Source organism: Dendropsophus ebraccatus, chromosome 15 (assembly GCF_027789765.1).
Source record: "Dendropsophus ebraccatus isolate aDenEbr1 chromosome 15, aDenEbr1.pat, whole genome shotgun sequence".
NCBI lineage: Eukaryota > Metazoa > Chordata > Amphibia > Anura > Hylidae > Dendropsophus > Dendropsophus ebraccatus.
The window spans coordinates 62,813,619-62,957,797 of record NC_091468.1 but is presented as its reverse complement, the minus strand read 5'-3'; the positions used below and the strand labels follow the sequence as shown (position 1 = coordinate 62,957,797).

General features: G+C 44.1%; 1 protein-coding gene and 1 long non-coding RNA gene across 3 annotated transcripts; one reads left to right on the top strand and one right to left on the bottom strand.

The window, feature by feature from the left end:
• Positions 1–30,506: 30,506 nt before the first annotated feature.
• Positions 30,507–70,106, bottom strand: LOC138774544 (uncharacterized). Its single transcript, XR_011360333.1, has 3 exons — positions 70,070–70,106; positions 46,352–46,485; positions 30,507–30,699 (listed from the first exon to the last, which is right to left on the bottom strand). It is a non-coding gene; the product is annotated as an uncharacterized lncRNA (long non-coding RNA).
• A 7,283-nt stretch (positions 70,107–77,389) lies between these two features.
• Positions 77,390–143,943, top strand: CNKSR3 (CNKSR family member 3). Of its 2 annotated transcripts, XM_069955379.1 has the most exons (13): positions 77,390–77,645; positions 107,593–107,756; positions 120,020–120,222; positions 121,719–121,806; positions 124,942–124,983; positions 128,013–128,132; positions 130,786–130,845; positions 134,943–135,011; positions 135,918–136,064; positions 136,760–136,884; positions 137,461–137,660; positions 140,693–140,782; positions 141,834–143,942. In XM_069955379.1, the coding sequence occupies exons 1-13, from the start codon at positions 77,594–77,596 to the stop codon at positions 142,130–142,132; spliced, it is 1,659 nt and encodes a 552-aa protein (XP_069811480.1). In that variant the 5' UTR covers positions 77,390–77,593; the 3' UTR covers positions 142,133–143,942. The 2 variants fall into 2 exon arrangements, with proteins under 2 accessions (XP_069811480.1, XP_069811481.1); XM_069955380.1 differs by lacking the exons at positions 77,390–77,645; positions 107,593–107,756 and adding an exon at positions 111,176–111,280 and having other exon boundaries at positions 141,834–143,943.
• The last annotated feature ends 236 nt before the right edge of the window (positions 143,944–144,179 follow it).

Here is a 144,179-nt window from a genome sequence, read left to right as displayed (position 1 = left end):
ATGGGTAAGGAGAGGACTCTCCCAAGAGTATACATTAAAGTGAAACTGTCATTTATATTTTTTAAATTTTTTTTGCAGAAATTAAACGTACAAGCGATTTTAAGAAACTCAGGTTTTATTAAGCTAAAGAGTTTCCTTCTGTACTCAAAAAGTTGTTTTGCAGCCACCCCCCCCCCCTCACATTTCTGCTTATTATTAGGCAAAGTCGTCTTCATTAGGCAAAGTGAAGACAAGTTCTGTTGAGTCCATTATAACCTATGGAGAGGGGAGGGGCCGACGGGGATGTCTGAGCAGGAAGAGGACAGAGCCAGCCCGTGCAGTTTGGAGACTGTGTGTCGGGGCATATAAAACGCTGGATTCACAGGTCAGACTGGAAACTTGGTGAGATAAGATTGCAGGATGATGTGTTGTGCTGTCTGCTATGCAAGAGCTGTTTGTCTCCTCTCTGTGCTCCCTCACCCCTCTTGACCCCTCCCCTCTCCATAGACTATAATGGACACAGATAATAGAGGAGGGGAGGCTGCAAAACAGCTTTTTGAGTACAGAAGGAAACTCTTTTTCTTAATAAAACCTATACAGAGTTTGTTAAAATTGCTTGTACTATGAATTTCTGGGCAAAAAATTTATTGACAATTACACTTTAAACATTGGGGTTTAACAGTAAATCAAATCCTGTTTTCCTCCTGTACAAATGCTAAGGTGGATAAGGCTCAGACCAGGCTTGTTGGTAAGTATTCTTCCTTTCATGTTTGCACTTACAGTCTCCAAATTGAGTTACATTGTTGGAGATGGAGAATAAGAAGAGCATGACACTCACTCGCTTTGCCAAACCTCTCATGTTCTATTCTCATAGTGAAGACCAACTTTCCTTTCTCACAAGAATACAAATACATCTAAAAATAGCAAACTTTGGAACTATTGTACTTTATATGGTTCTAATTCCGAGTAAGTGAAAAGTGACAAAGAAAGAGAACAATGTACACCACTTCCTTACAGTGTCTGACAAGAAGAATTGTGTCAACAAGGGGGAACTATTCAACAGTTTCTATTAACAGCACTTATTATGGCACGTTACTATTACTTTTACATTTTTGGTAGATGATGATCATTATTACTATTATTATAAATAGGAACATTAAGAAAAGGGAACTATTTTTCTTTCAAGTCAACTGGTGTCAGAAAGTTATATAGATTTGTAATTTACTTCTATTTAAAAATCTCCAGTCTTCCAGTACTTATCAGCTGCCGTATGTCCTGCAGGAAGTGGTGTATTCTCTCCAGTGTGACACAGTGCTCTCTGCTGCCACCTCTGTCCATGTCAGGAACTCTCCAGAGCAGGAGATGTTTTCTATGGGGATTTGCTGCTGCTCTGGACAGTTCCTGACATGGACAAAGATGGCAGCAGAGAGCACTGTGTCAGACTGGAAAGAATACACCACTTCCTGCAGGACATACAGCAGCTGATAAGTACTGGAAGACTGGAGAATTCGAAATAGAAGTAAATTACAAATCTGTTTAACTTTCCGAAACCAATTTATTTAAAAGTAAAAGATTTTCGTGTAGAAGCTGATCAAAAGCCTTTTCTGCATCGAGTGAAAGCATCATAGATGGGATGCTTGCAGAGTCTTGAGAGTATTGTCTCTAGCTTCTCTCGATGATACCAATACCACTTCTGAGGCTTTCGTTTTAGCCTCAAGATCATTGCTGGCACACTCGTAACTGGAAAGTTATGTGTTTCTTGGATGCTTTATATCTATGTTCCCATCTTGTGCATTAAATATAAGATTTGTGATCTCTTTTATGGTTTATTGAATCCCTGAACATTCAGGGATGTGATTTTAAGTGACGCTATGGTCAGGGCCGACTTCAGGTTTTTGTGGGCCCTTGGTGGAGAGAGCCTCAGCGGGCTCCTTAGTAGAATTACTATGTCGCCGGGTGCTGGCCCTGGCCCTGGCTATGGCTAAGCATATAGCACACTATAGGAACGCAGATGTGTAGCCTAGGAAAGGTGGGGAGGGAACAGATATGAATAAATGCAAACAGAAACAGCAACACCATTGCAGAGGTGGCATGATCACTAGTATGGCAACACATGGTCAGTGTTGGACTGGGGTATTTGGGGCCCACCAGAGGAAATGATCCTAGGGGCCCACCAATAAAGAACCAGCACGAAATGACATGTCAGTCAATGTTGGTGCAGGTTCTAAGGCTGGGGGCCCACTGGAGGATTCTCCGGTCCTCTGGTGACCCAGTCCGACACTGCACATGGTTGTACTTGGCAATGTTTGTCAAACTGACTCCTATTGAGCGTCTGGTGCGCTGTGGTTTTAGAGAAAGGAGAAAGCCGGGGCGACGCTGCTGAGGCCTCAGTTGAAGTGATGTCGTGAATCGAGTTTGGATCATGCAGGATGGTTTCCCAATCTAGGAGCGACACATCCGGTAGCTTGAGGGAGCTGAGAAATGTGGGCAGGTCAGCTGGCATATGAAGGGTTATAGTCTTTCCATTCTGGAGGATTTGTAATGCAAAAAGAAAGCCCCACCGATATAAGATACTACTGGTTTGAAGTATGCTTAGTGGTGGCCTCAACAATGCCCAAAGGCTTAATGTTTTAATGGAAAAATCCGGGAATAGCTTCAGCTTACTCCATCAATGTCTGTGATAAGCAGGACTATTGCTCTTTTAGGGTGGGTTCATACTGAGGAATTCTCGCGGATAATGTTCGCGGAATTCCGCAGTACAGCCGCGCGCCTTTCTGCCGGCTCCATAGACACTATTCTATGGGCCAGTGTATTCTTTCGGCGGATAGCAGAATACGCCGGCCCATAGAATGGTGTCTATGGAGCCAGTGGAAAGGCGCACGGCCGTACTGCGGAATTCCGCGAACATTATCCGGGAGAATACCTTAGTATGAACCCATAGTAGTGAATCCAATAGATCACATCTTTGGGCTGGGTTGGGTCACTGCTTTGTGGATGAAGAGTTCTGTGGACCCGGTTATTCTCAATATGGGTTTGTGGTGGTCTGCCCAGTAATTGTACATTCCCATCATGGTAGGGATGAGATCAGGAGTATGAGTAGCTTCTGGGCTTTCTGCTGTTCCTATTTCCTAGGTCATCCAGGTGGAAGAAAAGTGTTTGTTGTTTGTAACGTTTTGGCATTAAGAGTCTCCCGTATACTGGTCACAGTGGGCCAAATTGCATATCCGAAACCTGTGCAGATGGCAGGAACCAGATGGTGGTGCCACCAGGATGTAAGCCCTAGCGCCAATCAGGTGGTATAAAAACATGTTTTCACTAAGCGAAGTGGTACATTCACTTTTAGATCAGATCAGATTGTACCACTCCCAGATGCCTACTCCAGGCACTTTTAAAGGGGTTATCCAGGGCTACAAAAACATGGCCACTTTGCTCCAGAGACAGCACCACTGCATGGTTAGCCACATCCCCCCCTCCCCCCCCCAAAACAAACAAACAAACAAAAAAAAAAACTCTGATGTTTTATAACAGTGTGTCAATAAACGTTTAAAAATTGTCCTTTCCTTATAAAATCCTATGTATAACAAGATCCTTACAGCGCACAGATTTCTATGATCCCCTGCTGATCTGATAACCATAGAACTCCTTAAATGATTTGTCTAGTTGCTGACCTCAATTCAAGGGGAACACCCTAAAATTAAAGGATTAGCTAGCCCACCCAGTTTGGAACCTGCAGGGTATGTACAGTAATTACTGATGTAGCAACTATACTACTATACTACTACTTTACAAGAACCTTGCTTCCATTTCCTGCTAAACTCCTTTCTCTCCCATCCTATATGATGCTGTGTCCTGCCTCCTGCATGCTGATGGCCTCCTTCTCCCCAGCTATCAAGAATCTTTGGATCGTATTCTATATATTAGCTGCTTTTTGTGAACACTGGTTCAGATTCACTAAGACTGCTCCACCAAAATGTTCTCTGTTGTCCCACAATATGGTACATTTTTAAAGGGGTTCTCTGGTGAAAATCTTTTTCTTTCAAATCAGCTGATTCCACAAAGTTATATAGATTTGTAATATACCTCTATTTAAAAAATCTTATGTCTGACGGTACTTATCAGCTGCTGTATGTCCTGCGGGAAGTGATGTATTCTGTCGAGTCTGACACAGTGCTCTCTGCTGCCACCTCTGTCCTTGTCAGGAACTATCCAAAGCAGAACAGGTTTTCTATGGGGATTTGCTACTGTTCTGGACAATTCCTGACATGGACAGAGGTGGCAGCAGGGAGCACTGTGTCAGCCTTCAGGAGACTAGACCTGAATACAGTAAGTATAGCTGTTATATAGCTGCCTTCAGGAGACTGGACCTGGATACAGTAAGTATAGCTGTTATATAGCTGCCTTCAGGAGACTGGACCTGGATACAGTAAGTATAGCTGTTATATAGCAGCCTTCAGGAGACTGGACCTGGATACAGTAAGTATAGCTGTTATATAGCTGCCTTCAGGAGACTGGACCTGGATACAGTAAGTATAGCTATTATATAGCTGCCTTCAGGAGACTGGACCTGGATACAGTAAGTATAGCTGTTATATAGCAGCCTTCAGGAGACTGGACCTGGATACAGTAAGTATAGCTGTTATATAGCAGCCTTCAGGAGACTGGACCTGGATACAGTAAGTATAGCTGTTATATAGCTGCCTTCAGGAGACTGGACCTGGATACAGTAAGTATAGCTGTTATACGGCAGCCTTCAGGAGACTGGACCTGGATACAGTAAGTATAGCTGTTATATAGGGTTCAGGGAAGAAACAGAGTGCTGCACCTCACACCTATGGCTGATACTAGTGCCCCTAGGCTAAATAAAAAACACATCAGAATTTTGTGTATGAATTGATCAAGCCATACTGCCCCATGTACCTCGTGCCGGTATCTGATACACATGGGTCCCTACACTAAGTCCACACCGTGCCAGTCAGTGGCCACCAACCCCGCAGGCGTGCACAGTCAGGGAACGGGGGCCATGGGACGGCCCTGCGACCCCCATGCCACAGGACCAGACCCAAAAACACCACACCAGAACCCGGCCAGCACCGCCGGCGGAGAAGGTCGCCCCCAAGCAGCACAAGTCTGGATAAGGAATTACACTCACCATAGCTGCAGCAAACAGAATGGGAAAAAACAGGAGGGATTAAAACCATGTGCACTCAGGTGTCTCCTGCTAATTGCGGTCATGTGGGTCTCACCAGGAGGAGTGCAAAACACGGAGAAAAGAGAGAAACAAAATGCGGTTCAGGGACCTGGATACAGTAAGTATAGCTATTATATAGCTGCCTTCAGGAGACTGGACCTGGATACAGTAAGTATAGCTGTTATATAGCAGCCTTCAGGAGACTGGACCTGGATACAGTAAGTATAGCTGTTATATAGCTGCCTTCAGGAGACTGGACCTGGATACAGTAAGTATAGCTGTTATATAGCTGCCTTCAGGAGACTGGACCTGGATACAGTAAAAATAGCTGTTATATAGCAGCCTTCAGGAGACTGGACCTGGATTTCTGGTAAGTACAGCTTTGTTTTACAGCATGATAACAACAAAAAAAATAATGAATGTATATTGCAAACTTGCTTTATTTCACATCTACTGTTAATTTAGATTTTGAAAGTTGTACTGACACTTTACAGGAAGAAATTTCTATTATAGGGATATGGGAAATGTTATCCACGCTCAGAAAGAATATACTGTAATGTTTCACTTTGTTTCCTTTTGGGGCATTTATTTTATTGTTGATACCTTTATATGACCTTTGCTATAAAGAATTCCAAGAAAAATGAAATCCTCCAGTAGTGCGACGCCTGTAACTCGCACATACACGCGCACATCCACTCACATGGATTCCGTACCTGTCGCCCATTGTGTCTGTTGTCATTACAATCTCTTTAGCCACAGATGCAGCTTTACAACACAATAGTTAGAACTCAAGCCCTAAAAGCTTCTGACAAGCATTCATAATGTGTCGTAAGTGATGTGGTCTTTTCCATCCCATGTTCTAAACTTTACATGCCAGTGGCCAGTTAGGCTGTATTCCCTTCATTCTTCCGGGGTTTGACAGACTGAGTGGAAAATCTGTGACATTTAATGGAAACAAACATAATCGGAAAGAAAACAATAGAGGATCCCCTTAATGTAAAAAGAGACAGGTTAATGAAACTGGAAGCGATGGCAGCTGTGGAATCCAGGGAGGCTTTCCTGTTACTGCTGATCCATTCATTCCTTTGTTATCTGAGCGAGCTTTGTGTCAGCAAGTCAATAGCACGTTCAGAAGAGGAATGAATTTTTTTTTTTTAATTTACACGGTGGGGGGGGGGGGGGGGGAATATCATGAATTAAGTAACATGCCAGATTTAATATGCTTCTTTTTTTAAACCATCTCGAAAAGTCACAATTTATCTCAGATATATACTATACAGAATAAGGCTAGGTTCACACAAAGTAAGTTCCGTACTAATCACAGCCGTTGTTGCAACGGCCGTGATTGGTACGGGACTTACGTTGTGTTGCAGCCCGAGGGAATCTCGGCCGGAGTGTACACACATGGTATACACTCCGACTGGGATCCCTAGCGGCGCCGCAGAATATCCTGTCAGTGCACACTATGGAGTGAGCGGCTCTGGCTGCACGCTCCATAGTGAGCAGTGGGGAGTTCTGATGCCGCGCACGGATGCACCTGCATCTGAACTCTGCGGTGCTAAAGATCATCCAGGATGATCTTTTCTGAGACCGGCCGTTCCATGACCCGGCCGGGTCACGGAACGGCCGGTCTCATATTAAGTGTGCACATAGCGTAAGGCTGGATCCACCCTACGTCTTTTTCCATCCGAAGTAGTGTGAACCCAGCCTAAGAAGTCTAGGCTTGAGGCTATGTTCACACATCATAAGAGACCTCCCGTTCCGTGACCCGGCCGGTCTCTGAAAAGATCATCCCAACCAGTACTGCAGTACCGGCCGGATGATCTTTGCAGCCGCAGAGTTCTGATGCGGGCACATTAGAATTTCTTTCAAAAACAGCATCACTCCCGTCCTCAGGTTGTGTGTGGTACTTCACTGGAGCTGAGATGCTAAACCCCCCACCCAAACTGAGGACAAGAGTGATGCTGTTTCTGGAAGAAAGTCAGCATGTTATTCTAATCTAGGATAACCCCTTTAATAGTAATTATTGTAAGTACTTTATAATTGTAAATGAATATCCCAGATTGTTACCGTAATTCCAAACACTGTATTTCATTGCAGTGATGGAATAAGACTTATTCTACATAAGTGTTTATAACTACGCTGATAGACCTAGTGGAAGTCCGCTTTAGTGTAGAAATTTGATGCAGTAATATGTTTACCTGATCGGGCAGCATTTTTACATTCGCTCACCGTAAGCGTGCCAAGTTTTTGTCTGCCAAACTATTCCACTTGGAATAGCTAAATACAGTAGTACTAAAAATACAATTCTTCTAAAAAAAAAAATAATAATAATACTATGACTACATTGCTCATATGTTAGGTCATCTGGCGCACATGATACCTGCGGTCAGGACTTCCATATGTAATTTGTAATAGAATAGATGCTAGAAAAGAAAAAAAACAGCCAAAGCTCCACATAAGACAATGGGGATTTATCAGGAATGACGTATCCGTACACTGCTCTTAGCTAAATCTTCGCCTCCATGTCTCGTATGACATTTATTGGGATGCTCAAGCCTCTCAGTAAGGGCCTATTACACGGGACGATTATCGTGCGGAAAATCGTTATATCGTAATTGCAGGCAACTATCGAAAAATTGGATGTTTTTGATCATTGATCTAGGGTCCATTTACACAGAAAGATTATCTGGCAAAGATTTGAAGCCAAAGCCAGAAACAGACTATAAACAGAGATCAGGTCATAAAGTAAAGCCTGAGATTTCTCCTCTTTTCAAATCCATTCCTGGTTTTGGCTTCAGATCTTCGGCAGATAATCTGCCAGATAATCTTTCTGTGTAAATGGACCCTTAGATCTGACCCTAAAATCATCGCTAATCGTTTGCTGTAATTCCACATTCATTCAGTGTAATTCCACATTGTTCATTAATTTGCTGGGATCAGATTGTAACTAACGATTATCGCTCTGTGTAATATGGTGAACGATTTCAGTTTAACAATAAACAATCTCGTTTGTGATCAATTATCGTTAATTGTAAAAAAAAAAAAACGCTTAATCTAAGTGAGATTATCGTTTAAATATTCGATATAACGATCGAAAATGAGCGATTATCTGTCCGTGTAATAACACCCAACGATCAAACGACGAATGAAAAATCGTTCATTTTTGTTTTTCACCATGTTGAAAAATTATCGTTGGTAGTTCGCTGATCGTTCACATATCTGTTTGTGTAATAAGTCGTTCACCGATAAAACATGTTGTGTGGGTAGCCCTGATGAACTATTAGCGTCCGTTAAATGACGTAAAAACAATCGTTCATAACAGTAATCGGTGAATGTTATAACCTCTGAATCGTTCGCTACAAAATTGCTAGCGAACGATTGTTATATTGAATCTTTAAACGATAATCGCTATGTGTAATACAGGCTTTAGTCTATACCTTGGGGCAGTCTAAAGCCCATATTACACATAGCCATTATAGTTTAAAGATTCGTTATAACGATTGTTAGTGAAAACAAACGGTTCTGAGGTTATTCCACTCACCGATTACTGTTATGAACGATCGTCGTTCATAATATTTTATATGGTCGCCAATCGTTTCTTAGGACAACCCACACAACATGTTTTATCAGCGAACGACTTATTACATGAACAGATATGCAAACGATTGGCGAACTACCAATGACCAACTACCATAGCTACACAGCAGATAAAGGCGTAAGGCTACGGCATGGGTCGTCTAGGGGTTGAAAACATAAAAAAGCAAATGAATAAATACCGTAGGCAGAGTAAGGTGGAACTTATAACAATGGGCAGGTAAAAGGTAAGTTATAAGGTAAGAAATAGGTGTAATGTATAGTGATAAATACCTGTTGTATAACGCAGTAAGGCCTAATTCACATTTCATCCAGTTCATTGATAACCCTGATCATTTGCCTAATTCCTGTACTATGGCCATAATTCTAGGGGTGGCTATATTTGTTTCTCTGTGAAATAGCAGCAGGTCATCCGCCTATAATAAAATCCTGTCCCCAGCCCCAAATCCCTCTATCTGGGGGTCTGCCCTAACCATAATTGCTAGGGGTTCTATCCCAAGGCCAAAGAGTAGAGAAGATAGGGCACAACCCTGCCATGTTCCCGACTTTAGTTGAAAAAATCAGATAACTTCCCATTAACAGACCAAAGCTTTGGCCTTATCATACAGTAACTGTGCCATGATTATGAATCTTTCTCCAATCCCAGAGTGTCTTAACACCTCCCAGAGGTAATCTAACTCCAACCTGTCAAAGGTGTTAACTGCATCTAAGTACAGGATGAAGTGGGATTCAGCAGTGTCGGACTGGGGTATCTGGAGTCAGAGGAAATGATCCTGGGGGCCCATCAATGGAACCAGTGAGAAACAACATGTCAGTCAGTGTTTGTGCAGGTTTTAAAGCTTGGGGCCCACCGGAAAATCTCCGGTCCTCCTGTGGGCCAGTCCGACACTGGGATTCAGTCTCCCCCACTGTCTGTATATTCTCGTATAACCTTCTTATATTATTCCTAGACATATGTCCCAGTATAACTCCATTCTGATCCTTATGTATCAATCTTGCTATAATCTTCCCAATTTGCGTAGCTAAAATTTTGGCACACAGCTTGGTGTCAATATTAAAGGGAATGTCTAATCAGAAAATGACTTATTATTTAAATAATGTTTTTATGTTAAACATATTTTTTAAGAATTTTGTGACTTTTTTTAATAAGAGGAGGCTGCTGTAAAGGGATCTGTACAGCATTGCAGCTCCATGTGACACCAGTAGATAGAAGAGACAATAGCAGCTCCCTGTGAAATGACCTTTTCACAGGTCACAGAGCGCTCAGTAAAGTTTTACATTCGTCACAAGGTGCAGAGTCTGTCTATTGTCTTCTATGTCCATGAGTCTTGCTGTAAAGCATGTCACTAAATGCTGTTAAGAACAGCACAGGCAATATGGCCACCCCCATAACAATGTACAAAAAGTTACAGTCAGAAAATAGAAACAGATTAGAATAAAATAACAACTTTTAGTATCTAACTAAAAGGTGGCACATGCCCTTTAAGTAATGAAATAGGCCTAAAGGATTCTACTTCTAAAAGACCTTTCCCTAGTCATTTCACCTTCACCTGCATACACACAGAAAGACTATCGCTTAAATTCAAACAATATAACGATTTTTGCACGATAATCTTTCTGTGTAATAGGGCGCGCGTTTATCAAATTTTGTGAAATAGAAACTGCTGTAAACTGCCCATAGCAACCAATCACAGCTCAGCTTTCACTTTACCATAGTTGAAAGCTGAGCTTTGATTGGTTGCCATGTGCAGTGTACACCAGTTTCTATTTGACACCCTTTGATAAATCTGGGCCTATCTTTATTTTTAACTTTATAAATATGTTAGACATACATTAAGTGCAATGGCTTTGTTATGTAAGTTTTATTAGTACACAGGTGCAGCACATATGTAATCTGAAAAGCACAGCTATAACTAACATCCATAGTATTGTGGATGCACTTCAAGTATATTAGGGACGTCTAATGGAAACCAGAGAGCAACAAAGCAGCAAATGTTATACAGATTCATTGTAAATTGAATGTGTTATGTTATCCCCATAGAAAACCTCTCCTGCTCCGGACAGTTCCTGACATGGACAGAGGTGGCAGCAGAGAGCACTGTGTCAGACTGGAAAGAATACACCACTTCCTGCAGGGTATACAGCAGCTGATAAGTACTGGAAGACTGGAGAATTTTAAATAAAAGTAAATTACAAATCTATATACCTTTCAGAAACCAGTTGATTTGAAAGAAAAAGATTTTTGCCTAAGTACCCCTTTAATGGACAAGTACAGACTAGATCATAAAAACACACATGTCAAGTCGTTCTTTCTGGAGCGTGAAAGTTATCTGAGCCTAAAAGCTGCTTTTTATATCCTTTGGCAAAAGTCCATCTACAGATGTGTATTTCTGCTCAGTTCATTATGCAATTTGGTGTGATGTAATCCTTGGAGAATGTTAGGTTTCTATGGTATTATATACAGTAGTGGAAGAGTTCATATGTAAACTATATCATTCCATAGCTATGCATACCCAAAGTGAGGGAAGATTTCGCCTAAATTCCTATTGTGAACTCACTATATAAAATTTTACATTTAATGCATTCTTTCACAATTTTCGCGTTAGCAGAACATAAGTCAGTCAGCATTTATGATACCATCAGACTTTCCAGCACGTTGTCATAGGGAAAAAACTGTTTATATATACACAATATTTTAACCTCTTAAGGACGGAGCCAATTTTCGGTTTTTCCTCCTTGTGTTTAAAAGGCCATAGCACTTGCATTTTTCCACCTAGAAACCCACATGAGCCCTTATTTTTTGCGTCACTAATTGTACTTTGCAATGACAGGCTGAATTTTTGCATAAAGTACACTACGAAACCAGAAAAAAATTCAATGTGTGGTGAAATTGAACAAAAAAACGCATTTCTTTTATTTTGGGGGTATTTATTTTTACACCATTCGCCCTGGGGTAAAACTGACTTGTTATGCATGTTTCTCAAGTCGTTACGATTACAACGATATATAACATGTATAACTTTTCTTGTATCTGATGGCCTGTAAAAAATTCAAACCAAACAAATATAAGTTCCTTAAAATCGCTCCATTCCCAGGCTTATAGCGCTTTTATCCTTTGGTCTATGGGGCTGTGTGAGGTGTCATTTTTTGCGCCATGATGTGTTCTTTCTATCAGTACCTTGATTGCGCATATACGACTTTTTGGTCACTTTTTATTACATTTATTCTGGATTTGATGCGACCAAAAATTTGCAATTTTGCACTTTGGGATTTTTTTGCGCTGACGCCGTTCACCGTGCGAGATCAGTAATGTGATTAATTAATAATAGTTATTTATTTATTTACTTTACTTTTATTTAAAACATGGGAAAAGGGGGGTGATTCAAACTTTTATTAGGGGAGGGGGCTTTTTACTAATAAGAACACTTTTTTTTTACACTTATACTAGAAGCCCCCCTGGGGTTAGGGTTACTCCCCCCTGGGGTTAGGGTTTCTCCCCCCCTGGGGTTAGGGTTATTCCCCCCTGGGGTTAGGGTTATTCCCCCTGGGGGACTTCTAGTAGTGCACTGATCTCTCATTGAGATCTTTGCTGTATAGTTATACAGCAAAGATCAAGGAGATTGGCACTTGTTTGCTTTCGGCAGCCGAAAACAAACGAGTGCCGAGCCGGGATCAGTGCCATCTCCGCCACTAGACACCAGGGAAGTACTGCAGAAGGTAATCGGATGCAGCTGTCAACTTTGACAGCTGCATCTGATTACCTGATTAGCAGGCACGGCGATCAGACACGCAGCCCCCGGGATCGTGGCGGTTCAGAGCGGGGTGGCCGCGCGGCCCCGCTCTGAACACCTCTTGCGGACGCATGACGCACGGGTATGTCATGCGTCCTAAAGAGGTTAAGCATTCTCATTGTGTGGAATTTTCTTTATTTTATTACACATTTTAAATTTTTTTGGGGGTAACCTTTTTTTGTGCCTTTTAAAGGGGAACTATCAGTAGGTTAGAGAAATGTAACCTGGTAAGAGCTCCCTATTGTGCAGAGGACACTAAACATAAGGGTATGTCTGTTACCTTCATCCTTGTCACATTTCCTGTGCTGTTTTTTTCTGAAATCCTCTGCCCGGTAGGCCAATAGGAGCACTGAGGGCGGGGCTACTGCCCAGAGGACCGATCCAGCCTGCGTTTGCCCCCTGCGCCTGCCCCCACCAGGGACAGACTGGCTGTGATCTGCCCACAGCCAACACTGGATCAGTGCTCAGGTAGTTTCCCCGCCCCCAGTGCTCCTAACAGCTTAAACGGCAGAGTAAAAACAGTATAAATAGCACAGAAGATGAAGGTAACAGACATACCTTCATCCTCAGCGCCCCATGCCCACTAGGGAGCTGTCAGCAGGTTAGATTTATCTAACCTGCTGATAGCTCCTCTTTAACTCCTTCACCCGTAAGAGATTTTTGGTACACTTATAACTCCTCCAGCTAAAAAATTGATAGTTTCCCATATAATGAGCCATAGGAGAACTTATTTTTTGCTGAACAAATAGACCTTTTTAATGACATCCTTCATTTTATCATAAAACATACTGATAAACAGAAAAGTTTTAAAAAAACAAACTGCAGTTCTGCAATCATTAAGGAATTATGCTCCTACATTTTTTAATCTACAGAGACGTATGAAGGCTTATATTTTGAGATATCTGTAGTTTATATCGCTACCAGACTTGGGTGGATTCTTTGCTGCTGGGGTGCCGATCGGAGCCATGACAGGTCCGTCAACTGTCAGGTTACACTGTGCATGCTGTGATCAATATTGATTGCATAGTATGTAGTATATAGGCCCTCCTCTGTGCCCCTATGTAGTATATAGGCCCTCCTATGTGCCTCCATGTAGTATATAGGCCCTACTCTGTGTCCCCATGTAGTAGACAGGCCCTCCTCTGTGTCCCCATGTAGTATATAGGCCCTCCTCTGTGTCCCCATGTAGTAGACAGGCCCTCCTCTGTGCCCCCATGTAGTATATAGGCCCTTCTCTATGTCCCCATGTAGTAGATAGGCTCTCCTCTGTGTCCTCAAGTAGTATATACGCCCTCCTTTGTGTCCCCATGTAGAATATATGCCCTCTTCTGTGCCCCCATGTAGTATATAGGCCCTCCTCTGTGTCCCCATGTAGTATATAGGCCATCCTCTGTGTCCCCATGTAGTATATAGGCCATCCTCTGTGTCCCCATGTAGTATATAGACCCTCCTCTGTGTCCCCATGTAGTATATAGGCCCTCCTTTGTGTCCCCATGTAGTATATAGGCCCTCCTCTGTGCCTCCATGTAGTATTTAGACCCTCCTCTGTGCCTCCATGTAGTATATAGGCCCTCCTTTGTGTCCCCATGTAGTATATAGGCCCTCCTTTGTGTCCCCATGTAGTATATAGGCCCTCCTCTGTGCCTCCATGTAGTATTTAGACCCTCCTCTGTGCCTCCATGTAGTATATAGGCCCTCCTTTGTGTCCCCATGTAGTATATAGGCCCTCCTCTGTGCCTCCATGTAGTATATAGGACCTCTTTTGTGTCCCCATGTAGTATATAGGCCCTCCTCTGTGCCTCCATGTAGTATATAGGCCCTCCTTTGTGTCCCCATGTAGTATATAGACCCTCCTCTGTGCCTCTATGTAGTATATAGGCCCTCCTTTGTGTCCCTATGTAGTATATAGGCCCTCCTCTGTGCCTCCATGTAGTATATAGGCCTTCCTCTGTGTCCCCATGTAGTATATAGCCCCTCCTCTGTGTCCTTATGTAGTATATAGGCCCTCCTCTGTGCCTCCATGTAGTATATAGGCCCTCCTTTCCTCTGTGTCCCCATGTAGTATATAATCCTTTCTTGAATATTGTACTATTACAAGTTATGGCTACAGTATGACTTTTCCCCGACAAAAACAAGATTGAAAATGTTTAATTTCCACAGCTATTTTTTTTACCCTGTGGGTATTTTAGACAGGGGTCATTCGAAAGCTCAAAGCTACAGAAGTCATTGGACTTCATGGGACAGATGCACTGACTAAAATGAACAAACATTGTAGCGTGCAGCTGTCCAACAAGAAAGCAGGTGCAGAAGCCAAAAATCAGCAACCAAAAATATTGCATTGTATATAATGAAACCACCTTTGTGAAGTAAAATTAGTATCGAGCATACTAAGGTCTGTCTGAACTTGAACGCTCGGCATTTGATTAACAATGGATGCAGAAGTTGGATGCAGCCCTAAAGCTGCCTGGAATACACTGATACGGCCATAGGCTATGTTCACACTACGTAAGTTTCATAATAATCATGGCTGTTGTTGCCGATTTGCAATAACAGTTGTGATTACTACGGAACTTACATAGTGCTGCCCTCTATGGAATCCCGGCCAGAGTGTATACACATAGGGGGAGATTTATCAAACATGGTGTACAGGCCCAGTTGCCCCTAGCAACCAATCAGATTCCACCTTTCATTTTCCAAAGAGTCTGTGAGGAATGAAAGGTGGAATCTGATTGGTTGCTAGGGGCAACTGGGCCAGTCTCACTTTACACCATGTTTGATAAATCTCCCACATAGCATACACTCCGGCCGGATTGCTAGCGGCGCCGCAAAAAACGGACATGTTTTCTGCAGCCGCTATTCACTGAATTGTGGCAGCAGAAAACCTGTCAGTGCACACAATGGAGCGTGCGGCTCCGGCAAGGGGTATTAACAATTGTGCAAATATTCTGAAGCTCCTATAATATCCAAAACATGAGGGATCTGTGACAGTACTGGCTATTTAAATAGGGAGTTGGGAATTTTAATAAGCATGAAAGCTAAAGAATCCACATAAAGCCATAGAAGACTGCATCAGAGTTTACTGCTAAAGTAACGGCTGGCATCTTAAGGCACTGTTACACGAGACGATTATCGGCCGTATTCGTCCGATATCGGCTGTTAGGGCCGATAATTGTCCTGTGTAATAGAAGTCAACGATCAGCCGACATGAACGATGTTGGCTGATCGTTGCTGTCGTTTGTCTTTTAACATGTTGAAAGACAAACGTCTTATATAGCAGTGATCTGCTGTTGTCTCCCCGTGGAATAGGAGCGGCGGCAGCAAACTGCTGCTACCTGCTATGGGCTGCCCGGACGATTTAGCAATTACCTGGGCAGCCCCCCTGCAGCTCCCTCAGTCTTTTGGTAATGCATCAGCCTAGGGGCGCCCACTGTATAGTAGTTTAGGTATAAAAGAAATTACTGCTACTTTAAACATATTGTCAGAAATAAAGAAAACTCTAGACAGTGATTTTATACAGTGTCCCTCAATGTACAATATTAGATGGTACAGTATGTTAAGGGACCACTGTATGTTGGGTCCAACTCTTTGGAGAACTTGTAAATGGTTCGGGTGTTCTTAATATGTCATCCTAATGCTGCGTTTACACGGAACGATTATCGTGCGAATTTGCACGATAAAGATCGAATTCGAATCATAATCGTACGTGTAAACGCAGCGAACGATCAAGCGACGAGCGAATAATCGTTCATTTTGATCTTTGAACATGTTCTCGAATCATCGTTGGTCGTTCGCAAAAAATTTGCAGATCGTTCCGTGTAAACATTCGTTCACCGATTTAACCTATGTGCGAGATAGGCTTAAGCGATCGCAAAACGATTTTCCGTGCGATATATTGTTCCGTCTAAACGCTGATCGTTATAAAAAAAACAAAACGTTACTTCGAAATCGTCAATCGCATGATCGGGCGAATTATCGATCTGTGTAAAAACGTTAAAGGTTAAGGAAAATAAGCACAAAGTGTTCATGCGACCCACCTGATTATCGGCCAGGAGCATGCTAGAAACAAGCACCAGTGTATACTTACATCTGAGCTGCTTGTGATCCGGGATCCAGGTTTCCCATCCTCTGGCCACTAGCTGTAACTTCAGGCCCCGCCTTCTCCAGAATGATTGACAGCGTGAGGAGGTGGGGCCTGAAGATAGCGGGCAGCCAGAAGACGGGAGACCTGGTTGCCAGACCACAAGCAACAAGGACGTAAGTATAAACTGTTATATACATATCTGTGCTGTCAGTTTCCTGGGCTGCACGAACAATACAAGGATTGTTTGTACAGCCCGGGCCCCTCGATTTGTCATGCTGTGTAAAGACACTGCAAACTGATCTCACTCAGTACTCGTTTGCAGCCCCCGCGGTCGACAAACCTGTTAATCTAAAAGGACCCTTATTGATCGGCTTTGTTAAGATACTGCAACTGAGCGCCAATCTCGCTGACTGGCGTTCGCTTGTGTCCTTGCACAGCCCCTATCGGCCTGTGTAAAAGGACCTTAAGTTTATACTGTCTAAGAATTAGCTTTATAAAATCTGTGTTTTTTTGCGCGAGCTGTAAAGAATGCAGAAGAACGAGGCTGTGACAAATTCTTTGTGTAAACTATTGTTAATGGTGTGGAACAGTTTTTCCTACCCAGACTACTGTATAGCAGCAGGCCTATAGACAAGACTTCACAGGATAAAAATCAGTGGGGTTAATCTCCTTACACGCTCTGAGACTGCAAACATGATATGAGATTTTAGCATTGAATCCTGCAGAATTATGAATGCAGCTCTGGCCTGTATTAGGCCTGTTCACACAATGTTTATTTTCGTAAAACCACGGCTGTTGTACAACGGGCGTGATTTATACAAAAATATACGTGCCATTGTTGCCTATGGAATCCCGGCCGGAGCATATACACATAGTATACGCTCCAACTGGGATCCCTAGCGGCGCCGCAAACAACTGACATTGTTAGCGGCCGCATTGTTAGCGGTCATTAAATAGCAGCCGCAGAAAACCCTTTCAGTGCACACTATGGAGCGAGCGGCTCTGGCAGCTCGCTCCATAGTGTGCTGTGGAGAGTTCTGATGCGGGTGCGCACGGATGCGCCCACATCAGAACCCTGCGGCCCTAAAGATCATCCGGCCAGTACTGCAGTACCAGCCAGGATGATATTTTCAGAGACTAACGGCCGGTCTCTTACAAAGCGTGCACATAGCCTTAGACTGTAATTAGAATCAATGGACACAGAGGGGTGGGGGTTTCTTCCCACTGGGGGTGGGCCGGACCGCCTCCAGTGCCAAGAATAGAACAGCACTATACGCGGGAAACGGCCATCGGTTCAAAAAAAGCACCGCAACATCGGCTTCCCTGCGCCAATGCTATTCTATCCATGTGCAAATCTTAAGACAAATCTGCTATCGAAGCCATCGCCATCATGTTAAGGAGCAGGAAGATTTGAGCACATTGATATATAAATATTTGTAGGAAAAGATTCAGTATAACTTGTAACTGATGATTTAAATCCCTGACCATTCTCTGTTAAGGAGTCCAGTGGGCGGGGTCACTCAGTGGGATGGACTCCTTAGCCTGGAAACATCAGATATTTCAATCAATAAATTACAAGTTATACTGAATCTTTTCCCATAAAGATATATATCAATCTGTTCATCTCCGTTTGCTCTATAACATGATGCTGATAGCTTAGGTAGACTTTTCATGGTGACGGGTTTCCTTTAAGCACTACTAGGTGCTTATTGAAGATGAGCCCATAGACTTTGTATGGAGCATGTTTTCAGCGGCTGACTGCCTCTCTATACTTATTATAGCAATCCCCATGACATGTTGAAAGACAGTTACACATTCACAGTAAATTCACACGGGTGGATCCGCTGCGAGTTTCCCCAAAAAAATCGCTGCCCAAATCGCACAGACATCCTATGGTCAATAAAAAATGTTAAAACACGCTGCGAGTTTTAATCTGCAGATTTATCGCAACGTTAAAACTCGCAGCGGATCCGCCCGTGTGAATTTTCCCTAAGACTGATATTACTTTCCTTACTTTCTTACCAGGGTCAATTTGCACACAATTTTGTAACTCCCCAAAGCTATCACTATACCCAAAATCACCAACGTGTACCAGTAAACAGGCCGAAAGAAAAGCATTAAACACTACAACGTCTGGAAACATAATCACTGAGAACAGATGACATCATCGTCCAAAACATCTGCACCCGGGGCCATATTCTCTCCTGGTTTTCACTATGCGCAGCAGGAAACATGATGTGTTCTAGACATCTACGATGCAAGACTACAGGTCTCATTCATGCTGCTTTGCCTTTTATTATAGTAGAAAATATTTTTCTCTGTTTATCCAACTTTGTGTCTCAAGACACAGCATAAGTTCAAATAATTAGTTATCTATATGTAGTGTTCCTGAGAAGAGGGATCGCAACTCTAAAAGGGGTACTCTGACAAAAAAATAAATCTTTCAAATAAACTGCTGTCAGAAAGTTATATAGATTTGTAATTCATTTCTATTTAAAAATCTCAAGTCTTCCAGCACTTATGTCAGGATCGTGCAGTAACCTGGTGTGAACTGGGCCTGGTTTTTGCATTTATGTGACACACCCAACTGCTTCTCTGCATCCGGCAATGCAGGAGTTTGTATACTGTATAATACTGGTATACTGTATGTAATATAGTTTTTTTTTTCTGTCACGCTGTGAGATTACTAGCCCTGAAAAGGACTTATGGTTGTTTGTTAGCTAGCCGCCTGACTATTAAAATCAAGTCCTACCCTACCTTTGTCCCTGCTCCAGCAGCTCTCCCTGTCAGCTAACAGAACTCAAGTGAATCGAGCATCAGGTGACCTGGGTCTATATACACCCAGGTCACCTGATGCGGCATGGCATAGAAGGATGTGCCAGCCCCTTCCCCGAATGTTTATTGGATAATTTAAAGGGAATCTGTCACTAAGTTTATTCCGCATTAAATGAGGGCAGCATAGAATAGTGACAGAAATGCTAAACAGATCGGTGTAATTTTATCCAGCCATTCTCCTAATATGCAGGAGAATAGGATTCTTGCCACACCCCTCCCCCCGCCCTCCAGCTGCTGATTGACAGCTGACTGCCTATACACAGCATAGATAGATAACTGCCAGTCAGCAGCTGGTGGGTGGAGTTTTCTGCTTCTCATGAATATCCAGGACTACTGAGCTCATGCACATAATGGATAGGACTACTTATTGTCCATGTTATTCAGGAGGATATCTCTGGATCAGCTGCACAGAACAGTGTAAGTGATACATCATCCTGTTCAGCTTCTCTGTCACTAGTTTATGCTCCCCTGAGATAGGACAGGAGAAACCTACTGACACACTCTCAACAAACATGACAAAAATGCGGTACTTGTTAGAGTACCTAGTATTTTTGAATTCTGAATAGTATACACGCTTCATATGCCATTTTCAATCTCCTATACAGTAGCAGTCACTATGTAAGGACAAGAAGTGTGTCTAGTTTGCTGGGCCAGGTTATACCAAGTATATTCTGCACCAGCTTGATAAATCTGATTCAACCACTGCCAGATTCAATATCACTCTCTGCTTCTGGAAAGTGCCATTCTTTCTTTGGGTGTGTTGATATCTTATATAACAGTATATTTATAGCATACACTGGAAAACCAGATAAACAGAATGCTGACATATCATACAGCGTACCCACGCTCAATCCATTCATTAAAAAAAAAAAAAAAAAAAGACAAACTTTTTTAAGGCTTGGCTCACACTACGTTTTTTCAATACTTTTTTCATCAGTTTTTCTAAAAATAAGGTCAGCTACGTTTTTCTGTACGTTAAAAATGGAATTCAATTAAAAAAAAACGGATCAAAATGGATGCACACTTAGGCTATGTTCACACAACGTTTTTCAGCTCCGTTTAAAATAACGGACGTTATTTTGAGTCTAAAATAACGGACATTATTTAGCAGCCTGGCCTGCCCTTAGTGCAATGATTGGTGTTTGCACATCATTTTAGTTTGAATTACTAATTGCCCTTTGAATGCGGCTTAATTGAAAAGTCCATTGAATTTAATAGTCAAAACGGAGAAAGAACGGTGGAAAAAGAAAAACTGTGTGTGAACAACTAAAAAGCGTCCGCTGTTTGCAAAAGACGTCCGTAAATAATGATCATGTTCATTATTTTGACGTTCACGGTAAGAACGTCCGTTATTCAATGCATTGTGCACATTGGACGCCCGTCTTCTCATTGACTTCAATGCATTACCATTGCAGTCAGTTAAATAGCGAAATCGGGAACCTTTTCTCAATATTTGACGTTGTGTGAACATAGCCAAATTCACCTGTATTTTCATTTTTTTTTTTTGCAAAAAAAGAAAACGGGGGAAAAAAAAACAGGTTGCAAAAACGTAGCAAGAATGCAGCATTAGCTGTGGTTGTGCAAAAGAGCAGCCACCTCTGAAATGTTCTAGAAAGTATCATGTACACTAAGGTGTGAGAATGCCCAAGTGCCAAAGTGTTTAGTGTGTACAAAAGGGTCAGGGAACAAATCCTGGAATGTAGAATCGGATTAAACATATGGAACACCGTCCTGGTCTTCTGTGGTACAACAACAAAGCAGCAGACACAACAGATGGTAGTGATGAAGGTATGCGGAACATTTACATCTGCTTATGTAGAGAAGTAAAGGTAATATTTTGGTGGTGTAAGGAAAAGGAGGCCCCTATAATACTACAATATGCCATTAGTCCTTATACCTTTTTGGTTTAGTTCCAATTTTTTTTTTTTTTTTAATTTTACAATTCTTGTTCGCAGAGTTGTAAAAACATCCATTGTTTAATCTACATCAATATTTATACATTTGCTTATGACAATTACATAATATTATAAGTACACAATTTAATCCTATTGACCCACAAACGTAACCCACCCCACCATGGGTCGAAGGGAAAAAAACAAAAAATACTACATTTAAATTCCAATAATTAAGTTCCAATAATTGAGAGAGAAACATATAGACCAGGGGTCCCCAAACTTTTCACACAGGGGGCCAGTTCACTGTCCCTAAGACCGCCGGAGGGGCGAACTATAAAAAAAAAAACTATAATCAAATCCCAGTGCAAAATGCCACCCCCCCCCCCAAAGCCCCCACTCAACCCCTTACTCCCCCCTCAACCAGCCTCCCCTCACTCCCCCCTCACACCCTCAACCTGCCCCCTCACCCCACTTTCAACTCCCCCCACTTCACCTTCACCCCCTCAAGTAGCACTCAAGCAGCACCTCACTCAGTTCAGCCCTGTGGAAGGGGGCTTTTATCAGGATTTGGGTTACTAGGTCTCCATCCCTGACCGGCCAGAAGCAGCTGCTGCAACTTCACTGATTGTGCAAATGTCTGCAGTAAAATTAGGGCTGTGTTCACACACGTTGGAGTTTCATTTCAGTACTGCAGTGTATTCACAAAAATGATGCAGTAACACAAGTAAATTATGCTAAACGGCAGACAGGATCAGGGCCGGCACTGCCAATCCCACCCGGAGAAAAAATTAGGCATAAACAGTATATCCCATGTAGGATAATATTGGATAAAGTCCTTATTGTGGGGCACAACTTCAAAGATAAAAGATGCTTGTTCATAATATGTGCGTGGAAATGAAAAGAAAAAAAAATTCAAAAGTTTTTTTACTTTATTCCAATATCAGAGTTACGGGTGCTGTGTGGTGTTACAGGTAGAGAATACAGTGTGCTGTGTGGTGTTACACGTAGAGAATACAGCGTGCTGTGTGGTGTTACAGGTAGAGAATACAGCGTGCTGTGTGGTGTTACAGGTAGAGAATACAGCCTGCTGTGTGGTGTTACAGGTAGAGAATACAGCCTGCTGTGTGGTGTTACAGGTAGAGAATACAGTGTGCTGTGTGGTGTTACAGGTAGAGAATACAGCGTGCTGTGTGGTGTTACAGGTAGAGAATACAGCGTGCTGTCTGGTGTTATAGGTAGAGAATACAGTGCTGTGTGGTGTTACAGGTAGAGAATACAGCGTGCTGTGTGGTGTTACAGGTAGAGAATACAGTGTGCTGTGTGGTGTTATAGGTAGAGAATACAGTGTGCTGTGTGGTGTTACAGGTAGAGAATACAGTGTGCTGTGTGGTGCTACAGGTAGAGGATACAGTGCGCTGTGTGGTGTTACAGGTAGAGAATACAGTGTGCTGTGTGGTGTTACAGGTAGAGAATACAGTGCTGTGTGGTGTTACAGGTAGAGAATACAGCGTGCTGTGTGGTGTTACAGGTAGAGAATACAGTGCTGTGTGGTGTTACAGGTAGAGAATACAGCGTGCTGTGTGGTGTTACAGGTGTACAATACAGCGTGCTGTGTGGTGTTACAGGTAGAGAATACAGCGTGCTGTGTGGTGTTACAGGTAGAGGATACAGCGTGCTGTGTGGTGTTACAGGTAGAGAATACAGCGCTGTGTGGTGTTATAGGTAGAGAATACAGCGTGCTGTGTGGTGTTATAGGTAGAGAATACAGCGTGCTGTGTGGTGTTACAGGTAGAGAATACAGTGTGCTGTGTGGTGTTACAGGTAGAGAATACAGCGTGCTGTGTGGTGTTACAGGTAGAGAATACAGTGCTGTGTGGTGTTACAGGTAGAGAATACAGCGTGCTGTGTGGTGTTACAGGTGTACAATACAGCGTGCTGTGTGGTGTTACAGGTAGAGAATACAGCGTGCTGTGTGGTGTTACAGGTAGAGAATACATTGTGCTGTGTGGATGGGACCACAATGAAATGATAAAGTACTGCAAATAATTCAGTAACACAATGAAACTGCAATGTGTGAACACAGCCTAGATGTTCTGCAACAGATTTGGGCGGGGAATGGGCAGGGTGGGGGACTGTGATGAACAGCTGAGGGAAAGCATTGCATTCTGTAACAGTACTATATTCTAGAAACTGCTCAACCAGGAAGTACAGAAACACAATACAGAACAAAACCCCCCAAAACAAATGGATTTTTGGTAGTTTCAAAACTGGCATAGATAGGCAAGTAATGATATGCTTCTGCAGAAGTTTAATTTTATTTTTTTTTTACGTCTACCTGGAGTTCCCCTTTAACCTCAGATATAATAAATAATACAAGAGGAGATCAGCGAGGAGAACAGAACAGCCCAGATAGATGACATTACAGCTTTCTACCTTCTGGCCATGCCATTTGGTTCCAATGAACTTTGACCCCTAATTGCAAGCTTCCTCAAGAACTGACTAGTAGTTTGCTTTTCGGGATATGAGAACATCCAACATTACTGCTGGTAAAGAATTTCCTACCTGATCAGGCTAGACAACGAAATATAGAGGTAGATTTATGTATTAGACCTTGTGCAAAGGAAGAGAAATAGGTGCCCATAGCAGAAACTCGTGATTCCAAGTTTTCTATTTAAGAATTTAGAATGCAATGAAAAAAAGCCAAAATGCCCTGAAAGAGAAACCATAGTAAAGAACGCCCAATGGGTATTAGGTTTCATTGTTCCCCAATCACTCTCAGCTAATATCTGACCATAGCGTTTTTCAGGAAAAAAATAGTCACTTGCACAAAAATGAGAAAAACAGTCCAGGAGACCCTTTTTTTCATTTAACAAAAAGGATAATGAGGGGTCTTGGGCTTAAAGTGACTGTACCAGCAGGCCCAGGCTGAAGCACTGGAGGCGGCCGACCCACCCTTAGTGGGAGGAAACCCCAGCCCCTCTATGATAGGGTTCCATTGATTCTAATGGAGTCACGTCATGGAGGGGCTGGGGTTTCTTCCCACTAAGGGTGGGTTGGCCGCCTCCAGTGCTTCAGCCTGGGCCTGCTGGTACAGTCACTTTAAGGCCTTATTACACAAAATGATTACGAAGCTATTATGGTTCAAAATCCCGCTTAAACGATTGATCGTTAGCGATCATCGTTACGTGTATTAGGTGTAAACAAGCAAATGACAAACACAAAATCGTTAGGAGTGGAGGCGGTCCGATAGACGGTGTCCTTTACCGAGCTGGGACTTATAGTCCTTTTACACAGAGTGATAAATCGCTTAATCGATCATGAAGCAACAATTAGTTTTTTATGCTGACTAACGTTTAGACGAATAGATAAATCATTTGAAATAATCATTTTTTACCATTGCTTTAGGATCACTTAAGGCTAATTCACATACTGCGGTGAATCTGCGAGCAACCAGCGACGATTTGAGAACATGCTGAAAAAACACAATAAACGATTTCTTGCTCGTCGCTTAATCGTTAGCTGTGTCCCATCTCAGTCAGTACTTGGCGTGTTGTAGGCAGCTGAAGACACTGAGGAGGACAACGGGGGAGCACGGACAGGTAAGTATTGCACCGAAACAGCTAAACTGTTCTTTAGCTGTTTTAGTGCATTATGTTAAGGTTCAGTTTGCAAGTTTGCAAATTTTACACCAAAATTTTGTAAACCTAGTGAACCGGCAATGTCCCATCCCAGTCAGTAATTGGTTGAGTGTGCTGGAGGCAGCTGAAGTCACCAGAGACAAAGAGCACAACACCGGGGGAGCACAGACAGGTAAGTATTGCACGAAAACAACGTAACCATTGTTTAGCTGTTTTATTGTGGTATGTTAAGGTTTGGTTTGCAAATTCCCAAATTTTATGCCAAAATTTGACAAGCCATTGGGTTATCTCTATTACAGAGTGCCCTGGGGAGGTCATCAAGACAGCGGGGAGTGTGTGTTATGCAGGGAAGTAATGGGAAGTAGTGGGAGGACTGAAGTGGCATTGCTGGATTTAGCATTTTGGTATTTTATACTTTTGACAACCCATTTAACATTTTTTGTGCCACTATATAAAAAAAATGAAACACAGTAACTAAGGCTAGGTTCACACTGCGTTTTCAGCATCCGTTTAACGGATCCGTTTTTTTTTAACGTCCAGAAAAATAGGGTCAGCAACGTTTTTTGGTCCGTTTTGGTCCGCCAAAAAAAACGGATCCGTTTTTTTTTTATAATGGAAGTCAATGGAAAAACGGATGCACACAAATGAATCCGTTTTTTGGATGCTGAAAACGCAGTGTGAACCTAGCCTAATCAAGATGTGTTAGAACAGCTGTCACTTCCCCATGCTGTTGCCAACATCATGTTTTGCTTGGGTCACATATCTGATGAAAAGCACATTGTCTTGCATGCAGAATTTTATATACATTTCATTAGAGAGCTGTAAACTATCTCATGTAGATTAGGAAACATCTGTTTGGATTATGTCTACCAAGAAATCCTAAGTACTCATGTGTAAGATTTAGTGATACACTATCATAGGAGCGGAAACAGAAATTATAAGAGGAGGGAAACAATCAACAAGGTGTGAGCCTGGTCTGAGGGCGAGGATGGTGATCAATATTTACATTTGGATCTGTGTGTTCTTTATATCATTATAATTTGCTCTAATATGGTGGTTTCCTTTTTGGATGGAAATTATAAATTTCTTTTGTAATTGACAAACTATGTAAAGTGCTACTGAATCAGTTGGTGCTATACAAATAAAAGCATTATTATTCTTCTAGCTATGGTTTCTTAAAGGGAATATGTCCAAGGTTTATGCTCCCATAAATGAGGAAATGCTGAACAGTTTGGTGTATTACTTATATCCTTTTTTTCAGCCGTTCTCCTAATATGTAGGAGAATAGGATTCTTGCCACACCCCTCCCCCAAGGTGCTTATTTACAGTTGACTGCCTATACACAGCATGGATAGATAACTGCCAATCAGCAGCTGGTGGGTGGAGATTTGTGCTTCTCATGAATATCCAGGACTACTGAGCTCACGCACATAATGGAGAGGACTACTTATTGTCCATGTTATTCAGGAGGATACTTCTTAATCAGCTGCACAGACCAATGTAAGTTACATAGTTACATAGTTAATACGGTTAAAAAAAGACACATGTCCATCAAGTTCAACCAAGGAGGGGATGGATACAGGGAAGGGGGAGGGGTGATAGGTTCTATACATATGCATTTATATTATTTTGGTCTAAGAACTTGTCTAGGCCGGATACATCTGTCTGTTTGGCTTCTCTGTTACTAGCTTTTGCTAGCCTGAGATAGGACAGCATAAACCTACTGACAGATTCTCTATAATGGACTGCAGTGAGCACCCATACTTCCATAGGATTTGTTCACGCATAGTATATTGAACAGTATTTTTTGCCAAAACCAGGAAGGCAACTGACAGAGAACACCTCTTAATATGACTGATGTTCTGCTCCTCACTGGGGACTTAGCATTTACCTCTCTCTGCTCCTGTCTGTGTCCTGGCATTTTTAGCTGCACTGCATGCTCTAATGACCATCACATGACCACTGGAGGCTGCAGTGCAGGGGAAGATGCATCGCCATACAGACAGGAGCAAGGAGGGGTGATTGTTAGGAATATCAGAACATAGTATTTCAGCCTTTTCAGCCTTACTAGTTTGGGATCTTCTTAAGTTTTGCTACAGTGAGTTAGAATTGCAGGATCCTATTTTTAGGCTGGGTTCACACTACGTATATTTCAGTCAGTATTGTGGTCCTCATATTGCAACCAAAACCAGGAGTGGATTAAAAACACAGAAAGGATCTGTTCACACAATGGTGAAATTGAGTGGATGGCCGCCATATAACAGTAAATAACGGCCATTATTTCAATACAACAGCCATTGTTTTAAAATGACAGCAAATATTTGCCATTAAATGGCGGCCATCCGCTCAATTTCACCATTGTGTGAACAGAGCCCTTCTGTGTTTTTAATCCACTCCTGGTTTTGGTTGCAATATGAGGACCACAATACTGACTGAAATATACGTAGTGTGAACCCAGCCAGAGTCTAAGTGTATAGAGTATAGGAGGCAGAACAGAGGCTAGCCTGCATTCATACTGCAGCTAAGCTCAGGGTAAGAGGAAACAGAGATGAAGTTTTTAAGGGTGGTAACGAAGGGGGGAAATGCTATACTCTAGTGACCAGAACTAGTACTGGCCATGTACACACACAGGACAGAGCATCCTGATAAGTCACCTTGCAGAGATGTCATCGTCATCACATCCATATAGCATCTGAGTATTCCTTCAGAAAGGACTGAGCCAAAACTACTCTTCATAAAGAATCTATGGCAGAAAAATTCTTTAACTTATGGGAATCATTTATACAGAGCGTGTCTAACAGGATACAGCAGAGACTCCGGGACTGTGTCCAACATAACACTTGGTACTTAGAGGAATCTACAAAACAAATTGTGGTGTTTGCCTTTAGGGGCAGCTAGCGTGTCCAAGCTCTTCTTCAGTTTTTGTTTTCCCTTTAATCCTGATTTTGGTCCCCAGCGCTTTCTTGTATACATATTGGGGATGGATTAAACTTTCAGGTATTGAGATAATGAATCCCTCAATGAACTTTACATTTGGATGAATTCTTAACACAAACTTTGCACAACCTAACTTTAAAGGGGTACTCCAGCGAAAATCTTTTTCTTTTAAATCAACTGGCTTCAGAATGTTATATAGATTTGTAATTTACTTCTATTTAAAAATCTCCAGTCTTCCAGTACTTATCAGCTGCTGTATGTCCCGCAGGAAGTGGTGTTTTCTTTCCAGTCTGACACAGTGCTCTCTGCTGCCACCTCTTTCCATGTCAGGAACTGTCCAGAGCAGCAGCAAATCCCCATAGAAAACCTCTCCTGCTCTCCTTTCGTTCCTGCTGACCAGTTGATCTGCACTAGTTCTTCTACAAATTGCTGTCTATCCTTTGAGGTAAGGACATTAATGTAGGATTTATTCTTAGTGGATGGCACATGGCTTACCTTTAAGGCCTTATTTACACGTTCTGTGCATGGTCCCTATATATCATGTATCACTATGATGCCAATGTGCAAAAAGAAGCCTCAGTCTCAAAACACGGGACTAGCCAGATATGCCTCCAGGGAAGGACCTAGAAAAAGTGATTGCTGGTACGAACACCACCAAAAATACCAATACCATGGCCCCTTCAGTCAATATCCAACTCAATTATGAGTCTGACAATATTACCAGGGAAATACAAAGGCCAGGTATCCATCCACAGACAGCTGTTTCGGGGTGTTGCCCCTCATCAGCGAGGAGCAGGATTCTGTCTAGGTGGCAGCAATGCCTAGTAGAGCCATAAGAGAAACAGAACACTGATCTCAGGGAGACCAGCCAAATGATAACACTGTCAGCTGCTGGTTAAAGCGCTCAATGCAGTTAAATCCTAGTTTTGTTGTACCCTGGGAGACTTCAATATGCAAACAGTTCAGTTGATCCTCAGTTACAAGTCTCAAAATTCTGGACTAGTAGCCAGATATCCCTGCAGGGAAGGACCTAGAAAGGAGTGTCAACAGTGTCCTCTGTGTCTGCTGTAAGACATGCCAGTGACCTGGTAGAGAGCTTCAGAGGCTTTAGGATCCATTGCGGGTCAGTGTGGACTATGGAGATATTAGCCTACAGTTAGACTGACCAGCTGTAAGTGAAGAATTGCCCTGAGGCTTAGTGTTAACCTATTGACCATCGACAGTCAGATATATGATGGGAAAGCCCATAACATATACGTCCACCATTCACCTATGACAGATGACTCAATGCATAAGGTCTTGTGTTAAAAGAAATGTATATTGCATAGTATATATTTTTTAAGGAATCTAGCTCAATGGAATAATGCGGAGGTCTTTGCTTTTCCCATCCAGTACACCCTGACACATACAGTGGGGAAAATAAGTATTTAAAGGGACAGTGTCATCAGAAAATTACTATTAGTTTAAATAATGCTTTTATGTTAAACATATTTTTTTATAATTTTGATTACTTTTTTCTAATTTCCCATTTTTCTATCAATATTATAAAATAATCCTGAGATTTTGCAATTTTCATTCTCACCACCGGGGCTAAAACTAAGCTGAGACTTCCTGTTCTGTCTGTGGTGATAAGAGGAGGCTGCTGTAAAGTGATCTGTACAGCATTGCAGCGTCATGTGACACCAGTAGATAGAGGAGACAATAGCAGCTCCCTGTGGAATGACCTCTTCACAGGTCACAGAGAGCACTCAATAATGTTTCACATCCATCTCAAGGAGATAGAGCCTGTCTATTCTCCTCTATGTCCATTAGTCTTGCTGTAAAGCAGGTCACTAAATGCTGTTAAAAATAGCTCTGGCAATATGGCATCCCTCATTACAATGTACAAATAGTGAAAAATAAATAAAAATTTAAGTCAGAAAATAGAAACAGATTAGAATAAAAGAACAAGTTTTAGTATCTGACTCTAATCAGTAAAATTAAGGCCTCATTCACACGTTCAGTAATTTTTCTGGACCGCAAAACCTCCCGCTTTTTTTTACTCTGTGGTCCGTATAAATTCATCCGTATTTGCATCTGTATTGCATCCGTTTCCGTATCCGTTTTTCCAATAAACCGTGAATAGTACCAGTGTGCATATATTTGATCCGTGTTTTTTACGGACATCACGGATGTGACATCCGTGACGTCCGTGAAAAACACGGATCCCATAGACTTCTATTGGTAATCTGTACTGCAATCACAATCCGCACTAGAGCATTTTTTTACGGAACGGATTACGGATCAAAATTAACACAGACTGTGTGAATAGCCCTAAAGAAGTCAATGTGATTACGGATCTGGAAAAACGGACAACTTTACTGAATGTGTGAAAAAGGCCTAAATTAAGGTGACACATTCACTTTAATACACCACCAATTTTGTCAGTTTTCCCACCTACACAGAATGGAGAGGTATGTGATGTTTATGGTAGGTACACTTCACCGGTGAGAGACAGAATCTATAAAAAAAAAAAAATCCAGAAAATCACATTGTTGGATTTATAAAAAAATTTTCTCCGTTTTATTACATGGAATAAGGATTTTATACAATAGAAGAACAGAAGTAAATATTTGGTGCAGGAACCTTTGTTTGCAGTTACAGAGGTCGGACGTTTCCTGGAGGTCCTGACCAGGTTTTCAGACACTGCAGCAGCAGGGATTGTGTCCCCCTCCTCCATACACATCTTCTCCACATCTTCCAGGTATCGGGGTTGTCACTGGGGGAAACATTGAGTTTCCATTTAGAATTGCAGATTGGATGGAAACATTTTATTTCCATTTCAAGATAATTGGAATTTTAAAACAAAATTTACTTGAAATCGGAGAATACATAAGAGCCGCATTGGTAATGGAAGCTTTCAAGGAAAAGTCCCGTGGACATTGCAGTGGAAACACACCAGGCCCTCAGACAAATGTTTTTTTTTTTTTAACAATGGTCATTCATCAGTTACCAATGATTCTCAATCCATCTGTTTCCTATATAAAATTTCACTAATGTGTTAAGCTTTTGGTGGAGTAGACTTTTGTTCAGTTTTTAAAACCTATAGATTTTTCTATATCTGACAGGTGTTGCAAGTACAGTAATGTTTCCAATGTAATAATGAGCATTGCATGTGTGTTTACATTGGGGTATTATGAAATCCAATATTACCTCCATTCCAATTTCCCTGTATAAACATTATAAATTAAATATATATGTTACACAGAGTTGGCCATTGTTATTCAAAGCTGCTCTATGGATTTGCAATATTGTTTCATGGACGGTATTCTGTACACTCTGAACTTTGGCTAGTCTGTAAGGCTACATTCACACTTTCAGCAGTTTTTCAGGACTGTCTGCAATCATCCGCAATCACCATCCACAATCTGCAAAAATATTCACCCGTAGGGTGCGTTCACACCTACAGGATCTGCAGCAGATTTGATGCTGTGTTCAGTTATTTAAATGAAATCTGCTGCAGAAAATCAGCTGCAGATCCTGTAGGTGTGAACGCACCAGTAATGCACTCATTGTCCGAATTTTTTGCAAAAAAGTTGAAGGTAATAGATAAATAAGTGGGAATGGTTTAAAACCATTACTCATCCGTATCTTTTATGGATTTGCAGAGATTATGGACATTTTAGCCATGTTCACACAACGTATATTTTCGTAAAAGTACGTCCGTTGTTGCCGATTGCAACAACGGCCGTGATTAATATGAATATATATGTTATCTTGCCGTTTATGGAATCCCATCCGGAGCAGGATCTCTAGCGGCGCTGCAAAAAACTGTCATGTCAGTTTTCTGCGGCTGCTATTCATTGAATAGTGGTCGCAGAAAACCCTGTCACTTCATACAATGGAGTGTGCGGCTCCTGCCGCACGCTCCATAGTGTGCAGTGGGGAGTTCTAAAGCGGGCACACACAGATGCGCCCGTATCAGAACTCAGCGGCTCTATAGATCATCCGTCTGGTACTGCAGTACTGGCCGGGATGATCTTTTCTGAGACCAGCCGTTCCATGACCCAGCTGGTTCACAGAACGGCAAGTCTCATACAGCCTGTGAACATAAGGGGAGATTTTATTAAACATGGTGTAAAGTAAAACTGTCTCAGTTGCCCCTAGCAACCAATCACATTCCACCTTTCATTTTTCAAAGAGTCTGTGAGGAATGAAAGGTGGAATCTGATTGGTTGCTAGGGGCAACTAGGACAATTTTGCTTTACATCAGTTTGACTCTCTGTACTGGCCGGAATTCCTGTCTGTTAGTCTGTTTTTCTTTTAACCATTCAGAAAATCTGGCTTTAGGAGACTGGACCTGAATTTCTGGTAAGTACAGTTTTGTTTTACAGCATGATAACAACATAAAAATAATGAATGTATATTGCAAACTTGCTTTATTTCACATCTAATGTTGATTTAGATTTTGAAAGTTATAACGACAGCGACACTTTAAATTTGTCCATAATTTCGAATCTGACATTACGGACAAAACTACAGAGCATGTGAATGTAGTCAAACACTGTAGCCAAGTGAAGAATTCTAATTTCTGAGTGAAAAATTGCGGAAAAAAAGAAAACCTGCAAAATCTGGACCATAATTCGATTTGCATTTTGCAGTAATTGGCTACAATTAGCAAAGCTTATTATCCTAATCAATAGTTTAGAGAAAAACAATATTGTTAGGCACAGACACAGTAAAAATATCAAAATCCGGCTGTAATTTTTGACAGTGTTAATCAATTACGGCCGTTATTCTGTATGATGTGTGGACTGCCACAGTGTCTTTTTTTGGCTGCTTGAATCCAAATAAGGGTCGCTGTTTCACAATAATGGCCGTCATTGTACAATTGATGAAATGAGGGTTGTTATTTGGACATTGTGGGAACATAACCTATAGGTGGACTTAAAGGGGTGCTCCAGCGTGGGGGCACTTTTTTGGGGGGACCGGGGAGGAGGTGGCTGAAATAAAAGACGTCCACTTACCTCCCCGGTTCCAGTGGCGGGTCCCGCATCACGGCGCTCCGGTCCCTGGTTCCGGGTGCCTGACGCCGCCCGAGACGCTACGTCTCAGGGATGCTCAACCACTCAGTGAAGGAGGCGGGATCCGAGCGGACTTCAAACGGATCCAGCCTCCTTCACTGAGTGGCTGAGCAGACCTGAGACGTCACGTCTCGGGCCCGCGACAGACACCCGGAAGCGGCCGGGAACCGGGCACCGGAGCCTAGTGATGCGGGACCCGCCGCTGGAACCGGGAAGGTAAGTGGACATCTTTTATTTTCTTTTAAGTCAATTCTTTGAACAAAGAGCGGAGGCGCGTGAGCCCTCCCATAGAGGAATTCCGCGGCGGAGAGTTCTGTCACAGAATTACGCCCCATTTGCTCAGTGTGAACATATCCTAACAGCTTGACAACTTTTCTAAGACTGCTGAACTCCAGTCATTTACTTGAGCTTCTGTGCCCAATACAGGCTTCAAGTATGATGGGGGTGGATCAACTAGATCTGGTTCCTCATCCCAGACGGACTCAATAGCCTCTCAGTATCTGGGCGGGGGTGACAAGTGCACTGGTGACAAGGATGCCACTTGCCATAACTCCTTATCCTTAGGCCACCCCCTAAGCAGTGGTGGACGCCAGGGCTCCTCATTTTCCCCAGTCCACCCTATGAGCACTCGTGGATGGTCAGACTCTGGGTAAGCAGATCACACAGGAGCACCAACACCACGCTGCCAACCTGTCACCATGCTTTTTTGGAGGGTGGAAACACAGGGGCAGAGACACAGCCGCCTATGGGCGGAAACATAGGGATGGAGAAGCAGCTTACTATTGGTCAGCAGGCTTCTCTTACGCTGGTTTTGATGTGTTTTTCTTGGGGGGGGGGGCTGATGTTACGCTGCAAAAGTGCAAGGAGAAATGCTTGAAACAGCCGCTTCACCCATGAACAGCAATTTCTACATTATTAGGCTATGTTCACACTATGTAAAACTACGGCCGTAGTTTTGAGGGGTGGAACATAACCTTATTTTCAATGGGATCCTGGCCAGAGCGTTCACACATCGTGTGCGCTCCGGCCGGGATCCTATGCGGCGCCAGAAAAAACTGACATGTCAGTTTTCTGCGGCCGGAATTCAGTGAATTCCGGCCGCAGAAAGACCTGTTAGTTCACACAGTGAAGCGAGCGGCTCCGGCTGTGGGCTATGGGAAGCTCTGATGCAGGCGCGCGCTGATGCGCCCGCATCAGAGCTCCGCGGCCGGAAAGATCACCCGGCCAGTACTTAAGTACCGGCCGGGATGATCCGGGCTGAGACCAGTACTCACGTAACGGCCGGGTGTTAAGGTAGTGTGAACATAGCCTAAAGCACTTTTTGCCCTAAAAAATCTTGCATTATGTACGTGGTTTTTGCTGCAAAAAAAGCCCCAGAAGTCCCCCTCTTGCAGCTGCAATGGTTAGCTGTGTTCATGCGGTTTACTTCTTTGTTTTTTTACGCCAAAGTTCGGTGAATCTGCTGAACCAAACATCTGAAAAGTTCCCTCATCTCTAGTAATTCGCTGTATGTATCTATCCTAGGTGCTAACTATCACCATATACTACAATTACTATTTCACAATAGTTGCCGCTCCCTTCTTATGAATCAGCAGCGCCGGTGATTAAACAATTCACACATTGATTAGATCACCTGGGATTATTTCTTGTGGAGATTACTTACATCCTCTTAGACCCTTATGGGTTGCACTCCATTGCATACAAAAACGGTAAAGATATCTATTCAAAAGTTTTTTGACACAATAATCCCAGGCTAAAACCACTCCAGCATATAGGTACAAAGAGGCATTGAAACCCCATACCTAGAACATACACTGTTATACCTAGAACATACACTGTTATACCTAGAACATACACTGTTATACCTGGAAATACACTGTTATACCTGGAACATACACTGTTATACCTGGAAATACACTGTTATACCTGGAACATACACTGTTATACCTGGAACATACACTGTTATACCTGGAACATACACTGTTATACCTAGAGCATACAGTGTTATACCTAGAGCATACATTACTATACCTAGAACATACACAGTTATACCTAGAACACACACTGTTATACCTAGTGCATACACTGTTATTCCTAGAGCATACACTGTTATTCCTAGAGCATACACTGTTATTCCTAGAGCATACACTGTTATTCCTAGAGCATACACTGTTATACATAGAGCATACATTGTTATACCTAGAACATTCACTGTTATACCTAGAACATACACTGTTATACCTAGAACATACACTGTTATACCTAGAACATACATTGTTATACCTACAACATACACTGTTATACCTAGATCATACACTGCTATACCTAGAGCATACACTGTTATACCTAGAGCATACATTGTTATACCTAGAACATGTAGTTATACCTAGAGCACACCCTGTTATACCTACAGCATACACTGCTAAACCTAGAACATACACTGTTATACCTAGAGCATAAACTGTTATACCTAGAACATACACTGCTATACCTAGAGCATACACTGCTATACCTAGAACAAACACTGTTATACCTAGAACATACACTTTTATACCTAGAACATACACTGTTATATCTAGAGCATACACTTTTATACCTAGAACATACACTTTTATACCTAGAACATACACTGTCATACCTAGAACATACACTGGTATACCTACAACATACACTGCAAGGTTATGTTCTCAAAATGGGAAAGAGATGCCAATCTTCTCCCAGTTTCCCAGGACTGGATCCAGCTTTTTCAGGCACCCAGAGAGGAGTGGCACGGAGTTCAAGGACAGCTGACAGCCGACTAGTAAAGCTAGTACTGTAAATTTCACTCATCCCTAATCATGACCATAATCAATAGATAGACGCCTTTTGCCGCTAGATGACGTCCCGTTCCGGTAGTGGGAGCATAGCTTTTGGCAAGGATCACACAATAGTATTTTTGTCTGTATTTTGGTCAGTATCAGAAGTGGGAGCAAAAACAAAGAAAAAGGTGCAAATGTTTCCATTATTGTTTTCCTCTTTGTCCATTCCAGTTCTTCTCTTGGCTACAAGTTACTGATCGGTATAACACGTGGACGGAGCCTTTTGGTTTTATCATATTCTATCAGCATTCCTCTTGGCAGGAGATGTGTCAGGTTGGGATCTGCTGAATAATCATTATTTCACAAACACTTTGCTGTTGCACCTCACTGTGTTGTCAGCTAAAATAGGAGCCAAAATAAACCTCTCCAGCCGTGCCCAAGTCACCTAGTCCTGAAAGACTGCCTTATGTTCACACATAGATCCCTACTCCTAACATATCCTGATTTTGAAAATTCTAGGATAAAGCCAAGACCATACAAGTCTATTTTTTCTACACAGATGTGATTTTGCAACCAAATAAAGAACGTTATTTCAAAACAATGCTTGTTGTGCTACAAATAATGGCCGTTGAGAGTTAAGAGAGTTATCTGGGTGCAAAATGATGTCCGTCCAAAAACATCTGTCAAAGGGTCAAAATTTTTTGTGTGGTTGTCGCCTAACTGAGAGAAAATGGCTCAAAGGTGCTTAAAAGAAGCAGGTTTTTTTATTTTTAATTTTTTTTATTTTGTACAACTATCCTGAGGGTGTTTGCACTCAAGCAGCAACCACCCATTATTTGTAACAAAAACCACATCAATGGAAGATGGAGACCTATGCAGAAAAAAATAATATATCTGCACAGTCCTGCTTTTAAAGAGGTACTCTGGTGAAAACCCTTTTTCTTTCAAATTAACTGGTTTCAGAAAGTTATACAGATTTGTAACTTACTTCTATTAAAAAAAGGCAGTGACTAGTCATTAGGTGACCAGGCTGTCACTAGTCATATGAGAGGTGCCCAGGTTGTGACTAGTCATCTGAGAGGTGTCCAGGCCGTGACTAGTCATCTGAGAGGTGTCCAAGCTGTAACTAGTCATCTAAAAGGTGTCCAGGCCATGAATAGTCATTTGACAGTTGTCCAGGCTGTCACTAGTCATCAGAGAGGTGTCTAAGCCATAACTAGTCATCTGAGAGGTGTCCAGGCTGTAACTAGTCATCTAAAAGGTGTTCAGGCCGTGACTAGTCATTTGAGTGTTGTCCAGGCTGTGACTAGTCATCTGAGAGGTGTCCAGGCTGTAACTAGTCATCTAAAAGGTGTTCAGGCCGTGACTAGTCATTTGAGTGTTGTCCAGGCTGTGACTAGTCATCTGAGAGGTGTCGAGGTCGTGACTAGTCATCTGAGAGGTGTCCAGGCTGTGACTAGTTATCTAAGAGTTGTTCAGGCTGCGACCAGTCATCTGAGAGATGTCCAGGCCATGACTAGTCATTTAAGAGGTGTCCTGCCTGTGACTAGTCATGGCTCTCTGCCTGTCAGAGCGTTGAACCGGTGGGTGGGGATTGAAAGGCAGAGGCACCTATAACAGCAGTATGGGAAGACTGGAGATTATTTAATTAGAAGTAAATTACAAATCCATATAACTTACAGACACCTGTTGATTTGAGAGTTCCCCTTTAAGTATAAACAAAAAGTGACTATTAAAAACAATAAAGTTGAGTAATAATACTTGACCTAGAATCCCCACTAATACAGTAAGGCAGCAGCCGGCTTGTGGGAACATATTTCAGTGGGAGTGTGATTACTTGTACCATCTGCCCAGTTCAGCAACATTTAACTTGTTTTTCCATTGGAACAGCAGGCAGAAGGATACGGCGAGAAGGCACAACTTGCAATTATAAAGAATCTAATTGACAATTTATAGCCATCTGGATTCCTCGCCTTCAGCAAAACTGTCCAGAGAAAATAAAAACTACTTAACAACAACCAATTGTGGAGCCTTCTTCTTATTCTAACAACCCTGGGGGTCTAGGAAAACAATGGGGGCAGTGAAAGGAACTACTATTGGGAGGCTGAGCTCCTAACTCATTGTTCAATTTACTTTCCTTTTTTTGTCAGAATGTATAATTTATAGCGATCCCGCCCCTTCTGTGTCCTTTTTTATAATTTATGCACCGACATTTTAGGTTTGTGGGTGGTTATACAATATCATGTACCATGTATAATACAGAGGTCTTCTTATGTGGCGTAAGAGAATTTGATAAACATTAGGCACCAGCTCTCATGTATAACCATTACCACTGTAACTACTAGGGCTTTGCCCTTATACACACACACACACGCATACATGGTCCATTAATGTATTTCCTTATGGTGACACTGAACGGGAGATTTATCAAACTGGTGTAAAGTGAGACTGGCTCAGTTGCCCCTAGCAACCAATCAGATTCCACCTTTCATTTTCCAAAGAGTCTGTGAGGAATGAAAGGTGGAATCTGATTGGTTGCTAGGGGCAACTGAGCCAGTCTCACTTTACACCATGGTTTAATGGTCTAATAGTTTAATTGGCTTTCTATGTAATTGCCCCTAATGGTGAGTATCTAAACCTGGGAAATGAGACTGTGCGTCCCCACTACAGATAGGGACTGACGTAGCTGGAAGCAATATATGTGTAATGCTGAGGATTATTCAGATACTATATGGGAATAGATACGTTCAGCCTATTCTATAAAACACTAAACAACCCCTATGTGGCAGTAGACAATTGGACCCTTCTTAACACAATAATAACCCTCACTAGTTCAGAGACTGTAAAGCCTTCAGGGTGTTGGGAAACCTGTTACTTTTCTGTAGAATTGCTACAGAACAACTCTGCAAGAAATTTGCAAATGTGTAAAAGGATAGACATATAGACGGACAGAGGGATAGACGGAGAGATACTGTTGTTGTTTACAATATAATTAGTATATAGGATCACAGATGTATGTAGATGTAGTCCGATGTGCCAGAAAATAAAAGAAACAGTAAATGTGACATTACCTTGAAGTGATCATCGACACCAGGTCATAGCTGGATGTTTCTATTCGTGGAGCCTGAACAGCCACTGGCTCAAAGGCCGGGATGCTTCCAGGAGGCCGGAATACTTCCAAGAGGTCGGAATATTTCCAGGAGGCCAGGATACTTCCAGGAAGCTGGGATACTTCTAAGAGGCCGGAATACTTCCAGGAGGTTGGGATACTTCCAGGAGGCCAGGATACTTCCAGGAAGCTGGGATACTTCTAAGAGGCCGGAATACTTCCAGGAGGTTGGGATACTTCCAGGAGGCCGGGATACTTCCAAGAGGCCGGAATACTTCCAGGAGGCCGGGATACTTCCAGGAAGCTGGGATACTTTCAAGAGGCCGGAATACTTCCAGGAGGCCGGAATACTTTCAGGAGGCCGGGATACTTCCAGGAGGCCAGGATACTTCCAGGAAGCTGAGATACTTCCAGGAGGCCGGGATACTTCCAGGAAGCTGGGATACTTCCAGGAAGCTGAGATACTTCCAGGAGGCCGGGATACTTCCAGGAAGCTGGGATACTTCCAGGAGGGCGGGATACTTCCAGGAAGCTGACATACTTCCAGGAGGCCGGGATACTTCCAGGAAGCTGGGATACTTCCAGGAGGCCGGGATACTTCCAGGAGGCTGGGATACTTCCAGGAGGCCAGGATACTTCCAGGAAGCTGAGATACTTCCAGGAGGCCGGGATACTTCCAGGAGGCCGGGATACTTCCAGGAAGCTGAGATACTTCCAGGAGGCCGGGATACTTCTTGGAAGCCGGGATACTTACTTCCAGGAGGCCGGGATACTTTTAGGATGCCGGGATACTTTCAGGAGGCCGTAATACTTTCGGGAGGACAGGATACTTCCTTAAAACTGGCATATAAAATGCTGTGTAGCCTAAAGGCTGTATTAGGCCATGTTCACATGGTCACAGAACGGCCGGTGTCAGAGAAGAACATCCCAGCCGGTACTGCAGTACCAGCCGGATGATCTTCATTTCGGATAAATTGGGATGCAGGGGCATCCGCTGGCGCCCGCATCCCAATTCACCGCTGCATACAATGGAGCGTGCGGCTGGAGCCGTACTCTCCATTGTGTGAACTGACAGGTTCTCTGCAGCTGCTATTCAATGAATAGCGGCCGCAGAAAACTGACATGTCACTTTTTCGCGTGGACGGATGGAATCACGGCCGGAGCGTATACTATGTGTATACGCTCCGGCCAGGACATTCATTCAAATGCAATGTATATTTTGCATAAATCACGGCTGCTGTTGCAAATTGCAAGAACGTCCGTGATTTATGTAAAATATAAGTTGTATGAACATGGCCTTACATGGCACGATTTTGAGAAGGAAGCGAGCGATGACCTGTCAAGTCGGCCCTTGTTTCTCTTCTTACCTCGTGCAATGTCTGTGCTATTACACACACAGACAGCGAACGGGAGGAGCTGAAGGGGCTGCGAGGAGCTGCGGGAGGGGTGATCCTTAGATTGTCTTAGATCGGTGTCGCTATGATTTTTCAACATGTTGAAAGACCACGATCAGCTGGCATCTTGCGTGTCAGCTGATCATGGTCTTTTAACATCAAGTATAACACCAAAAAACCTCAGATAATTGTTTGGTGTAATAGGGCCCTAAGGCCACCTTCACAAGTCCACTAAATTTATCCAGATTTCTTATCAGGATATCTGGATACATTTCTGCGTCCATAGGGCTCTATTGGGCATGGATACCTTTTAGGATTTTTGCTGAAGGATGTCCATGCCAAAAAGAATAAGTCTAGAAAATATAAAACATGCTATATATATTATATATATATTAGTTTTGGCATGCAGACCCCACAGGACCCTATTGTAACATGCAGAATTCCGGACAACTCCAGATGTACATCTAGAATCTGTCCGGAACTCCTGATGTACTGCATGGCAGCCCGGACCAGCACCAGCACCTGTCAGCACTTGCCCCTTTAACTGTACTTGGTCCTAACCAGGAGTGCATAGTTAAATGCAGCGTTGTGATTGACCACGGGAGCCAAATCACTCTTGTGATTGCTTTATACCTCCGACCACAAGAGGCTGCTACCTCCACCCCAACATTGAGATGAATGAGTGATGCTCTTGCACACAGAGCCATAAGAGTGAACAAGAAGCCTGAGAAGGTCACCGCTGCAGCTTGCAGTAGGTAAGTATGCTGCTGCCTCCGGCGGGAGGTATAAATCTCCGTGGATACTTGGATTCAAAGAGCGATGATGCTTCAGTGTAAAGACCAGTGAACGCCTTGTGATTATTAATGGCAAAATTGAACAGCATCATTTTATCAACATGCAGATGCCACAACATGTGGGCACACCATTAGGGTGCGTTCACACGTAATGGATCCGCAGTGAATTTCTTGTTGCGAATTTGCAGCGAGATCTGCTGCGGGTACCCTGCCCTGTACACTATGGACAGACAAACTGGCAGCAGGATGGGCATCGCGCTGTGAGTATGTCAGCAGCCTGCCACGTTAACCCCCCCCCCCTGCCGCCGGAGCGTTTACATCACCTTTCCGCGCTCCGGCTTGCTTCGGGGGTTCCCGGCACGTCCTGCTCCTGGCGGGGCAGCGCACTGATTGGCCGAGCGGAACGTGAAGATACCGGGAGCCCCAAAGCAAGCCAGAGCGTGGAAAGGGGATGTATACGCTCCGGAGGTGGCGGGGGGGGGGGGGGGTTAACGTAGCAGGCTGCTGCGTGTTTGTCTTCCCATGAGGACAGGGCAGGAATCCGCCGCGGATGCGAGAAATCCGCTGCGGATCCGTTACGTGTGAAGGCACCCTTAAGATTTATTGTCGGAATTTACTAAGACTGACATTTCACATGTTGTTGTTGCTGCATGCCCCTTCTGACACTTGAAGGTGATTTTATTTTCTTTCAATTAAACTGATGTCAGAAAGTGCCAGAGATTTGTAAATTACTTCTATTTACAAATCTCCAGTCTTCCAGTACTTATCAGCTGCTGTATGTCTTACAGAAAGCTGTGTATTCTCTCCAGTCTGACACAGTGCTCTCTGCTGCCACCTCTGTCCATGTCAGGAACTGTCCAGAGCAGTAGGAAATCCCCATACCTTTTTTCTCTGGAGTTCCCCTTTAAGCTGCTCCCCTGGAGTTCCCCTGTAAACTAGCATAGATTTCCACTAAAATTCACTCCAGTTAAATATAGGAATTCTACTCGGCCACAGAGCCCTCTTGCCCTGTTATGCAAAGCCTGACTTTTTCCAAAGTGACATGTGGGCAGCATAAACCTGCAAAAGTCCCAAAGTTTTGTGCAAATGACATTTGTGCAAAACTTTTTGACTTTTTATATTACAACAAAGGTAACTCCACCAATGAGTCTGGCTGTGAAGAACCATTCATTCTGAGGCTAACAATGACGTAAGCACAATGACTAATGCTTCCTCATAGTGACTGTTATCAGTAGGGGAGTCATAAAGTGTGGGGGCATGCAGATGATCTCAGTCTGATGTAGCACACGTTGTATATGTATATGTATATCTTGTATATGGGGAGTCCCCATAGTAAACTACATTCCATACAGCTTTATTCTTTTGCACAGACATAAAAGCCTGAAACTATGAGTCACCAGCCTGCAATCTTCTCGTCATAATCCGTACATTCAAGAATCCCAAACATCACCATTACTTTACCTAACTGAATGCGTGATGTAGTTATTCAGTTTATGAACCACAAGGAAACTAACGTTATAGTAAAAGCAGTCGGTTTGCGACAACGCCTCTTTTTGGCGATTTAACAGCCGTTTTTTGGAGGATGGCCGTCATTTTGTGGCCTAATAATGTTATGATCTTTTCTGACACCGGCGTTCCGTGATCCGGCCGGGTCACGGAACGGCCCGTGTCATACAACGTGTGAACATAGCCTTAGGCTATGTTCACACAACGTGAGAGACCGGCCGTTCCGTGACCCATCTGGGTCACGGAACGGCCAGTCTCTGAAAAGATCATCCCGGCCGCTACTGCAGTACCGGCCGGATGATCCTTCGGGATGCAGTGTTCTGATGCAGGCGCATCCGTGCGCGCCCGCATCAGAATTTTACACTGCACGCTATGGAGCGAGTGGCCGGATCCGCTCACTCCACAGTGTGCACTGACAGGGTTTCTGCGGCCGCTATTCACTGAATAGCGGCCGCAGAAAACTGACATGTCAGTTGTTTGCAGCGCCGCTAGGGATCCCGGCCGGCGCGTATATGTGTATATGCTCTTGCCAAGATCCCATAGCGAGCAATGCAAAGTATATTCTTGTAATAATCACAGCCGTTGTACAACGGCCTTGATTTTACGAAAATATACTGTACGTTGTGTAAACATAGCCGGGGGCTACGTTCAGACTACGTAAGTTTCCGGCCGTAGCGCGTTCCGTGAATAAGCGACCGGAAACTTACGTAGTTTGCGTACAATGGAAAGTATACGATCTACGGGCGCACAGTTCACACTACGTACGAACTTACGCCCGGATCGTATGCGGCGCCATAAAAAATTAACCAAACCATTATTTCCGGACGGAAATGCCGTAACTTACGCCCGTAGCGTAACATGCGGTCCCGTACGTAGTGGTGATTTCTTCATTTTGCCAGCTTTTTGTTCCAATCCAAAAGGTTCTGTGGGGTGTCCGGGGCTAGGCGAAGATTTCCAAGTAAAAGACCGCTGTTAGATCGCTACGAAGAGCGCTCGGGAAGCGTAAGTACGCTACGGGCGTAAGTTCGCGGTCCGTACGTATCCGGCCGCAACTTGCGTAAAGTCCCGGACGGAGTTTCATACGTATATGTCCGGCCGGACATATACGTAGTGTGAACCTAGCCTTAATCTGCAATCCACAAAAAATGGATCCATAATGTATCAGTATTCTGTTTTTTATGTAGACCAGCAAAAAATGGGAAGGTGAAGTGAGAATGGTTTAGAGTCTGGCCTCGCTTAACTCCTTACAGGCGGCAGGGGAGAGAGAACCAATAATAGAGAAAGTACCAATAATAGAGAGAGTACCAATAATAGAGAGAGTACCAATAATAGAGAGAGTACCAATAATAGAGTACCAGTACCAGCATTGCTTATCTTTGCCCGTGTCCACCTTCTGACCGGCTCCAGGACCCCCACCGGAAGGAATTTTCTTTCTGAGTTGTGATGATGATGGGGAAAATGCCCATCCCAGCTAATGGACTGGCTGCTCAGCCAATCAGTGACTGGAGCGGCGTCCCTCCCCAGTCACTGACTGGCTGAGCAGCCATTCCAACAGCCAAATCGAGACGAAGAGGCACACAGAGAGGTGAGTTAGTATGCTTTGTTAATTTCCGCTGTGTCCAAGGAAAGGGACTTCTCCATTAAATTGATTTCTCATCTGTGTTTTTTATAGATTTGCGTAAGTTGCAGACATTTCATCCATAAGAATTACGGAAGCTCCCATAGACTTCTATGGGACAATCGGTGCGGCAATTACCCTCCGTACTAGAGCTTGTCAGTAATTTTTCGGACTCCAAATCTGTAACTATAAGGAGAGTGTAAACAGCTCAATGGGCCATTAACTTGTGGATCCGCAAATAACAGACAAAACTACGGAACATGTTAATGTAGCCTAACAAAAGGCCCTATTATGTGGAGCGTTTCTGGCACAAACCTTCCCATATAATAGAGACAGCGATCAGCCAACTAGTCAACAAACACTCACTCGACCACCAGACCGTGCATCACTCGTCCGACATCTGATTACAGCAAGAGCTAACAATATCTGTCCACTATTATTGAGCAATATAATAGGCTCGATAAGTGAGCCCTGATCTAGCATGTTGTCTCCTTGTGCGGCGGGCGTCTACTATGGCTGTAAAGTGAAAAAAAAGAAACATTTACTTTGTCGGGCCTAGGGTTAATATTGTGAAGAGTTTGACTGCCAGCGTCAGCTCTTTTCTCAGCTCCTGTTGTAACTCATCCCTGCTGGTAGATCAATGTACACATACAACATCCCTATCATCATCTACATGTTCGCAGACACTTTGACTTTTCTCATCAAAGTCCTTGAACTTCTTGGTAGTGATGGTTTTGTGCACTTCTGCTGCTCTGTAAAATACAGAAACTTGCATGTGGCCCTTTAGCTGTTGGAGCCTGCCGGGGGATTGCCCGGTCCCTCAGCCGGCCAGTCCATCCCTGTACAGCCATCTTTATCATTTTGGTGACATTACCACTTTATTGAGGCATATTTTTCCATTTTACTTTAAGTCACAGTCGTCTAAATCAGCCCGGTCATTCTAACCAAACAAAACTGAGTATTTCGTATGCCTTTTGGAGCCTTTTTGGTATAGAGCAAACACACATACACATTACACACACACAACTCTACAGAACAAATATATAAAAACTAATATAGACAGAACGTGGAACAATCGCCTACAGCAACCAGTCATATTCCAGCTGTAATTTTATAGTCCTAGTTAGAACATTTGACACAAAAGACACCTGCACATCGAGGGTGTAATTTCCACATGAACATATTAAAATGTGTGCTCAATATGTGCATCAGTGCCAAATAATAAAAAAATGTGTAGGAGAATAATAAAACCGAGGAAATAATAATATAACTCACCTTACATTTTTACAAAAATGCATATACAGTGAAACCTAGGATTACTGTAGCGAAAGATGATAGTTATTGTTCAAACTGTCAACTAAAAGTCTTAAAGAGGTATTCCAGTGACAAAATTTTATTTATTTATTTATTTATTTTCAAATCAACTGGTGGCAGAAAGTGGCAGAGATTTGTAATATACTTCTATTAAAAAATGTCAAGGCTTCCAGTATTTATCAGCTGCTGTATGCCCTGCAGGAAGTGGTGTATTCTTTTACATCTGACACAGTGCTCTCTGCTGCCACCTCTGTCAATGTCAGGAACTGTCCAGAGGAGTAGCAAATTCTCATAGAAAACCTCTCCTGCTCTGGACTCCCTAGGGCTGCATCCAACTTCGTCAGACAGCTGTAATGAAATGCAGCACACTCAGGTTCCGATGGGCCCCGATGGACAGAGATGGCAGCAGAGAGTGCTGTGTGAGACTGGAAAGAATACACCACTTCAGGACATACAGCAGCTGATAAGGACAAAATTTTTAAAAAGAAATTATTAAATAGTAACCTGTATACCAGAAATGGGGAACCTTCTGCCCTCTAGCTGTTGCAAAACTACCATTCCCATCATGCCTGGACAGCCAAAGCGCTGAAGGTTCCCCATGCCTGCTATATACCTTTTGACACCATTTCTTTCTCTGGAGTACCCCTTTAATACTGCACCCTTGCTTTTGGATATTTGTCTGTAGAAACATTGTTGGTAAAACTGGTTGCAAAGAACATGGACTCAAGATAGAAAAATGCCTCCATGTTTCCTTTATCCATCCATCACACATGAATACAAGTTTACCCTCCACATGTGCTGCTGGACATCTTACCCAATAGCTATTACTATACAGCCGATCCCGTTTGCTGCTGCCGTCTCTTCTATGACAGATTTCCTTAGGATTCTGTAACCTCGCTGAGCAGCTGATGCTGAATAACCATGTGAGAAGAGACCATGGTGCCCAACCTGAAAGAAAAAAAAACAGAAGAACAATTAGTTTCAATTCTGGCAAATCAAAGTGGATATCCTTGGTCAGGCCTCAGTATAGTTATCTAATGTCTTAAAGGGGACCTGTAGCCAACCCCCCAAAAAGTGAGATTAACCCCTCGACAACCACGGGTGTACATTTATGCCCCCGTAGCCTGGACCTTGGCACAAACTGGCATAAGGGTACAGGATCTGCAGCAGATTTGATGGTGCAGATTTGAAGCTTATCAATTCTGGGCCATCAAATCTGCTGCGGATTCAAATCTGCACCATCAAATCTGCTGCAGATCCTGTACGTGTGAATGCACCCTAAGTATGCCTTCACACACACCGGATCTGCAGCAGATTTGATGCTGTGTTCAGTTATTTAGATCAAATCAGCTGCGGATCTGCAGCAGAAAATCCACTGCAATATGGTGTGTGTGAAGCTACCCTAAATGTACACCCCGCTGGGGTACCGGGCTATGAGGCAAGCTCATGAGCTGAAGACCGCACTATAGGACAGCACTATACAGAGCAGGGTCCATTCCTGACAGGTCTTTGTGTCGTCAGCAGAAAGCAGCAGCTCAGAACTGGGGAAGGCGACTGAATAGATAATAACAAGTATGGAAGGAATTGTTAGTCTTACCATGGGCGGCAACATATCAAAAGTTATGTCTGAGTGGAATACCCCTTATAATAATGATGCTGTGATGAAATGCTGTAGGATATAGGTAATCGTCACAGGATGGAAGCGATCAGCAATGTTACCCTCTCACCCCAATTTCACTGTGTTGAGCGCTTTAGCCAGCAGCCGACAGTGTTGTTTGTGGCTGGTCTCCCTGACATCAGTGATCTATTTCCCATTTACTGTATATAGCTTATAGCAAAATATATAAAAAACAATAGCGTTACAGTATTCTCACAAGTTTACTATGGTACCATTTTGGGCTACAAATATTTTATTAATTAACTTTTGTTTAAAAATCTCTAGTCTTACAGTACTTATCAGCTGCTGTATGTCCTGCAGGAAGTGGTGTCTTCTCTCCAGTCTGACACAGTGCTCTCTGCTGCCACCTCTGTCCATGTCAGGAACTGTCCAGAGCAGGAGAGGTTTTCCATGGGAATCTGCTGCTGCTCTGGGCAGTTCCTGATATGGACAGAGGTGGCAGCAGAGAGCTCTGTGTCTGAACCACTTTCTGCAGGACAAACAGCAGGTCATAAGTACTGTTAAACATGAGGGTTTTTTTTTAAGGTAGAAGTAATTTACAAATCTATATAACTTTCTGACACCAGTTGATTTAATAAATATTTTTTCTCCAGAGCACCCCTGACCCTGCAGCACATAATCATCAATGTGACTGCTGAGGCCCATAGTATCTATCTATCTATCTATCTATCTATCTATCTATCTATCTATCTATCTCCTATCTATCTATCTCCTATCTATCTATCTCCTATCTATCTATCTATCTATCTATCTATCTATCTATCTATCTATCTATCTATCTATCTATCTCCTATTATCTATCATCTATCTATCTCCTATCTATCTATCTATCTATCTATCTATCTATCTATCTATCTATCTATCTATCTCCTATCTATCTATCTATCTATCTATCTATCTATCTATCTATCTCCTATCTATCTATCTATCTATCTATCTATCTATCTATCTATCTCCTATCTATCTATCTATCTATCTATCTATCTATCTATCTATCTATCTATCTCCTATCTATCTATCTCCTATCTATCTATCTCTCTATCTCCTATCTATCTTTCCATATGCAAATTACACCTAGCAATGATCTGGTATCTGATTGGCTGTCTGCTTTCTTTATGACATCACAGAGTGACATCAGCCACACATGATGACATACATGAATGATAAGGCGCCGCTGATCTTGGAACTCTTCAGAGTAGGAGTTAGGGCGGGTTCACACTACGGAATTCTCGCGGACAATGTCCACGGAATTTCGTCAGCTGTCCGCCCGCACGGGCACGCGCTTTTCCGCCGGGCCCATAGACACCATTCTATGGGCCGGCGTATTCCGCGATCCGCTAAAATAAGTGACATGACACTTCTTTCAGCGTATAGCGGAATACGCCGGCCCATAGAATGGTGTCTATGGGGCTGGCGGAAAGACGCCCAGATGTGCGGGCGGACAGCTGACGGAATTCCGCGGACATTGTCCGCGAGAATTCCGTAGTGTGAACCCGCCCGGGGGGCGCACGCCGGGCGGGGTGGCGGCGATCTGGGCAGCTGATGGGGCGGGCGGCCAGTGCCCCCTAGCTGTCGGCGCCCTGTGCGGTCGCCCGGCCCACCCGCCACTAGAAACGGCCCTGTTTATATATATATATATATATATATAATTTATGGATGTCCAGTGTGGCCTCAGTGTATTCTCTATACAATACAATGTAACAGATGAAACCTTTCAATGATTTCAATGACACTTCTCTCTATTTTATTATTACAGAAATGGCCTACAGTGTGCGACTTGCACTGTATCACCATCATCCTCCACCTCCCTCTGCCATCCCCGCCATCCCCCCACCCGCCTACCATCCTCCACCTCCCTCTGACGTCACCCCACCCACCTAATCTCCACTTTCCTCTGCCATCCCCCCACCCGCCTACCTTAACTCCACACACACACATACCACGTATGGTAACATCACAATGCCCTGCTTCATGAATCCAGGGCCTCTATCATTGTGATAGGTGTCCAGGCTCCACTACAGTAAACAGCCATGCACTGTGCCTCACTGGTTACTCTGTGGCCATGGAGGTAATTGATGATACTGTGCATGGTCGCTTAATTCCATATACCCCATGGCCACTTATCTCCTTATACCCTACGGCCACTTATATACTCACACCCCATGGTCACTTATAACCTTATACCCCATGCCTAGTAATCTCTTTATGCCCCATAGCCACTTATCTCCTCATACCCCATGGCCACTTTCTAAAACAAATATGTGTCCTTTTGTGTATTACTAGTTGTGGAAGACTTGTTAATATATGTTTCTTATTCTGGATTCTCCGGCAGATGGCTGTTGATACTACCTCCGTACCCTCAGGTTGTCAGGTATGGTGGAGTCTTCCTTGTACAAGGAAAAACATTCCAAACATCTGAATATTTTCTATAGCTAACCCTATATAGCTGCTATAAGAGATAACCAATCCTCATTCTCTTTTTTTCTTTATAACAGGATTAATGAGTCCAAGTTTGATGAGGACGATGGTCCTGACGAGGTGTGAGTATCACCCCCCCCTTTCACCCCCTTCTCCCCCATGGACACTTATCTCCTTATACCCCATGGCCACCTATGTCCTTATACCCCATGCCCACTTATCTATATAAACCCTATGGACACATATCTCCCTATACCCTATGGCCACTTATCTCCATATACGCCATGGCCGCATATCTCCTTATACCCTATGGCCACTTATCTCCTTATACCCCATGGCCGCATATCTCCTTCTACCCCATGGCCACTTATCTCCTTATACCCCATGGCCACTTATCTTCTGGGTAGTGTGGGTAGTTCTATGTATCACTAGTTGTGCAAGATTTGTCAATATGTTTCTTCTTCTGGCTCCCCCTGGTGCGTTCGGCCCCTCATGCTCTCAGGTATGGTGGAGTCTTCCTTGTAGAAGAAAAAAAAAACATCTGAATATTTTCTGTAGATTCCATTTATGTTATGTTATCCAAACCAGTTCTGTTCTCTACCAGTGGGGACGTTAAGAAAAACACCTGGCGGCCCACACTGGAGACCATCAGGTATAACCCTGTACTGGGATAATGTCTCCCAGGTTTTATATAGTTATATATAACTTGATATATGTTTTATATACAATAGAGAGGAGACCGAAAAGGACTTCGAAAAGGAGCTAAAGAGGGAGCGGCGAGCTCTGAAGAGGGAGAGGAGGCTGGCTATGTAAGTGGAGAGATGCAATACACTAACATACACAGGGCCGTTTCTGGGGTCTCTGCCGCCTGAGGCAAACCTCAGGCGGCCGCCCCTCACTAGCAGAACCCCCCCCCCCCCCCCCCCCCCCCCCGGAGCAAGCCTAATAGAAATACCCCACTCCCACCCCCCGGAGCAGCAAGCCCAATAGAAATCTCCCATTTCCTACTAGCCCCACCCCCTTTCTCACCACCCAGCGCTCCGATCCGACCACGGGGGGACAGCGGTGAACAGACGGCAGCCAGTGGTGAGCGTTGGTGGCGGGACAGGACGGCTGCGGCAGGACAGGTGAGCGGCTGCAGGGCTGCTGTCTGCCGCCCCCTGCAGGAGCGCAAAATCTGCCGCCTGAGGCGGAAAACTCATTGCGCCTCATGGCAGAAGGGGCCCTGAACATACAGACACATTATAGATCACACCACCATATAGACGTCTTACCCCAATAGAAGACACTGTCTGCACACACTATATATCTGCCCACATAGGCACCATCTAGTGGTGCCAATCATGGGGCATATCCTGCTGCACAAAGATGCCACCGGATGTGAAAAACCTGTTGGAGAGTGAGTCAGGGCGCTCCTCCCCCGGGGGTCTCTAAAGATTCTTCATGTCAGCTTGTGAAACATCCGGCATCACCATCTTGCAGTCTTACCATTTACCATCTTTACCATCTACTTAACAACTGGCATTACCATCTACCATCTGGCATTACCACCTATAACATCTGGCATTACCATCTGCCTATAACATCTGGCATTACCATCTTACCATACCTGGCAACCTCCTCTCCGCATCTGGCATTACCATCTGCCTCCTCTCCGCATCTGGCATTACCATCGGCCTCCTCTCTGCATCTGGCAGGCACTGCTAATACTGTGCTGAATATACATTGACTGGCAAGCACACAGCGCTGGCCCACAACTGGTGGGCAACAGTCATGGTACATACACATGTACCTAATCCGCTCTGGAATTCATGCTTCAGTTAAACCTTACTTAACCGGAGTTCCCCTATAACACTTGGTTATCAATAAATCTTTATCTTCAGCTGAATCTTGTGTTACTTGCATCGTCGCTGCTCATATTAAACTTAGTCGGTTCATTTAAAACAGGGAAGGGGCAGAGCTGTCTTTTCCATTGGGCGGGGTAGACGGCTGCTCGGGGGCCTATCACTCTTGGGGCCTTATTACACGGCCCAATATTTAGTAGCAAGTGAGCAATGTCAGGAACTGTCCAGAGCAGCAGTGGTTTTCTATGGGGATTTTCTGCTGCTCTGGACAGTTCCTGACATGGACAGAGAGCACTGCGTCTGACTGGAAAGAACAAACCACTTCCTGCAGGACATACAGCAGCTGATAAGTACTGAAGACTAGAGAAAATAGAAATAATTTTGAGACATCAGTTGATTTATAAACATTTTCTCTGGAGTTCCCATTTAAAGTGTACCTATCATTATAAAAAAAACTTGTGACATGTCATAGAGAGATGTGAAAAGTTTTGATCGATCCGGGTCTGAGTGCTCAGATCCGTACTGATCGGGAGATAGAGCTGGGAGAAGACGCGCTGCATCATGTTCACTCTCTCACTAATGGACGGAAATAATTAACATATTAACATGCTCATTATTTTAATGGCCGTTACAATGATCTTTTCTTTTTACACAATGTGTGCTCATTTACTAAGCAGCTTGTGTCGCTGAGGACAGGGGTGGCGTCTTTTTTGGAAATAAGCAGCTATGTTTTGTTTTGTTTTTTAATCCTGGACTTCCCCTTTAAGGGTGCCTTCACACCTACCGGATCCACAGCGGATCTCACTTCTGCGGATTTGAAGCGAGAACCGCTGTGGATCCGGTACCATTCACCCCTGTGATAGCACATATTCGCAGCGGGATTAACATCCCGCTGTGAATATGTGCTTTAACCCCTTGCTGTCCGCAGCCCCGCCGCCGCATTAGCCCATCCTCGGCCGCATCCCCCATCTCCGGCCGCATCCAGCAGCCCGCATCCCCGGCCGCATCCTGCAGCCCACCGCCGAGAGCATAAAGCACCTGCTCGGCGGCGCGGCTGCAGTGAGTCTCCCGGCTCCGGTCCCGCTAATGAGCGGGACTGGAGCCGGGAGCCTCACTGCAGCCGCACCGCCGAGCAGGTACTTTATGCTTTTGGTCGGTGGGCTGCAGGATGCGGCCGGGGATGCGGGCTGCTGGATGCGGCGGGGGGATGGGGGGATGCGGCCGGAGATTGGGGATGCGGCCGAGGATGGGCTAATGCGGCGGGGCTGCGGACAGCGAGGGGTTAAAGCACATATTCACAGCGGGATGTTAATCCCGCTGCGAATATGTGCTATCATAGGGGTAAATGGTACCGGATCCGCAGCGGTTCTCGCTTCGAATCCGCAGAAGTGAGATCCGCTGTGGATCCGGTAGGTGTGAAGGCACCCTAAATACAGATTTATATAAATAATGTACAAATGTCCTCCATTAAAGGGGTACTCCAGTGAAAAATCAAAAATGTATATTTACCCATCCCTGTGCCCCTGTGCATTCCCAAGCCTGTGTCGTGACGTTGCAATAGCTAGAGCAGACCAGTGGGGGGTCCGAGAGTTGTGATCCTCCGCTGCAGGGGCACAGGGACAGGTAAGTATACATTCTTTATTATGTCCCCACCCCCAGCCTGGATTTTTAGTTCTGGCGCAGAGTTCCCCCCTTCCCCTCTGGGCCCCTAGACGCACTGTAGGCCCCAGAACATACATTTTTATACAGACATAAAGGGTGTTTGTTAAAGGGGTTTTTCACAAAAAAAATTCTGGTGGCAGAGATTTGTAATATACTTTCTATATAAAAAAAATGTCCAGTTTTCTATTACCTATTAGCTTAAGGTAGATGCACTTGTACGTTTCATAGTAAAATGGCCTAAGTGCCCCTGCTCCCACCTGCTTCTCAGTCACGCGGGACACAGATGGCCCACTCAGCCAATCAGAGGCTGCAGAGGGACAGTGCAATGACTGGCTGAACAGACTTTCCATGAGCTGCCAGACTGAGAAGCGGATGGGATCAGGGGCTGCAGCCAAACACATTCTTTTCAGCCACATATGCCCCTTTTGGCTAGATATGCCTCTTGCATATGTATGCCATGTATGCCCCCTGAAGCTGGATATGCTACTTGCAGTCAGTTATGCTATCTGTAGCTAGGTATGCCCCCTGCAGTCAGATATGTTTCTTGATGAAAGGTATGTCCCCTGTAGCCGGATATGTCTCTTCCAGACGGATTTGTCCCCGGATAATACCTCTTACTGCCAGATATGTCCCATGGAGCTGGATATGTCCCCCTGCAGCCAGATACCTCCCACATGTAGTCAGATATTTTACCCCCCCCCCTGTAGTCAGATACCTCCTCCCCATGTAGTCAGATACCTTCTCCCATGTAGTCAGATACCTCCCCCATGTAGTCAGATACCTCCCCCCATGTAGTCAGATGTCTCCCCCCCATGTAGTCAGATACCTCCCCCCATGTAGTCAGATGTCTCCCCCCCATGTAGTCAGATGTCTCCCCCCCATGTAGTCAGATACCTCCCTCATGTAGTCAGATACCTCCCCCCATGTAGTCAGATACCTCCCCCCCATGAAGTCAGATACCTCCCTCATGTAGTCAGATACCTCCCTCATGTAGTCAGATACCTCCCCCATGTAGTCAGATACCTCCCCCCATGTAGTCAGATGTCTCCCCCCCCATGTAGTCAGATACCTCCCCCCATGTAGTCAGATGTCTCCCCCCCATGTAGTCAGATACCTCCCCCATGTAGTCAGATACCTCCCCCCATGTAGTCAGATGTCTCCCCCCCATGTAGTCAGATACCTCCCTCATGTAGTCAGATACCTCCCCCCATGTAGTCAGATACCTCCCCCCATGAAGTCAGATACCTCCTCCATGTAGTCAGATACCTCCCCCCATGTAGTCAGATACCATCCCCATGTATTCAGATACCTACTCATGTAGTCAGATACCTCCCCCCATGAAGTCAGATACCTCCTCCATGTAGCCAGATACCTCCCCCCATGTAGTCAGATACCATCCCCATGTATTCAGATACCTACTCATGTAGTCAGATACCTCCCCATGTAGTCAGATACCTCCCATGTAGTCAGATACCTCCATCATGTAGTCAGATACCTCCCCCATGTAGTCAGATACCTCCTCCATGTAGTCAGATACCTCCCCCATGTAGTCAGATACCTCCCATGTAGTCAGATACCTCCATCATGTAGTCAGATACCTCCCCCATGTAGTCAGATACCTCCTCCATGTAGTCAGATACCTCCCCCATGTAGTCAGATACCTCCCCCATGTAGTCAGATACCTCCCCCCATGTAGTCAGATACCTCCCCCATGTAGTCAGATACCTCCTCCATGTAGTCAGATACGTCCCCATGTAGTCAGATACCTCCTCCATGTAGTCAGATACCTCCCCCCATGTAGTCAGATACCTCCCCCCATGTAGTCAGATACCTGCCCCATGTATTCAGATACCTCCTCCATGTAGTCAGATACCTCCCCCCATGTAGTCAGATACCTCCCCACATGTAGTCAGATACCTGCCCCATGTATTTAGATACCTCCTCCATGTAGTCAGATACCTCCCCCATGTAGTCAGATACCTCCCCCATGTAGTCAGATACCTCCCCCCATGTACTCAGATACCTCCCCCCATGTAGTCAGATACCTCCCCCCATGTAGCCAGATACCTCCCCCCATGTAGTCAGATACCTGCCCCATGTATTCAGATACCTCCTCCATGTAGTCAGATACCTCCCCCCATGTAGTCAGATACCTCCCCCCATGTAGTCAGATACCTGCCCCATGTATTCAGATACCTCCTCCATGTAGTCAGATACCTCCCCCCATGTAGTCAGATACCTCCCCCATGTATTCAGATACCTCCCCCATGTAGCCAGGGGGAGGGGGGGCTGCCGCTTTCCCGTGTAGAGTCGGGTCCAGAGGGAGTTGGGTCATTGCTATTGGCGCTAACTGTCAGCATTCTGCGCGGTTCCCTGGAGATGGCCCTGACTCTCTCCTTCCTTGCCTCCAGCAGCATCTCCCAGTCCGGGGCGGCCCCCTCACAGACCGCTCGCTGCTGCTGGGGGAAGGAAGGTGAGAGCAGCAGCAATGATAGGTGCCGGGACATTGCTGAGTGATAGCAGCGTCCCGGAACTAAAAGAAAAAGTTTGTTTTTCCTCCCAGCTCCCAAGTACCCCCTCAACCTGTGGCGCTTACCCCCTGGGGTGCGCTTATGCGTACCACAGGTTGAGAAACCCTGATCTAGAGGATAGAGCTAGACATTTGTTCTTTTTTCGGGTTATATAAGGTTTACAGTATTACAGCTGGTGAAGGGAAGCGAGCCATGAGCTAATTCCTTTCTTGGATACTAAACATCTATAGCTTAAAATGCCTAAAAATGTTTATAATCTCAAGAGACAAAGCAAGCGTATACATACGGAGCTAAGAGCTGCACATCTGGAGGATCACTGTGTGCTTAGGAGAGTATGCCGCTTTTATTGCTTCTTTCTGATAATGCTGAATGAGCTGGTTTTTGGCTGCTCTACATTCCAGCATGTACAGATTCTAAACCTTATTGGCTTTCCTCATCACCGGGGTCTGCCAATCCAAAAACAAGAAGGCCAACTTAAAAAAAATATTTTCCTCTTTGTCTTCTAAAAGCTATGGCGCTTTCACTGGTCCATGTAAGGGCTTGTTTTTTTTGGACCTTGTAATGGCGGCTTTGATCTACCATAAAATGTATGACGGAACCGAAAAATATTATTTATGGGGTGAAATTGAGAAAAAAAAATTTGCTAATTTTGTGAGGTTCCCATGTCTATACAATGCACTTTATGGTAAAACTGACAATGAAAAGTATGGCAGGGGCGTACGACAGGAAGAAGGCACAGATTTGTAATTTCGGCCAGGGAAAAAGGGGGCAGGACCTACGTTAAGACCAGCGTACAATTACACTGGTCTTCTTAAATCCCCCTGAGTATCTTTATCAAATTTTTTACTATTTTTTTTCCAGAAAAACTTTTTTATTAACAAATAATTATGATCAATAATAATTATGATCATTTCGGCTTTATTGTTCTGCCTGCAGGGCTAGTTGGGATATCATTTTTTGCTCCATGATTTCTAGTTTTTATTGATACAATATAAGGCTATGTTCCCACTCTGTAAGACGCCGGCCGTTGCGTGACCCGGCTTGATCACGGAACGAGCGATGTCAGAGTTATGCTCAGCCAATCGCGGCTGAGCAGCTAATGACGCGGCATCGAAGATGACATCATTGTCCCAAGATGGCGGACGGGGGTCGACGTGAATCAGGTGAGAATAGTGCATCACACTCAGGGGTGATTCTAGCCTCTCTGCTGCCCGAGGCGAACTATAGAATGACGCCCCCCCCCCCCCCCGTCAATCCGCCCACATTATAATCCACTACTGCCCCCCCCCACTGCTGTCCCCAATAAACATAATGTTTGGTCCCTTGCTGCACAGAGGATGTCAGGAGAGGAGGAGGCTGACTTTATAGGAGAGGTCCCAGCAGCACAGAGGATGTCACGAGAGGAGGGGGCTAATCCTATAGGAGAGGTCCCAGCAGCACAGAGGATGTCAGGAGATGAGGGTGCTAATCCTATAGGAGAGGTCCCAGCAGCACAGAGGATGTCAGGAGAGGAGGGTGCTAATCCTATAGGAGAAGTCCCAGCAGCACAGAGGATGTCAGGAGAGGAGGGTGCTGATCTTTTAGGAGATGGTCCCCCTCTTCCCCCCTTATAGATGGTCCCCCTCTTCCCCCCCTTATAGATGGTCCCCCTCTCCCCCCCTTATAGATGGTCCCCCTCTCCCTCCTCCCTTATAGATGGTCCCCCTCTCCCCCCTCCCTTATAGATGGTCCCCCTCTTTCCCTTCCCTTATAGATGGTCCCCCTCTTCCCCCCTTATAGATGGTCCCCCTCTTCCCCCCCCTTATAGTTGGTCCCCCTCTTCCCTCTCTCCCCCCCTTATAGATGGTCCCCCTCTCCCCCCCCTTATAGATGGTCCCCCTCTTTCCCCCCCCTTATAGATGGTCCCCCTCTTCCCTCTCTCCCCCTCCCTTATAGATGGTCCCCTTTCCCTTATAGATGGTCCCCCTCCCCCCCTTATACATAGTCCCCCTCTCCCCCCTCCCTTATAGATGCCCCTTTATAGATGGTCCCCCTCTTTCCCCCTCCCTTATAGATGGTCCCCCTCTCCCCCTTATACATGGTCCCCCTCTTCCCCCCCCTTATAGATGGTCCCCCTCCCGCCCCTCCCTTATAGATGGTCCCCCCCTTATAGATGGTCCCCCTCTTTCCCCCCTCCCTTATAGATGGCCCCCCCCTTATAGATGGTCCCCCTCTTTCCCCCCTCCCTTATAGATGCCCCCCCCCTATAGATGGTCCCCCTCTTCCCTCTCCCCCTCCCTTATAGATGGTCCCCCCCCCTTATAGATCGTCCCCCTCTTTCCCCCCTCCCTTATAGATCGTCCCCCTCTTTCCCCCCTCCCTTATAGATGGCCCCCTTCCCCCCCCCTACCTTATAGATGGTCCCCCTCTCCCCCCCCCCCCTGCACAGCAGATAAAACAAAAACAAAAAACAGCACACAACTCACCTGCCCTCCGTTCCCCCGTCGAGCCTCTCTGGTCTGGTCCCGGCTGATGTGCGGCTGCCCGGGGTGTCCCGTCCTGTCCCCGGCAGCGCGCGCATCACAGAGCTCCCCGTGCGCCTGTGCCTGTGACTTCCGGCGCACGGGGAGCTCTCTGATGCGCGCGCTGCCGGGGACAGGACGGGACACCCCGGGCAGCCGCACATCAGCCGGGGGACTAAGGCTGCATTCCCACGTTCCGTGATCCTGACGGATCACGGACGTGGAATGCATGTACTGGAGCCCACCCGCCCCCGGGAAGTATCTGTAATGAGATGCTGTGAGCGGGGGAGACTGTATTCATAAGCGCCGCGCTGTAGTATCAGCACCGCGCGGCTGATTTAGTACAGCGCGGCGCTTATGAATACAGTCTCCCCCGCTCACAGCATCTCATTACAGATACTGCCCGGGGGTGGGGGGGCTCCAGTACATGGTACAGTCAGGGCCGTTTTAATACATTGGTGGGCCCAGTGCACAGCCCTCAAGAGTGGGCCCCCCCCTTACCTTTCTGCACATTGTATAATGTACTGAATTTGCCCCCACACTGTATCAAGAGCCCCAATACATACAGTAGTTACCTTATAACACTATTTCCACCATTCAGTGATTACATATTACATAAAAACTGCACTAAACAAAACAGAAAGATATCACCATTGATACCATTACATAATACCGCCATACCATGACCCCTATCAGTACAAGCCTATAACAGAGTGAAGTTACATCCAGTGACTCACCGGAGGCGTCTTCTCCGATCAGAGTCTGTCACCTTTTCTTTTTCTCTCCATCCAGCGTGGGCCACCTTGAAGTCTTCTCCTGGCTGTGAATCTTCTCTCCAGAATCTGCCAGACAAATATTTTAGGCTCCAACACATACAGTAGTTAGGTCCCTTGTACCCCTATACAGTAGTTACACCCCTCTGTACCCCTACATAGTTACACCCCTCTGTGCCTCCATAGTTTTAAGGTGTCCCTGTAGTATATAGACCCTCATGTGCTCCTCCAGTTATATACAGCCCTCCTGTGCGCTCCCCCATTAGTATATAGCCCCCCTGTGCACTCTCCCCAGTAGTATATAGCCCCCTGTGCTCACCCACAATAGTATATAGCCCCCCTGTGCTCTCCCCCAATAGTATATAGCCCCCCTATGCTCTCCCACAATAGTATATAGCCCCCCTGTGCTCTCCCACAATAGTATATAGCCCCCCTGTGCTCTCCCACAATAGTATATAGCCCCCTGTGCTCTCCCCCAATAGTATATAGCCCCCCTGTGCTCTCCCACAATAGTATATAGCCCCCCTGTGCTCTCCCACAATAGTATATAGCCCCCCTGTGCTCCCCCTCAATAGTATATAGCCCCCCTGTGCTCTCCATAATATATAGCCCCCTGTGCTCTCCCCCATAGTATATAGACCCCTGTGCTCCCCAATAGTATATAGCTCCCCTGTGCTCCCCAATAGTATATAGCCCCTGTGCTCCCCAATAGTATATAGCTAACCTGTGCTCCCCAATAGTATATAACCCCCTGTGCTCCCCCATAGTATATAGCCCCCTGTGCTCCCCCATAGTATATAGCCCCCTGTGCTCCCCAGTAGTATATAGCCCCCTGTGCTCCCCATAGTATATAGCTCCCCTGTGCTCCCCCATAGTATATAGCTCCCCTGTGCTCCCCCATAGTATATAGCCCCCTGTGCTCCCCCAAAGTATATAGCTCCCCTGTGCTCCCCCATAGTATATAGCCCCCTGTGCTCCCCCAAAGTATATAGCCCCCTGTGCTCCCCCATAGTATATAGCCCCCTGTGCTCCCCAATAGTATATAGCCCCCGTTCTCCCCCATAGTATATAGCCCCCTGTGCTCCCCAATAGTATATAGCCCCCGTTCTCCCCCATAGTATATAGCCCCCCTGTGCTCCCCAATAGTATATAGCCCCCGTTCTCCCCCATAGTATATAGCCCCCCTGTGCTCCCCAATAGTATATAGCCCCCGTTCTCCCCCATAGTATATAGCCCCCTGTTCTCCCCCATAGTATATAGCCCCCTGTGCTCCCCAATAGTATATAGCTCCCCCTCCCATATAACATTGAAAAAAACAAACACTGTTACTCACCTGGGTCCACGCGTTCCTCTTCTCTTCCCTCCTGTGGCCGCACTTCCTGCGGTCACAAGAGGCTGCACTCCCCTTACCCTCGCGCCGACGCTCTAGTGACGTCGGGCGCTAGAGGGAGAGTGCGGCCTCTTGTGACCGCAGGAAGTGCGGCCACAAGAGTGAGTGACTGACAGGGAGGGAGCCAATGGCTCTCTCTCTGTCAGTGTCGCTGCTGCTGCAGCGCTGAAGCGCCGCAGCAGCAGCGGACGGGGGCAGCGGCGGACGGGGGGCCCTGCAGGGGGCGCCATGGAGGGGTAAGTAGATTACCCATCCATGGCGCTCCCCCATGACAGGCTGGTGGCCGGAGCCCTGTGTGACCGCACTGGTCGCACATAGCAACGGCCGGCCTGCTCGGGGGGGCCCCTTTAACCAGTGGGCCCGGTGCACGTGCACCATGTGCCCTCTGGTTAAAGCGGCCCTGTGTACAGTCAGTGGCGGATTATAATGTGGGCGGCCGCCCGAACCGCTCATATTATAATCTGCCACTGAATGCCGCCCCCATGAAGATAGCTGGTGGCGCCGCCTGAGGCAGACGATTCAGGTCGCCTCATCATTGCGGCGCCCCTGATCACACTTCCGGGTCTAACATGGGTGGGGGGAACACGCGGAAGGGGGCCATCACCTAACATAACATACATTACAAAGTTGTATAACTTTGTAATGTGTGTTATTTAGTGAATAAGTGTGAAACGCTTCACTACCCCTTTAAAAATCATCGGCCACCGACTATGCGTTGCTACAATCACTGGCTGAAACAGGACAGCGCCACGGCCAGTGATTGGCTGAGCAGCGTGTTGTTTTAGAGGACAGCTCTGCAGAAGCCAGGAAGATACCGGGGAGCAGGCAGAATCGCTGGGAATCATTGACAGGTTAGTATAAACTTTATTATTTTACCCTAAAGGCAAAGGCTGCATGGACATCACTAGCGATATATATACAGCCCCTGCTGCACGATATTCAAGCCGTGTAATCTAACAGATTGGCACTCATTTACATTGGTGATCAGGCCCTGTAATACGGCCTTCAGATTGTGTTTCCACCTTTGCATTGAAAGTGCATTCTGAATGTGGTCGACGCCACATCCCACATGTTGCGCCAATAATAATTGCACTGATTTTTGGAAAAAAAATAGGGACATGGTTTTGGTTGCATTCAAAATGCAAATGTGGGAACGTAGCTTTAGACTTACATTTCATTAACGTCCCGGCTTGTTATGTATCATTATTGTCAGGTGTGTCAAAACAGGGAGAAATTGTTTTCCTTGGATGATTAGCAAACCAGTTAATTGGGTGGAATTGACCTAGTAAACTAGAATTTTTTTAGGTTAACAAAAACACTCGAAGTGTGCCTACAGGTTGGGTACAGGATGGATTTGTGCAAGCGCTGCAGAATACATTGGTGCTATATAAATAAAGGAATTATTATTATCCCTTGATGTTTCTAAACGGAGGTAATGTACCAACCAGACAAGCAGGCAAGAGGGCCCGATCCACCATATCGATAGCTTGTCTACGATAGGCATTGCTCCACTAGGCATTGCACCCACCAGGCCAGAATCCTGCTCCACACTGATGAGGGGCAACACTCCGAAACAGCTGTATGTGGATACCTGGCTTTGGTTTTCCCCTTGTCATTACATTGACTTATAAGGCCACTTAATATGGTGGTTTTGGTAGTTTCCCTACAGGAGCCCCCCCCCAATCCCCCCAATTCCCAATCTCCCTACAGGAGCCCCCCCCCCCCCCCCAACTGTGTCCTTCCCAGAGGGATATCTGGCTAGTCCTGTGTTTGAACACTCTTCAATGAGGCTCCACTGGATCTTCTTTTGCATATTCATATTTCCCAGGGGGCAATGCACCTAGGATTTCACTGCATTGAGCGCTTACACTAGCAGCCGGCAGTGTTATCGTTTGGCTGGTCTCCCTGAGATCAGTGATCTGTTTCTCTTGTGTCTACAATAGATGAAGGCTACAACATTGCTATGGGGCCTGGTCAAGGACCACATGGCCTTGTGCTGGTGAGCAGTGGTTTGGGTGGGGGTGCAGGTCTAATTACACTTCTGGTACCAACTAAACAACATTGGTCCATATAACCTACTAGGACATATGGATATCATGGTGGGCAGAGTTACACTCTGGACCCCCACACTACAATAGCCAGATAATTCTATGACAATAAAATTATTGTATGATTAAATACGCACAGTGACTGCAGAAAATTCAAAGTTAGAAAAATGCTCATTTAAAAAAAATTTAATCTGGGCATTTTTCACAGAAAATTGTACGGATATTGGCCAAAATTTACCACCAACCTAAAGTACAATGTAATAAAAAAAAACATGTCGGAATCACATGGATAAGTTATAGCATCAGGGAGCTACAACCGCATGAATGAGACAGGTCAGATATGAAAAATGGGCTCTGGTGCTTAAAGGGGTTGTTCACCAAAAACGTTTTTCTTTTAAATCAATTTGTGCCAGAAAGTGCCAGAGATTTGTAATTAACCTCTTTTAAAAAATCTCAAGTCTTCCAGTACTTATCAGCTGCAGTATGTCCTGCAGGAAGTGGTATTCTTTCCAGTCTGGAGAGTAGGAAAGTTTTTCTATGGGAATTTGCTGCTGCTCTGGACAGGACAGTTCCTGACATGGACAGAGGTGGCAGCAGGGAGCACTGCGTCAGACTGGAAATAATACACCACTTCCTGCAGGACATACAGCAGCTGATAAGTATGAGAAGACTTGAGATTTTTTTTATAATAGGTAAATTACAAATCTCTGGCACTTGCTGGGACCAGTTGATTCGAAAGATTATTTTTTTTTGTGAACTACTCCTTTAAGGCCAATATTAGCTCGGTGCGGTCCTGCTACCACTTGTCAGTTGCTTAGATTTACCTGACAGATGTAAAGCTGGTCTCATGTTTACACTGTGGAGCATATCAATCTCATGGAGAAGCCAGGTGCTACCAGGTTATGAAAATAACTTAATAACTTGTTCACACCACGCCTGCTCCATACAGCTGAGCATATAAATATATGCTTTGTAGCCAGAGTACAAGCCAAGCTCAGTCAAGTACCGACTAAGTTTCCAAATTGGTGGTGACTAGAGATGAGCGAGCACCAAAATACTTGAATGCTCGTTACTCAAGTCCAGTTTTTTCAATACTCGAGTGCTGGATTCGAGTACAAGCCCCATTGAAATCAATGGGAGACTCCAGTATTTAACCAGATGCCACCAGCTCTGCATAGCAGAGGGTACCTGGTTAACCTTAAAGCGACAGTGTGACCCCCAGGGGGTTAATTTAGCCAGAATGTGCTCTGTTGGTGGAAAGGGGAGCGGGGAAATTATACTTACCACTCATCCATCTGTCTTCACTAATGCCGCTCAGCCAATCAGAGGCTGCAGTCCTGTCTCAGCTGCTGATTGACTGAGCTGTGACAGTAAAGACAGCAGGAAGCACTCTGGTGAGTATATTTTTTCCCCCGCTCCTTCCCCCACATGGTTTAAATTATACCTGTTACAATGGGACCTTCCGGATCAGAGGAGAGATCCTCTGCTAATCTGGAAGGATACAGAGACACAGTCAGATTATAATGCTTTATTATCTTGCATCTTCGTAGCTATGGAGACATGACCTTCCGCATTAGCACAGGATCTCTCCACTGATATAGAAGGTCAGATCATGACAGGTACACTTTATTAAAGTGTCACTGTCGAATTTATTTATATATTTTTTTTGCAGAAATCAATAGTCCAGGTGATTTAAAAAAAACTTTGTAATTGGGTTTATTAGGCAAATATGCCATTATCGGCATTCAAAAAAACTTTCCCCAGCCCCTCCTCCCTCCTCTCTCTCTTCCACTGCTCATTATCAGGAAATCTTGACTAGTTTACATCAGGCCCCTGTCTAATCTATGGAGAGGGGAGGGGGAGGAGGGAGATTAGTTGCCAGCAGAGAGCAGAGAACAAAGGATTACACAGCGGGAGCTGTGTGAAAGCTGGTATTCAGAGGTTTGCGAGGTCAGTGCTGACTTCAGAGGAGATAGCCCAGTGATGTAGCTATAAATTAACTCTTTGTTGTCCTGTTTTGGTGCCTCATCTCCCTCCACTCCTCCCCTCTCCATAAGAGAACAATGAAGACAGGGGGGAGAGCTTCAAACTGCTTTTTCATGATAAAAATGCATTTTTTGGCTAATAAACCCAATTACAAAGTTTCTTAAAATCGCCTTAAAATCGCCTTTCAACAAGCCTTAAACACCATAATAAATATATATTTTTTTTTTTGCTTCATAAGTATTTTGATTAAAATAAAAACTCAAAACCATCTACCTCATAAGGTTTTTTTTTCCCTTTGCTTTTCTTAAAGGGACACTTCCGTCAGATTATTGTGTGTGTGTGTTTTTTTACTCATCATTTATGGGAAACAATGTTTTCTAGAATTCTAAACATAGATTTTTGCATTTCATCATTATTTAAAAAACAAAAACAAAAAAAACAATCAAAATGCATTCATTTTTTTAAATAATGGAAGTTAATGGAAAAACAGCTCAAAACAGATGCACAAAAAGACATCCTTTTTTTTGGCATAAAGCAGATGAATAAAATAGACAGCAAAAACGCAGTTTGAATCCAACCTTACAGATGCATTCTGAATATTTTTTTTTTTGCAATTGCAGACGAAGATTGCAGACAATTGCAGACATCATATGCTGCATATAAACGTAGCCTTAGGGTAGCTTCACACGGGCGGGCTCGCTGCGAGATTCTCGCTGCGAGCCCGGCAGGTCCTGTCAGTTTCCATAAACTACATACTTGCTGCGGACCGCAGCGAGTATGTAATTGTACCGCGCTTAACCCCTTCTACTCCCGCCGGCTCCCCCGCTGTAAGCAGCATACATTACCTGTCCTTGCTGCACGGGTCCGGCGTCCTGCTCTCCCGCCCGGCCAATCAGTGGCTGCGGCTGGGCAACACACTAATTGGCCGGACGGGAGAGCAGGACGCCGGACCCGAGCAGCAAGGACAGGTAATGTATGCTGCTTACAGCGGGGGAGCCGGCCGGGAGTAGAAGGAGTTAAGCGCGGAACAATTACATACTCGCTGCGGTCCGCAGCAAGTATGTAGTTTATGGGAACTGCCAGGACCTGCCGGGCTCGCAGCGAGAATCTCGCTGCGAGCCCGCCCGTGTGAAGCTACCCTTAGGCTATGTTCACATTATGGGCGTAATGTGCATAAGATGGTTGCGTTTTGCCGCCAAAATGATGGCCGTAAAAAAATAACAGCCACAGAACGGCCCAAAAAGTTGTGTCAACCTAATTCTTAAAAAAAAAAAATAAGAATGACTTCCTTCTGATCAGCAAATACTGATGAAAAATACTGATGTGTGTTCGAGGCCTTAGGGCCCTATTACACAGGACGATTATCGTGCAAAAAATCGTTAAATTGTTTGAATTTAAACGATAATCGTTCTGTGTAATAAAATCGTTCGTAAGTCGTTGATCGCTGGCTTAGATCTGAACCTAAAATTATCGTTAATCGTTCGCTGTAATTCCACACTCGTTCGCTCAAGTTCCGCATTTGTTCATTAATCGCACAGTGTAATTGCACATTGTTCATTGTTTTGCCGGGATCAGAAGGAATAAACGATCATAGTAACGATTGCAATAACGATTGTAACTAACGATTATCGTTCTGTGTAATATGGTGAACGATTTCAGGTTAACGATAAGCAATCTCGTTTACGATTGTTTATAGTAGTCGTTAATCGTTAAATATTGCTTCGTGTAATAGGACCCTTATAGCCCTATTTCACGGAACGATTATCGTTCATAGACTCGCTCCAACGACCGCTCGTTAACGAGCACTTAACGATTTTTTTAAGCGAACGATAACACATAATACGTGTGGAAACGTGAACGATATCTGTAGTGTAACGATTTTTTTGCGGTCGTTACATCGTTACATGGTCATTTAAAACGTGGGGAAATGTAGGTAGACATTTCAAAAACGACTGAAAGATTTTTTATTTAACGAAAAGATTAGCGAATTATTGTTGAAAGACCAACGATTTTTTTTTCGACATGTTGAAAAAAAATAGTGAACGACTCAACGATGATTTCGCTGTTGTTGTTCGCTCGTTTACAGCTATTCCACAGAACGAATATCGTTAACGAGCGGTCGTTTGAACGATTTTATGAACGATAATCGTTTGAAAAAGTTCAGTGGAATAGGGCCTTTAGTTGTTCTATAAGTTGTGGATACTTTGCGGTGGCTGTCCAGAGCTCAGGCCTGTGTGCACGCTGCCTGACACCTTACAGAAGACACTACAGTGTGACTGACAGAGTGAGGATATTTGGACAGCCCTTCCCTTTACTGAAGTTTCGCTCAACCCCCACGTTGTGCTTTCGATGGAGCTGTAACCTGATCTGCAGTCAGGAGTTAAGAGTTTCCCTTCAGTCCCTTCCCGCCTACTTTGCAGCCATTAACATAAAAGAACCTGAGAAAATCCCACACGACTTAGGAGAAAATGGGGAAAAGGAAGTTATGAGAACATTCCTCTGAAATACAAATATAGGAAGAATTTTCCTATAAGGAATAATACATTCCACGTCTTCCGGAGATTCCCGCTCTGCTTTGGCTGTTTTATACTGTCTTCATCTTGTTAGATGGTTCTATACTTTGTCTAAAACCTAAATAAACAGCGCTCCACACGCTCTAAATATTAACCTGCAGTCTGGTTGTTATGATAAGAGATGAGACGGATCAATAGCCTGACCGCAGAATAGTAAAACAGTCGATTACACATAACCATCACAGTATCTGACAGTACATATATATATATATATATATATATATATATATATATATATACAGTGGTACCTTGGTTTAAGAGTAACTTGGTTTAAGAGCGTTTTGCAAGAAGAGCTCACAGTTTTTCAAAATTGTGACTTGGTTTAAGAGCATTGCTTTGGTTTAAGAGCTCCTGGTATTGGGTGGGAGCGTGAGTGGGGGAGGGGCATGGCCTGCATAGCGGGGTCTGCAGCACAGTACTCTGACCCAGGAAGTCTCTCTCACCTTCCAATTTATAGCAGATCCACTTCAGGCTGGGGCTTGCATCAGGGGACAGGACTGTGGGGGTAATCTCTTTATAGCTTTAACCCCTCTCTCCCTGGACAGAGAGTGCTGCTATACTGTGTCCACATCTGCCCTGCTCATTCCTTCATGCTCCCTGCAGTCTCTATCAGTCCTTGTGTTTCCCATCCTCTCCATTCCTGCTATAATGTGCTTGCACTCACACTCAGCTATACACACTGCTGCTATAATGTGCTTGCACTCACACTCAGCTATACACACTGCTGCTACAATGTGCTTGCACTCACACTCAGCTATACACACTGCTGCTATAATGTGCTTGCACTCACACTCAGCTATACACACTGCTGCTATAATGATTATAAAATTATTTTTGGGGTGTGGAACCAATTGTCTACATTTCAATGATTTCTTATGGGAAAATTTGCTTTGGTATAAGAGTGGATTTGGATTACAAGCACGGTCCCGGAACGAATTATGCTCGTAATCCAAGGCACCACTGTATATAGCATTTAGGCTATGTTCACACACCATCCTTTGTATGAACAGAACGTCCGTTGTTTTCCATTAAAGGAGAAGTCCGGCGAAAATTTTTATTAAAGTATTGTTTATACCCCAAAAGTTATACAAATCACCAATATACACTTATAATGGGAAATGCTTATAAAGTGCTCTTTTCCCTGCACCTACTACTGCATCAAGTCTTCACTTCCTGGATAACATGGTGATGTCACGACCCGACTCTCAGAGCTGTGCGGTCTAAGGGCCCTATTCCACTGGACGATTATCGTTTGCATATCATTAACGATTAACGATCGCAAACGACCACTATTGCGAAAGACCTGAAAACGTTCACTCATTTCCATTGAACGATAATCGTTACTTATGATCGTAATTGCGATCGTTTTTTCTTCGCTATTTATTCGCTATTGCATTCGTATCTATTGCGAACGACCGAACGATGTCTTATTCAACGCGAACGATTTGCGAACGAGCAACGATAAAAATAGGTCCAGGTCTTATAAAGCGATCAACGATTTCTCGTTCGGTCGTTAATCGTTAACTGCATTTCAACCGAACGATTATCGTTTAGATTCGAACGATTTAACGATAATCTGAACGATAATCGTCCAGTGGAATAGGGCCCTAAGGCTGCTGGAGAGGATGATGGCAGGGGGACACTGAGGGACACAGGGCACTGGAGGGACACTGAGCATCCCTCTGCCATCAATATCTCCAGCAGCCACAGCCCGCACAGCTCTGGGAGTCTGGTCGTGACATCACTATTTAATCCAGGAAGTGACATCACCATGTTATCCAGGAAGTGACATCACCATGTTATCCAGGGAGTGACATCACCATGTTATCCAGGAAGTGAAGCCTTGATGCAGCAGTAAGTGCAGGGAAAAAAAACACTTTATGTGCATTTCCCGTAATAAGTGTATATTGGGGATTTGTATAATTTTTGGGGGGCAATACAATGCTTTAATAAAAATTTTTGCCGGAATTCTCCTTTAAACAACGGCTGTACTTACCGCAGTGATATACATTGAAGTCAATGCAACAAGGGCCGTTGTTTTCGCACAATGTATTGAACAACGGACTGCGTTCACACATTTCACAAGTTTGTCCGTAATTTAAAATTTTAATTGTAAACTTAACTCACATTGATTTAAATTGGGCAGAAATTACTGACAAGTTCTAGTATGGACTGTAATTGTGGGACTGATTGTCCCATTGATACCTGATGCCAGGAGGTCCGTGAGTTCATTCAGTTACAAACTGTCTGCATACATAGGCCGTTCACGGATTGTGGGAATAAAGCCCCTACTACACAGGGCGATTCAGGGGAGCAAGCCAGCGCCGATCTGTCAGGTCAGCACTCGCTTGCTCCTCGTTCCCTGCTCACTGCCGGCGCTATTACATGTGCTAGCAGCAGGCGGGTAAGAGCTGGGGGGGCGCGGGGAGCTGCCCGGGTGATCGCTAGATTGTCCGGGCAGCCCATAGAAGTTAGCGGCGGTCTGCCTATTACAGGGAGCGACATTGATCTTTCATGTTGAAAGACAACGATCAGCCGACAATTTGTGTATGTCGTTGTCACTGATTGTTGTCTTCTATTACACGAGATGATTATCGGTTGAATACGGCCTAGGCTATGTTCACACTACGTATATTTCAGTCAGTATATTTCAGTCAGTATTGCAACCAAAACCAGGAGTGGATTAAAAACACAGAAATTGTGTGAACAGATCCTTTCTGTGTTTTTAATCCACTCCTGGTTTTGGTTGCAATACTGACTGAAATATACTGACTGAAATATACATATACTGACTGAAATATACGTAGTGTGAACGCAGCCTAATAGGCTGGACAATTTTAACACTTTGGGTCAAAAAGCGCTGCGGTCAGATGTTAACTGAGAGTCAATTGGGAAAAAAAGACGCCATACTCACTTGATGTTTTTAGCTATGCTGTTTTTACAGGGCAGTTTGGTGTTTTTCAGTGAGTTTGCAGTTTCGTGCATTTTCACAACTAAGGGTAGCTTTACACGTTTGCAGCAAAATTTGAATGGGTCACATACCCGCAGCAGAATTTTCATTCCGCTGGCAGTATGTGACCCGGCCCCTTTAACCCTTTGCAGCCTGCAGCCCCCACAGCATACATTACCTGGCACCGTGGCTGTGTGTGAAGTACCCGGCTCCCCTCGCTCCCCATCAGCCAATCAGTGCACAGCAGCACTGATTGGCTGATGGGGAGCGAGGGAAGCCAGAAGCCTCACACACAGCTGCGGCGCTGAGCAGGTAATGTATGCTCCGGGCCGGGGGCTGCGGGTGGTGGGGAGTTAAAGGGGCCAGGTTACATATCCGCAGTGGAATGAAAATTCAACTGCGGATATGTAACCCCATAGACCTTCACACTACATAGATTTACAGCAGAATTCGCTGCAAACTCGCAGCGTGAAATCCGCTGCGGATCCGAAGCTACCCCAATTCTGGAATCACACACAACAGTTTTTTTGAAAAGTACCTCTGCGGTTTTTGTGCCAAAGCCAGAAGTGGAATCAAATGGGATGGAGAATATAGAGGGAGGACTTGTCGGTCTCTTTCCTGTTGGATCCACTTCTGGCTTTGGCACAAAAATTGCAATTTTTGTGGATGCAATTTTTGCTGATTCCAGATCTCTGAATATACAGAGAGTGTGAACAGCCCAATTGAAATCAACTACGGACAAATGTAGCCTTAGGGCCCTATTCCACGGGACAATTATCGTTTGCATAAGGCTTGGTTCACACTGCGTTTTTGCAATCCGTTTTTTGCAAAAAACGGATGAAAAAAACTAATGCATTTGTGTGCATCCGTTTTGATCCGTTTTTCCATTGACTTCCATTGTAAAAAAAACGGATCAAAACGGCTGACACTACTTCCGTTAAAAAACGGCTGACACTACGTCCGTTAAAAAAAAGGATCCGTTTTGATCAGTTTTTTTTTTACAATGGAAGTCAGTAGAAAAACGGAGCAAAACGGATGTACACAAATGAAATGAAAAAAACGGATTGCAAAAACGCAGTGTGAACCCAGCTTAATCGTTAACGATAAACGATCCAAATGACCGCTATTGCGAAAGACCTGAAATCGTTCACCCATTTACATGGAACGATAATCGTTACTTATGATCGTTCTTGCGGTCCTCTTGTCTTCGCTATTGTGTTTGTCACTACTGCGAACGCCAAACGACTTCTTATTCAATGCGAACGATTTGCGAACGAGCAACGATAAAAATAGGTCCAGGTCTTATTAAACGATCAACGATTTCTCGTTCGGTCGTTAATCGTTAACTGCTATTCAATTGAACGATTATCGTTTAGATTCGAACGATTTAACGATAATCTGAACGATAATCGTCCGGTGGAATAGGGCCCTTAGGGTCCATTTACTCAGAAAGATTATCTGACAGATTATCTGCCAAAGATTTAAAGCCAAAGCCAGAAATGGATTTGAAAAGAGGAAAAAGACTTTCCTGTATGACCTGATCTCTGTTTCTGACTTTGGCTTCAAATCTTTGGCAGATAATCTGTCAAATAATCTTTCTGTATAAAAGCACCATTAGACCCTCAACACGGGTCATTGTAGATTTTCCCTGCATCTACTAAAAGGGATTTCTTAAAATCTCATTCGCAACGCTCATCCTGGTTATCTACCCACAAATCCAAGGAAGAAAATCCCCAGCGAACCCCAGCGTGAAAGTAGCTTCAGAGCTGAAATCTTGACCATTTAAATCAGGGATGGGGAATCTTTGGCCGTCCAGCTGTTGCAAAACTACAATTCCCATCATGCCTGGACAGCCAAAGCGAAGCTTTGGCTGTCCAGGCATGATGGGAACTGTAGTTTTGCAACAGCTGAGAGCCCGAAGGTTCCCCACCCCTGAATGACCGAGTCTCACAGCCGCCCGACCCCATGACTGTAATCCTTTCTTACAAGGAATGAAAATCATAGTCACATAGATGCACAGAACTGCGGTGTAGATTTGCGCTGGTAGTATCTGCAGCAGATTGTAATAGTTGTAGGGGGACATGTATCATTTCGCGTATCTTTGATTTTCGGCGGAAAGTGCCGTTCTGCTAATATTTTATTTGCAAAACGGCCATTTTGCGAATAAAATATTCTCAAAACGGAACTTTCCACCGGGTACGCCTGGGGGGCGGGGAGGGGGTGTGGAGGGGGCGCAGTTCATTATCTTTTTCTTTTAAAGTTATGGCGAAAACCTACTCCAGCCCTCAGCTGGCGTAGGTTTTCGGCTGTGCGCACCGGTGCACACGGGATTTATGTAGAGGCAGTATGCCTCTACATAAATCTCCGTAGCGCCGGAGATGCGGGGGCATTTTTAAGTCCGGCGCAGAAAACGCCGGACTTAATAAATGTCCCCCGTAGTTTTTACAGTTTTTTTTATGACGATATGCTAAATCGGTTTGTTGTGGACGTTCATTGCAGATTTCACCACTTTCAATGTATCAGCAAAGGAATCTGCGACAAAACCACTACGAAACACGAATAGAATTCAGCAAAGATTCACTGTGCAAGATCTGCGGCATGAAAGCTACGACCGAACAAAATCAGGGCACATAAACCTTGTACATACAAGCTGCATACCCTCATAGCTGTAGCATGTAAAAGCAGCGTAAATAACAACCTATACCATTGTCTTCCTCCGTGCAGAAGTTCATGGCATGTCTACATTCCTGCCCGACCCCCTGGGATCCTATTATACATTCAGAGTGTATGGAAGCCTCATGCTGATGTTCTCATTGTCCTCAGATGGTTTATTTTTAGTTACCACTGTAATTTTGTATTTTCTATTAAAGTGGTTGTTCACAAAAAAAAAATAAAAATCTTTCAATTTAACTGCTGCAGAAAGTGCCAGAGATTTGTAATTTACTTCTATTAAAAAATTTGAAGTCTTCCCGCACTTATCAGCTGCTGTATGTCCTGCAGGAAGTCGTGTATTCGCTCCAGTCTGACACAGTGCTCTCTGCTGCCACCTCTGTCCATGTCAGGAACTGTCCAGAGCAGGAGATGTTTTCTATGGGGATTTGCTGCTGCTCTGGACAGTTCCTGACATGGACAGAGGTGGCAGCAGAGAGCACTGTGTCAGACTGGAAAGAATACACCACTTCCTGCAGGACAAACAGCAGCTGATAAGCACTGGAAGACTGGAGATTTTTTTAAATAGAAGTAAATTACAAATCTATATAACTTTCTGAAACCAGTGGATTTGAAAGAATTTTTTTTGTGTGAACTACCTCTTTAAGGTGACAAAGCTCTGGGCGAAGCCAATCCCTGGCTGCATATAATTCATCAGGTGTGTCCTGGGTAAAGGGGTATATGCCCATTATTCATAGCATGGCCACAGGACATGGGAGGGTGCTCAGCCCCTCCTGTACCTTGCATACATGTGAATGGAGTGAATAGTGAGCATGCATGGCTATGTCTCCCTTCTTTCTCCACCTGGAGAGTATAGCCATAGCAGCAACAAATGTATTGTTATGAAGATTCACTATCATTTCACTATTATTCACTACTGTTTCAGTCGTGTGGTATGCATGAGACCCCTTATTAACACAAAAGTTAAAGGGGAACTCATTTTTTTTTCTTTCAAATCAACTGGTGTCTAGAAAGTTATATAGATTTGTAATTTACCTCTATATAAAAATCTCCAGTCTTCCAGTACTGATCAGCTGCTGTATGTCCTGCAGGAAGTGGTGTATTCTTTCCAGTCTGACACAGTGCTCTCTGCTGCCACCTCTGTCCATGTCAGGAACTGTCCACAGCAAGAGAGGTTTTCTGTTTCAATATATTTTATTGAATTTTTTTTCAATATAATTTTGCAAACAAAAGCAAATTTTTGCACACAAAATACAACATATATAACACAGTATACAGATAAGGTGTAAAGAAAAGCAAGTAAAAGTAAACAATAAACCATAAAGTAACGTGTAGTCAAAAAATACGTCTATGAAGTTTTCTATGAGCAGAGAGCACTGTGTCAGACGGGAAAGAATACACCACTTCCTGCAGGACATACAGCAGCTGATCAGTACTAGAAGACTGTCAATTTTTATATAGAGGTAAATTACAAATCTATATAACTTTCTTGACACCAGTTGATTTCAAAGTAAAAACAAATTCTATGGAGTTCCTCTTCAATCTATAAACATGGACATAAGGCCGTCAAATACTGCTCTTACTGTATACCCACTGATAACGGTAGCGATACCTATACAGGGTGGTCTAAAAGTAGGTGGACAGTGTATGTAATAGGCTTATGATGGGGAGATTTATCAAACATGGCGTAAAGTGAAACTGGCTCAGTTGCCCCTAGCAACCAATCAGATTCCACCTTTCATCCCTCACAGACTGTATGGAAAATGAAAGATGGAATCTGATTGGTTGCTAGGGGCAACTGGGCCAGTTTCACAGATCCAGGTAAATGTTTTTGGGCCACCGTGTATAGGTGACAGTATAAGTGATGGTGGGAGGGATTGTGTTGGTCAGTAGTTGTAGGGAACGTCGCACATTAACACTTCCAAAAATAAACGTAAATTTTACATAATAATAAAGCAGCAATAAAGAGGTCGGGGCAAAACAGAGGCCGGGACAAAGGGAAGACATAGAGCTGGAGGCTGCGGCCATGCAAGTGCTAATGTGAGGAGGAGTCCTGGCCGGGCTGTGTATATAGGGGCTATAGAGGCCTTGTGTCTCCAGGCTGTTAGTATAATGTGATATGTGATATTACTGCAGTCTACATGTCTCCTTGTATGTAGGGTCCTATTACACGGAGCGTATTTAGCGATTAGCGACTAACGATAAAAGATCGCAAACGAGATTGTTTATCGTTAACCTGAAATCGTTCACCATATTACACAGAACGATGGTCGTTATGCTGCGTTTACACGGAACGATATTTCGCCCGTTCGTACATTTAACGATTTCGAAGAAACACTTTTTTTTTATAATGATCAGCGTTTAGACAGAACGATATATCATACGGAAAATTCTTTTTGTGATCGCTTAAGCCTATCTCGCACATAGGTAAAATGGGTGAACGACTGTTTACACGGAACGATCTGCGAATATTTTGTGAAGGATGAATGACGATTTAAGAACATGTTCAAAGATCAAAATGAATGATTTCTCGTTTGTCGTTCGATCGTTCGCTGCGTTTACAAGTACGATTATCGTTCGAATTCGATCGTTATTGTGCAAATTCGCACGATAATCGTTCCGTGTAAACGCAGCACTAGTTACGATCGTTTACTCCTTCTGATCCCAGCAAACCAATGTGCAATTACACTGAACGATTAGTGATCAAATGCGGAACTTGAGCGAACGAATGTGGAATTACAGCGGACGATTAGCGATAATTTTAGGTTCAGATCTAATGCTGTGTTTACACGAAACGATAATTGGCCCAATCGTACGATTAACGATGTCGGAGTAACGATTTTTTCATAACGGTCAGCGTTTAGACGGAACAATACATCGTACGGAAATTAGTTTTGCGATTGTTTAATGCTGCGTTTACACGTAATGATTATTGGCCCGATTGTACGATTAGCGATGTCGGATTTACGATTTTTTTTTTATAACGATCAGCGTTTAGACGGTACGATATATCGTACGAAAATTCGCACTGCGATCGTTTTGCGATCGTTTAAGCCTATCTCACACATTAGTTAAATCGGCGAACGACTGTTCACACGGAACGATTTGCGAATTTTTTGCGTACGATGAACGACGATTTGCTGACCTGATGAAAGATCACGATGTACGATTTATCGTGCGTCGTTCGATCGTTCGCTGCGTTTACACATACGATTATCGTTCCAATTCGACCGTTATCGCGCAAATTCGCATGATAATCGTTACGTGTAAACGCAGCATAAGCCTATCTCACACATTGGTTAAATCAGCGAACGACTTTTTACACTGAACGATCTGCGAATTTTTTGCGAACGACGAACAACGATTTTAGAACATGTTGTAAGATCAAAATGAACGATTTCTCGTTCGTCGTTTGATCATTTGCAGCGTTTACACGTACGATTAACGTTCGAATTCGACCGTTATCGTGCAAATTTGCACGATAAACATTCCGTGTAAACACAACATTATTCAACGACATGCGAACGATTTTTCTATTGCAATTACACAAAACGATTATCATTTAAATTCGAACGATATAACGATTTTTTCGCATGATAATCGGCCCTTGTAATAGGGCCCTTAGTATTAGATCGTTGGGTCTGGATGTGGATGCAATCACGGACGTTTTTTCACAGATCACCGAGGTTGATGGCGGACTTCTTCAACGGAACTTGAAAATCACTGAACATATGAATGAGGCCTCCCCCTGTGCCTGTGACCGGCCAGCTGGCAGCGCAGGGTTAATATGGAGACTACTATGAGGATTTCTATAGGGACACCTGATAAATAAATGTGTCTCTGTGTTACCCTCTCTCTCTTCTCCTGGGGCAGAGCTGCGGGTACATTATGGGGCAGAGCTGTGGGCACATTATAGGGCAGAGCTGTGGGCACATAGGGCAGAGCTGCGGGTACATTATAGGGCAGAGCTGTGGGTACATTATAGGGAATATTATGGGTACATTATTGGGCATATTATGGGGCAGAGCTGTGGGCACATTATAGGGCAGAGCTGTGGGCATGTTATAGGGCAGAGCTGTGGGCACATTATAGGGCAGAGCTGTGGGCATGTTATAGGGCAGAGCTGTGGGTACATTATGGGGCAGAGCTGTGGGTATGTTATAGGGCAGAGCTGTGGGCACATTATAGGGCAGAGCTGTGGGCATGTTATAGGGCAGAGCTGTGGGTACATTATGGGGCAGAGCTGTGGGTATGTTATAGGGCAGAGCTGTGGGCACATTATAGGGCACAGCTGTGGGTACATTATAGGGCAGAGCTGTGGGTACATTATAGGGCAGAGCTGCGGGTACATTATAGGGCAGAGCTGTGGGTACATTATAGGGCAGAGCTGTGGGTACATTATAGGGCAGAGTTGTGGGTTCATTATAGGGCAGAGCTGTGGGTACGTTATAGGGCAAATATGGGCACATTATAGGGCAAATATGGGTACATTATAGGGCATATTATGGGTACATTATTGGGCATTTTATGGGCACATTATGGGCACCCTGCCGGCTCATGTCTCCCCTGGTTAATAATTCCCCCCGTGGCTGCCAGGCCATTGTTCACACGGAGGAATGCGCTAACAATGCGCAGAGAACAATGGCCGCGGCCGGGCCGCTGTTTGGGGAGATGTGAGGACATTCCTATGTTTGCCGTGTGGGAGGCGCAGCGTGTGAACACAGGAGGCAATGCTGGGAAAGGACGGAGATCCGCCCGGGGGAGGGAGCGGGTGACAATGGGAGGAGGCCGGGGGAGGGCGCCCATGTGACGGGGAGGAGGAGGAGGAGGCCGCTCCGGGACTAGGAGGGAACAGACAGCAGCAGCTCCTCAGTGTCCGGGAGCCGGGGACCGGCCATGTCTGTCACCGAGCTGCGGCCGGGGCTCCGCTATGGGAACTAATTCACACTGGATGTAAGAAACCGCAGGAGGCTGCCAGCACTGCTCACCCGGGGACACTGCGTTACCGGAGCGGGATCTGTACGGACACACCATGGAACCTGTCACCAAGTGGACGCCGGGACAAGTGGTGGAGTGGATGAGGGGTGAGTACTGTGCCGGCCTGCGGGGGGCAGTGCTGGGCGGCGGGGGACGCGGGAGGAGTAGGGGCAACACCAGTCAGGGGCAGGAATAGGGTCTGTGCTACAAAGGGGCAATTGTAATGCGGGGTAGTAATAATGGGGCAATAATGGTGGTGAGAAGTAATAATGGGGCAGTAGTAGTGCAGGGCAGTGATAGTGGGGGCAGTAGTAGTGCAGGGCAGTGATAGTGGGGGCAGTAGTAGAGCAGGGCAGTGATAGTGGGGGCAGTAGTAATGCAGGGCAGTGATATTGAGGGCAGTAGTAGTGCAGGGCAGTGATAGTGGGGGCAGTAGTAGTGCAGGGCAGTGATAGTGGGGGCAGTAGTAGTGCAGGGCAGTGATAGTGGGGGCAGTGATAGTGGGGGCAGTAGTAGTGCAGGGCAGTGATAGTGGGGGCAGTGATAGTGGGGGCAGTAGTAGTGCAGGGCAAGGATACAGGGGGCAGTAGTAGTGGAGGGCAGTGATAGTGGGGGCAGTAGTAGTGCAGGGCAGTGATAGTGGGGGCAGCAGTAGTGCAGGGCAAGGATACAGGGGACAGTAGTAGTGCAGGGCAGTGATAGTGGGGGCAGTAGTAGTGCAGGGCAGTGATAGTGGGGGCAGTAGTAGTGCAGGGCAGTGATATTGGGGGCAGTAGTAGTGCAGGGCAGTGATAGTGGGGGCAGTAGTAGTGCAGGGCAATGATAGTGGGGGCAGTAGTAGTGCAGGGCAATGATAGTGGGGGCAGTAGTAGTGCAGGGCAGTGATAGTGGGGGCAGTAGTAGTGCAGGGCAGTGATATTGGGGGCAGTAGTAGTGCAGGGCAGTGATAGTGGGGGCAGTAGTAGTGCAGGGCAGTGATAGTGGGGGCAGTAGTAGTGCAGGGCAGTGATAGTGAGGGCAGTAGTAGTGCAGGGCAGTGATAGTGGGGGCAGTAGTAGTGCAGGGTAAGGATATAGGGGGCAGTAGTAGTGGGGGCAGTGATAGTGGGGGCAGTAGTAGTGCAGGGCAGTGATAGTGAGGGCAGTAGTAGTGCAGGGCAGTGATAGTGGGGGCAGTAGTAGTGCAGGGTAGTGATAGTGGGGGCAGTAGTAGTGCAGGGCAGTGATAGTGGGGGCAGTAGTAGTGCAGGGCAGTGATAGTGGGGGCAGTAGTAGTGCAGGGCAGTGATATTGAGGGCAGTAGTAGTGCAGGGCAGTGATAGTGGGGGCAGTAGTAGTGCAGGGCAGTGATAGTGGGGGCAGTAGTAGTGCAGGGCAGTGATATTGAGGGCAGTAGTAGTGCAGGGCAGTGATAGTGGGGGCAGTAGTAGTGGGGGCAGTGATAGTGGGGGCAGTAGTAGTGCAGGGTAAGGATATAGGGGGCAGTGGTAATGGTGGGGGCTTTCTCACAGGACTCTTTAGTTCACAGCTGACTTACTCTCATAGTCTGGTGGGATCCGGGGTCGCCCCCTCTGATCTCTTCTTCATGTCTCAGTGAACTCTTTCATCCTCCGGAGACCTCATTGACCTCCTGTTAAAGTCAGCTCAGTCCCTCCCAGGAATTACCCCGGGCCATGAGGGGCAGCTAGTACCAGGGATTAACCATTACCAGTCCGGTGGGCAGCCAGGCCTGGCATGTTACCGGCTCTCCGGGCAGGAACAGATGGGACGGTCCTGGCTGCACAGAGAGTCACCCTGACATGACCAGAACAAAAAACATTCTACAAAATATGGACTTCTCCTCTAATAACCCAGATGGCACAGGGAAGAGCTCCTAGTAGTGTGCCAGCTCCTCCCATGCCAGCTGCGAGATCCCTGTGTGTACATGCGGCGGCTTGTAGTTTCTTCTCACTTTTGTGTTGTCTCTGCCATCGCTTGCTTTGTGCATTGTGAAGAGGCTGAGCCTCAATGGTCTGTACTATCCATTGTTACTGGCAGTGATGGCAGCTGAGCTGCTGGGATGGATAACGTCCATTGTAGAAAACTTCAGAACTTATGGGACATGGAGAAGTGTGGACCGGGACCGGCGCGTCTATGGCCAGGTCCGGCCCTATGTCTGAGATTATTATAGCATTGTCATACATATTATTTGTATACATATTGGGTAAGGCTGTATTTACATTGGCCTTATGGTTCTGCTAATCCCGCGGTCCCTGTTATCTCCCAGGATCTATTGCTAAAAGGATCCCTCATCCAGTAAATACCGAACCAGTTACACCAGTATTGTTATCTGTTATCAGCCATGTAGGCCGAGCAGCGTGCACCATTATATACGCTAAAGAATTGGGCTAATATCCATCCCTATAGGCACTTTGGTTGCGTCACGCAAAGGATGAAATGTGGCACTACAACATTGTCAGCAATGTCCTCAATGTGCGACTTTTTTTAAATAGCTTTAAAGTCAACTGGTGTCAGAAGTTTATACAGATTTGTAATTTACTTCTATTTAAAAATCTCCAGTCGTCCAGTACTTATCAGCCGCTTTATGTCCTGCAGGAAGCGGTGTATTCTTTCCAGTCTGACACAGTGCTGCCACCTCTGTCCATGTCAGGGACTGTCCAGAGCAGCAGCAAATCCCTATAGGAAACCTCTCCTGCTCTGGACAGTTCCTGACATGGACACAGGTGGCAGAAGAGAACACTGTGTCAGACGAGAGAATACACCACTTCCTGTATGACATGCAGCAGCTGATAAGTACTGGAAGTCTGGAGATTTTTAAATAAAGTAAATAACAGATCTATTTAACTTTATTTGAAAGAAAAAAATTGACGGAGTTTTCGGTGTGTTTGGGTGAATCGTGTTTAGAGGGTCCTTGCGCTTTAGCAGTGAATGATGTCATTGCGCAGGAGGTGCCGGGAGCCCATAGGACGTCTCAGGTCTGGACTGGCAGCAGAAAGCAGAGCTGGAAAGTGTTCAGGCAGCCGTGTTCACACCAGAGAGTCCTCAGATGACTAGATTACAGGCTAATCCTCTACAGACTGCTAAACCATGTGGGAACTTCTCAGGTTCCTCTCCCACTTACAGGGCAGACATGACAGCTGTCAGTACATGCCGGGCAGCTGGACCTACATCCAGTGTATATACTGATACTACAGGGCACAATAACTATCCTGGTATATTATCTATACATCATGGGACTTATTCTTTATAGCTCCAGTGCACATGGCGTATATATTGCTTTTACTGGAAGGGACACTGAGGGGGTTTCTTATGGTTTTGTACTGAGTTGTTTGCTATAATCCATCTATATCTCATAGGGGGAATATGTAGTACACAGAAAGCCTATAGAGGCATATTACAGACCCATGCACAGCTGTATATAGGTATATAGGTGTGTGCCCAGGGAATAGCTGCATGTCTGAGACTCTGAATATGAATATATATATATATATATATATATATGTGTTGCAGTGAAATGATAGAATCAGGGGTTTGATGAAATCCCGGAAAATGATGAAATGACCGCGCTGTTCCATTATTTCCCTAGGGATTACATCAAATCACTGACCCCTTTCAGGGAAATGATGGAAATGAACTCTATCATTTCCCCTGCAACATAGAATTTGCTTACCGTATTATTATTATTATTTATTTATAGCCTCTCTGCTCCCCCGGCCTGTCCGCTGTGCTCCCCGTCCACCTCCGCCACCTCTCTGCTCCCCGTTCCCCTCATTTCCCCTGCTACATGTCTCTTGCTCTCCCACCGACATGCCTCCTGCTCCCCCAGCCTGTCCATTCTGCTCCCCGTCCGCCCCAACACCGTATGCCTACCGGAAGCTGTGCCACTCTGCTCCCCGTCTGCTGCCGGTTGCGTCCGCCCCGCAGCCATACGCCTGCCGGGAGGCGTGCCACTCTGCTCCCCCGTCCGCCCCGCCGCCATATGCCTGCCGGGAGGTGTGCCGCTCTGCTCCCCCGTTCGCCTTCACCGCCGTATGCCTTCTGTGGAGGCGTGCCGCTCTGCTCCTCCGATCGCCTCCGCCGCCAAACATAGAGCTGGGTGACTCCTCGATCGTTCATTCCATCAGTCAGGCATTTGATCAAATCCCCAGGGAAATGATGGAACGGCGCGGTCATTTCACTGCATGATTCTACGATTCTATCATTTCACTGCAACATATATATATATATATATATATATATATATATATGTTATAGCCAGTCTTCTCTCCATTCTCACGTCCACCACCAGTGCTCTGAATGGCTCCTGTTTTGCAGGATTTCTTGCGCTGCCTGATTATATTAATGTCCTCTAACTTAAATGGGTTCTATGCTGTACTTATTGTGGGACGTTGGCCCAGATCTACCAATGATTCTCTTTGGCTGTCCCGGCATGATGGGAATTGTAGTTTTGAAACAGCTGGAGGGCCGAAGGTTCCCCATCCCTGACCTATATACATGAAGGCCTGGCTCCACCAAGGGTCACTGTATAAAGAGGGTTAGGCTGCTGCCAGACTTCTCTGCTTCTCTAACCCTTCTCTTCCCTGACATCATTTGTTGGAGGGGCAGGAGGTGTATACGTTCTCAGAAACATCCCAGTCAGACTGATGCATCAAATAAACCATCTGCAACCAATCTGCAATGTGTGAACATACTTGTCCCATAGTGGAGGGACAATGGCGTCCAGCTCTCCATTCACTATACTGCCCTTATCTACTGTATAAGCACCAACCTTCCCCGGCTATTCTTGGAACTTTCACAGCTGACCTAAAGTCTACAAACAAAAAAGTCATTGTTCTTTTTGGGACCATTCTCAGAGGACTATTTAAATGTCATCCAAGAAAAACCGGGACCGTGATGGTTTCTAAATCCGCTACAATGTAAATTACCCCGGCTGTTCTATGCGTCACAATGTAATCTTTATACACTGTAACGTCCAGCAATGAGATACTACTCCATGCAGTGCTGGGCCCTCATCTATGAATATAGACCTCTCTTATTTTCTCTGTTTCGGGACTTGAATCAAGTTCTTATTTTTTTTATAAATAGTCAAATCTTGTGATTGTCGCCACTTGTTTGTATACAAGAAAGAAGAACTAGAAGTTGCTGGTGTCTGCAGTAACACGGGAAAGCAGTAACCATACAAGAAGCCATTGCTTCACTTTCTGTAAACCTATTAGAAGTTGTTCTATATATATATATATATATATATATATATATATATATATATATATATATATATATATATATATATTCTATGTGTTGCTTTTAAATGGGATAAAAAGTCTTTCAAGTCAACTGGTGTCAGAAAGTTATACACATTTGTAATTTACTTCTATTTAAAAAGTCTTCCGGTACTTATCAGCTGCTGTATGTCCTGCAGGAAGTGGTGTATTCTCTCAAGTCTGACACAGTGCTCTCTGCTGCCACCTCTGTCTATGTCAGGAACTGTCCAGAGCAGGAAAGGTTTTCTATGAGGATTTGCTGCTGCTCTGGGCAGTTCCTGACATGGACAGAGGTGGCAGCAGAGAGCACTGTGTCAGACTGGAAAGAAAACACTACTTCCTGCAGGACATACAGCAGCTAATATGTACTGGAAGACTGGAGATTTTTTAAATAGAAGTAAATTACAAATGTGTATAACTTTCTGACAAACTTTTTTGCCAGATTTAAAAGGTAACTGGTCCAATCTTCCAGTACTTATCAGTTGCTGTATGTCCTGCAGGAAGTGGTGTAGTCTTTCCAGTCTGACACAGTGCTCTCTGCTGCCACCTCTGTCCATGTCAGGAACTGTCCAGAGTAGAAAAGGTATTGTATGGGGATTTGCTGCTGCTCTGGACAGTTCCTGACATGGACAGAGGTGTCAGCAGAGAGCACTTTGTCAGACTGGAAAGAAAACACCACTTCCTGCAGGACATACAGCAGCTGATAAGTACTGGAAGACTGGAGATTTTTAAATAGAAGTAGACTACAAATCTGTATAACTTTCTGACACCAGTTGATTGGAAAGAAAAAAGAAGCTGAAGTACCAGCTACAGAAGACCCACCTGTAGCTTTGTCATACAGCCAGTCCCATTGCCTGTTCTGTTTACATTCAGCCGTTTTCTTGCAGGATAATACATTGCGCCGTCACAGACCCCCCCCCCCCCCCCAAGTCTGCCGCCTATATTCACCCTAATAATTGTATTATTGCCCTCTTACCGCTGCCATATGTAGGCGATTGACCTTTAAAGTGTCAAAAATGAACTTTTCAATCACATGGGAAGAGTTAGGACTAAACGGTACAGGAGCCCGGCCGGGCCAGGCGCTGCGGGAGCCTTGGAAACATTTACAGACTGCTTGACCTGACTTCAGGGGTCCAAAAATAAGCCTTTAGCTCAGGCTGTAGGAATTTGTCAGCCATTGCTGCTGCAGACAGTCTTCTCTATATATTTACTGCATTGTGAATAGTGTCAGGGACCTTTCCTTTAACCTTGTGCTCCTGGAAATGATAGGTATTCATTGTGGAACATAGCTGGGAGATGGCGCTGACAACACAGACAAGGCAGCTTCTAGTCGACCAGCCAGTTCTGCATACTGTAATGGTAATTTGGAGGTTTTCTGGTGGCCCCCATAGGTTCACATTACAGCGTCACGCTTTACTGTGCGCCGTAGGAAAGGCTCCATGTGACGCTTCTCAGGAATGCATCTGGTTCACCTATGATCTTACTTCTCACCGGGACATCTGGTCTGAATCTTTCGGGCTGTGTTGCAATAAATGTGCAGAAAATTCTATGGATGACATTAGTTACTGGTCCTATCATATTGCAAGGGGGGGGGGCATTGTGATGGAGGCGGCTGAATATGGAATAAAGTATAGGGTGTATGTGCTCAATGCATCAAGACCCTCTCAGAGAAGGCAAGCAGTTTTAGGCTATGTTCATACTATGTAAACAACGGCCGTTATTTGCGCAATGGTCGTTTGTATGAAATACTGTTGTTGTTTTTACGTAGTGTAAACCTACCCTTACAGCTATTTCTTCCAGCATTGACACGTCCCTAGTTGTAGTATTGATGTATTGGAAGTTAGACAGATTTGGTGTTCACACAACGGCCGGGATCCCTAGCGGCGGCACAAACTTACATGTCAGTTTTCTGCGGCTGCAAACCATGGAGCGAGCGGCTCCGGCCGCACGCTTCATTGTGTTCAGTGGGGGGATTTTTAAATAGAAGTAAATTACAGATCTATATAACTTTCTGACACCAATTTATTTGTAAGAAATTTCATTTTGCGGAGTTTACCTTTTTAAAAACTGCTATTTTGCTGTTACCTGATGAAGTTTCTGTGACAGTGTGGTATTTGATCGGTGGTATTTGTGGTATCGGTGTGCGCTGTCACTTACCTCTATCCTGGTGTCTACTACAAAGCTTTCTGCCTAATTGAAGGCTGCATGCTGTGCTATTACACATGCTGAGCAGTTGTCTTCGGGCAGTGTTTCTCACGGGTACAATAAAAGGAAAGGCCGTGACCTTCTTATTCCATAAGTTGTTTCTCGATCACATGCCGTCCTGGATGAGACTCAGAAGGACCCTATCACCTCCCGTAAATCCGTACTGTGCAGACAGGTCATCTGTTGTGCATGTGTGCCGAGAGGTTTTGTTTTGCAGGCTTACTGTATATTATGTAGTTTAGATAGTTTTGGCTATATGGATTGTGTAAGTGAGGTTTTACAGCAAAGCAAGGACTGTATTTTATATGCTGCGACGGTGCTTTATAACTGGTTAAAGAATGTGCCGAGTCTGGAAAACACATTAGGCTCCATTTACATGCTCAGTAGTTTTTTCAGTGCCGTATCAAACATGGTGTAAAGTGAAACTGGCTCTGTTGCCCCTAGCAACCAATCAGATTCCACTTTTCTTTCCTCACAGGCTCTTTGGAAAATGAAAGGTGGAATCTGATTGGTTGCTAGGGGCAACTGAGCCAGTTTCACTTTACACCATGTTTGATAAATCTCCCCTATGGTGTCTATATCATCTGTAATCTTCATCCACAATCTCCCAAAACTTTATCGGTTTTGCTTCTATATTGTATTCTTGTTTCGTATTTTTTACGAATCAGCAAAAAAGGGGAAGATGGTCGAAAAAGACCTTATTTACACGTTGCGTAAATTTGTTCCTAGTTGCGGATGGACAATTATGGACAAATCTAGGGCCCATTGATTTCTATTGGGCTATTCACACGATCCGCAGTTTTGCGGCTCTGCAATCTGTTCTGCGGATATATATATCTATATATTACTATATCACTGTGTATCTTATAGAACAGTGGCTGAAGGTGTGAGAAAACCAGTGATATAGTGACTGTACAGTAATAATTGTGTAAGCCCCTATAAAACCTATAGAAATGACTGCCGATGTTACACCTAATAAAGCCTGGTGATTCACCCAATAGAGTAATATAGAATGAGCGCCATTGTTATGTCATTATTATAGACCGGCATGAACTTGTCGGAGAGCGGCAGCCGCTGCCAAGTGTCGCTCGTCTCTCACATAGAAGCAAATTAGTTTTAATGAATTTAAATAAATGCAAAATGAGGAACACCTGTGGGAGCTGTCATCTATACAGCGTCACCTAGGAACGTCCGCGGACGCTGCACACACACACACGGCCTCCGTGCTAAGACAAAGCACTGGTGTACAGCTAGGGTTCTCTTACATGTACAGATAAATAGCTTAAAGGGTTTATCCAGCGCTACAAAAACATGGCCACTTTCCCTCTACTGTTGTCTCCAGTTTGGGTGGGGTTTTGAAACTCAGTTCCATTGAAGTAAATGGAGCTTAATTGCAAACTGCACCTGAACTGGAGACAACAGTAGGGGGAAAAGCGGCCATGTTTTTGTAGCACTGGATAACCCCTTTAAGCGCTAGCTTAGCAAACGTCAAGCGATTATTTTGTTCTTTTAAATTATAGGCGGTTAGATGGAAGGATAAATCACTATGAAAAGTTGTAATTGCTTTTGTATTTATATACTGTGAACGACGAGTGCTTACACTGATAGACTTGAGAAGGATTGATGATAAGTTTGGGATCGGTTCAAAAGATGCGATCAACGACTTACAAACGATTTGACCGCTGTTGCGTTTACACCTGAAGAATATCACATACTTTCGAATTAACGTTTTTTGCACGATAATTGGCTCGTGTAAAACGTAACAACGAGGTGACTTTCCGTTTTTCGATTGCATACGAGCGATGTTGCCAACTAATTAAAATCATTCATCATACTAGATGGGAGGATAGTCGTTAGTTATGATGGTAATTATGATCGTATTTGCGATCATTTGTATACTGTATATGAACAATCGTAATAACGAATGATGTGACAGATTTGCGAACGATTTGGTCAGCTTGCAGCGTTCGGCATCTAGTCACATTGGGCCAGTTCACACTGAGCACATGGTTTTCCAGGCGTTCCTTAGGCTGTATCCACCCGCTGCACGGAGCTGGCAGACAGCGGGAGTCAGATGCCGAGATTTCTGATTCATACGAACCAGAAATACGGCAAATTCGCTCATCTCTATCAGAATCAATAACTAGTTTTATCTCAGGATACAATAGTTTCTACATACAACGGTCGGCCTTGAACCAATTCTTATTGTACCTTGAGGGAGCGCTGTATATACAGTTATGGACAACTCCTCTATTCTTCCTCGGCAGCCTCTATATACTTATATAGTATAGAAAATAATAATGTTATACTTACCTCCCCAAACTCCCTGGTGTCCTGCTCCCTGTTTCCCGCTCACTACAGCCGCCGCTCAAGCGTCTGATCCCGTCTCTGAAGTGATGAGCCGCTCAGCACTATCCCATCTCAGCCAGTGATTGGCTAAGCCACCTGTGACTTCAGAGACGGTATAAGAAATGTCAGCAGTGGCTGTAGTGAGCGGGGAACAGGGAGCATGACAAGGGGGAGCATGGAGAGGTAAGTATGACTTTATTATCTTCCATATACAGCAAGGGCTGCATGGACATCGAGCCATGTAATAGGTACTCACTTACACTCAAAATCAATATAATACAGCCCTAAGCCTATGTAACATATATCCTTATATATCTATATAACTTATATATCTATAACTTCCATCATAGAATGAAAGTTTTGCTGTTTCTTGTGTTGTTTTAGTTATATTCCTGTGTGGACGGTGCAGATTAGTCAGTGCAGCAGATGGCACATTAGTGACAGCTGATTTACAGTCCTGCCCTGTTGTTATAACTAGTATGTGTTAACTCAGCTAACTCCTAATCCTGGAACAATTCTGCTGGGGAGCAGTCACTTGTGAGAATGGACGGGTTCACAGGCCGGAGATTTACTACAGGTTTAGGCCGCTCACACACTTTTTTGGCTGGAAGGGATTTGTACAATGTGAGGGTAGTCAGTTTCTCTCTTTTTTTTCCCACTGGAGTTCCCCTTTAAGATGTACATTAGATACAGCTTTTTTTTTTTTTTTGTGATTACCAATAAATGATTTTTTGGTCAACTCAAAATATGCGATCAATGACATACGAATAAATCTTTGTTAGTTGTTTGATTGTTGCCGGCATACACATGGAAAGAATATTGATTAATGGTCGGTTTACACGGAGCGATAATTTGCTTAATCAATCGTTTATCGATTTTAAAGCAATGAAAGTGAAAGATTGTTGAAAAATTTGTTATTGCAATAATCGCTTTGTGTAATAGAGCCTTTAGGTTACTATTACACGGAACGATAATCGGCCGAATCGCCCCTATCCGGCCGATTATTGTTCCGTGTAATAAACACAACGATCAGCAGATGATCGTTGTCATCAGCCGATCGTTGATATCGTTGACCTATAATTGTCGGCCACCGACCGTGTACTGGTACATGTAATAACGGTGCGCAGCCGGCGGCTGACGATTAGCAAAGTAAATACATTACCTAACCATGGTCCAGGGCTCCTCCTGCTCTGTGCTTCTCCCGCCGCGGCCAGTGAAGACAGTTAAGACAGGTCGCTCTGAAGCTGCAGCGCGTGGGACCCGGGGAGAAGCACAGAGCAGGAGGAGCCCTGGGCCATGGATAGGTAATGTATGCCAGTTTAGCATCGGTAACGATGTCCATGCAGCCTTGTTAAACAAGGCCGTGTACTTGGCCGTTTAATAGGCCCTGTAAACGAGCGCCGATCTAGCAGATCAGTGCTCGTTTACAGTTAATATCGGGTCCCCATCGGCCCGTCTAATATTACCCTAATGCTGGGTTTACATTAGGGCTGGGCGATATAAACGATATGCCAAAATATCGTCATCAATTCGGTTGACGATATAGATTTTTGGCATATCGTCATATCGCGATATACCACGGAGCGGTAGTGAATAAGCTTCTCACTTACCGCTCCGTGGTACCGCGCTGCAGGGCCTTCTGTTCACGCATAGTCAGAGCGCTAGCGCGCTGATGCGTGTGACGTCAGGTCTCCCAGTGCATGCTGGGAAGAAGACGCGGCCCGTCTCGCCTCACGGACTCCATCAGCCAGCCCTGCAGGAAAGGTAAGTAGCAGAGGGGTCGGGGGCGGCAGATGGCTTGGCATGGGGCTGATGATGGCCCTGGCTGGGGGGACATGATGGCTGGCACATGAAATGGCTGGAAAACTGAGAGGGGAGATGACTGGCACTGGGGGGGGGCTGATGACTGGCACTGGGGGGGGGGGGGGCTGATGACTGGCACTGGGGGGGGGGGCTGATGACTGGCACTGGGGGGGGGGCTGATGACTGGCACTGGGGGGGGGGCTGATGACTGGCACTGGGGGGGGCTGATGACTGGCACTGGGGGGGGGGGCTGATGACTGGCACTGGGGGGGGGGCTGATGACTGGCACTGGGGGGGGGCTGATGACTGGCAACGGGGGGCTGATGACTGGCAAGGCGGGTGATGACTGGCACAGGGTGGACTGATGGCACAGGGGAAGGCTGATGACTGGCAAGGGGGGCTGATGACTGGCAAGTCGGGTGATAACTGGCACAAGGGAGGGCTGATGACTGGCACAGGGTGGGCTGATGGCACAGGGGAAGGCTGATGACTGGCAAGGGGGGTGATAACTGGCACAAAGGGGGCTGAAGGCATAAGGGAGGGCTGATCACTGGCACAGGGGAAGGCTGATGACTGGCAAGGGGGGGGGTGAGTATACACACAAAAAAAAATTTATATATCGTGATATATCGTTATATCGTGCATGCATCAAATTATATCGTGATATAAATTTTAGGCCATATCGCCCAGCCCTAGTTTACATGTAGCGATAAATGGCCCGATCGTACGATGAAAGATTTTAAAGTTACGATTTTTTTTTTATAACGATCAGCGTTTAGATGATATATCGTACGTAAAAATCGTTTTGCGATCGTTTAAGCCTATCACGCACATAGGTAAAATCGGTGAACGACTGTTTACACGGAACAATCTGCGATTTTTTTTGCGAACGACCAACGACGATTTGAGAACATGTTCAAAGATCTAAGTGAACGATTTCTCGCTCGTCGCTTGATCGTTCGCTGCGTTTACATGTACGATTATCGTTCGAATTCGATTGTTATCGTGCATAATCGTTCCGTGTAAACGTAGCATTAGTCTCCTCTATGTAGACTGATCACAGCAAGGCACCTAGAGGAAGCTGTATGACAGTAACACCATGACGCTATATGCACAGCTGGACGCCTCCTGTGCACACGGTATGGATGATGTGCTGGCCTGTCCCCTAGTGCAGCGTGTGCATTTCCTCTCCATAAATATGGCCGAGTCTGGAAACAACTGCAGCCTGGACTGGCATTGTGGTCTGACACCATCTCTTCACACAGTCACTGACCTGCTGTTTTGTTCTGGCATAATGGTCACCTTTGGAGTCCTGCCCACTTCTGCAATCCCAGACCCCAGATTTTCCAGTGTCATTAAAGGGTCCCTGTCGCTTTAAAAACTTTTCACATATGCTAGAGATGGTCTCTATAGACCAGAGATAGGGAACCTTGGCTCTCCAGCTGTTGCAAAACTACAACTCCCATCATGCCTGGACAGCCAAAGCTAAACTGTGCAAATCTTCCCATTATAATTTTTTCTGTTGGTTCCACTTCTGCTTTTAGCTACAAATACTGACCAAAATACTGACAGAAACACTGGCCAAAATACTGTGTGTGTGAAAATAGCCTAAGGGCCCTTTTACACGGAAAGATTATCTGACAGATTATCTGCCAAAGATTTGAAGCCAAAACCTGGAATGGATTTGAAAAGAGGAGAGATCTTAGGCTTTCCTTTATTACCTGATCTCTGTTTATAGTCCATTCCTGGCTTTGGCTTCAAATCTTTGGCAGATAATCTGTCAGATAATCTTTCCGTGTAAAAGGGCCCTTACACACTGTGGGAAAAATGTTGATGGAAATCTGCAGTTAAATAGAACTGAAATTCTATGCAGGTGTGCCCTGTTTACATGTGGTTAGACTATGCATACGTGTTCTCTGTGAAAGTGCCCTTAGGCCTCTTTCGCACAGTCTTTGGCTATGTTCACACACCGTCAAAGTGACGGACGTGTTTATTGGCAGCAGTCCAATATAAACGGTCGTCATTTCAACGGTGTGTTAACATAGCCTTTATTATCCCCCCAATGGTGTTTTTTGTTGTATTCTTTTAGTGGCTTTTTCCCCATTACAGTATATATACCCTATCTATCTATCTATCTATCTATCTATCTATCTATCTATCTCCTATCTATCTATCTATCTATCTATCTATCTATCTATCTATCTTCTATCTATCTATCTATCTATCTATCTATCTATCTATCTTCTATCTATCTATCTATCTATCTATCTATTATCTATCTATTATCTATCAATTATCTATCTATCTATTATCTATCAATTATCTATCTATCTATTATCTATCAATTATCTATCTATCTATTATCTATCAATTATCTATCTATCTATTATCTATCAATTATCTATCTATCTATTATCTATCAATTATCTATCTATCTATTATCTATCAATTATCTATCTATCTATTATCTATCAATTATCTATCTATCTATTATCTATCAATTATCTATCTATCTATTATCTATCAATTATCTATCTATCTATTGACTTTGAAGCTGTATGTGCGGCGCTGTGTCTGATACACAGAAAGTAGGAGCTGAAATCCTTCCTCCATCACTGCGGCCATCAATATTGTAGTCACCAAACACCAAACAAGAATGTAAATGGTGAGGGGTCATATCTCCGGGACCACCACCACTGCAGATAGTGGGAGGCCAGGGGAGAAGTGCTGAACACATGTCTATCAGGACTAATGGGAGATGACTGTAGAATCCTAGGACGTGGGGTGTGTATGGAAGCTGTGTATGCTTTGTAGTGCGGCACACGGCGGAGGAGGCCATCCTCATACAACAACTGTGTAAACACGCTCACTGTTTGCTTTCTGCCTCAGAATGTAGTGTAAATTTAATTAGCCTGATGGTGCTAGTTGCCATGGTATACTGCGGCGACAATGGCGCCTGCTTCTCAATTATATATTACATTACCTGTCCATGTCCAAGGGGCACAACGTCAAGTCGCTCACTCCTAAGGGCTGCAATAACACTAAGAGAAGTATTTACTCCTGAGACAGTGTATACTGCCCAACAGTGCGAGCCTGATAGTATACCGCCCAACAGTGCCAGCCTGATAGTATACCTCACAACAGTGCCAGCCTAATAGTATACCGCCCAACAGTGCCAGCCTGATAGTATACCGCCCAACAGTGCCAGCCTGATAGTATACCGCCCAACAGTGCCAGCCTGATAGTATACCGCCCAACAGTGCCAGCCTGATAGTATACCTCACAACAGTGCCAGCCTAATAGTATACCGCCCAACAGTGCCAGCCTGATAGTATACCGCCCAACAGTGCCAGCCTGATAGTATACCGCCCAACAGTGCCAGCCTGATAGTATACCGCCCAACAGTGCCAGCCTGATAGTATAACGCCCAACAGTGCTAGCCTGGTAGTATACCTCACAACAGTGCCAGCCTGATAGTATACCGCCCAACAGTGCCAGCCTGATTGTATACCGCCCCACAGTGCCAGCCTGATAGTATACCGCCCCACAGTGCCAGCCTGATAGTATACCTCACAACAGTGCCAGACTGATAGTATACCGCCCAACAGTGCCAGCCTGGTACTATACCTCCCAACAGTGCCAGCCTGGTACTATACCTCCCAACAGTGCCAGCCTGATAGTATACCTCCCAACAGTGCCAGCCTGATATTATACCCCCCAACAGTGCCAGCTTGGTACTATACCTCCCAACAGTGCCAGCCTGATAGTATACCTCCCAACAGTGCCAGCCTGATAGTATACCCCCCAACAATGCCAGCCTGATAGTATACCCCCCAACAATGCCAGCCTGATAGTATACCCCCCAACAATGCCAGCCTGATAGTATACCGCCCAACAGTGCCAGCCTGATAGTATACCCCCTTAACAGTTCCAGCCTGATAGTATAGCCCCCAACAGTGCCAGCCTGATAGTATACCCCACCAACAGTGCCAGCCTGATAATATACCTCCAAACAGTGCCGGTCTAATAGTATACCTCCCAACAGTGCCAGCCTGATAATATACCTCCAAACAGTGCCAGTGAGGGCGTAGAAATAGGCATGGTAAGCCTGAGGGTATCAAGCCCTATCTCAGGTATGCATTTAGAGGATTGTTACTGATATCAGGGTATATATGTTATATATGAGTAGATATGGTATGTATGAATATATATGTTTTAAATGAGTTTATTAGAGGATTCTGTACAGTCTTCCTCCATATGGAAATAACCCTTTAGCTTTATTAAACATATTATTATATAATCCTTCAGCTGCCAGAATGGTGGAAGAAGCCGCATTACTAAGGACTGACAATAAAACGCAATGCTTCAGTGAATCACATCCTGAAAGCTTCTCAGGCAGGAGCGATGGTCAGGATTCTGCTGATACCAGGGAAATGTCACAGATCATATTGGCGGCTTTAGGGAAGGATGGGATCTCTTTTACACGTGATGTTACATCTGGTTTGAGGAATCCCTTTCCTTTCTGTCACTAATGGCATTTCTGCCTAATAAACCCATAAAGTTTTTTTTTTTTTTTTTTTGTGAATGATGGGTATGGATTTATTGAAGCAGAAAGTAGTGTCTTACTGGACTACACGTCCTGCCCGGGATCAGATGGGAATATAGCATGCTGTGCATTTATTGCTTATAGGTCAGATGGATCAATAATAGAACCGGGAGAACGTTGTAGGTGACGCCTCTTAGTAACTCCGACCGCCAAACATGGGGCAGGGCTTTATTTAAAATGTCACTGTCATTTAATTTTTTTTTACAGAAATCAGGTGATTTTAAGAAACTTTGTAATTGGGTTTATTAGCCGAAAAATGCATTTTTATCATGAAAAAGCAGTTTGAAGCTCTCCCCCGTTTTCATTGTTCTCTATGGAGAGGGGAGAGGTGGAGGGAGATAAGGCACCAAAACAGGACAACAAAGAGTTAATTTACAGCTACATCACTGGGCTATCTCCTCTGAAGTCAGCACTGACCTCTCTGACCTCTGAATACCAGCTTTTACACAGGTCCCACTGTGTAATTGTTTGTTCTCTGCTCTCTGCTGGCGACTAATCTCCCTCCCCCCCTCCCCTGTCCATAGGTTACACAGGGCTCGACTGATGTAAAAGAGTCGAGATTTGCTGATAATGAGCAGTGAATGAGAGAGAGGAGGGAGGGGGTGGCTGGGGAAAGGCTTTTTGAATGCAGATAATGGCATTTTTGCCTAATAAACCCAATTAGAAAGTTTCTTAAAATTGCCTGGACTATTTATTTCTGCAAAATTAAAAATAAACAAAATACAACAGTGACACTTTAAGAAAGTCTTCATAAATGTCCTCCTGCGTCTTTGGCGTACGTCAGGGGCCCTTCCTTGGTAAATGTGCCCCATTGTTTCTTTTCTGGCTAAACAAATGCTTCCAAAAACTGCAGTAATAATCGGAGTAATCTTCGCTCCGGAGCACTATTAGGCGCACTGCTGCGTCATTGCCCCTTCTAATGATAATCAATGAAGTGGGCAGGCCAAATGACGCAGCAGTGCGCCTAACAGTGCACCGGAGCGAAGATTACTCCGACTAACCTGTGCAGGACTGGCACCGTGGAGGTAGATAACACACAAATCTTCCTCCTCAGCGTACTAGGCACTATAGGGGGCTATCAGCGGGTTAGATTCTATTAGAATATGTCTCTGTATGTAAGAATACGTCTCTGTGTGTGAGGATACGTCTCTGTATGTGGGATACGTCTCTGTGTGTGAGGATACGTCTCTCTATGTGGGGATACGTCTCTATATGTGGGAATACGTCTCTGTATGTTAGGATACGTCTGTGTGTGTGGGATACGTCTCGGTATGTGAGGATACCTCTCTGTATGTGGGGATACGTCTCTGTATGTGAGGATACGTCTCTGTATGTTAGGATACGTCTGTGTGTGTGGGATACGTCTCGGTATGTGAGGATACCTCTCTGTATATGGGAATACGTCTCTGTGTGTGAGGATACGTCTCTGTATGTGAGGATACGTTTCTGTATGTGGGGATACGTCTCTGTGTGTGAGGATACGTCTCTGTATGTTAGCATACGTCTCTATGTGAGGATACCTCTCTGTATATGGGGATACGTCTCTGTGTGTGAGGATACGTCTCTGTATGTTAGGATACGTTTCTGTGTGTGAGGATACGTCTCTGTATGTGGGGATACGTCTCTATATGTAAGGATACGCCTCTGTATGTGAGGATACGTCTCTGTGTGTAAGGATACGGCTCTGTATGTGGGGATATGTCTCTGTGTGTGAGGATACGTCTCTGTGTGTGAGGATACGTCTCTGTGTGTGAGGATACGTCTCTGTATGTGAGGATACGTCTCTGTGTGTAAGGATACGTCTCTGTGTGAGGATATGGCTCTGTATGTGGGGATACGTCTCTGTGTGTGAGGATACGTCTCTGTGTGTGAGGATACGTCTCTGTGTGTGAGGATACGTCTCTGTGTGTGAGGATAAACATAGCCTTAGTCGGAGTAATCTTCGCTTCGGAGCACTATTAGGCGCACTGCTGCGTCATCTGCTTCTTCTAATGATAATCAATGAAGTGGGCAGGCCAAATGACGCAGCAGTGCTCCTAACAGTGCACCGGAGCGAAGATTACTCCGACTAACCTGTGCAGGACTGGCACCGAGGAGGTAGATAACAAACAAATCTTCCTCCTCAGCGTACCAGGCACTATAGGGGGGTATCAGCGGGTTAGATTCTATTAGAATGTCTCTGTATGTGGGAATACGTCTCTGTATGTGGGATACGTCTCTGTATGTGGGGATACGTCTCTGTGTGTGAGGATACTTTTTTGTATGTTAGGATACGTCTCTGTATGTGAGGATACCTCTCTGTATATGGGAATACGTCTCTGTGTGTGAGGATACATCTCTGTGTGTGAGGATACGTCTCTGTATGTTAGGATAAGTCTCTGTGTGTGAGGATACGGCTCTGTATGTGGGGATACGTCTCTGTGTGTGAGGATACGGCTCTGTATGTTAGGATACGTCTCTGTATGTGAGGATACCTCTCTGTATATGGGAATACGTCTCTGTGTGTGAGGATACGTCTCTGTATGTGAGAATACGTTTCTGTATGTGGGGATACGTCTCTGTGAGGATACGTCTCTGTATGTGAGGATACCTCTCTGTATATGGGAATACGTCTCTGTATGTTAGGATACGTTTCTGTGTGTGAGGATACGTCTCTGTATGTGAGGATACGTCTCTGTGTGTAAGGATACGTCTCTGTGTGTGAGGATATGTTTCTGTGTGTGAGGATACGGCTCTGTATGTGGGGATACGACTCTGTGTGTGAGGATACGTCTCTGTGTGTGAGGATACGTCTCTGTATGTTAGAATACGTCTCTGTATGTTAGAATACGTCTCTGTATGTGAGGATATGTTTCTGTATGTGGGGATACGTCTCTGTGTGTGAGGATACGTCTCTGTATGTTAGGATACGTCTCTGTATGTGAGGATACCTCTCTGTATATGGGAATACGTCTCTGTGTGTGAGGATACGTCTCTGTATGTTAGGATACGTTTCTGTGTGTGAGGATACGTCTCTGTATGTGGGGATACGTCTCTATATGTAAGGATACGCCTCTGTATGTGAGGATACGTCTCTGTGTGTAAGGATACGGCTCTGTATGTGGGGATATGTCTCTGTGTGTGAGGATACGTCTCTGTGTGTGAGGATACGTCTCTGTGTGTGAGGATACGTCTCTGTATGTGAGGATACGTCTCTGTGTGTAAGGATACGTCTCTGTGTGAGGATATGGCTCTGTATGTGGGGATACGTCTCTGTGTGTGAGGATACGTCTCTGTGTGTGAGGATACGTCTCTGTGTGTGAGGATACGTCTCTGTGTGTGAGGATAAACATAGCCTTAGTCGGAGTAATCTTCGCTTCGGAGCACTATTAGGCGCACTGCTGCGTCATCTGCTTCTTCTAATGATAATCAATGAAGTGGGCAGGCCAAATGACGCAGCAGTGCTCCTAACAGTGCACCGGAGCGAAGATTACTCCGACTAACCTGTGCAGGACTGGCACCGAGGAGGTAGATAACAAACAAATCTTCCTCCTCAGCGTACCAGGCACTATAGGGGGGTATCAGCGGGTTAGATTCTATTAGAATGTCTCTGTATGTGGGAATACGTCTCTGTATGTGGGATACGTCTCTGTATGTGGGGATACGTCTCTGTGTGTGAGGATACTTTTTTGTATGTTAGGATACGTCTCTGTATGTGAGGATACCTCTCTGTATATGGGAATACGTCTCTGTGTGTGAGGATACATCTCTGTGTGTGAGGATACGTCTCTGTATGTTAGGATAAGTCTCTGTGTGTGAGGATACGGCTCTGTATGTGGGGATACGTCTCTGTGTGTGAGGATACGGCTCTGTATGTTAGGATACGTCTCTGTATGTGAGGATACCTCTCTGTATATGGGAATACGTCTCTGTGTGTGAGGATACGTCTCTGTATGTGAGAATACGTTTCTGTATGTGGGGATACGTCTCTGTGAGGATACGTCTCTGTATGTGAGGATACCTCTCTGTATATGGGAATACGTCTCTGTATGTTAGGATACGTTTCTGTGTGTGAGGATACGTCTCTGTATGTGAGGATACGTCTCTGTGTGTAAGGATACGTCTCTGTGTGTGAGGATATGTTTCTGTGTGTGAGGATACGGCTCTGTATGTGGGGATACGACTCTGTGTGTGAGGATACGTCTCTGTGTGTGAGGATACGTCTCTGTATGTTAGAATACGTCTCTGTATGTTAGAATACGTCTCTGTATGTGAGGATATGTTTCTGTATGTGGGGATACGTCTCTGTGTGTGAGGATACGTCTCTGTATGTTAGGATACGTCTCTGTATGTGAGGATACCTCTCTGTATATGGGAATACGTCTCTGTGTGTGAGGATACGTCTCTGTATGTTAGGATACGTTTCTGTGTGTGAGGATACGTCTCTGTATGCGAGGATACGTCTCTGTGTGTAAGGATACGTCTCTGTGTGTAAGGATACGTCTCTGTGTGAGGATTTGTCTCTGTGTGTGAGGATACGGCTCTGTATGTGGGGATACGTCTCTGTGTGTGAGGATACGGCTCTGTATGTGGGGATTACGTCTCTGTGTGTGAGGATACGTCTCTGTGTGTGAGGATACATCTCTGTATGTGAGCATATGTCTCTGTATGTGAGGATAAGTCTCTGTATGTAAGAATACGTTTCTGTGTGTAAGGATACGTCTCTGTGTGTGAGGATATGTCTCTGTGTGTGAGGATACGGCTCTGTATGTGGGGATACGTCTCTGTGTGTGGGAATACATCTCTGTGTGTAAGGATACGTCTCTGTATGTGAGGATACGTTTCTGTATGTGGGGATACGTCTCTGTGTGAGGATATGTCTCTGTATGTGAGGATACGTCTCTGTGTGAGGATATGTCTCTGTGTGTGAGGATACGGCTCTGTATGTGTGGATACGTCTCTGTATGTGGGGATATGTCTCTGTGTGTGAGGATACCTCTCTGTATGTGGGGATACGTCTCTGTGTGTGAGGATACGTCTGTGTGTGAGGATACGGCTCTGTATGTGGGGATACGTCTCTGTCTGTGAGGATACGGCTTTGTATGTGGGTATACGTCTCTGTATGTGAGGATACGTCTTTGTGTGTGAGGATACGGCTCTGTATGTGGGGATACGTCTCTGTGTGTGAGGATACGTCTCTGTATGTGAGGATACGTCTCTGTATGTTGGGATACGTCTCTGTGTTTAAGGATACGTCTCTATATGTAAGGATACGTCTCTGTATGTGAGGATACGTCTCTGTGTGTGAGGATACGTCTCTGTATGTGAGGATACGTCTCTGTATGTGGGAATACATCTCTGTATACATCTCTGTATGTGATAATACGTCTCAGTATGTGTTCTGCTCTAAGAGAACTCTTCAATCACACAGATGCAGAAAGTAAATTTTGTTCTGGGTGTATAAATAGCCTGGCTGCCACTAAGTGCCGAGATTCCATGACTGTCCCGACCATTTTATCCAAACACCGCTCTGATTCATGCCTTGTGCTTTTTTAGCAGAGCGCGGAGCGGGTGAGGGGCTGTCACATTTACTAACAAGCGGGGCATTGTGAGGAAACATCGCATGAAAAACAATGTTGCATCCGATTATAAGAGCAGCTGCCTAGACTTGTCCAGTAGTGCAGGTGTTCCTTTCTGCACAGCCGGAATCAGTGGATTTTTTAGAATACGGATGTTTTTACTGAGGTTATGTTAGAACAAGAAGAGCCAGTTGTCAGCTGATCACAATAGTGTATGACGCGCCAGCTACTTTTACTATGTATGGGGCCTGTGTTTTATCGTGAAGCTTTGAAAGAATAAAGATTATTGGACTGTCTCCTGAACCGCTGGCTACATCTGCCTTTGTATAACACTATAGGCTGCTTATTACGCCAAGCCCCCCCCATTTAATACATTTTTTATTAAATGTTTGCAAAATAAAAATTGATTGAAATATTTTACAGTTTATGTGCCAATATATTGATAAATACATAGAATGAAGGAGGGGAAAAAATCATACTCACCTGCCGCAGGCTGCAGTGGTGTCCTGGGGTGGGGGGGAGGAGTCTTGTGTGGCCATAGGTATAATGCTGCCCCCAGCAACAAAAGTGATTGGCAGGATCAGGAGCCAATGGCTCAATCACAGCACCGCATTTAACTGTATGGGCCCCTGTTTAGGAGCACATACAGTTAAATGCAAAGCGTCAGCACCCAGCGTCACTTGCCCTGGTGCTCGCGCTGGCCTGGGCTACTATGCAATGCATCCACAATTCTGAATAGATTTAAGATGTTAAATATGTCCTATATTTTCCAGAGCCATTTTCTGGCACAGACATCTTTCAGGAACCCAATAGAACCCTAGGGATCTGGAAATTTACCTGAATTTTCTGAAAAGTAATTTCCTAGACGTGTGAAGGGGGCCTTAGGCTTCTCTTTTTAGTTGTCACTCTACCTTTATCTTCTATTGAATACAATTATGGAGACCATCTCCCACATTATAACTGTGTAACGGGAGCTGTATAATCATAGGAATTATGAGATGGTGACCATATAGAGAGCACAGAGAACACATGCAATTTTTAGAGGGTCACCACAAGATCACATGACTCTGAGCTGACGCAAAGGTTTCCAGGACTCTTCACATAGGATGGAATAACTAAAAAGGTAATAGCTGAATTATTTAAATTGGATGACTAGTTACATAATGAATAAAAGAGTGCTCTTTAAACCAGTTCTTGGCTTTGGCTTAAAAACTGCATAAAAAAACCTGAATGTGGGAACACACCCTTCAAGTTTGATGGAGTATATTGCTCCTAATTTATTAAAAGGCACACACCTCTCAATAATTGTCACCCATCTTGCCCCAAAGACAGGAAATTATACTGGATTAACCTAGATATATGATAAAATAGTAATAATGGGAACCAGGAGAGTATTGTGTGTAGGTTGTGGCTTTGATTTTATTTTCTTTATTTAGATTTTATATCTAAGCAAATTGAGGAGATTTATGGAAATTTAAGGAATAGTCCGTCCAGACCCTTTTTTTTTTTAAGCAAGTTCTGTAGAGGGAGAGGAGAAAAGAAATAACATGATCTTACCTTCCCCGCTCCAGCGCTGGTGGCTGCATATTGCTTCTCCAGTTCCCGGCCACTTCCTGGTGAGCGGGGACCCGGGTCATGACGTGTGAGGTCTGTTCAGCCAATCAGTGGCCGGGGCGGGACCCCACTACAGCTGCTGACTGGCTGAGCGGACCGCACACGTCACGACCCAGGTCCCTGCTCATACCAGGAAGCAGCTAGGAACTGGAGCAGCGGTATGGGGCCATCAGTGCTGGAGCGGGATAGGTAAGAGCATGTTGTTTCTTTCTCTTCTTCCTCTCCCCAGCACTCGCTACAAAAATGGGTCTGGTTGGACTTCTCCTTTAAAAGCACCAATCGATTTGGTTGCTCATTTTTCTTTGCTCTGGTTTTCTTCCCATTAGGTCAGTGAAGAATACATAACATCAGGGATAAAAACATTTGTTTATATTCCATATTCTACCTAAAGTAAAAACATAGAACGGGATTTATAAAATCCCGGACGTATGTGTACGCCAGATCCACCAACCCCAGCAATTAAAAAAACGATTGTTAATCCTTGGTCCTGGCACCCAGTAACTAGGCATGGGGGCGGGGCTACTGGCACATATTACGTTGTCTCCGCCCTCTTGACTGGCAGCCTGAGCGCTGGGCTTTGTATTACGGCTGACAATCAAGCAGAGGGAATAGGGCAGAGGCAGTATGACTAACTACTGCTGCGGCTCTGCTCCCATATGTAGTTACCAGGCATCGGGACCGAGGATTAAAGATGGATTTTTGAAATTGCTGCCCTGCCAGAAACTGCCATGAACAGCAATAGGGCCAGTTCACACGGAGCAAAAGCGGCAGAGAATTCCGCCTGCCTCCGTCTCCCACAGTGTGTCTATGGGAGGGCTCAAAGAATTGACGTGTCGTGCGCGAACCCTCCCTAAGGTACTGGGGCCAGGTCATACCCACCCCCCTGCCCACTGGTCTGCCCACTGTCAGTGATAGTACACATGGACCATTCGAAGACTAGAGAAACTTCAGAAATATGTTATGTAAGCGTGGCTGTGTCAGTACAGTAGAGCGAAGATTGAAACTTCTCGGAGTTCCGATAATCCGTATATACGGACTGTGTACAGAACGTGGGAATAAGGCCTAATTCTGAGGTAATTGTACTCACACTGGTCTCATGGATGCAGAATAAAGTATTGTTCGGAGTGGCGGACTACCCCCGACAGCATCGCTTATGAAGGAAACAGAGTTCTGTTGGACATGTTTCTGCATGCTCCCTTGAAGTTCTAAGAAAAGGGCTTGTCGGCAGTACTTAAGACCCTAACATATTTGTTCTTAAGCCCTGTGGGGAAGATCAGGTGTGTCCTGTGACATGCTAGTTAGGAATTCTGCTTTTAAAATGCATATTATTAATAGTGTACGTAATATGTCGCAACGACAAGTTTCTGTTTGGAGCATAGTAAATGTTTGATGTAACAACAAGTAGTATAGAGCTAATAATATAAAGAAATTGTAACTCGGTAAACAAGCAAGATTTGGTAATATGAGCCCCTGTGTCCCCATCCTGATACTGTACTGCAAGGGTAGGGAACCTTGGCTCTCCAGTTGTTGCAAAACTACAACTCCCATCATGCCTGGACAGCCAAAGCTAAAGCTTTGGCTGTCCAGGCATGATGGGAGTCGTAGTTTTACAACAGCTGGAGAGCCAAGGTTCCCTATCCCTGCTGTACTGGGTAGAAAGCCCTTATATTTTACCCAACTGCAACCTGATCAACTCTGCTGGTGATCGGACAGAGTTGATCAGGTAGTTGATTTGGAGGTATACAGTATGGGGCCTACCTGCAGAGGGGGCAGGTAAACAGTATAGGGGAACAACTACAGTAGGGAGAGGGAGGTATAAAGTATGAGGGGGGACGAATACAGAGGGGGGCTGAGTACAGAGGGGGACGTATACAGTCTGGGGAAACAACTACAGAGGGGGGAGGGACATATACAGTATGGGGACTACCTGCAGAGAGGGGGATATATACAGTATGGGAACTACCTGCAGAGGGGAGATATATACAGTATGGTGGAGCAACTACAGAGGGGGGACATATACAGTATGGGGACTACCTGCAGAGAGGGGGATATATACAGTATGGGGACTACTGCAAAGTAGGGAAGGAATATAGTATGGGGGAGCAACTACAGAGGGGGGGCATATACAGTATGGGGACTACCTGCAGAGGGGAGGGATGTATACAGTATGGGGGAACAACTACAGAGAGGGGACATATACATTATGGGGACTACCTGCAGAGGGGGTGGGGGGTAATTATAGACTATGGGGTAACAACTACCGAGGGGGAGGGGGAGGTATACAGTATGGGAGAACAACTACAGAGGGGGAGGGAGGTAAGCAGTATGAGGACTACCTGCAGAGAGGACAGACGTGTATTAGTGTTGGAGAGGACAGACGTGTTATGTTGAGGGCTAGTAATGAATTAGAAGCTGGACATCCCGCTGGCTTGAAATTCAACTCCCCAGGATGATTTTCCTGTGAGTTCAGAACAACCGAAAGGCCCAGCTGTACAATCATCCTTCCCCAAAGCCTCAACTGAGAGCGCTGTGGGCTGTAAATCCAAAGGTGACCGACATTCTTCACGTCTAAGGTGATTAGTCAGTGTGTCGTCGCATGTACAGCGCGTTCTCCCTGTGTGCCCAGAGTTTCCACCAGGTACTCAGGTTTCCTCCTACACTGCACAAATTCTGATTGGCCTCAGTGGCTTCCTATGAAACTGACCCTAGTGCGTGTGTATTGCAGATAAGAATATGAGATTGGGGGATTACATTGTCTGCAGAGGGCCACTTGGGCATTTATAACATCAATTGATATACACTGCACAGCCTCCGCAGTGTTATACTGTGTGTGTCAGTGGTGTAACTCGGGTTGGCGGCACACAGGACAAGACAAAGTATAGCGTCTCCCCAATGCCTCTAGTATTGTAGGTAAACTCCCATAATAGTATTACAGTTAACCTCCAGATGCCCCTGCTGTTGTAGTTGACCCCCAGTGATGCCCCTGGTAGTCCTAGGTAATCCCCAGTGATGCCGCTGGTAGTCCTAGTTAATCCCCAGTGATGCCCCTGGTAGTCCTAGTGTCCCTGGTGTCCCCCTCTGTCCTAGTTAATCCCCAGTGATGCCCCTGGTAGTCCTAGTTAATCCCCAGTAATGCCCATGGTAGTCCTAGTTAAGTCCCAGTGATGTCCCTGGTAATCCTAGTGTCCCTGGTGTCTCCCTCTGTCCTAGTTAATCCCCAGTGATGCCCCTGGTAGTCCTAGTTAATCCCCAGTGATGCCCCTGGTAGTCCTAGTTAATCCCCAGTGATGCCGCTGGTAGTCCTAGTTAATCCCCAGTCATACCCCTAGTCTGTACCAAATAAAAAAATAAACATCCCGCTCACCTTTACCCCGTTCCAGAGCTGGCCTAGTCCTCTTCTCTCTCCTATATTCTGTGCCAGAGCAGTGCAGGTCTGATCCTACAGATGGCACAGCACCCACCAGACATAGGAGGGCCCTGCGTGGTACACAAGTCTGCGGGCCTCATCAGGAGATCTCGGGGGACCAAATGGGGCCCTTGGGCCTGCTGGCCTACCACAGTGATTGTCATTGTGGGTCATGTTGCTGATGTTTGCCATGTAACCCTAGCTGATCATGCATGGTGAGATATTGTAGGTCAGGCAGATGGGAGATGTCATTTTCCTGCATGTATGTGATATATGATACAAGATATATGTTGGTAAAGCGTTTGTTAAATCATGCACAGCAAGGTCTGACAAGATGACTTGTGACCTCCTAGGTGACGCTTGTAAAGCAAATTAAAGGGAATCTGTCGGCACCCGGGCCCTACCTGAGGTGCTGACAGTGTGCTGTAGCTGGCAGTCCCCTTGTGAGCATGTTACCTTTTGGTAATTTGTCTGTGCAGTGGATTATGTGCAATCTCATGTCTCCTACTGTAAGGAGTCAAAGCGAAGTTGGGGCTCAGTGTTTGTGTTTCTTACGCTGTCAGACAGTATCTGCCAACAGAGGACTGATCTGCAATCAAATTGAGTTGAATCTCCAAGGCTAACTGTTGGAGATGTGGTCTAAAACATTACGTGGGGTAAAACATTCAAAGACCAACAACAGTTTTTTTTTCTCCTGGGTTCGATTCCCCTGATGGAAATGAAATATAGTCCTCTATTTTATTTTATTTTTTTCTCATTATTGCATTATTTTTAAAAGTGCAAAGAATTCCCTTTAGGTCTTACATTTAAAATTCATTTTTTATACAATAATGAGATAAAAAGGATTTATATTTTATTTCTATCTGGTGAATTGAACTCAGTAAACAAACAAAAAAAAAAGCCTTATTGGTTTATAGACAGGTGATTTACCTCGAGACCACGGCTCCAGCACAGTTAGGCATGTATATTAAACTATATCTGATCGCAGATCAGTCCTCTGTAGGAAGTTTACGACTGATATAAACACTCAGAGACACTGGCTGACAGCGTGAGTCAGCAGGAGGTCGGGCAGCAGAGTTTATTCATGAAGAGGAGGAAGGAGTGGTGAGGCATGCCAGAGTGCGGCACAGACACTAAGGCACAACTCCTCTTTGACTCTTCATTACAGAAGGAGACCAGCTACCATGCTCACTAGGGGGCTGCCAACTAAATACCTTGGGTGCTGACAAACTCCCTTTAAAGTGAGAAGGACAAAGTTCACTCAGATCCCCCTCCCACCCTTTCTAATGTAGCTGTTTTGCTAACCTTCTACATCTGTCCATGTCCAGTTATATTATTCTTTAACCACAACCCTTTCCTCTTTCCCGACACCCTTCTTGACAAAAGTTCATCAGGGTTTGGTGTTTTGATAATTTTAAAGAAAATATTCCTCCCCTGCACTGAATAGACTAGTGATCCTGTCTTCACAGACGTAGTGGCCCAGTTGGCACAGTAAGGTCATATACTTCGGAAGGTCATACGATTATTATCACATAAGCCACCGAAAGAACAGAGATAAGGGCTATCCTGCAATGCAAAGTCAATTGAATATTATCTGTGGTGCCAGATATCTTACTAGCTGTGCCGCAACACAATCCACGTGAACTTTGGCAGTAGCTGCTGAAACCGGATAGGCTGCATTGTTCACCCACGTCAATGTGTTTAATATTTAAGGTGCTTTGCTAAATACTTGGTGCAGAGCCGGTCCTGGGAGATTGTAGGTTGCACTTTGTGCACTATATAGTATATAGATTGTTTAGCGTCCTCTAGATTTTTGTCATGGCCATCTTCTTATTCTGGTTTGCCTTCTGGGTAAGGCATTGTATTGATAAGGAATTGTTATGCTGGGTTTACACGTAGCGATAATTCGCCCGATCGTATGATTAACGATTTCGAAGTAATGATTTTTTTTTAATAACGATCAGCGTTTAGATGGAACGATATATCGTACGGAAAAATCGTTTTGCGATCGTTTTGCAATCACTTAAGCCTATCTCGCACATAGGTTAAATCGGTGAACGGCTGTTTACACGGAACGATCTGCGGATTTTTTGCGAACGACGATTTAAGAACATGTTGTAAAGATCAAAATGAATGATTTCTCGCTTGACGTTTGATCGTTCGCTGCGTTTACACCTACGATTATCGTTCGGATTCGATCGTTATCGTGCAAATACGAATGATCATCGTTCCGTGTAAACGTAGCTTTAGAAACAGCAATTCTGCTGCTTTTTATAAGGGATGTACAGATGTCAAATAGAAGGACCACCAATGTAACACATTAAAGAAAAAAACAGGTGATTTATAAAATCCATCAGGGGCAGGGGGGAAATTGATTACAAGTACCAACTTACCTCTCCCCTGTGTTGAGCAGCGGGACCGTCCTCGGGACCCCCTGTTGGAAGGCAAAGTTGTGAAGACGTTATGATATGGGGGAAAAGGTCTGGCCCTGTCGATGGACTGGCTGCTCAGACAGTCAGTGACTGGAGCGGCTGCTCACCCCAGTGACTGATTGTTACGTTTCAGCACTGGAGATCCCGCAGCCCAGCAGGGGTCTCTAGGCCGGTCCCGCTGCTTTCCCCCTTGCCGGCTGCTGGATTTTATAAATCGCTGGACTTCTCCCTTAAGTAGATAGATACCATGTTAATGAGTATGTATATGGAGGGGAGGGGGGTATCCTAAGTATCTGGGGAAACCCATGCAAACAAGAGAAGAACATGCAAACTCCATGCCTATCTTGTCCTTGGTTAGATTTCAACCCAAGGACACCAACATTGCAGGTAGAGTTGAGCACGCTCGGGTTTGGATACTCAGCATTTGATTACCGGTGGCTGAAGAAGTTGGTTGCAGCTCTATGTAGTCCTGGAAAACATGGATACAGCCTATGGCCTACGGACTCCCTAGGACTGCATCCAACTTCTTCAGCCACCGGTGATTCAAATGCTGAGACTTCCAGGTTTGCTCACACTCAATTGTGTTTTCTCACCAGGGGAAAGGTGCCTTTTCCTCCATGTAGGCCCCGCTTGTCTTATGGACGGGCAGGGAGTCTGGGCGAGGCAGGCAGGAGGCATGGCGTCCTCCTGCACCTGATTTGTCTGATTATCTATGATAAAAACTGGCATTTTTCGTTATACTTTTGACTTTCTTATAAAATCATACGAAAAAGAAACCCCTCCAAAACCCTAGGACTTACATCCGCTTTGTTTTATTGTAGGACTTGACGACTCGCTGCAGATTTATGTTCCCGGTGTAGAAAGGGAGAAGATTAATGGTGAACAACTCCTGAAGATATCTCACCAGGATCTGGAAGAACTTGGAGTGACACGAATTGGTCATCAGGAACTTGTTCTTGAGGCTGTCGATCTTCTGTGTGCCTTGGTGAGTAGCTGAATGCTCTGTACTAGTTTACCTCTACATGACTGGGTTTGGTTTATTGCTTCTGCTTGACCATAGAAATATGGCAGTGCCTGTTTCTGCGGTTCAGCTCATTTAAAGGGGAACTCGGCGATTTTTTATATATATTTTTTTTTCAAATCACCTGGTGTCAGAAAGTCTCCAGTCTTCTAGTACTTATCAGCTGCTGTATGTTCTGCGGGAAATGGTGTATTGTTTCCAGTCTAACACAGTGCTCTTTGCTGCCACCTCTGTCCATGTCAGGAACTGTCCAGAGCAGGAGCGGTTTTCTATGGGGATTTGCTGCTGCTCTGGACAGTTCCTGACATGGACAGAGGTGACAGCAGAGAGCACTGTGTCAGACTGAAAAGAATACATTACTTCCTGCAGGAAATACAGCAGCTGATAAGTACTGGAAGATGTTTAACTAGAAATAAATTACAAATCTATATAACTTTCTAACGCCAGTAGATTGGAAAGAATTTTTTCGCCGGAGTTTCCCTTTAACGGAACAGGATGAGTGGGACTGGGGCGCAGTACAAGGCACAGCCACACTCTTGTTAATGTCGCTGTACACCACTGAGGGAACGGCTGCCCCTTTGTCATATTGATGGTGGGGGTGGGATCTTTTCACGACTCCCTCTCCTCTTCCTGACCTGGAACAACGATAACTTGGTACTTCCAGGAAAGAACCCGGCACATGGTTTTTATATCTGAAAGAGTTTTTCCTTAAAATCTGATTCTTGGTGTAAACTTCCTCACATCTGTAAAAATTCTCTGGATAAGCTCAAAAAGTCACGACACACCCGAAGATGAAAGAGTTTTCTTTGTCAAGAGTTTGTTATGTGAAATCCCATTTTGACGCTTCCTGTCCAACAAAAGTCGCTTTACTTTTTTTTTTTTACTTTTATAGAATTGTTAGAAATCATGTTCCGTTCATATGAGTTATGTATATATAAAGGACATAAAAGGGTCCTTGTTAAAGTGGTACTCCGGCAAAAAAAAAAAAAAGATTTCAAATCAACTGGTTTAATTTTAACGTAAAGAAAAATTGGGTCGGCCATGTTTTTGTGTACGCTAAAAATAAATAAAAAAATAAATTTTTATTTTTATAATGTAAGGCCTCATGTCCAGTGCTTTTCATGGAGTGTGATTTTGTCCACTCCGTTAAAAACTCCACTCCGTCTGTTGATTGCATGCGCTGGGTTGGGGGTCGGGGGAGCGGTGGAGACGTAAGCAGTGACAGGAGCGGGGGGAAGATGGGAGCAGTGACAGGTGTGGGGTGAAGATGAGAGCGGATGATAGGAGCGGGGGAGGCATCTGTGCCGCCATCCGCACTATGACCTGTCCTATTTTTTTGCGGCAAGGATGACGGCACGGATGGTATGAATGCACACATAGGATTAAAAGGGCCCTAAAATTGTTCGTGGTTGTGTATCTGCGACAACGGACAGTTTTAATAATGTGAATAAGGCCTAAGGGCCCTATTTCACGGGACGATTATCGTTCGGATAATCGTTAAATCGTTCGGAACTAAGCGATAATCGTTCGGTTGAATAGCAGTTAACGATTAAACGACGAACGAGAAATCGACGATCGCTTAATGAGACCTGGACCTATTTTTATCGTTGCTCGTTCGCAAATCGTTCGCATGGAATAAGACGTCGTTTGGTCGTTCGCAGTAGTGACGAACGCAGTAGTGACGACAAGACGACCGTGTAATTGGGTGAACGATTTCAGGTCGTTCGCAATAGCGGTCGTTTGAGATTGTTTATAATTAACGATTATGCGAACGATAATCATCCCGTGGAATAGGGCCCTAAGTCAAGGAAAAACGGATCCCGGCGGATGGCGCGCAACTTCAGGATTTTTTACCATCAGTTTTTTTCCGGATCTATTAAACGGACAGCAAGAACCCAGCCTAAGTGAGACAAAGATCATTATACTATATACAGAAGTTCTGCACAGTAAAAGCTGTTTCCATTTTAAGAAAAAAAAACTGGGCTGAGAGCGAAGAAAAAGAGCGACGAGAAGACGGGAATGTGCTGGAGTAATGGGAATGGAATGGTTGGACATTCTTTCCTATCCCTCGCAGAGAGGTCATTGTGTATGTCTGGCTCTGTCATGCACTTCATCGTCTATGAGATGTTATATTCTCTATGGATTTAGGGGCAGATGTCGGCATCGTAACGTATAGGCTCCTAGTATCAGATCAACATAAGAAGTCACACAATGTATAAAACCAAACACACCTCTAATATATGTATGGATGGATGGAGCGCCCTGAGCGTTCTCTGGAACACACTGCCTAAACTAAACTAACCAGTTGTTTGGGACTGATAGGAATCAATAGACTCCCTATATAACCCGCCCTATAAAGGTCATTGTGTAGGCCAAACCCTCCAATCGATTGTCTATCAGGTCCTCCCAGCTCTCCTCAGCAGTCGATATCGATCTATGAGACTATGAGACACTGTCAGACTGGAGAGAATGCACCACTTCCTGCAGGACATACAGCTGCTGATAAGTACTGGAAGACTTGAGATTTTTTAAATAGAAGTAAATTACAAATCTATATAACTTTCTGACACCAGTTGATTTGAAAGTAAAAAAAACTTTCGGTGAACTACCCCTGTAATGCTGTCCCCTTTTTTATTTTTGTCATTTCTGGTAAGTGGGGAAGCCTTTTTTTTTTTTAAACCAATCATCTATCATCTTCATGAAAACTTTATTATTCGAGGACAAGAGTAAAGCGTAGGCTGTATAAGGTGCGATTCCCAGTCTAGGTAACGTTACACCTGTGAGATGAGCGGACGTGCACAATAGGATATTGTATATAACACAAGAGGAAAGACCAATCCTAAAGCTTTTATTCCTCCATTGTCTTATAGGTTATAGCAGAACATGTAACACAAGGGTTTCGGGGCCAGATCCTAAGGCTGTATTACATCTCATACAGTTTCCCACTCATTTCCTTTATCATGCACTGCCGTCACTATACATACACTATACATACACTATACATTGCTTTAAACTAATGTGTTCCTCCTGTGTGATACTGTGGCCTAAGCGCTTGTATGACGAGATATGTATTATGGGGGAGATTAATCAAACATGGTGTGAAGTAAAATTGGCTCAGTTGCCCCTAGCAACCAATCAGATTCCACCTTTCATCCCTCACAGACTCTTTAGAAAATGAAAGGTGGAATCTGATTGGTTGCTAGGGGTAACTGAGCCAGTTTCACTTTACACCAGTTTGATAAATCTCCCCCCATGTTTGATAAGTCTCCGCCTATGTCCTCTGTGTCCCCTGCTGACTGGAACTGCCACCGCTTCTAAGACAAACAGGAAGTGACGGCCTGCTCAGCCAATCACTGACTGAGACAGGACAGCATCGTGGCCTGTGATTGGCTGAGCGGGCTGTCACTCTGGAGACAAGTTCGTTAGTGGCTGCAGTCAGCGGGGGACTCTGGAGATACCACAACAGGACCCCAGGTTAGCACGGAGAGGTAAGTATGTCATCTTTCTTTATTATGTTCTCCAGCAGGGCAGCATCATATAAAAAAATCTCTAATGCCAGATAACCCCTTTAATGTCACTTCTCATACTTGGAGGTTTTGTAACTTCTCACTTTGCCCCTTTACTTTACTTTTTTCCACTTCTGTGATAGACAAATGCATCACACATAATTGTAATGTTACAGAGAATAACAAGAATATAGGGCATGTGAGTACGTCCATAGTGATTGGCAGGCCCCACCACCTAGTAGGGTGGCCATGTCCTTGTCCAGGACGGGAAGTAACACTGCACAACATGCGGTCCTGAGCATCCATTCATAGCGCATATATATACGACAACGCTAATGGAGGCAATAAGGTAATGAGGCGACATTCCTCTAGGATCAAAGGTTTCCTCCCCGTCACTTGTGTGTCTTTATTCCACATGACATCTCTCTGCTTAGTGTTGCATGCCCTGGAGCAGTCCGGGGACAGATGAATGGGTGAGGCGCATACGTTAGGAGACAGCTCTCTAATCACTATAGCGGGTTAAACACCATAATTAACCTGTTCATTTTATTCTTCTCATTTTTATTGCTGTGCGCCGGCTGCGCATGCTGGGAATCAATTGCACTTGTTTGTCATGTCATAATGAATATGGATGGGTATATGCAGAGTGGAGCCACTGCTATTATGGATCCTGCTGCCATGACAGGGTGTACTTGGCCTTCAGGGCATGGTATATGACACATTAAGGCCCCCTTCACATGTCCGGTAAATTTATCCCAATTCCCTCATAAGACCCGTAGGTTTCTATTGGGCATGGACACCTTTCAGGATTTTTCCTGAAGGGTGTCCATGCTGGAAAATATAGAACATGGACATAGAACCCTACAGGGGTATGCAGAATTCTGGACAATTCCGTAAGCACATCTGTCCGGAATTCTGAATGCATTACATGGCAGCCCGAGTCAGCGCCAGCACCCGGGCAAGTGTCACCGCTGACACTGGCCCTTCAACTGTAGGATCAGCAGGTCAGTATGGTTTATTTTAGACATCAGAAGAGGACATGTATTGTCCGTTTAAGGCCATGACCACAGAACGTTTTTTAGGGGCTTCTGAAATAACGGCCATTGGGCGCAAAATGACGGGTGTCCAAAAAAACAGCCATCAAACAACCCAAAAGGGACGTTGTGTAGTCGTGTCTGTAATCTGTTCAACCAGAGTGAATATGAGGTGGAAATGTTTGGAAATTGATGGATGACTAATCTAAGCTCAGTCGGGAAGTCACGTCTCTACAGGGCATTACTTCTTCATAGTGATGGATTTTGTGTGTTCCAGGTTACGCCAGGTGCTCTATAACAGGCATTTTCCCCCAGGAGCAGCGCTCTCAGCCATGAATATCTCTGTACAGACCTCATCACATGGAACGTGCCATCATGTAGCGTCTGATAGAATATCCCTCTATATGTCTGTGCATGGGGGTCTGACAGTCCCATATTGTCCTATATACAGTAGGATTATCCTATATACAGTGGGATTGTCCCATATACCATTGGATTGTCCTATATACATTGGGATTCTCTTATATACTGTGGGATTGTCCTATATACAGTGGGATTCTCGTATATACTGTGGGATTCTCCTATATACTGTGGGATTCTTCTATATACTGTGGGATTGTCCTATATACTGTGGGATTCTCCTATATACTGTGGGATTCTCCTATATACTGTGGGATTCTCCTATATACTGTGGGATTCTCTTATATACTGTGGGATTGTCCTATATACTGTGGGACTCTCTTATATACTGTGGGATTGTCCTATATACTGTGGGATTCTCCTATATACTGTGGGAATGTCCTATATACTGTCGGATTGTCCTATATACTGTGGGATTGTCCTATATACTGTGGGAATGTCCTATATACTGTGGGATTGTCCTATATACTGTGGCATTCTCCTATATACTGTAGCATTCTCCTATATACTGTGGGATTGTCTTATATACTGTGGGATTCTCCTATATACTGTGGGATTCTCCTATATACTGTGGGATTCTCCTATATACTGTGGCATTCTCCTATATACTGTGGGATTGTCCTATATACTGTGGGATTCTCCTATATACTGTGGGATTCTCCTATATACTGTGGGATTCTCCTATATACTGTGGGATTCTCCTATATACTGTGGGTCTCTCCTATATACTGTGGGATTGTCCTATATACTGTGGGATTGTCCTATATACTGTGGGATTCTCCTATATACTGTGGGATTCTCCTATATACTGTGGGATTCTCCTATATACTGTGGGATTCTCTTATATACTGTGGGATTGTCCTATATACTGTGGGACTCTCTTATATACTGTGGGATTCTCCTATATACTGTGGGATTGTCCTATATACTGTGGGATTCTCCTATATACTGTGGGATTGTCTTATATACTGTGGGATTCTCCTATATACTGTGGGATTCTCTTATATACTGTGGGATTGTCCTATATACTGTGGGAATGTCCTATATACTGTGGGATTCTCCTATATACTGTGGCATTCTCCTATATACTGTCGGATTGTCCTATATACTGTGGGATTCTCCTATATACTGTGGGAATGTCCTATATACTGTGGGATTCCCCTATATACTGTGGCATTCTCCTATATACTGTAGCATTCTCCTATATACTGTGGGATTGTCTTATATACTGTGGGATTCTCCTATATACTGTGGGATTCTCCTATATACTGTGGGATTCTCCTATATACTGTGGCATTGTCCTATATACTGTGGCATTCTCCTATATACTGTGGCATTGTCCTATATACTGTGGCATTCTCCTATATACTGTGGGATTGTCCTATATACTGTGGGATTCTCCTATATACTGTGGGATTCCCCTATATACTGTGGGATTCTCCTATATACTGTGGGATTGTCCTATATACTGTGGGATTGTCCTATATACTGTGGGATTCTCCTATATACTGTGGGATTCTCCTATATACTGTGGGATTCTCCTATATACTGTGGGATTCTCCTATATACTGTGGGATTGTCCTATATACTGTGGGATTCCCCTATATACTGTGGGATTCTCCTATATACTGTGGGATTGTCCTATATACTGTGGGATTCTCTTATATACTGTGGGATTCTCCTATATACTGTGGGATTCCCCTATATACTGTGGGATTCTCCTATATACTGTGGGATTGTCCTATATACTGTGGGATTGTCCTATATACTGTGGGATTCTCCTATATACTGTGGGATTCTCCTATATACTGTGGGATTCTCCTATATACTGTGGGATTCTCCTATATACTGTGGGATTGTCCTATATCATGTGGGATTGTCCTATATACTGTGGGATTCCCCTATATACTGTGGGATTGTCCTATATACTGTGGGATTGTCCTATATACTGTGGGATTCTCTTATATACTGTGGGATTCTCCTATATACTGTGGGATTCTCCTATATACAGCCGCAGCTAAAGTTTAATGATTACCTAGAGTGGAATGGTAAATATTTGTTTTCTTCCTATATTGTTCCCCAGAGCTGTCAGTGACACCAAGTCCTGTATATATACTGACATATTGGCCCAGATTTACTAAACAGAGATTTCTCTCTTTTTTCAGCATGTTTTCTTTATTATATGTTTATGTTGGGTTTTTGCTCTGAGACTGACACAGCAGCTCAGGAACCCGAGGGGGCGTACGTCCTTTGATTTTTCAGATGTCCTGACATATATACTAGAGATGAGTGCAACTGGAGCATGATGGAGTCCGATCAATCGGCATTTGTTTACCGGTGGCTGAAAAAGTTGGATGGAGCCCTAGGGAGTCCTGGTGGACACAGCCTATGGCCTATGGCTGTATCCATGTTTTTCCGGACAGCCAACTTTTTCAGCCACTGGTAATCAAATGCCGAACGATTGGATTCCAGCATGCCCCAGTTGTGCTCATCTCTAAGACTTGGTACAGTTTTGGTTCCCTGTAGCTGACGGATCACACAGGGCCATGTTAGCCTGTTGGGCCTATAATCACCCCGGACCCTTAGGGTCCATTTACACAGAAAGATTTGAAGCCAAACCCAGGAGTGGAAATGAATATACGAGAAATCTCAGGCTTTCCTTTATGACCTGATCTCTGTTTATAGTCTGTTTCTGGCTTTGGCTTCAAATGTTTGGCAGATAATCTGTCAGGTAATATTTCTGTGTAAATGGACCCTTAGTTGTGTTAATGTTGCGGCTGATGGCCGTATAAAGCTATATATATATATATTTTGCAGTAAAATGATAGAATCAGGGGTTTGATCAAATCCTGGGAAATGATGAAATGATCGCGCTGTTCCGTCATTTCCCTAGGGATTCGATCAAATTACTGACCCCTCTTAGGGAAATGATGGAATGAACTCTATCATTACCCCCTGCCACATAGAATTCGCTTACCGTATTAGCTCTCTGCTCCCCCGGCCTGTCCGCTCTGCTCCCCGTCTTCATCCATCGCCTCTCTGCTCCCCGTTCTGCTCATTTCCCCTGCTGTACGCCTCCTGCTCCCCCAGCCTGCCCGCTCCGCTCCCCGGCCGCCCCGCCGCCATACGCCTGCCGGGGAGGTGTGCCACTATGCTCCCCATCAACCTCCGGTCCTTTCCTCCCCACCCTGCAACATGCCTCCTGCTCCCCCGGCCTGTCCGCACTACTTCCCGTCCGCCCCAATGCCGTATGCCTGCCGGGAAGTGTGCCGCTCTGCTCCCCATCCGCCTCCAGGGCCCGTCTGCCCCGACCATATGCCTGCCGTGAGGCGTGCCGCTTTGCTCCCCAGTCCGCCCCTGCCGCCATGTGCCTGCCGTGAGGTGTGCCGCTCTGCTCCCCCGTCCGCCCCTGCCGCCATGTGCCTGCCGTGAGGTGTGCCGCTCTGCTCCCCCGTCCGCCCCTGCCGCCATGTGCCTGCCGTGGAGGTGTGCCGCTCTGCTCCCCAGTCCGCCCCTGCCGCCATGTGCCTGCCGTGGAGGTGTGCCGCTCTGCTCCCCAGTCCGCCCCTGCCGCCATGTGCCTGCCGTGGAGGTGTGCCGCTCTGCTCCCCAGTCCGCCCCTGCCGCCATGTGCCTGCCGTGGAGGTGTGCCACTCTGCTCCCCCGTCCGCCCCTGCCGCCATGTGCCTGCCGTGAGGTGTGCCGCTCTGCTCCCCCGTCCGCCCCTGCCGCCATGTGCCTGCCGTGGAGGTGTGCCGCTCTGCTCCCCAGTCCGCCCCTGCCGCCATGTGCCTGCCGTGGAGGTGTGCCGCTCTGCTCCCCCGTCCGCCCCAGCCGCCATGTGCCTGCCGTGGAGGTGTGCCGCTCTGCTCCCCCGTCCGCCCCTGCCGCCATGTGCCTGCTGTGGAGGTGTGCTGCTCTGCTCCCCCGTCCCCCGCCGCCAAATATAGAGCCGGGCGTCTCCTCGATCGTTCATTCCATCATTTCCCTGAAAGGGGTCAGGCATTTGATCAAAACCCCAGGGAAATGATGCAACGACGTGTTCATTCCATCATTTGATCAAATCCCTGGATTCTATCATTTTACTGCAATATATATATATATCTGTCTCCAGTGCTGTGTGTGTATAATAGGGTTATAGTGAGAACACAGCGTGTTTCACACATAAATAGCGGAAGCATGTGACCGGCTTTGTCCAGAGAACACTCAGCCTCTACTATATACAAGGCCATTTTTAAAATAAACAGAAAGCTTCCCATATTTTCCACTTCTCGGGAAATCCTCTGGCCGAAGTATTCACAGATTTACAGCCTCAGCGTCTATGGTGACATGACACATTACATGAAACAGAATATCAACAAAGCAGCGCATAGAGAGCGGATTGGTCGGGCGCTGCGCCAGTCTAAATCTGGACGGCATTTGGAGTAGTTCTCATGTCAGCATTGTGCCGAGGACTTTAAAACCCCTTCCCCCAAAATAACGCCCCCTCCCCATATGAGATTTTTGGCAAATTTGTAACTCCTCACAGTCCAAAAATCATAATTCTTAGATTTTTTTCAATATAATGAGACAATTGAGGGCTTCATTTTCAGGGACAAATAGACCTTTTTAATGACTTCCTTCATTTTATCATTTTGTCTGCATAAAAAAAAAGTTCTTGGGCTGAAATAAAAAAAAAAAAACCTGCAGTTTTGCAACTTTTGAGGGTTTTTGCTCCTACAGTGTTCACTTTGCAATAAAACTGATCTGTAATCTTTATGCGGTAGGTCAGTACAATTACAGCAGTTTATGTACTTTTTTTTTTCTTTTTACTAACTTGACTTCCATCTCGTCATATTTCATCTGCGGTGACATATTTTGTGATATGATCTGTAGTTTTTATTGGCATCATAATCGGGTGGATGGGACATTTTATTTGCTTTTTTTCTATTTTATCTAATATATGATATAAATAAAAATCAGCAATTATGGCATTTGGTATTAATCAATCATTTTTGGCGATCACTATGGGTCCATTTTCACAGAAAGATTATCTGACAGATTATCTGCCAAAGATTTAAAGCCAAAGCCAGGAATGGATTTGAAAAGAGGAAAAATCTCAAGCTTTCCTTCATGACCTGATGTCTGTTTATAGTCTGTTCCTGGCTTTGGCTTCAAATCTTTGGCAGCTAATCTGTCAGGTAATCTTTCTGTGTAAACAGACCCTTAGTGGGATCAATAATGGTTTATTGTAATAATTCAGATAAATCCGCACACAGCGATATATAACATACATATATACATTTTTTATTTGAAAAGTTAGAAAAGGGGGAAGGTTTTTTTTTTTGTACTTTTGAAAATGGTATAGTCCCCCTAGGGTACTATTATATGCAATTATTAGAGTGCACATACTGATCAATGCTGTGTTTCTGCACAGCATTGATCAGTTTTATCGGCGATCTGCTGATTAAGTCTGCAGAAAGACTGAGGCTGCCATGGAAGGTAAGTATAACGCTCCGGCAACCACAGTAACCAATCACATTCTTTGCTGCGGAAGTTCTAATTGTTCCCCACAGGCCCGGTAGTTGCAGATAGGTGACACCCACTGCATATAGGAGTTCAGCTCCTGAGCCCACCGTATATGCAATGACCCCTGGGGCGCCTCAAAAAGGCATATTGGTGGTGATTAAGAGGTTAAGGATGTTTCCATATCATTCACATTGCTGGAGTAACTATATAATGGAAAGAACAGAACAGGGCAGCTCACTCCATGCTAAATATATGTGTCAAATTTATTGCTTTCTGGAAAAAAAAATGCTCGGGCTTGACCTCAGTGTCTGGTACATGCCGCAGTGTAATGTTATTCCAGGAGTCTAGATTGCAGCTTACATCTAGATGGTTTTATACTGACTGCCGCACTCCTAACACTGACTGCAGCATCACCCCTATGTATAGCGATGGCTATAGGGATGTCGGTGGTTACAGACTGGGGGTTCAGGTCATTACCCTCACCCCTATCTGAGCTGAGCAATATGATGGTTCTCTATTCATCTTATTCAGTTCATTGTGATTCAGCCAGCAGCATGTCCCGACAAGTGTCTCTGGCAGTGACGGCACAAAAATAATAATAAAAAAGTCTCCACAAATAGTAACCCCTAAAGTTAGAGGAGTAGGAATTAAAGGAACATGATTAAAATGAGCCATGCAAATATGGCGTTACTGTGTTCCCGCTTTTACATTCCTTTAGTCCTACTTTAGTCCCAATTTCTAATACTATCTCCACTGTTCTCTTCCTATAATCATAGAGCCATGGCTTCTCTATCCAGCACTGATGACTGCTAACAAGTATAAATGTCTATACATTAAAGGGGTACTCCAGTGAAAATGTTTTTCTTTCAAATGAATTCTTGTCAAAAAGTTATATAGATTTGTAATTTACTTCTATTTAAAAATCTCAAGTCTTCCAGTACTTATCAGCTGTTGTATGTCCTGCAGGAAGTGGTGTATTCTTTCCAGTCTGACACAGTGCTCTCTGCTGCCACCTCTGTCCGTGTCAGGAACTGTCCAGAGCAGGAGAGGTTTTCTGTAAGGATTTGCTACTGCTCTGGACAGAATTGTGGCAAAAATTTCAATATTTTATTGCGAATTGAGGGGAAAATAGTGCTAATTAAAGGTAATTAAAGAGTATCTGTCACTAGGTTTATTCCGCCTTAATCAAGGGCAGCATAAACTAGTGACAGAAATGCTGAACAGATCGGTGAATTACTTACATCATTCTGTTCAGCCGTTCTCCTAATATGCAGGAGAATAGGCTTATTGCCACACCCCTCCCCCCGCCCTCCAGCTGCTGATTGACAGTTGGCTGCCTATACACAGCATGGATAAATAACTGCCAATCAGCAGCTATTGGGTGGAGTTTTCTGCTTCTCATGAATATCCAGGACTACTGAGCTCATGCACATAATGGAAAGGACTACTTACTGTTCAAGTTATTCAGGAGGATTATCTCTGGGTAAGCTGCACAGAACAGTGTAATTGATACATGATTCTGTTCAGCTTCTCTGTCACTAGTTTATAGGACACCATAAACCTACTGACAGTCTCTTTAACAGCTAATAAATGCGATGTGTGAACATAACCTTATACACAAGCTGATTATTAGGTTTGTAGAATGCTCTCTAGGTGTTTCATGACTTTCAGTATATCTGTACATTTATTGTTGCTATATATATATGGTATTACTTTGCTTTATTCAGACCGCTTACATTGTATTTTTTGTTCTTTTCAGAATTATGGTCTGGAAACTGACAACATGAAAAACTTGGTGCTAAAACTCAGATCGGCTTCCAACAACCTTCAAAATTATATCGGCAACAGGAGGAAAAGTACATCTTATGACGGGACTACGTCCTATAAACCTCCCAATGAGTTCCTTACATCGGTGGTAGAATTGATAGGCTCGGCCAAAGCCCTGTTAGCGTGGCTGGATAGGTAAGCCTCGGCACTCATACATGTCGCCTATTGTCCTGCTATAGTAGTTTCATAGTTACTATACTGTGTTGATCCAGAGGAAGGCAAAAACTCTTAAGAGGCAGATACCAATTGCCGCATCATGGGGAGAAAAGTTCCTTCCCGACTCGGAATAATCCCTGGATCACCATCCCATAACATGTAATATTATATTTATCGAGAAAAGCATCCAGGCCTCCCTCGATCTTATTGAATGAATCAGCCATGACAGCATCATGTGGCAGAGAGTTCCATAGTCTCACTGCTCTTACAGTAAAGAATCTGCGTCTGTGCTGATTGTGAAACCTTCTTTTCTCTAGATGTAGAGGATGCCCCCTCTTTATGGTTACCTTGACTGTACCTAAGGCGCTTTATTAGATTTAAAGGGGCACTCCAGCCAAGCGTACTTTGTGTATGGAATTGTAGTAAGCTATGCTGGCGGAAGTGTGACATCACTGCAGTGGTCTTCTTTTGTTCTAGGCTGTGCCACCTCCTCTTCAAACATAGCGTTATCAGGAAAGTACATAGAGCAGAACCATTGTTCCCGCCTCCTCTGTGACGTCCCTGCGAGGTCACATGATCTTCTTGGATGTGCTTAGGCAGAGCACGGATCTAAGAAGATCATGTGACCTCGCAAGATTGTCACAGAGGAGACGGGGACAATGGCTCTGCTCTGTGTACTCTCCCAATAACGTTGTGTTTGAAGAAGAGGCGGCACGGCCTGGAACATCAGACGCCCACTGCAGCAACGGCACAGAATGGTGTCAGGCCTGCTACACTTCCATCTACAAAGTAAACGTGGCTGGAGTACCCCTTTAATGTTGTTCAAACCTGAGCATGCGGCATTTGCCGGTATCATTCTATATTGCATCATGCCTGACACCTATCTGTCGGTGGAGTCTCGGGAGACCCCCATACACTTTACACCGATAAACTGTATGGCGACCTTTAAAGTGGAAAATTCCCAATTGTGGTAATCACAGGCCTCGTTCTGTGTATAGGGGTCTTTTATGGTGTCCTTTCTTGTAACGTCTCGTGACCCCATTTCCTGTGTTTGTAAATCTTCACAGGTCGGAATCTGTCTGCTCTGTATTGTTTCATACGCTTCACCAGCATTTCCGACCCCTCGGATTTGTAAACAGCTATGATTCTTCTGTTCTTATTCATAAGGGGAGTTGATTCTCGGCCGTACACTTCTCATGTCCTTTATACATCCTGCGGCATTTTGATAGAAGACAGCCGACCGTCTAGTGCAGGAATGTAGAGCTTGGCTCGCCGTCCGCACTATGTTTATTTCTGTGGTTTAAAGTGTTAGCTCCTTATGTGAGAGAGGAAACTGTTGTGCTGCTTAGCGGAGAAAGATGTTCCCTGGCCCGCTGACCCACATTCACAATGTATGTTTAGCTTGCCAGCGTGTTCTCTTCAAAGAGTTTCCAGCAGTCTTTGTTCTAAGTGGATTTTTTTTTGTTTGCTAACAGGACGCCATTTACTGGAATCACTGACTTCTCAACAACAAAGAACAAAATCATTCAGCTCTGTCTGGACTTGACGACCACCGTTCAACAGGTTAATGGACGCGGATATGATCTGGATTTATCTCATGCAGTTTATAGAATCACACATTTACCTAAGCAGTAACATAAAAACACATAAGAACCTGCTGCAGTACGACCTTAGGTTGGGTTCACACTGCGTTTTTGCTGTTTGTTGTCTTTTTTCATCCTTTTTATGCAAAAAAAAACATGTATTAGTGTGCATCTGTTTTGATCCGTTTTCCATTGACTTCCATTATAAAGAAAAACGGAACAAAACGCATCCTTTTTTTTAACGTACACAAAAACGCGGTCAACCCCGTTTTTGTGTACGTTAAAAATTACTGATCCTTTTTTGATCTGTTTTTCAGAATGGAAGTCAGTGTAAAAACGGATCAAAATGGGTGCACACAACTACATCCGTTTTTCATCCGTTTTGTGCAGCCTTAGGCTGGGTTCACACAACGTATCTTTTCGTAAAAGTACGAAAGATAAAAAAAGATACGAAAAGATAAGTTGCCTTGTCTTCTATGGAATCCCGGCTGGAGTGTATACACATAGTATACCCTCCGGCCGGGATCCCTAGCGGCGCCGTAGAAAACTGACAGTGTCAGTGCACACTATGGAGCGAGAGGATCCAGCCGCACGCTCTATAGTGTGCTATGGGGAGTTCTGATGCGCCCGCATCAGAACTCTGCGGCTGCAAAGATCATCCGACCGGTACTCTTACTGTGTGTGAACATAGCCTTAGGCTGGATTCACACTGCACTTTTGTAGTCTGTTTAACATATCCGTTTTGAAATGATCTCTTTCTGTTTTTCTTTATAATGGAAGTCAATGGAAAAATGCATGCAAAAGGATTGCACACAATTACATCCACTTTTGCATCTGTTTTTGTATAGTTTTTTTTGTTTGTTTGTTTTCCTCCATAAAACGTCTACGTTTAACAGACTACAAAAACCCAGCGTGCAGTGCAGTGTGAACCCAGGCTTAGGCTGGGTTAACACTATGTTTTTGCAATCCGTTTTTTTTTTGTGTGCATCCATTTTGATCCGTTTTTCCATTGACTTGCATTTAAAAAAACCCGGATCAAAACACATTTGTTATTTTTAAAAAACACTAAAACATACTTGACCTTATTTTTGTGTACGTTAAAAAAAATGGATGTGCTTTGATCCTTTTTTTTTTTTTTTTTTTTTTAATGATGGAAGCCAGTAGAAAAACGGATCAAAACGGATGCACACAAATGCATCTGTTCTTTGCAAAAACGGATGAAATAAACGGATTGCAAAAACATAATGTGAACCCAGCCTTGGGAGTATTCTATGCATTGCACCTATTATGATTATTATTATTTATTTATTTATTTATTTATTTATTTTTAAAGGTATATAAACTTTAAAAGTAAATAAAGTTCCATAAACAGACGTGAAGGTGTAAATACTAATTTACTGATAACCTCTATAGTCAATCTTTTCAATTCTTGAGTAATTGTGTGTGTGTGTGTATATATATATATATATATATATATATATATATATATATATATATATATATATACAGTGGTGCCTTTGATTACGAGCGTAATTCGTTCCAGGACCGCACTTGTAATCCAAATCCACTCTTAAACCAAAGCAAATGAGAATTCACTGATATGCAGACAATTGGTTCCACACCCCAAAAATAATGATTTTATATGCTAAATAACATGTAAAACAGATAAAACAAACAATGAGAAACAGCAGAATATGTGATATTATAAGTTACTGTACAGTATAGTAATCAGCATGTGGAGTATAATGTGTAGTAAGTGCATAACCCTGAAAAACAGCAGCAGTTTGTAGATACAGGTTGGGGCTGCAGATCCCCATAATGTAGTAGCGTAGTACAACAGGCTAGAATAGAGAAGCAGGGCTGCTGTCAGATGTCTGTGTGGTCACATGACAGCAGCGGGGAAGGGGTGTTTAGCATGGACCAATCAGGAAGTGTGAATCACAAAGCTGTGTGGGAGGACAGTGACAGAAACTTTTCTATAGAGCTGTGTGAATGGCTGAGTATAAGTGCAGGCACATTATAGCAGCAGTGTGTATAGCTGAGTGTGAGTGCAGGCACATTGTAGCAGCAGTGTGTATAGCTGAGTGTAAGTGCAGGCACATTATAGCAGCAGTGTGTATAGCTGAGTGTAAGTGCAGGCACATTATAGCAGCAGTGTGTATAGCTGAGTGTAAGTGCAGGCACATTATAGCAGCAGCGTGTATAGCTGAGTGTAAGTGCAGGCACATTATAGCAGCAGTGTGTATAGCTGAGAGTGAGGGCAGGCAGATTATAGCAGGAATGGAGAGGATGGAAAACACAAGGGCTGACAGAGACTGCAGGGAGCATGAAGGAATGAGCAGGACAGATGTGGGCACAGTATAGCAGCTCTCTCTGTCTGGGGAGAGAGGGGTTACAGCTATGGAGAGATTACCTCCACAGTCCTGTCCCCTGATGTAAGCCCCAGCCTGAAGTGGATCTGCTGTGATTTAGTAGATGAGGGAGACTTCCTGGGTCAGAGTACAGTGCTGCAGACCCCGCTATGCAGACCATGCCCCTCCCCCACCCCCCCTCACACACAGCACAGGGAGCTCTTAAACCGAAGCAATGCTCTTAAACCAAGTTACAATTTTGAAATCCTGTGAGCTCTTCTTGCAAAGCACTCTTAATCCAAGTTACTCTTAAACCAAGGTACCACTGTATGTGTATACAACACTTGTGACTAATAGCGACTATACCTTATGCTGGAATGTGGCGTTACGAGTGAAGCACAAATACACGCACAGACTTACCTGGGTTATTTTTTCAGTGTATAAGATAATCTCTTATTTATAGCTGCCAGTTTCTGGAGATGTGGGTGGCAGCACAGATGCATTGCACCATCAGACTCACCCATTGGCAGCATAGACGAGTTTCTCTTATTAGATTGCCAGCTCCTTTGTGTTTGCATTTGTTATTTAGCCAGTGAGCTATGTCTGATGAATCATTACTGTTTAGCGTTACACCGAGCTGGGTTTTCACTGTGACGGGTTCCCTTTAAATACATAAAACTTGTATCAAGAACTAAATACAGTGAATTACAGTCTATTAGTATCTGTCCCACTTATATGTCTCGTATTTGTTCTTGTCTTTGCAGGAATCCTTAGTTGCTGAAATGGAAGACTCAGTTTTAAACGTTGTAAGTATCTATTACATCTACCGTATTGTTTGCTTTATAAGACGCACCTGATTATAAGACGCACCCCTGGTTTCAAAGTGTATTCAAAATGACAGGGCCACTTTAACGCTCTCCATAACAGTACATTATATCCATACATACACAGCTCTGCAGCATGCACAATACACACCCAGCTCTGCTACATCATACACATCTTGCTCTGCTACAGCATAGATATATACACACACACTTAGGGTACTACTACACGGAACGATAATCGGCCGAATCGGTCCTATCTGGCCGATTATCGCTTTGTGTAATAAACACCATGATCAGCCGATGACAACGATCTTCGGCTGATCGGTGATATAGGTTTGGACCTATAATTGTCAGGCGCCGACCCCGCATCACTACGTGCAATAGCAGTGCGCTGCCGGCGGCTGATGATTTGCAAAGTGCATACATTACCTATCCATGGTCCAGGGCTCCTCTTGCACTCTGCTTCTCCCCGGGTCCCGCGCGCTGCAGCTTCAGAGCGGCCTGTTTGAGCTGACAGGCCGCTCAGCCAATCACTGTCCAGGACCGCTGTGGCCAGAAGCAGAGTGCAAGAGGACCGCTGGGGAGAAGCAGAGTGCAAGAGGAGCCCTGCAGCATGGATAGGTAATGTGTACAGTTTAAGCAAGGGCTGCAAGGACATCGGTAACGATGTCCATGCAGCCCTTGTTAAACGATTATCGGGCCGTGTAATAGGCCCAGTAAACGAACACCAATCTAGCAGATCTACGCTCATTTACAGTTATTATCGGGCCTGTATCGGTCCGTCTAATACTACACTTACAGCCCTGCTTTCTAAACAGGCACACACAGTACTCTATCGATATATACAGACACACACCACTGCTACATTACCATACATAAACAGTTCTGCTACATACAGACACACACACAATTTAGATAGATATATGATAGATAGACAGACAGATAGATGGATAAATAGGAGATAGATATAAAGATAGATGATAGATAATAGATAGATAGATAGATAGATAGATAGATAGATAGGAGATAGATAGATAGATAGATAGATAGATAGATAGGAGATAGATAGAAGATAGATAGATAGATAGATAGATAGACAGACAGATAGATGGATAAATAGGAGATAGATATAAAGATAGATGATAGATAATAGATAGATAGATAGATAGATAGATAGATAGATAGGAGATAGATAGATAGATAGATAGATAGATAGGAGATAGATAGATAGATAGTAGATAGATAGATAGATAGATAGATAGATAGGAGATAGATAGATAGATAGATAGATAGATAGGAGATAGATAGATAGGAGATAGATAGACAGATAGATGATAGATAGGAGATAGATAGATAGATAGATAGAAGATAGAGAGATAGATAGATAGATAGATAGATAGGAGATAGATAGATAGATAGTAGATAGATAGATAGATAGATAGATAGGAGATAGATAGATAGATAGATAGATAGGAGATAGATAGATAGGAGATAGATAGACAGATAGATAGGAGATAGATAGATAGATAGATAGATAGATAGATAGATAGGAGATAGATAGATAGATAGATAGATAGATAGATAGATAGATAGGAGATAGATAGATGATAGATAGATAGATAGGAGATAGATAGGAGATAGATAGATAGATAGATAGATAGATAGATAGATAGATAGATAGATAGATAGATAGATAGATAGATAGGAGACCAGTATTAATAGTAGAATGAGCAATGATTTGTTTTGGTTCTGGTTCCTGGTTAGTCCCCGGCTCTGTACCATGCTCCTCCTGTCAGTAATCAGAAAATCAGTCATATTTGACCCTGAATCCGTCTATTTGGGAGTCTTCTCTCGGTTGCATATGATATGCTGTATAGGATGAAGCATTGCTCCTCTGCTATACAGACAGTCTGTCTGCAACGTCTGTATTGTACTAAATAAATTCATAAATCTGCCCGGATCGGCTTTGCCCCATTAAACAGAAGACATAGGGTAATATTTATTCATCCTGCTGGAGTTCAGGACGTGGCGGTGATTCCATCTCCTATTTATAGACTCCCATTCTGACTCCTCACCGCTGAAACAGGACAAGGTGATCTTCTCATCTTGCCGAGCGTTTAATCTTCATTTCCATCTCACATGGATGCAGATCACATTCTGATGGACGGGAATTTACCAGTGAAGTCCAATTAACAGAATTGTTCTTGACTGAAAAGCCAGTTTACCAAAAAAAAGTTTTCCTTTGAAGTTTCTTTGTATTTTTTTAGCACCTGTTTAATCTGCCAAAGGGGTACTCCGGCGAAAATCTTTTTCTTTTAAATCAACTGGTCTCAGAAAGTTATACAGATTTGTAATTTACTTCTATGTAAAAATTCTAGTTTTCCTGTACTTATCAGCTGCTGTATGTCCTGCAGGAAGTGTTGTATTTTTTCCAGTCTGACACAGTGCTCTCTGCTGCCACCTCTGTCCATGTCAGGAACTGTCCAGAGCAGAAGAGGTTTTCTATGGGGATTTGCTACTGCTCTGGACAGTTCCTGACATGGACAGAGGTGGCAGCTGAGAGCACTGTGTCAGGCTTGAGAGAATACATTAGATTTCTATGTATCCATAGTTGAAAGTAACTAGAAACGTCTTCTGTTGATAAGGCCTGCCCTTCTTACTAGCGATGAGTAAACCTTGAGCACGCTCGGGTCCGTCCAAACCCGGAACTCTCAGAGTTTGATTACCGGTGGCTGAAGAAGTTGGATGCAGCCCTAGGGTGTCCTGTTGGATACAGCCATAGGCCACAGGCTGTATCCATGTTTTCCATGGTAATCACATGCAGAGAGTTTGAATGAATCCCATCATGCTCAAGGTTCGCTCATGTCTAGCAAGGACGTAATGATAATATTTACACAGGGATGGTTTATGTAACACTGTAACAGAAGAGAATCCTGCCCGGAGAAGCAGTAATACTCACATACCATTACTATCACATCATCTTAATTCTGTTTTTTTTTCCCTTCTTGTAGTCCAAAGTTCTAAATGGGATATGTGACAAAACCTATAAATTTACCACGGACCCTTTAACAAGTCAAAGTGCCTGTCTGGAGCAAGTCATCCTGACTAATATAAGAGCTGGGGAAGGGCTGGTAAGTAGATAGCGTTTGTCCCCAGACAATGTCATCCCAGTATTCTACCAGATTATACTCCATTTCCCATTGAGACTTTCTTTTTTTCTTTTTTCAAACCAAGTAGAATAAGAAGCAAAGCTCGACCTCGGACTCACCCTTTTCTTCTTTGGCTTATTCGCGGATATTGCCAAAAGGATGAAACCCAGGTTGGGTGTTGCTACATCTGACAGAAATCTAAACAGGATATGTCATCAGAATCCCTGAGTGGTGCAGCCTCGGGCTCTGCAGCTTTACACGCTACCACAATGTCCTGTACATATATATATATATATACATTAGTAATGGATTTTACTCTGCACGCTACCACAATATATATATATATATATTATATTATATATACACACATTAGTAATTGTTTTTACTCTGCACGCTACCACAATATATATATATATATATATATATATATATATATATATATATATATATATATATTATATTATATATATACACACATTAGTAATGGATTTTACTCTGCACGCTACCACAATAAATATATATATATATATATATATATATATATATATTATATTATATATACACACACATTAGTAATTGTTTTTACTCTGCACGCTACCACAATGCTTACAGTCCTGCAGTCCTACACACACACATATATACATATATGTATATATTAGTAATGGATTTTACTCTGCACGCTACATGGCTCAGAAGATGAGAATTTATACAAAGACCAAGTTAGGGTAGGTTTTGTATTTTTGCAGTCTGCTTTGATCCGTGTTTTTTTTTTAATTATTATAATGGAAGTCAATGGAAAAGCAAATCCAAATGGAAGGACGCAATTGCATCTGTTTTTTTTACATTAAATGAATATGTTTAGACTGTAAACATGCAGTGCGACCCTTAGGCCTTAAGGACTGTGGGGGAAGTTTATCAATTGTGATGTAAAGTGAAACTGGCTCAGTTGCCGCTAGCAACCAATCAGATTTCACCTCTTATTCCTCACAGACTCTTTGGAAAATAAAAGGTGGAATCTGATTGGTTGCTAGGGGCAACTGAGACAGTTTCACTTTACACCATGTTTGATAAATCCCCCCCTATGATTTTTGTCCGCTAGCTAGATCCCTGATCTGTGGAAAGCCATCCGTGATTGCATCCGTGTCCATGTTTTTCATTAACGTGTATCACATCACCCCAGTGTTATTCCACTATGTGTACTTTTCATGCTGCGCCCTGTAGTCCCCCTTTATGATATGCAGAGCCCTGTAGTCCTTCCTCTATGACATGCTGAGCCCTGTAGTCGCCCCTCTATGACATGCTGCGCCCTATAGCCCCCCTCCATGACATGCTGAGACCTGTAGCCCCCCTCTATGACATGCTGAGCCGTATAGCCCCCCTCCATGACATGCTGAGACCTGTAGCCCCCCTCCATGACATGCTGAGACCTGTAGCCCCCCTCTATGACATGCTGAGACCTGTAGCCCCCCTCTATGACATGCTGAGACATGCTTGTGACACCCAACCCACAGTGTGACCCCCCGCGCGCCAAATTGGAAGTGTTAAAAATAAGTTCTATATCTATGTACCAGATACTAACATGAACACATTAGCGGTAGTTACTGTGACCAGACACATTATGATACTTACAGTCACAATCAGGGATGCGTCCATTTTTTTTTTTGTCACGCACGGTGGAGAATTTACCTTATTTTATTTTATTTTTTTGCAGACTTTATAGACAGTGAATATATATAAAAAAAAAATAACAAAATTAAAGGGGAACTCCAGCAAGAAAAATTCTCTCAAATCAACTGGTGTCAAAAAATTATATAGATTTGTCATTTACTTTTATTTAAAAATCTTTAGTCTTTCAGTAGTTATCAGCTGATGTATGTCCTGCAGGAAGTGGTGTATTTATCAGTCTGACACAGTGCTCTCTGCTGCCACCTCTGTCTATCTCAGGAACTGTCCAGAGTAGGAGATATTTTCTATGGGGACAGCTGCTCTGGACAGTTCCTGACATGGGCAGAGGTGGCAGCAGAGAGCACTGTATCAGACTGGAAAGAATACACCACTTCCTGCAGGACATACAGCAGCTGATAAGTACTGGAAGACTGGAGATTTTTAAATAGAAGTAAATTAAGAATCTGTATAACTTTCTGATTCGTCTTTTGCAGAAGTACCCCTTTTAATAAAACTTAATTCAGACGTTTTCGAGATTTTTATCATGCCAGGAAATGTTTGTTTACCGTGAAGATGGTAATGACCCCACGTTCGCATTATCGCAGCTCATAAAGCCTCTCTTATTCTAAACCATCTCAGCACAGACATATAAAACCTTTGCAGACTGTATCCTATAACTTTTTTTTTAGACTCATGGCGTTGTATCTCAGTTGATTTGAGATTTTGCTTGTTGCTCGATGTCGGCACAATAGAGTTTATATTACACTCGGTCGCTTCTTAAATGAACTATTAATAATAAATATAACGATTACTCACATTCTTCTCAAATCAAGAACAGATGCTGAACTTTCCCGACCCAGAAGCCTCTACACAAATGTTTCCATTGCCGTCTGTCCCTTCTCTGCTCTCACCAGTATGCCGTGTAATGCACTGGGATACATGTGACCATTGCCTGTTTTCTTCTCCTTAGGGAATGTACATCAAATCCACGTATGACGGACTGCATGTCATTACAGGAACCACAGAAAATGTAAGTGAAGTCTATTGGAGCTCTCTGCTGGTTTAGTGTAACCATCTCTGATTTGCAATCAGTGTTACTGACATATTGATAGCTTTGGAAAATGCCTATATATATATATATATATATATATATATATATATATATACATACAGGGTGGTCCGAACGTCGGTGGACAGTATGTGTAATAGGTTTATAAAGGGGGAGATTTATCAAACATGGTGTAAAGTGAAACTGGCTCAGTTGCCCCTAGCAACCAATCAGATTCCACCTTTCATTTTCCAAAGAGTCTGTGAGGGATGGCAGGTGGAATCTGATTGGTTGCTAGGGGCAACTGAGCCAGTTTCACTTTACACCATGTTTGATAAATCTCCCCCGAAGGGGGAGATTTATGAAACATGGTGTAAAGTGAAACTGGCGGAGATTTATCAAACATGATGTAAAGTGAAACTGGCTCAGTTGCCCCTAGAAACCAATCAGATTCCACCTCTCATTCCTCACAGACTCTTTGGAAAATGAAAGGTGGAATCTGATTGGTTGCTAGGGGCAACTGAGCCAGTTTCACTTTACACCATGTTTGATAAATCTCCCCCTTCATAATCCTATTACATATACTGTCCACCTACTTTTGGACCACCATATACGGTAAATATATATATATATATATATATATATATATATATATATAATAAACTGTTAACATATGTGAGGTTAAGAACATTTGTTTCCATTGTCTTAAACATGGTTTAGCTCAAATATGCACACACCAAATAACAAGATATAGATTTAAAGGGGAAAAAAAAAATCAAACCAACTGGTATCAAAAATTATACAGATTTACAATTTGCAATTTACAACAACGGCCGTGATTTATGCAAAACAACATACATTGCATTTGAATGAATGGAATCGCAGCCGGAGCGTATACACATAGTATACGCTCTGGTCGGGATTCCATCTTGCCACACAAAAAACTGACATGTCAGTTTTCTGCAGTTTTCAATGCATAGCAGCCACAGAAAACCTGTCAGTTCACACAATGGAGCGTGCGGCTCCGGCCGCACGCTCCATTGTGTGCAGTGGTGAATTTGGATGCCGGCGCAGACAGGTGCGCCTGCATCCGAATTCAGCAGAAATGAAGATCAACCGGGATGATCTTCAGTAACACTGGCTGTTCTGTGACCCAGGTACGTAGTGTAAACCCTGCCTTGTGATTTACTTCTTTTTTAAAAAAAAAATGTCCAGTCTTCCAGTACTTGTGAACTGCTGTATGTCCTGCAGGAAGTGGTGTATTTTCTCCAGTCTGATACAGTGCTCTCTGCTGCCACCTCTGTCCCTCTCAGGAACTGTCCAGAGCAGCAGCAAATCCCCATAGAAAACTTCATCTGCTCTCCAGACTGTAAAGAATACACCACTTCTTGCAGGACATATAGCAGCTGATAAGTACTGGAAGACTTTATCTTTTTAATAGAAGTGAATTACAAATCTCTGGCACTTTCTGGCACCAGTTGATTTAAAAGAATTTTTTTTGGAAACTACACCTTTAAGGGTATTTCACCCAAAATTAACTTTAATATGATGCTGCCCCTGGGAATAACATAGAAAACAGTCTATTATCACCTTTTCACACTCCCCCAGTATCTTCCTACGTTGTCTTCGGACCCCAGCTAAAGAATACTGCCTCATCTTCTACGATGGACTCGTCTGGCAGTGACAGCCCGCTCAGCCAATCACTGACTGAAACAGGACAGTGGTGCAGCCAGTGATTGGCTGAGCAGGCAGTCACCCTCAGACAAGTCCATCTTGGAAGGGGAGGCAGGATCATTCAGCCAGGGATCGCAGATGACATAGGAGAACGCAGGGGGAGCGCGGAGTACCCCTTTAAAGCAAAGAAAATTATAGTTTTACCACAAACACTGTATAGGTAAGATATAAAGGATTGAGGAAGATATAAAAGAAGTGAAGTGTTACAGACGAGAGGTTCATACATGTCTAGTTCTTCCATTATAAGCTCAGGCCAGTGAATCAGGATTTCCTATGGAACATTCCTCCACCCACAGGTTCTCCACCATCATTGCCTTTGCCCATGTCTGCAGCTTACCAAGAGGACAGGCAGCAGTTGTATGGAAAGAATGGGCAGCTTGTTTTCCCCTCTGCTTAAGGTGTTTTAGGTAAAGCCCATTTTTAATGAGGCATCTGGGTAAAAGGTGACATTCATTCCCGGCCGGCGGAGCACGAGCTTTATTATCCGCTTACCGCCTGCTCAGTGAGGAGACTGACACCATGTTTGTTGCTATGGGATTTGTTGTCGCAGTATGAAGAATGTTGCTTTTTTTCCCCTAAAGTGTGAATGACCAGCACAACATTCACCTCGAGGACTGCTCAGAGACAAATTACCAGTAAACATTTGCACGGGGAGATATTTCCTGTGTTTTTTTTTCTCCAGTTTTTTAGCATTTTTTGTGTGTTTAAATGGACTATGTCGCCTCCATAATACCCCCTAAATTTAAATAGTCATTGTCATTAAAAAATTAGAGCGGATCTGTCAAACTATTCGGGTTCTGCAATGTCCTCCAAACTCGTACACTCGTTGTTTGATTCCATGCTGCTGCAGAAGTTGGATGCCACCCTATTGCTGCCAGGAAAGCATGGCTATTGCCTATGGCTGGATCCGTGTTTGCCAGCATCAAACATCAAAAGTTATCAGTAGAGATGAGAACCGAACCTTCTGAATGAGATTCCTTCTAAACTTTGCAAAAAGTTTGGTTCTGTACAAAACTAGTTAGGAAAGATGGCAGACACTCATCAAAAAAACTAAAATAAATGGTTTTCTCACCTGTCCGCAACAGCCACCCCCCCGCCCCCCGGTGTCCTCAGCCACCTCCAACCCATTCATCCAATCACTGACTCAGACGGGATAGCATTGCGGCCAATGATTGGCTGAGTGCGCTGTCACTCTTGTCTCAAGAGTGACAGTTCACTCAGCCAATCACTGACCATGGCGCTGTCCTGTCTCAGTCAGCGATCGGCTGAATGGGATTCTTGCAGCTGCGGGGCTCAACAAACACCGGAGAAGTAGTACACTGAGGGAGTGCGGACAGGTAAGTATAGATAAGTGAATTTCTTGAACCGTACTGAAACAGCTAAATGCCTGCAATCATTACGCTGTTTAATGGTGTGTTTACGCAGACAGATTATCTGACTTTTTTTTTTTTTAAGCCAAAGCCAGGAATGGATTTGAAAAGAGGAGACATCTTTTCTCTGTTTATAGTCTGTCCCTGACGTTGGATTAAAAAAATCTGTTAGATAATCTGTCTGTGTAAACGCACCATTAGTGTGGTACGTTACCGACTCTGTCGGTAGGTTTCTGCTGTCCTATTTCAGGGAAGCATAAACTAGTGACAGAGAAGCTGAACAGAATGACGTATCACTTACATTGTTCTGTGCAGCTGATCCAGCTCCATTATGTGCATGTGCTCATTAGTCCAGGATATCCATGAATAGCAGAAAACTCCGCCCACCAGCTGCTGATTGGCAGTTATCTATTCATTCTGTGTATAGGCAGTCAACTGTTAATCAGCAGCTGGAGGGCAGGATAAGGGGTTTGGCAAGAATCCTATTCTCCTGCATATTAGGAGAACGGCTAATCAGAATGGTGTAAGTAATACACCGATCTGTTCAGCATTTCTGCTGCCCTCATTTAAGGCGCCATAAACCTATCAACAGATTCCCTTTAAGTAGTCCTCTCCATTATATTGTGTAGCTGAGTAGTCCTCACTATCCATATGCATGCCCAGTTTGCAGACTTAAAGAGTAGAAAACTAAAATTGCCAGATTTTGAATCAGCATCTTTTATCCAATTTACAGATAACTTTAGTTTATAGATGAAGGGGGTTTTGTCGGAGTTGACAGAGTCCCTTTAAATGCAAAAATGGAGATTATAATATAAAAAATGCCACCTACCATCCTGAGCTCCAAGCCTTGTTATGATACTGTCTTTAGAAGATGACTTCATCCCGCTCGCTCCCCAGACGCAGCTCCTCAGATACTGCTGAAGACAGGTCCGGGCATCTTCTCTCATTTGTTTTTCCTTTCTCCCATTTCCCCAGTCGCCGGCTGATGTCTCCCGGAAGATTCATGCAGGTGATGAAGTGATACAGGTTAACCATCAGACAGTGGTAAGTTATCTTTCTATTGTTTTATATAGCAGCATTTAGCAAAAAATACGGAAAGATACAAAATAGTAAAAATGTATAAACTACAAAGGCAATTTCCTCTTATTCTTCAAGGGTTTATCCAGCATTAGAAAAACATGGCCGCTTTCTTCCAGAGACAGCACAGCTCTTGTCTCTAGGTCAGGTGCAGTTTGCAATTAAGCTCCATTCACTTCAATGGAACTGAGTTACAAAACCTGCACCCAAACTGTAGACAAGAGCGGTGCTGTCTCTGGAAGAAAGTGGCCGTGTTCTTCTAATACTGGAGAACCCCTTTAACTTGTTGCTGGCATGAAGTAGAAGTTTATTACTCAACCTTGCTGCCATGTGCCACAGCCTTCTTATACCATCTTGTCCTTATGTGTGCAGAGCAACACACAGGGGGCTGGGAACAGATGTAAAATAGAATATTAAAGGGGTACTCTGGTAAAAAAAAATATTTAAATCAACTGGTGTCAGAAATTTATATAGATTTGTATTGTACTTCTATTCAAAAATCTCAAGTCTTCCAGTGCTTATCAGCTGCTGTATGTCCTGCAGGAAGTGGTGTATTCTTCCTAGTCTGACACAGTGCTCTCTGCTGCCACCTCTGTCCATGTCAGGAACTGTCCAGAGCAGGAGAGGTTTTCTATGGGGATTTGCTGCTGCTCTGGACAGTTGCTGAGATGGACAGAGGTGGCAGCAGAGAGCACTGTGTCAGACTAGGAAGAACACACCACTTAGGAGAATACATACTTAGGAGTAGTAGTGATGTGATTCTTGATTATATTGATTTTCTTGATTCATGTGACTTAGCCATCTTAATAGCTATATTGTTATTATATGTTGTTGAGCTTTGAGTAGAACTTTTTTTTTTTTTTACTTTTTAAGGTTGGATGGCAATTGAAAAATCTTGTAGCAAGACTGAGAGATAACTCTGGGGAGGTCACGCTGCTTCTAAAGAAGAGACCTACAGGAACGTTCAACTTCACCCCAGCCCCTCTAAAAAACTTGAGATGGAGACCTCCTCTTGTGCAGGTGCGACGTCTAATCCGGATATCGTTTCACTGTTTAATACATAGAACTTGGTGAAAATACCAATAACTGGGTTGTATGAGATTATAAATTAAAGGGGTTACCAAGATTACAAAAAAAAAACACAGCTAAGACCTAAAAGACCTAAAGCCTTTGTTAACTGTGCAGAGCAAAGACACATGGAGCCTGGGTGGGGGGATACTACTAGACAGGTACAGGTACCCGGCCGTTAGTTCTGAAGTGCAATGCATGCTGGGAGATGTAGTTTCCCGGCCAGGTATAAAAGTATCAATCTGTGGCTAGGAGCAGCGTAGACAAGTTGTAAAGGTGTCAAATAGAGATGAGTGAACCTGGAGCATGCTCGAGTAGATCCGAACCCGATCGTTCGGCATTTGATTAGCGGTGGCTTCTGAAGTTGGATAAAGCCCTAAGGCTATAAGGAAAAATGGATATAGTCATTGGCTGTATCCATGTTTTCCAGACAACCTTAGAGCTTTATCCAAGTTCAGCAGCCCCCGCTAATCAAATGCCGAACGATCGGGTTCGGATGGACTCGAGCATGCTCCAGGTTCGCTTATCTCTAGTGTCAAACAATAGGTGGTGGATCGGTGAGTGCAACTATAAGCTTTTTGTGCATTTTATTTTTGTATAGGATCACTAGAGTTCCCCTTTATTAATCACTTTTTATGTCATTTTAGACAAGTCCACCGCCGACTACAACACAGTCTCCTGAAAGCACATTGGATACCTCACTGAAGAAAGAGAAGCCAGCAATTCTTGATCTTTACATTCCTCCACCACCAAGAGTCCCTTACTCCCCGAGGTATGTATAAAGAAACTATTATAAAAGGCGCTGCGAACTGCACCCAGGTATAAATTGAAGTTTAAGGGCTTGCCAAATCAGCTGGTGCCAGAAAATGCCAGAGATTTGTAATTTACCTCGATTAAAAAAATCTCAAGTCTTCCGGTATTTATCAGCTGCTGTATGTCCTGCAGGAAGTGGTGTACTCTTTCCAGTCTGACACAGTTCTCTCTGCTGCCACCTCTGTCCATGTCAGGAACTGTCCAGAGCAGGAGAGGTTTTCTATGGGGATTTGCTGCTGCTCTAGACAGTTCCTGACACGGACAGAGGTGGCAGCAGAGAGCGCTGTGTCAGACTAGAAAGAATACCCCACTTCCTGCAGGACATACAGCAACTGATAAGTACTGGAAGACTGGAGATTTTTACCTAGAAGGAAATTACAAACTTTCTGACACGAGCTGATTTAAAAGAAAAAACGTTTTTTTGCCGGAGTCCCACTTTAACATATTATGCAGTGAACTGTGTAATGCTGTTTTTGGCTGTGATGACAAATAATGTATTCTGTATATAATAATTACCTGTTTCCTTTTGTTTTAGAGATGAGAAGATGAGCTTCAGTTACAGCGGCTACAGGGAGCCACCGCCACAGTCCAAAGGTTCCGAATCTCCAAACTCTTTTCTGGATCAGGAAAGCCGAAGGAGAAGGTTTACTATAGCAGACTCTGATCAGCTGCCCACCTATCCTATTGAGGTGCATGTACAGCCGGCTAAGCTACGGGACAAGACTCCAATGTATGGTAAGCTGGGACCATCAATACTGTTTCCTCATGTTGTGTGTGTATATTATTAAAGAAGTTAGGCCAGGTTCACACTGCGTTTTCGCAATCCTTTTTTTATCTGTTGTATGCAAAAGAAAAAAAAAAAACATGAAAAAAAGGCTGCATTTGTGTGCATCCGTTTTTCTATTGACCTCCAATATAAAAAAAGAGGATAAAAAAAAAAAACAGATCAAAAAGCATGCGTTTGTAGCGTACACAAGAACGTGGTCGACCACTTTTTTGTGTACGCAAACAAAAAAAGGATGCGTTTTGATCTGTTTATTTTTTTTTGTAATAGAAGTGGATGGAAAAACTGATGCACGCAAATACATCCTTTTTTCCATCGTTTTTTTAGTGTAAGCAAGAACGTGGTCAACAAAGCTTTTGTGTACGCTAAAAAGAGGATGCATTTTGATCCATTTTTGATTTTTTTCTAGATAGGAAATCAGTGGAAAAAAAACGGATCAAAACAGATGCACACAAATGCATCATTTTTTTCATCCTTTTTTTTTTTTTTTTTTTTGCATAAAACGGATGAAAAAACAGATTGCAAAAGCGCAAAGTGAACCCAGCCTAATATGGGAAATCAAATAAAAACCTTTCAATAAGGCTGGGTTCACACTGAGTTTTTGCAATCCGTTTTTTGCAAAAAAAATGGATGCATTTGTGTGCATCCGTTTTGATCCGTTTTTCCATGGACTTCCATTGTAAAAAAAAGGGATTGAAACGGATCCGTGTTTTTTTTTATGGACACAAAAACGTAGCTGACACTATTTTTGTGTCCGTTAAAAAAAACGGATCCGTTTTGATCCATTTTTTTTTACAATGGAAGTCAATGGAAAAACGAATCAAAACGGATGCACACAAATGCATCAGTTTTTTTCATCAGTTTTTCATCCGTTTTTTGCAAAAAACGGATGAAAAAAACGGATTGCAAAAACGCAGTGTGAACCTAGTCTAAAGAGATATGAGCAGATGTCATAGAGCCCATAGAGCGTCTTTCTTCCAGTGCTGTGTGTTACGCAGCCTCCTGGTATCACTATATACAGCACTGTGTTATCCAGAGTTCGTGTCATATAACAGCACGGGACGCCGGAGACCATCAACAGAGAAGAATCAGTAAGGTTGGGTTCATACTGCGTTTTTGCAGTCTGTTTTTCATCTGTTTTATGCAAAAAAACGGATAAAAAAACAGATGTATTTTTGTGCATCTGTTTTTCCATTGATTTCCTATCTAAAAAAAGGATTACAAAACGTATCCCTTTTTATAGCATACACCAAAACATGGGCGACAACATTTTTGTGTACGCTTTTTCATCCCCTTTAGATCCTTTTTTTTTTTTTTTTTTTATAGTGGAAGTCAATAGAAAACGGATCAAAACTGTCGCACACAATACATACATAAGTTAGGAATAATGGAATAATGCGTAGTTTATTGTGTACGATGTAAAATGGATTTAAATCGTAAATGACCCTTTTAGGTGGAATGTAGAATATTTAGAAGACTCCTCTTTTGTGACCCGGGGATACGAGTTCCTACCGCTGACATCTGATATCTTGACATGTAGCACCTTATAAATACCGTATTTTTCACTTCATAAGAAAATAGTGCCTGCGTCTTACATTCCGGAGACAGGGCGGCCCAACAGTGTCAGATCACCATGACTACTTCCTGATTCAACACTAGTAGAGATGAGCGAACCGGGTTAGAGTCAATCCGAACCCGAACGTTCGGCATTTGATTAGCTGGGGCTGCTGCACTTGGATAAAGCTCTAAGGTTGTCTGGAAAACATGGATACAGCCAATGACTATATCCATGATTTCCACATAGCCTTAGGGCTTTATCCAACTTCAGCAGCCACCGCTAATCAAATGCCGAAAGTTCGGGTTCGGATCGACTCGAGCATGCTCCATCTCTAAACACTATGCCAGACTGCTGAGTGAACTGTGCAGCTGCACAGTCCTCTCCCTCCTATCAGTGAGATCAGTTCCAGGCAGGAGAGGAATCTGAGGGTGATGTGCATCACATCCAGATTCCTACATGTAGAAGCCCCATCTGAGAAGTGGAGCTGAGGGACCTGCAGGACCTTTAGTGATGTCACAGTCATGTGATTAGCCAACTGACTGAGGAATGTACAGCCCAGATACGAATACTATAGGTAGGAACAATCTGTATTAAAATGTTCACGTGTGTCTGTCTCTGTGTATGTAGCAGAGCTGTTTTTGTATGGGAAAGTACTATGGGTATGTAGCAGAGTTGTGTTTGTGTGTCTCTGTGCAGCAGAGCTGTTTGTGTATGGTGGTGTAGCAGAGGTGTGTGTCTGTGGATATGTTTGTGTAGCAGAGCTGTGTGTGTCTCTGTTTAGCAGAGCTGTTTGTATATGGTGATGTAGCAGAGGTGTGTGTTTCTGTGGGTACGTTTATATGAGCTGTGTGTGTGTGTATGCAGCAGAGCTGTTTGTGTATGGTCATGTGGCAGAGATATATGTCTGTATATTGATGTAGTAGCACTGTGTGTCAGTGAGAACGTTTATCTAGCAGAGCTGTGTATGTATTTTAATGTAGCAAAGCTGAGTTTGTATGATGCAGCAGAGCTGGGTGTATATTGTGCATGCAGCAGAGCTGGGTGTGTATTTTAATGTAGCAAAGCTGAGTTTGTATGATGCAGCAGAGCTGTGTATGTGTGGGAATAATGTACTGTTATGGAGAGTGTTAAAGTGGCCCTGTCATTTCAATAAACTTTGACCCTTTCACTGCCTTAGACCACCAGGGAAGTTTAATTTGCATGCAATATGTTTTTCTGTCTTATAGTCAGGTGCGTCTTAGAAGTGAAAAACACAGTAGTTAAAATTGATTCCAGATCCTTTACTCACAGTTTTGACGGTTTATGTTGAATTTAAAAGTGTAAAAACAAAATGACTAAAAACCCTGCTGCCCGAACCAATGCAGTAAGTTTATTGGTATTTTCTGTGTTTTTCTAAATATTTTTTTTTTCTATCCCATTGAATAGGTAAGCCACGTCCTCTATCTATGCCCGCTGAAGCCAGCTGGATTGTGTCTACAGAGTCATACTCGAGGCATAGACTGATGGGGAAAAAAGGTAAATTAGTGAACTAGAGAAAAATTACTTGGGGTGGTGTAAAAATAAATTATTTTACACCACCCCAACGATTCTGGAATAAATGTTATGTCCCTGGACAACTTCCTTATATAGCATACACTTTAATTCCTAGCCATGTATTTAATATAGTTAAAGGAGTACTCTATACTACGTCTATTTAAAAATTGCAAGCCTTCCAGTACTTGTCAGCTGCTGTATGTTCTGTAGGAAGTTGTGTATTCTTTCCAGTCTGACACAGAGCTCTCTACTGCCACCTCTGTCCATGTCAGGAACTGTCCAGAGCAGGAAAGGTTTTCTATGTGGATTTGTTCCTGCAGGACTTACAGCAGCTGATAAGTACTTCTTAAATAGAAGTAAATTACAAATCTTTATAAGGGGCCTATTCCACGGAGTGATAATCGGCAGATTATGGCTTCGTGAAATAGAGAGAACGATCAACCAATGATCGTTTATTTAGGTTTAAACTTAAAATCTTCGGTCGATTTAAAAACATCATACTTTACCTATCCAGGCTGCAGGTCTTCTCCTGCGCTTCTTTTTCCTCCTGGTCCTGCGCGCAGCAGCAGCTTCAGAGCGGCCTGTCTGAGCTGATAGACTGCTCAGCCAATCACTAGCCAGGACTGCCACGGCCAATGATTGGCTGAGCGGTCTGTCAGTTCAGACAGGCCGCTCCGAAGCTGCTGCTGCTGCACGCAGGACCGGGAGAAGGAGAAGCCCTGCAGCCTGGATAGGTAAAGTATGATGCAAAGTAAACTATGACAACCGTTAGCGAGGGCTGCAGGGACATTGTTACCGATGTCCTTGCAGCCCTCGCTAACGGTTGTCGGGCCGTGTAATAGGTACAGTAAACAAGCGCCGATCTAGCAGATCGGCGCTCGTTTACATTGTTGATCAGGCCCTGGTCGGCCCGTGGAATAGGACCCTAACTTTCTGACACCAGTTAATCGCCGGAGTTCCCCTTAAACTCCTCCTCTATTCTTACCTCAACGATGTTTACATTTTAAGGGTTTTTATTTTTTATCCCTTTAAGGCGATGAAGCACTTTCCAGATATTTCAGTAACGAAAGGATAGCACCAATCATTGAAGAAAACGTCTCGTCTCGGAATTATTTCACCCGATCGACCGAGAGGCATTTGATCAGAGGAACGGACTATATCAGGGGCAGCCGCGGTCTTCTGAACATGGACTTACACAATAGTGCGACAATGCCATACCAGGAGGAAGGTTCCAGAAAACATACCACCACCGCTTCATCATCCAAAACCGCCGCGGCGGAGCCCTCACTACTGGTCAGTTGGTTTACCAAACTAAAACTCTTGAGTCGCTGACTCCGCTAGACTCCTATAGACTTTTGCCTGTTAGTGCCTTTGCCCGTATAATGGCAGTATTATGTGGAGCGGGATTCACCTTCCACAGCTTGCTTACTCTTCCAAACTGGCGTCAGGATACGACCACGCCGCCAATAATTTATCAAGCAATAAAAAAAAAAAGAGAATAAATACTTTGATATCACACCTATTCTACCTACGGAAATGCTGTTTTTTGTTCTGTTTTTGTACTTTGTTATACAGTCCGCGCATGTACATTCTACTCGAGTTTTTGCCCGACCGTGTATTTTTTTAGAACTGTTGAAGAATGAAGTAATTTATTAAAATTAGCCAACTTTTTTTTTTTTTTTTTTTTGCTGTTTTACCAAAGGATCATTTATTTAATGGTGATTTTTGGAAGCTTTCTTTGCATTCGGTATTCGAGGTTATTATATACTCTTTCCTGAAATGTTTAAGCAATACGAGACAAGGAACAGTTCACATTGGTTCTTTATTGTAAAAATTGACTCTTTGTATATAACAACAAGGCGGGTAAAGTCTGTATAAGTCAATTTCTGCAACTTTAGTGGTTCATAGTGTAAGGAACGTTAAAGTGGACGTGGCATCATGGCCGCTTCCGGATGAGAGGTGAGTTCCTCTGTTAATCTGGAAGTTCGGATCTCCATGGATATGGACCATAATCTTTTAAAGACGCTCATTGGATCTGATGTAAGTTGTGCGCCCTATGGTCTTGTTGTGTCTCCAGAAGTGTGCTGTTGTGACAGGTACACTTTAATTATTTAAAGGGGTACTCTGGCTAAAAAAGAATATTTCAAATCAGTGGGACAAGAAAGTTATATAGATTTAAAATTTACTTCTGTTTAAAAAATCTCCAGTCTTCCAGTCTGACACAGTGCTCTCTGCTGCCATCTCTGTCCATGTCAGGAACTGTCCAGAGCCGTAGGAAAACCTCTCCTGCTCTGGACAGAGGTGGCAGCAGAGAGCACTGTGTCAGACTGGAAAGAATACACCACTTCCTGCAGGACATACAGCAGCTGATAAGTACTGGAAGACTATAGAAGTTAATTACAAATCTGTTTAACTTTCAGACATCAGTTGATTTTAAAGATTTTTTTATCACCAGAGTACCCCTTTAAATAGGAGCTTTCCTAACCAGTCGGTTTTAGTAAGTACTTGTATACTCTATAAATAACAACTCTGAATCATCGTTTATTATAGGGCCACGCCCCAAAGTGGTCATTTTATTCAAAAATTTGTAGAGAAACATCAAGTGTGAAAAATGCAGCTGAATTATTATTTCATGGAGAGTATAATTATTCACAGAAACACGTTGGGAGAGGCGACCGGTCCTCTTAAATAGGGGTTTCTTTAAGACATTTAGCAGGTTTCTCTTGGATATGATGTCTGATCATTGGGTTGTGACTTCTCTTACCCTTGCTGATCAGGCAGTACCAGTGATACTAGAGAGCGCTGCACCTTTATTGGAGAGAAGCCCCCGGAGCTGAAAGCATACTGAACATTGTGACTTTAGTGTTAACATACTATTAGGACTCTCTGTTCTGAAAACCATTCTCCAGTTTTCTTACGTTCACACCAAAAAAGCAGCCTGTTGGTGATACTAGGGGAAGTGACTATTAAAGGGGTACTTTGGTGATAGTTTTTTCCTTTCAAATCAACTGTTTTTAGACATTTATATCAACTTGTCATTTATTTCTATTTAAAAATCTTCAGTCTTCCTGTACTTATCAGCTGCTGTATGTCCTGCAGGAAGTGGTGTATTCTCTCCAGTCTGACACAGTGCTCTCTGCTGCCACCTCTGTCCATGTCAGGAACTGTTCAGAGCAGTTGATTTTCTATGTGGATTTGCTACTGCTCTGGACAGTTCTTGACATGGACAGAGGTGGCAGCAGAGAGCACTGTATTGAGAGCACTTTCTGCAAGACATACAGCAGCTGATAAGAACTGGAATAATTTTTTTTTTTTTAAATAGAAGTAAATTACAAATCTGTATAACTTTCTGACACCAGTTGGTTTTAAAGGTAAAAAA

Excerpts from the sequence above, each read along its gene's own strand:
- CNKSR3 (XM_069955379.1), top strand. The coding sequence starts at position 77,594 with ATGGAACCTGTCACCAAGTGGACGCCGGGACAAGTGGTGGAGTGGATG. Across the intron at positions 128,133-130,785 it reads TAAGAGCTGGGGAAGGGCTG|GGAATGTACATCAAATCCAC; the intron begins GTAAGTAGATAG and ends TCTTCTCCTTAG. Across the intron at positions 137,661-140,692 it reads GGACAAGACTCCAATGTATG|GTAAGCCACGTCCTCTATCT; the intron begins GTAAGCTGGGAC and ends CCCATTGAATAG.